Source organism: Uloborus diversus, chromosome 1 (assembly GCF_026930045.1).
Source record: "Uloborus diversus isolate 005 chromosome 1, Udiv.v.3.1, whole genome shotgun sequence".
Taxonomy (NCBI): domain Eukaryota; kingdom Metazoa; phylum Arthropoda; class Arachnida; order Araneae; family Uloboridae; genus Uloborus; species Uloborus diversus.
Window position 1 is genome coordinate 64,998,605 of NC_072731.1, and position 144,179 is coordinate 65,142,783.

General features: G+C 33.9%; 3 protein-coding genes across 4 annotated transcripts in view; 1 reads left to right on the top strand and 2 right to left on the bottom strand.

Annotated features, from left to right (window-relative positions):
- Window positions 1-19,338: 19,338 nt before the first annotated feature.
- On the bottom strand, window positions 19,339-61,548 carry LOC129230123 (THO complex subunit 4-like). The gene is made up of 6 exons (XM_054864531.1): window positions 61,272-61,548; window positions 59,232-59,366; window positions 38,503-38,650; window positions 31,930-32,044; window positions 29,960-30,068; window positions 19,339-19,627 (listed from the first exon to the last, which is right to left on the bottom strand). Exons 1-6 carry the CDS (start codon window positions 61,458-61,460, stop codon window positions 19,619-19,621), a joined length of 705 nt encoding a protein of 234 aa, XP_054720506.1. The 5' UTR covers window positions 61,461-61,548; the 3' UTR covers window positions 19,339-19,618.
- A 292-nt stretch (window positions 61,549-61,840) lies between these two features.
- Window positions 61,841-108,998, top strand: LOC129230097 (uncharacterized). 2 transcript variants are annotated; one of them, XM_054864497.1, is made up of 5 exons: window positions 61,841-61,978; window positions 80,735-81,251; window positions 94,322-95,417; window positions 97,228-97,290; window positions 108,787-108,998. In XM_054864497.1, the coding sequence occupies exons 2-5, from the start codon at window positions 80,735-80,737 to the stop codon at window positions 108,845-108,847; spliced, it is 1,737 nt and encodes a 578-aa protein (XP_054720472.1). In that variant the 5' UTR covers window positions 61,841-61,978; the 3' UTR covers window positions 108,848-108,998. The 2 variants fall into 2 exon arrangements, with proteins under 2 accessions (XP_054720472.1, XP_054720480.1); XM_054864505.1 differs by lacking the exon at window positions 97,228-97,290.
- Window positions 108,999-139,535: 30,537 nt separating this feature from the next.
- Window positions 139,536-144,179, bottom strand: part of LOC129230110 (meteorin-like protein) — a 246,092-nt gene continuing 241,448 nt past the window's right edge. The window contains exon 3 of the mRNA XM_054864517.1: window positions 139,536-140,416. Within this exon, the coding sequence (XP_054720492.1) occupies window positions 139,779-140,416 (638 nt within the window). The 3' untranslated portion in view covers window positions 139,536-139,778. The remainder of the gene's footprint in view (window positions 140,417-144,179) is intronic.

Genomic DNA, 144,179 nt, shown 5'->3' on the forward strand with positions numbered 1-144,179 from the left:
GCACACATCGAAAATAAGAACTCGAGAATTTTAACGAATCAAATATCCTTCTATGCATATCAGATATAGAAGAAAATAAAAATGATTTACCAAAAATAATCAAAACACCTTAAGTTGTTTCTTCCACTTCCATCAGCAAAAACCAACATTACTGAAAGTTTTAATAAAAATCATCTAATGATAAATTGAAACAATCAGTTTAAAAATGGTAGAGAAAATGATAGTAAAGTGATATGAAAAATTCTACATAAACTAAAGCTAGTTTATGAAGAAAATATAGTAATTGTTCATTGGAAGGATTGAAAATATGTTATTCACAAACTTTAAAACTAGTTCTTAATGACTGTCAAGGTGCAAATGAGTCAATGAAAGACTAGAGCATAGTGGTCAGAATTATTTTAAACAATAAATAAAGAGGGGAAAAACATTTTATTTTAGTCATTTTTTATCTCTCTCCCTTTTATCACTGTTACATGTATTCATCATACAGAATTGTGATACTTCAAGAAAATTTATAATAAATCAAAAAGAAAGTAAATCGCCTGATCCAGTTTTGAAACGAACACAGACTTCATCTCGCCTCTGATGTTCCCTTTATTGAAATAGAGACTTGATCATTAAGTTGTGGAAAGAGTACGTGAAAAAAGTATTTATGCATCTATTTCTTGTTGAATAAATTTAAATATTTTTTCCTTCTTAAAATCAAAAACTTTATGTTGTAAAGAAAAAAAAACCTCTGGAAAAAAGTCCCCCCCCCCCCAAAAAAAAAAATTTTGATGGCGCAACTTGCGCCATAATCCCACCCCCCCCTGTAGGCACCCCTGAAAAGTGGAGTCATAAGGAAAACTGAAATTTCTATTGGACGTTCTTTGCAATGGTTTGTTTATGAATTTCATATAAATGAATTACAATTACGCTATTTACTCCAACATTTAAATAGAAATAACCGCTGGGCCAAAAGAATATGGTTTAGAAATTGGGGAAAAAATTTCTTGAGTCCTTTGAAGATATGGCTCTATAAACTTTTAAAAAGTACCTAGATGTATCTTTGGCAGAGGTTGCCCTTGATAAACTTAGTACACATCAATGGTGTATCTACAAAATATGGAATGGAATTTCAAACGAAAATATTTCATTTTGCTTGTTTAGAAAGAATACAACGATTGTAGAAGGTTAAAGACAAAAAATAGAACTTTTTGGTTTCGAAAAAATGCCCAACAGAGAACGTTAAAGTTTCAACAGAATATGTTGTTAGAGTATATTTTATAACATTAAATCTAAATTATCACGTCGGATTGGAAGTGAATACTTTTACAATTTACAGTATAATAAAATAACGTAGTCATGCAAAGAAAACATTCTACAGTGAAACCTGTGTATAACAATACTGTCTATAACAATAAACCTGCCTATAACGATAACCTGTCTATAATTATTTTTTTAGGTCCCAACAGTATTATTGTAGACAGGTTTCACTGTGTTGTCAATGCTGACCACCAATATAAAACATGCGAGAGAGATGGGCCTTCAACAGCTTTAAAAGGGAAAAAAATGGCTAAACTCGATAACTATGTTTGAGAGTTCAAGATTCCTAAAATAAATTTCAATGCAGATAACTATTTGATTTTAAATGACTGGAATTCAGTAGCACTTAATAAAAATTGAGGCTGATCTCATTTACGATGCTAAAGAAAAACTTTGACTTATAATTGCGTTCTTTATTTTTTCCTTTTAAGTTGTTCATATGCAAAAACAGCATTTTCATTTATATTTAAAGTAATAATTTTAATATTTTGCAATAACTAACTAAATGAACTACTTTAAAAGAGAGAGACAACCAACTAGAACAAAGAACACAGTTGATACCAGTGAACGCAATAAGAAAGAGCGCTGGTAGAGCATGTGCGATTAGCGTGCTTAATACACATTTGAATGCAATTTCTCAATCCCCAAGGTAATTCAACTAACTATATATTAAGTATTTATCTATCCAGAGCTCCATTTCAAACACTCAAAGTTTCAAATGAGAGATAATTTTAATTTATCATTCTATTTTCGCCAGTTTGGTGAAAAATCAGACTAATTACTTAAAATTCAAAGTCAAATGGGCAGCTAAAGTTTGATATAGCTGAAATTTTGTATGATAAATAGGTTTGGTAAGAGGCAACTTTTCCGCACATAGGCTTTACATATTTCTCAATTTCGTTATTTTCACTCCACCCTACTGTATAAGGTTACTTACTAGAAAATGATTCATTTGTTTTTGAAGCATTAAAAAACCAAAAGTAGGGCACATACAACAATAGGGAATGTGAAAATAACCAAATTCATCAAAATTTGGAATTGTATTTGCCTGGTGGTGATACTTAGTGCAGTATATTTTATATGGCGATAAGACAAAAAACCCTTTTTTTGCGTGTTATTTGTTATATCTTGGATGCATTCAGCATCATCCAGGTAAATTCATCACTACCGCACAAATGCTATCCTTGAGTTTTTTCTATGCTTTTCATAGTGGGGGGACATATCTAGAATTTCATTAATGTGGTCCCAAAGCAATGCAAGAACAGATGGCCATCATGAAATTTGTAACATACAAAAACCTTTGTTTTTTCACCATATTAAATATTAGCTCCTAGTCAACTGAATTCCAAATCTTAATGAGTTCGTGGTTATTTTTATGTTTTCCTCATTGGAATACTTTTTGATATACAGTGAAACTTCGGCAAGTCAAACTTCAAATTAGCCTAAAACTTCGATAAACCAAAGTGAATATTATTCTGGTCTAACTGAATGTAGAATTAATGTTATTTATTTTGGATAAGCCAAATTTCTTCGAGTCGTATCATGCCTTCAAATGAATACCATGCTTCTTAAGTAAATGAAACTTTCTAAAACTGAATATTTCCCCATAGATGCATGTTAAATATCCCCTGTATCGAAGTCATATGGTCAGCTTCCGCAAATATTTCGACTAAGAAAAATGTTGCATAAATTAAAATTTTAATTAAGTAAGAAGTTATTTATGAAAAAATAAAAAAAATTTCCCCCAACAATGTATGAGAAAAACAACATTCACATTCCTTCAAAACATTTCCACTATTCTATCTAATTTCTTTTGCTGTTGCCCGTACAAAAAAAAAAAAAAAAACTACAAATAGCACACTTTTCTAAAGTTAAAAACTCACTGATTGTGCTTTATACAGAAATTTGTCCGAGTACTCATTTCTCATGGAAACCACTGCCTACGGACTTTCAACACTGAAGTGATATTGCGTAGAAACGTACTGCACTATATAGACCAGTGTTTCTCAACCTTTTTTACTTTGCGGCACACTTAATCAATTTCTAGAACAACGGGGCACACTGAACTTAATTTCGCAATGGTAATATAGAAATGTTTTTATCATTCCCTGGTAAAAAGACGGGGGAGGGGGGGGGGCGGGGGACTTTTTTCATATGAGTAAAACAATTATAACAAACGTAGTGTATTCAAATTTATTTAGAAAGCAGAAATATTTCGAATGTATTGCGGTTGATAATGAACAACAAAACTATAACTATTTACAGAAAATTATGCTTCATGTTCCAAAGCATTTGTGTCAAACATGTCATTAAAGTGCACACTGCAATTAAACAATTTATCAAATAATGTTTCAAGAAGGAAGCAAGCAAGAAATTAAAACCAAGCACCTAACTTCCATTTGACACTAATTTTTGCAAAGACGTTCAGGGGCCGATTTTGACCTTCTGCCCCACACTATGATGGAAAGAGCTACACGAAGTTTTTGATCCATTCTCTTTAGAGATGATCTCTTACTGTTTTTAATAAGTGCGAGGGCTGAGAGGCTGAGTTCGAAAGATATGTAGTTGAAAATGTTAGCAGCACATCAATAGCGAGACGAGATATAGTGGGATACTCATTTTTAACCAGCAACCAAAATTCGTCCAGAGGCACTTCGCTCAACTTAAGTTTAAGAGTACGATCGCTTTTAAGGTACATAAATTATTCACGCGCCTTCAAAGAAAGGTCTCCGCATTGAAGAGAATGGATCGCGAATCCAGTCATACTGTTCCATGTTACTATTCTTGAAATAGTGCCTGTTACCTGTCCTTAAGTATGATTAAATGTTCTGCCACCACATTCAGCAGCTTTTCTTCCATGCCATTTTCTTCACATACGAGTATCATGTTGACGGTCCGTTTGAACACGTCGAATGAGCCACGAACTACTCCTCTCCACAGCTGAATTTTTGATTTGAACCCGTTTGGCTTGTCCATACATGTAAACCAAACTATCTCCTTGTCCTTGCATTTTCCGATTCAATTCGTTAAGGTTTTCAAAAATGTCAGCCATGTACGCTAGTTTTGTCAGCCAATATTTGTCTTGCAACAAACTGGCGTACTGCATTTCATTTTTTAAAATCAAAAACTGTCGTACCTCATCCCTCATTTCAAAAATTCTTGATAGTACCTCACCACATGAAAGCCAGCGAATCTTTGTATGAAGAAGTAGGGAGTGGTAATCTGCCCTCATTTCTCCACAAAGTACAGAGAAAAGGCGAGAATTACGCGGCGTCGATTTTATGAAATTCATGATTTTCACGACTTCAGCCAAAGCTGACTTCAACTCATCTGGTAAGTTCTTTGCCATGAGAGCTTCACGATGGAGGAAACAATGTATGGTTTTAATTTCTAGTTTACTAAGTCTCAGAACCGAGCTTTGAGAAACTACGATTGAAGGAAATTTGTATCGGAACTGGAAAAGTGGAAAACAAAAGCTAAAGCTGGGTCTAAAATTCCTGGGGGAGGGGACGGTACTCCCGTTTGCGAAAGATTTAAAAAAAAAAAAATGTGTATAATTAGTTGATTTCGTGAAATTAAAATCCGTTTTCAAAAAATGAAAGCAATAGGATCACAAGAAGTTTAAAAGAGAGGTGGGGCAGCAAATCCTGCCTCTCCCCTTTTGTCGGGGCATGTCTTATTACACATGATCGACAGGGTGAATTGAGAAGTTACAGAACGATACAAACACTATTCGGTCGTAACTTTAAAATAAAATACGTCAAGTCTCTTTCTTTTTATACAACTACGAAAATACCGCGGCACACCGGGTTCCTTGTCGCGGCGCACCAGTGTGCCGCGGCACACCGGTTGCGAAGCCCTGATATAGACTACTGTTGTTATCAATCACTTCTCATATATTTCATAAGCCGCTTTTACTTTCTTCTATGTCTGATATATAGAAGGAAGTTACTTTAGTTTTACCTTTTTCTATGTCTTTCCCATATTCTATCCCAGAAAAATCTGGAATTTAGAAGTTAGCTTGCCAAATAGACGAATCATTTTGACCATTTCCGGAAAATATCATTCTTTGTGTACCTGTGAGTGACATATTTTTTGTGGTTATGCATATTAAGGACTCCAATTTCAAAAAAAAAGTTTCAGAAGAACGCACCCTCATCTTACACTACACTGCCATGTTAAGCGCAAAAGTCGGATCTGCACTTTTTATTAAAATTGAGTTATGGTCACCAGATGATTCCTTGACACATATTTTGCCTAAACACAATGTTTCATGATCATTTGTGAATGAGATATATTTTTGAAAAAGTTCTTAAAAAGTTGCATATGAATCAAATACATTGAGGTGCAAAACTTTAAACCGCAATTTCTCATTTTGAACTCAGATGCAGATAAGACTTTTGCGCTGAGCACAGCAGTATACCTCATCTACACAATCAAAAATGTACTAATCTTTTGCACTTAGGAAGAGCTTGAAAGAGGTATTTTCGTCAGGGTTGAAAACTATAGCAAAGTTGATCTGCCGTGGTCGGAATTGAAGGAAAAACTAGCAAAAACGGGGGTGGGAATTGTTTTACAGGTGTGCCCACCTAGAAGGGGTCATAGCACAGACTGCGCCATTGAAATTTTTAAAGTGGGTTTTAAGGGGTATTTTTCACTTTTTTGGGGGGGGGGCATTGCTCTTAGAGGTGTGTGCACCCCTAAGAGAGTGTTCCATTTAGAAGAAAAGGTGTTCATATTAAAATGTGGCCCATGTGGTTCTCCAAGGAGATTAAAGAAGCTCTAAATTATAAGCAAGCCACTTTTTGTCAGTTTAAGGAAACTGGTCAGAGTGCAGATAGGCTAAAGTATTGTAAGGCAAGATGTAATTTTAAGTATTTGGTACGAATTCAGAAAACAGAATTGAAACAAAGGGTAGCAGATAACATTGACAGCAATCATAAAAAGTTTTTTGTTTACACCAATTCTGGGAAAGCTCAAAATAGTCAAATTGGGCCACTGGTTGATGAGCATAGAAATTTAATTCAAAACAGTAGAATATTGCAAATGTTTTTAATAACTTTTTTTCCAGGGTGTTTAACAACAGTTGACACTAGCAAGACATAGGTTATTATACAGATTAAGGATTTTGTGTTTTCCAGGGAGGAGGTTCTTTTCATTTGAAAAAAATTAAAGCAACTAAAGCTCTAGAGCAGGCACGTAGCTAGAACTCTTCGATGTGAAACTGCAAAAGGAATTTAATTTTGTCAAGAGTATTCACAGTCAAACGACCTAAGGGATCTTTTACATGCCGATTAATGGAATGTATACCTAATGAATTAAATTAAGCATCTGTGAAATTTTATTTTAACAACATGTTAATTTTAACAACAATACATATCATATTTTACGACGCAGGTAATGATTTTTTTCTTCAATACGATGTTAGCAAAACACTCTATTGCAAGAAATAGTAAATATCTTTAGCTTGAAGAAAATAAGTGTTTAAAAAAAGGCAATATATAAAAGAAAAGCTCAAAAAAAATTTACCTCGTATTCACCTTTTTTGTTTCTTTGCTTGTAATGCAGTAAATAGCGGTAATTTTCACCTAGTAATTTATAGTTAAATGCACATGCCTTTTTTTTGTTACGTTTAATGCTACCTCCACAATTTACTAAAGATGGATGCATAGATGCTAATTAAATGACTCCTTAGTACAAAGCCAGTGAATAACAATCAGAAAATGTATTCCAATGATGCAAATACAAATATGTTTTATGGAACAACATCGAATAAGATTATTTTTCGTCAATTAAAAACTAACTGTTTTTCTTTTGGGATCATAGAATCACAATTCAGTAAGATTTAAAAGTAATAATTTCTAAAAAATTACTTATTACATGCGTTAATATGGATGAACTTGTAATTTCATAAACTGATCACAGTAAAATATTCAAGTAATTTTCAATTTAATTATTCTATAAAATTTTTATACCGTAAAAAGTTTGTTACATCAACTTCAAGTTTTATTTATTCATTTATTTTACCTTCAAACACGATTTTTTTTTTTTTTTTTTTGGGCTGGGGGGGGGGCATTTAATATGTTCCATGATCATGCTTAAATATTGGGGGGAAAACATCAGTAAAAAATCTACGTAATTTGTTACTCAGAAAGGAGGGAGATGTTAAAAGTAATCTAAAAGTTCAAATAAAATTTTTATCAAAATATAAAATGAATCTGAAATGAACCATGCCAAAAATATAGAGTTAAAATGAAAAAAAAAAAATTATTATTTTTCTCATCCTCAAACACACGAAATGTGTAGAATTTCTTTTTTCGCTGCTGGCTTAGAATCTAAAATTAGTTTCTAAATGGAAAAACACATTAACACGTAAAATTGTTCGTATTATCAAGAAAACTTTAAAAGGGAGCACTGCGACTTACCTAGTATGGATAAACTTAATTTTCTTTTGCATACAAATTTTGTTCAAGATATGTTTCCTATAAGTATGACGTTGATAAAAACTGCGTGTTAAAACAGAAAAGAATCGGAATTTAATTACCGATTCACCAGGAACGCACCTCACTCTGGCTGTCTTTCGTACAACATGCGTCTACGAAATCCACGAAAATCCAAAAAGAACAGAGAAAGAAATAAAGAAAACCATGCCAATGAGACAGGGATACGGCGGAAGTGGCAAAACTGCTTGTTTTTATCAATTGCCAATGGCAATTTGATGGACCAAGGAGAGGGACTGAATTTCAAGGTCACGGGACCCAGCTGGTTTGAAAGTCGAAAGGGACATTTCTCCGTTTTGGAGGGAGTAGGTGACACAGCAAAAAGCAAACGAAAATTGGGAACCAGCAGTTGTTGCAAGAGGTTTTCGAGTTCTGAATTGACTCAAGCTCTGAGAAAATTGCCGATTACTGGGAATATTTAAAGGGAGAGAATGCTGCGTTTTATAAAATCATTATCTTTCAGAAAAATTTTGTTGATGCGAGATGCAACAACTCAGAAAAAAGGAGAGGGGTCTTTCGGGAAGGGGGGGGGGAGGTCCGGATCCCATGGACCCACCCCTTAGCTACGTCCTTGTCTAGAGCCAGATAATATGTATCCAAAAATTTTAGTTGAATGTGCAGAGGAATTAGTAGATGTTGTTTAAAATATTTTCAATGCTTCTTATTACTCGGGGCATTGCCAGAGGACTGGGAGCTGGCTAACATAACGCCCGTCTTCAAGACGTAATGCAGGGAATTATAGACCTGTAAGTTTGATTTTAGTGGTTTGTAAGATTTTTGGAACTTTGATTAAAATGAAGATTATGATTTTCTTAGAGACTAATAGTCTATTGACTAGTTTGCAGTATGGTTTCAGGAAAGGTAAATCGGCAGGCCCAGACTGGCTCTTTCTGGAGTATCGGCTAGGTACTTCTCCCCGAAAGGGGCTTTCTCCACGAAAATATTTGCTCAAAAACAACTTTTTTCTTCTTTTCTTTTTTCGACTAGGAAGTAGCATAATTACATTTTTATGTAAAAAGTAATGTGTCTTGAGTTTTTGCTTGACTTTACATCTTGTCAAAACAAAATTTAGTTTTTTTCCACAACATCTATTAAAGGCGTGTGTTTGTTAATATACATGTTTTCTGAACTGAACTTTTTAAATTGACCTTTTGTCGGGGGGGGGGGGGGGTGAGGGGGCTTCTCCCCCCAGTGAAAATTTTGAAAAATAGATAAAAAATTCTGCATTTTTAGGCCTTACAAGAAAGAGAGGACTAAGTTCCAAAATTCGAAGTTTAGATGATCTTCGATTACAAGGACGGGGGTTCGAAGACTCTCCAGAGGAATTTTCCAAAAATGAAGTTGTAAATACGCAATTGCATGTCACGTTTGTTTATGTTAGTGGATGTGGTTCCTTAATCCTTACTCTCCCTAGAAATATTTTTGACATTCAAGTCCTAAATACACAATTAGGTCATCTTTGACGAATTTAAGAAAAGGAATGGAGTTCAAGGCTTTCCTAGGAAATTTTTACAAATTAGAAGTAAAAAAAGCCTCCACTTTAGACGATCTATGATGATGTTTAGGAAGAGTGAAGCCACAGGCTTTCACGGAACTTTATTTAAAACCGGAAAAAAAAGAGGGAGCTTAAGAAAAATTGTTCCAAAACTGGGCATTTATCGTTCAAAAAGCCATGGTATGGCCTCAAATGATGCGGAGCTCCCGCCCTATATGGATACCCCCACCACGCAATGACAAAAAATTAAAAACAAAAATTTTCAAATTGCTTAAAAACTTCAGTGGCGCAGTCTGCGCTATGAAACGTTTAATTTCAGAACTATAAAAATAAAAAAAACTGAGGAGTTCCTAAAACTTTAAGTACTAGTCTCAATTCTAATGGCATTATTGTAAGAATCAAAAGCGGTAAATAAACGCAGTATGCCTTTCTTTATTTCTGTGGAAAGCAAGAAAACCGTAGTGAATCTCTTACTTGTTGGAGAGAAAAAAAATAATGTCTGAATATTCTACGCTGTAATATGATCAGGCCCGGATATCTACATATCCGCAGTGTGGGGAGGGTACATCCTTAATGGGCCCAACGGCCCTAGAAATTAAAAAACAACTAACACTAAGGCTTATTAACATTGCAAATATACACCGTTGGCCTCTGTGGAGAGCCCTACATATTTTGTTGTAGTGGGGCTCAAAATTTATAGATCCGGGCTGGAAAGTATAATACAGTAGACCTTCGTTTTACGCTGTTTAAGATTTGACACCTTTATTTTATTTTACATGGATGAGTTTCGGTTTCACGCGAATGCAGCAATACAAACAGATAAAAACTTCCCCTCTTTCAAAATCCAAACTCTTAAAGATTGCAGATTACGCGTAATGAACTGCATTTTGGCGTGCTAATAATCAAACTTGGGCCACTGGAGACATTTTATGCGATCGGTTCCAGAGCTCCTGCCAGAAGTCAAGTTATTAAACTCACACAGTTCAGAACTCACTGGAAGAAGAGCTTTTAGGAGTGAAAGGAGGCCAAAACCAACAAGGATACCGACGTCAGTGACGCACAACCAAGAACGTTCACATTGAAAATTTTGAGCCATTCCTAGACAATAGAAATGATCTTTCTGATTTGTTAGTGAAGAAAGATTCTATCATGGAAATGACACAAGTGATCATGGATGCGTTAATGCTCTGCAACGAATTAGAGAAACTAAAGACTATCATAGCCACAGTGGCGCCGACTCCATGGGGCCTGAGGGGGCCCGAAAAATATTTTTGAAAATTTTTCGGGCTATGAGGAGGCTCAAAAATATTTTTGAGGGGGCAGAGCCCCCCCAATAAATCAAGAAAATTATTAGTTATATTATGCTTTCTAAACTCATACATTTATCTTTTATTTTCCTTGTTTGAAGATAGTTTACCTTGTAAAATACATTCAGTAATGAGTTAAAACAAATAATTATTATGGTCAGGGGTGCCCACAGGGGGGGATTATGGCGCAAGTTGCGCCATCAAAATTTGGGGGGGGGGGGGATTTTTTTTTCTTGGGGGAATATGAAATTTTTTAATTGCGGAAAGAAAAAATATTTAAACTCATTCAACAAGATATATATGCATTAATAATACTTTTTCCACGTACTCTTCAGAGACATCGCGAAGGGGGGGGGGATGTTCACCCCCCTCCCACAGTTTTTCAGAAGTGGGGTCACCAATATCATTTTAGAGATGCAAGTAACAAAGAAAAATTGAAACTCTTCGTTGTTTTAAAAGAAATAAAATAGTAATTATAAATGAACAATTGAAATAATAGTGACAAAAAGTTTTCTTTTTCTGTAAAATTTGAATAGAAAACGTAGTCTTAAAATACAATTTAGTAGCATCCATGATATCCTTTTACTAAGAGTATCTAAGTAAGGCCCGCGGAAATGTACACTTCAAACATTCAAAAAAAAAAAAAAAAAAAAGGATTCAGTACAGTACACTAGGCCGCAGAGTGAGTATGTCTGCCTAGTTGGAAACTGTGGGCTCGGCTTAAATTATTGTGCATAGAGTAAAATTAGCATAATGGGAGGGAGGACCGTCTACAAAACTAACATGGTGCACGCCTTGTCTCTCGGCGGCCTTGGTCATAAAAAACTATGCTTCATGGTTCTTCAGTTAAAAAAAAAATACAAAAATAAATAGGACAGCTTCATTAGGACAGCCCTTAGGGTAGTGGTCGCGAAACATTCCCGTATGTTTTTATTATATACATATATTTTTTAATGACAAATATTTTCCTGAAAATCATTGCTAAGTGGAGAAAAATGTATGGGTCGTCGAAATAAATTTGATATAGACACAGAGAGAGAGAGAGAGGGAGAGAGAGAGAGAGAAACACTTAAATACAAAGAGATTCAAAGTATAAGTATTGTAATGAATACTCACACCAAAAGTTCTAAATGTTTGAATGGAAAAATCGTAAGTAAATCAAAACTTGATCAAGAGATGCAGGTGGCATATTTACAATAACATGAAGTGGAATAGAGACCTAAGGTATCACAGAAAATTACTACATCCGTTCAAAATGTTAAAAGTCTTTTCTCTAAGGCCGTAAACACTTGTATTGCAAGAAAACAAAAATATTAGGCCGGGAAATTGAAAATTTTACTAAAAAAAATCCAAGTAAACAATCGTGTTTGGCAAATGAAAATTGGAAGAAAATATTGCCACAATATTTTTATCAATAATTAAAATTTACAATGAAGCTAGGAGGAACGTAGCCAAACTGAAAGGAAGAGTGGAGAACTCCAAACCCTTCCTTTTACGTCCCCAAAGCTGGCCTGGAAGTGAGTTTTTAGAATTTAGGTTTTGAAAAAATCCCCGGAAAACGTTCTCAAACACCACCCTTTTCCCCGTACCCTTAAGTCATTAAAGATGGCCTACACCTGAGTATTTAGGACAGTAATTTCGAAAAACCATGAGAGTGCTCCCAACGTAACCTCCGAGAAACGCCCTCTCAATTAATCATTCATCATCATTCAAGGTCGAATAAATTTCGTCGTTTGGATTTTAATTTAAAAAAACTCCCTGAGGTATCCCGAAACTGTGTGTGTTGTCCTCCAAATATTACCGTAGATCCTCAAAAATTTCATTTTTAAGGTTTCAATTCAGAAAAATTTTCGGAGGAGACCAAACCTTCTATTCCTCTTACAATATTGAAAATCGTCTACGACTGCGTTAATTAAATTTTAATTTTGAAAATTTGCCACGGGAGGACTCCGAATCTCTCCACCCGTTAACATTACCAAAAATCTTCTGAAACTGCGGTTTCTATAGATCGTATTTTTTCCGATAGAATGCCCCCTCCCCCTCTCTCGCCAACATCATCGAAAAATGTCTTAAACCTCGGTTTTAGTGCTTCAATTACGGAACATTTCTGGTCGCGAGCCCCTTCAAAACTCCCCCCCCCCCCACCACTTTTCATCGAAAGTTGGCTTAAATTTCGTTTTTGAAGCTGTAATTTCAAGTAACTGGTAGTGCACAAAATTAAAAAAAAAAAAAAACTCTACATTCATGTTTTTGAGTTTTCAAAATTTCAAAAAATTTCGAGGGAGGGTCGCCCTTACCTTTAATATTACCATACATCGTCTAAAACTGCATTTTCCGAACTACAATTTTCAAATTTTTCCCGAGGGAGAGCCTACGAACCCTCCTTTACATGTGTGTCACAATCAGAAATAATTCACAATTAGGAATGCGTGCTTGAAGTTTGCATTGGGAAAAATTATAGAACGATGCCCCAGATTCTCTTTCTCCCTTAACATCACCATAGATTCCTATCTCGGAAATTCCGGGAGAGAGCTCCCGAACCCAATCTTCTGAACATAATTAAATATAACGTATGATTGCGTTGGGAACTTAAATTTGGGAAAATTATCTGAAGATGCTATCCTGGACATCCACTCTCCTTCTTCCCAAACTTAAAATGTAGTCTAAGCCTGCGTTTTTATATCTTCAATTTCGAAATAATGCAAGAAGGTAGCCCTCCGACACCCCCTAAATCTGATTGAATGTTATCCTAGCGATTAAATTTATATTACTAGTACTAAGGTCTAGTAATATCCCTGCTAAACCAGAAGCCATATTTTATCTCTCTCTGCATATTGGAACATGCGTTTGAAACAATTAAGGGGCCACCAAAAGCTTACAAACCCCCTCCCCTAGTTTTGGGACCAGACGACGGCCCTGGTACTCTTTCCAAAATTTAATGACCGTGTCTCTTTTTTAATGAAGGGAACGTCCCAGACGGCAGGGAGTTAGTGTCCGTTTTAAAGCTGGATCAGACGATTTGATTTCTTTTAAATTTTTTATAAATTTTCTAGAAGTAGCACAATTCTGCATGATGAATACGTGTGACAGCGATGAGAAGGAGAGAGGTCAAAAATGTTTTATTCTTTGTAATAATTCTGACCAGTGTGCTCTAGTGGTCTTTCTTTGAAGTTTACGAATAACATTTTTTTTTATCCCTCCAATCGACAATTAATGTATTTTCTTCATTAACTAGCTTAAGCTTATGAATAATTTTTCATTTCACTTCACTCCCATTTTCTCTACCATTTTTAAACTGATTGTTTTAATTTATCATTAGATGATTTTTATTAAAACTTTCAGTGATGTTGGTTTTCGCTGATGGAAGTGGAACAGTCTGTTCTTAAGGTGTTTATATTATTTTTCATAAATTTCATTTACTTTCTTCCATCTCTGATATGTATAGAAGGATATTTGATTCGTTAAAATTCTCGAGTTCTGATTTTTGATGTGCGCTGAATAGCTGAATCCATTTTGAGAATTTCCGAAAAATATCTGTCACGGTGTGTGCGATTCATCTTTTTTGGCTATGCGACTTCAATTTTGGAAAATTTCCAGGAGAGTGATCCCACTGTAAGGCCAGAATAACACCCTCATTATCATCAAGAGTCATCTAAAACTGCGTTTCTAGTACTGCAATTTTGAAAAATTTATAAGAGAAAGCCTTCCTCATTGCCCCCCTTTTCTTAACACGATCAAAGACAAGCCTGGAATTGCGTTTTTGGAGTATCAATTTCAAAAAATTGCCGGAGGAATGGCATCGAAATTCACTTTCCACTAACATTATCAAGATCGATCAAAACTGCATTTTTAAAGCTACAAGTTCGAAAATTTAAGTAGAGCGCCCCTCTTCCTCCCTTTCCCCCACTCTCGTCAACATTATTAAAAAATCGTCTTAAATTTGGTTTTCAGGGCTTCAATGTCGAGAAAAATTCCGGATGAGCTTCCGAAAACTCTTTTTCTTCACGTCACAAGGGTCGGCTACAATTGCGATTTTAGAACTTCAATTTCAGAAAATTGCTTGGCCCCCAACCATAGATAAGCGTTTTTAAAACTTTAATTTTAAATATTTTACTGGGACGAGCCCTACGATCTCTTCTTTCTCTAACATTACCACAGATAGTCTAAAACTGCATTGAAAATAAAGGAGAGCCCCCCTTAACACAACGGTAGACTAACCACAATTAAAGTTTCAATATTGAAAAATTACCGGGAAGGGGCCACCAAACCTTTTATACCCCCAAAATCACCAGAGATTATCTAAAACTGTGGTTTTAAAACTACAGTTTAAAAAAATTTCCGGGGGAAAAACCCCCGGACCCCCTATTTAAGTGACAATAAATTTCTGTTTCAAGTTTCATATTGTATACATCTCGTGATGCTTCCATCCCAAGCCAGAAAGTTGAATTCAATCTATCCGTAAGTATCCATACACTTCAAAAAAAAAAAAAAAAAAAAAAAAATGCAAATAAGGTGTAGCAAAAAACAGGGGTACCCAAAACTAGTTTACTCAAGATCCATATTGTAAAATTCGGGAAAGCAAGGTGGGTCAACAATACAACAATACTTCAGTTCAAATGGTATTTGTTAGCGCTACCCCCCCCCCCCCCCCCGAGTAAATTTGACTGGAAATTAGACACTAAAAACTGTTATGTTTAACACGATTCGAAAACAAGAAAATTTTTTGGGGGGGGGAATTTGCGCCATTGAGCTTGGGGAGGATGGGCACCCCTGATTATGGTAGTAAGCAGGTTAACTGAAAACGACTGGTGGGAATAATGATGGTGTTACAATGCGCGAACTTACGGGTCAAGTCTGTTGCCGGTGGGCAGCGCTGCGGCGCGCTCTTCTAAGTGTTGCTGATCTGGAAAAAATATATGAGGGTTTGATTTGTATACTAAAAGGGAGCGTGATAGTTTTGAATACTTTTGGGAATTGTGTTTAAAAGAAAAACCTTCACAAAATGATGATCGTTTCGCTTCCTCGGAATCGACGTATACCAAAGAAGTATGAAAAGAACAAAGCCAGCTCACCGCACACTTTCAAAATCCCAAAGTACTACAAGACAATACATTGAGGTGTGTGTACAATCTTGCATCATTAGGTGGTTTACATCAACTGGACTCACATAGGTCATTGCAGTTGAACAAGAGTGCTTGCTTTTATTAAACAAAAGTGAAACAAATTTTGAAAAATCAACTGAGTTTTTCAAAACTGACCAAGACATTGAGATATTGCTTGAAAAAGTCAGCTGATATCACTAATGAAAAAACAACTGGTCTTAAAAAACAGGCGTAAATTAAATTATCTTTTTACAAAAATACTGTGCGTGTTTGTATTTATTTTTTCCTTTTTTCAAAGCCAAAAAATATGTGCCAGGCTTGTCGAGTTTTCGAGGTTCTAATGTTGATTACATGATGTTAAAATGCTTATAAAAAAAACTTTGAAGCTCACTATTTTTGATCTCAAATTTAGAAAATTTCCCGCAGCAAGCCCCCTTTCCCCCCACACACACAGAAATTTTTTTTTTAAGTCGGCATCTCTAGGAGTGCCCTTCCATGCAAGTCAAGTGCTCACCTTTTTCAATGCCTCGCTACAGCACTGCACGGCTCCCCATAGAAAAAAAAAAAAAAAAGTCTCTTTTTAAGACAAGTGACATGATCTAGTTGAACCAGAAAATTTGTATACCAATTTTTAGATTGTTTTACGTTGAAAACGTCATGTCACATTTGTTTGTTTAAATTAAACACACCAGATAATAAGTAAATTGGTATTTTCAAGGTACAAAAATCTGACCTTTATTTGGGGGGGGGGGGGGAATCCGTCTCCGTGGGATTACATAATCCCCTAAACCCTTAGGTGATGTCTAGCCCCTCCAATAATTTTTGCAAGTCGGCGCCCCTGCATAGCCAGGACCTCTTTATAAACAGAACACGAAATTAATTTATGTTTTCTTTATACATGTTGTGCATAAAAGTCGATATAAGTACACATTAAACTTATAATACAATTAGTCATAACTAGAATGAAGTATTTTGTTTTCTACAGAACCAAACCCCTATTTAACACTAGTATTAAGTCTCAATTTACGCGGCACTCCCGTGGAACGTAACCCCTGTGTAAAACGAGGGACTACAGGAAAACCCCAGGCACGAGGCGTATGGAGGCCAGAAATATCAAACTATCATTTTAACAAAGACACATAAAAATTATCATACCTTTTCTGTTTCAGTTTTTTATGTATTCTGCTCCAAATGTATCTTTCTTTTACTCGCCATAATAAAAATTGTAGTTTACTTGCATGCAAGTCAAGTACAAAGTTATCGAGAATTCGGAACTCCAGCGCTCGAATATGCTACCTTGCGGTGATTTATAAAACTGCGAATGCAACTAAAACTTTGCCACGTTGCGTTCCATGTGTGTCTGTTGACGTAAACACAGGCAGTTTGTTCTGAGTATTTATTAACGCAATCGATGTGTCTTAGTTTGCTTTCAGCTACAGAAATTAATTCGTCCCTTAGTAGTATTCTCGAGCTCCTCAAAATAATGTTAGTTTTCATTATTTCCTTAATAATAGGTGAAAGCGAAAATTCTGGATTAACAAACTTGGATAACGTTCTACAAGGTAAAAAATTTTATTGTTTTGTATGAATTTGTAAGAATATGGGAGTTTTTTTAATCTTAAATTAATTAAACTTACCATATTTTACAGCAGCATTTAGTTGGAATGGACAGTATGCAAAATATTTTCTTGAATATATTATCGTAGAACAAAATGAATAACCGAGAAAGAATTTACTTTATTCCTTTTATTCTCAGCTGAAAGGTATCGCCAAATTTGTTTAGGGTTATAATTTTGGCATTGTGCGAGCAAAGTAGCCTTGGCGAGATTTCGCGTTTTTAGTTAAACCATTTTCAATTTTTATCATGAGTGGAATAAAATGGTAGTAAGATTACAGAATTCGATAAGTAAAAAGAAATAATTGTCAATCAACTGAAAAGAAAACTACCACCATATATCCGTGAGAATTTTGTTGATGATTTGCATAACATGAAACAATTAAATCGTAACTCAGAAATTAGAAAAATCGAAACAGAAAATTTTTAAATTAACCGATTCGGGAATTCAAGAGAAATAACTCAGCTACAAATGGAAAACAAGCGCTAGCCAAAGCAAAGCAAAGAAGTATCATCTTCTTTTGGTAATAATTTGTAATGTCATATTAAATTTTCTAGCATTTATTGTTATTCTTGTCAGGCCACAATTATTATTTAGTTTTATCAAGAATTGATAAATATCGAATTCAACATCGTGAAAATGGCTGCTTAGAACTACGAACTACGTACTTTGCATTAATGTTTGACGTTTAGTAATGCTTCTTGAATTCTCATTTCTTTCTACGTGGGTCAGAATATCAACAAGACTTTGAAAATTAATTTAAAAAGAATAAAGCGAAACAATCATACGTACGAACAAAAATCACAACACTTTTAGCATTTTCTTCGTTACCATGTGCGTTTGTTTTAGTTTTCAATTCCGCCATTAGACAGTGACTTCAGTGCCCCCTATAGTTCGTTGGAGTTGCGAATAGACTGTATATGACTGCGGCAGCTCAGGGGTTAAGCCAACTATTTTTTAAACATAATAAATTATTTTCTCCCCCTCCCGTCTTCAGTTGGAAAGACATGAATAAATTCATTTTTCTCTTCCTAAACAGTAGTAATTTATGACCTTAAAAAGCAAATCTAAGATGGGGTGCCCACATGGGAGAAAGGGGGGGGGGGGGTCCATGGCGCAGACTGACTCATTGATTTTTTTTTGAGGGGGTCTTCACGACATTGAGGCGGGTGCACCTTAGCCATGGGGGATTTTAAATTATTAGTATTTTACATATTCTTGCGGAATTATAGATTCTATTATAGATTATGCCAATCTTCATAACTCTTTGATGCTAAAATACATTTATGTACAAAAAAATATACAGTATAACTTTAATTTAACAATTTCCCCAGTTTAATGATGTATTTCACTGGTCCGGTCTTAACTGCATTAAATGTATATAGTGCTCAATTTACAGATTTCCTTGACTTAATAACTTTCCCCAGTAACTTGACAATCGTTAAATCGACATTATACTGTAGGTATTAATATATTTTTCCCTTTCTTTCATTGAAAAAAATATTCAAAAATAAAATTAACAATTGGATAAATGTCTGTACTTGGTATTTTTTATTACATTGCATTTTCCCCAAGTGCAAATTAATGCAATATTCCTACATATGCAAGTATCGCTGTTGTAGTTCAAGACATCTGAAAGTTTAATTTTGATATTTCTATATAGCTTAATGCTTTTTCTTGTTTCATACAGATGTATGATGAACTCCAGTTTTTTCACTCCCTAATTTCATTTTCCCTCTTAAATTTCTCATTTTACAAAGCAGAATTTTTTATTGCATTTTCCTCAAGACAGCAATTTAATCTTGCCAAGGTATTGAACTAGGGAAGTGACATACAGTTTCTATTTTTTGATATATTATATATATTTAAGTATGTAAGAATGCATGCCGGTGGCGATATTTTTGGGGAATTAAAGCAAGTAGCACTGCGAGTGACATTAATTTATGTTTCACAACATTAACTTTTTAAATATATTTTCAATCAGTGTAAAATAATTTTCAAATAACAAAGCAATAACACAAAATGAATGATTTTAATCTTGTAACACGCTCATAAAAATGCAAGTACATGATAAAATGATGGTGATGAAAACAAAGTCATTAGGCATGGTTGTTTCAGTTCATCTGGTGACACTGAAAACGAGTATTTCTTAATGTACAATAGTTAAAACTGGGAACATTCAACATAAAATTGAAATTTTCAGCTTCACTTTACATGTCTGTCTACACATGTCTGTAGATGTGTACTTAGGTTATGAAAAAATGACCACTTGAAAACAGGATATATTTCTGCTTTACTCCATCTAGAATATAAAAGTATTTATTCAGTAAAAACAAATTTTTTGATTCATGTCTGTAAACATTTTAAATGAGAGAAAATAAAGGCAATATTTCAACAGAATTTACATGAAAAATACTCATAATAGCAAATACACCTCAAGCAAATTATTTCAACTTATTCTAGAAACAGCAGGATAACATATTGAAAGAGATGGAAATTTGAGTTAACTCGCATGAATCAAAAGGTAAAAACGGCAAAGGTGACATGATTGGTAAGGCGTTGGACTCTTAACTGGGAGGTTCCAGGTTTGATTTTAGCCAGTCGAAGATCCTTCATATTCACGACTAATGGTGACAGGGACACATACACATTAAATATGTCATGATTACCAAGTCCTCCCAAGTTCCCACTCCAAATGAATACCTCTGGAGGCACTGGATCGAGGATTGCTTGGCTCCTGCTCCGTAATTAAAAAAAAATAATAATAGTTTAAAAAACTAAAAAAATACATTTTCGTAGCAAAATGAACTAAAAAGTGAAAAATAATTTTTGGATGATAATAGTTGACCAATCACTTAATTTTAATGTAATACAAAAAACCGTGGGGTGCTGTCTATTTACATTTTTGCATGGACAACAAATGGAAGAAATTCAAGACAACTGATAAGAAGCCCCCCACGCTTTTTTGTATTACATTAAAATTAAGTGATTGGTCAACTATTATCATCCAAAAATTATTTTTCACTTTTTAGTTCATTTTGCTACGAAAGTGTTTTTTTAGTTTTTTAAACTATTATTTTATTTTTCTGATTTTTAGTCTTATGTTGGAGAATTATCAGGCGACAAAATTTTTTAAAAACGAGTGCGATGTAATATTTTAAAGTTAAGACAAGGGCACCCCGATGGGAAGCTACTGTAAGTCATCGATGTATGTTTACGGAAATCATATTTATATTACTTTGAAAATTTGAGATGCATTTGAATAAAAGTTTTGTTCAACAATGGTCTGATCAGCAATGAATTTCCAATTGAAGGCTCACCTAAATTTTGGCATGAAATTAGTTAAAAACAATTATATTTCATGTTCTAATTACCTTGGAACAAATTTTGTCTGATGCAGAAAAACTAAAGGTTTTTGTAGATATTTTTAAATAATTTTTGCGAGCATTTTTTAATGTATTTTTTTAAATTTCTTTTTTTCACATTGTTGGATTTATGCCAAAATATTGATTAAAATTGGAAGAAACTAACAATTAAAAGGGTTAATTAATTAATTTGATTAGAGAATATTACATTGTCATCGGGTCTGAGGTCGCGTGCCAAATTTCAAAAGAATCCTCTTGCAGGAAGTGGGCGAAATTTGAGTTGCAAGATTCCGTTACAAGATACATACATACATACAGGTGAAGCTAATAAAAGCGTGTTAAAAAACTGTCTTCCCATTCAATAGGTTAAACAACGTGTGGTGAGAGTTATTTCACTTCTGGATAAGATCAAAATTATCGAAATGTTAAAAGATTATGCTTCCATCCATCGGAGCTGTTTGGGCTAAATTGGACTTCCAATTGTGCTCTGTAAACGGAAGCCATGCCTTTTCACCTCAAGCCAGGTAGCATTGTCTACTTGGGCGTGGGTACCCGAGTAGGTTAAGAAACAACAAGAAAAGTAAGTTTACTGTTTCACGTAACAATTGATTTTTTGTTTTAGTACATTCAGTTTTTGCATTTGTTTAGGTTCAAAGTATTTACTGTATGCTGACTTCCATGTTACCTTATGTCTAAACATTGTAAAAAACTATTTTCTCATAAATCTGAAATTGACTTCAGTTTTAAAAAAGATTGAGAGTGAACCTCTCCCCTTTCCTCTAAACTTCCTATACTTAAGCCTAAAGTCTCATCTTTAGGATATTAGTCCCAAAAAACTTCTGGAATAAAGCTCTCTCACTACTTTCGTGACATTAGTACATCCCCCTAATGTTGGCAAAGACAGCCTTTAGTTGAGTTTCTCAATCTTTAATACCAAAAACTTTCAAAAGAAAAGAGCTAACTCTTACAATTTCCCAAATGCCACCAAAGCATGGGTGCAAGTTTGGTGATGTGTTCAACACGGAAAATATTTTCAGTCCGCCATCCCCCTCCCTCTCAAACATGTGTGTTTAAGGAAAAAATTATGTGTACAAATGTTGTAGATTTTAACTATGCCAGTTTTGGAATCTGTGTTTGATTTGAATTTTAAGCTTTTAACTTTTCTAACAACATGAACTTAATTTAAATTGTAATATTTAAGCATTTTGGTATCAAAATCGAAAAACCTAAAAACCACCAACAACAGAGGAGGGGGGGTCTCCTTAAGATTTTTTTTTTTTTTAAATTGAAGTCCAAAAAATGCAATTGTAGGCCATTTTGGTAAAGTTCAGGGACTCTCTTACATCAATTTTTTCAAACTGATAGTCCCAAAATCTCAATATTGGACGACCTTCAAAAATATTAGAGAAAGGGAGGGGGGGGGGGATGCTCTGGACTCTCCCCGAAATCGAAGTTTTAAAAACGAAATTGTGCTCCATCTTTCATAACGTTTATACGCTTTTTAGCCTACTTTCCTAGTAAAAAGTCAGAAAAAGAAAAAAGCATGAAAGATTTAATGCATCTTAAAAATATTGTGAAAAACAAAAAAAAAAGTAAAAAATAAATGAAATAAATATCGAAAAATTGAATTGGAAAGTAGGGTATCGAGATGGGAAAAAATGTCCGTCGGTCTGTCCCCCCTCCCCCTCCAATAACTTCTGAATGAGTAGTCCAATTCGAACAAACTTTTTTTTGTTCGAAAGATCTCGGCGAGAACACCTCATTCTCATATTTCACTTTTTGATTTGAACTATTTTTTGTCCAATTTTGAACAGTTCAAATCCCTTAACATTAGCTCCTACTGGGAAACTGAAAGTCAATGTAGTTTCCGTACTCGAAGGCAGATTGTTTTCAAACAAATTTTGTTGGAACTAGCTCTTGACGCCAAACTCCAGACTCTGACAATTTAGGGGCACCTGACTCCCCGACTACGACTTCGTAGCTTTGGGAAAAATGCATACACGGAGGACAAATGACCGACTCCAATTCTTGGATATTCGTCTCCGACTCCGCAGCTATGGATTGAACTGTGAAATAATTATTGTTGATATGACGCTAAAGTTTTAATTTAGGTATTAAGTTTTCGGCGAATAAACTCGAAGTCATTTATGTTTCTACATAAAGATATGCTCAGATGATTTTTTTTTTTTTTGACAATGAAAAATATTTCTTTAAGTTGACATTTTACTGTTTTTATTTATTTTGATAAGGGCATTAATTCATTTAAAAAATTATTTTTGGCAACAGGGAAAAAGAAACAGTTTTTTTTTTTTGATATGATGTATTCATTTTAATGAGCTTATTAATTTTAATTATTATTTTTTTGTTTTGAAAACTGTTAAAGAATTTTTTTTAATGGAAAAATATGTATTAGCTGCTTTGTTTAAAGGGTGCTGTTATTTTATTGTTTTTTTTTAACGCATCTAATTTTTTTAGATGAATGAGGAATATTTCATTCTTAGAAATTAGCTTACTATATTTTTAAAAAAATATGTTTGAAACAATTTGCGATTTTAGTCATTTTTGAGAATGTTGATCAGGTACTAGAAAGTAGTATGGGTATACGGGAAAGTAGGCTCTTATAGTTCTAGACGGAACTTCTTGTTGAATGCATTATCTAAGGGATGGTGTTCAGGAACTCTCCTTCGCCAATATTTCGAAATTGAAGTTACAAAAAACGCAATTTTAGACAATGTTGGATAATGTTAGGGGTTTCCCGCCATTAGATTTTGCCGATTGTAAACATTTTCATTGCAGCAGTAAAATCGCTTGGGACACAAGATTTTCACTTTTGCAACATAAATCAGTTCTGATCGGAAAGTCTACGCAAAGTAGCTCCAACAAACCAGAAAAGAAGGAATAGTGAGGGAAAGGTATGGGCGAATAATGATAATTAACCGGCATCATTCCCCCACAGTCTTCATTTGAAAAAGAATTCTTTTATTAGATAGCAGCCCCCAAATAATTCCTCTAAGTTCACTAAATTTGGCTTAAATTTGCGGTTCTCCCTTTTCATTACCGAAGTTTTAAGAATTCAAGTTCTAAAATTTATTGAGAGAAAGCCTTCGAATTCTTTCTTCTTAAGTCCCTCAAAGATTACCTAAAGCTGAGTTCTGAATCCTTCAGTTTTGAATATTTTTTGAGGAAGGGGGACCCCTGAACCCCAAGACGGTCTAAAGTTGCACTTTTAAGACTCCAGTTTCGGAACATTGCCTAAAGAGAGTCCCCTCGCCCCTCGACATCGCCAAAGACAGCCTAAAAGACTTCAATTACAAACATTTTTTAGGAGTGGGTCCCAAATTCCCTTTCTCTTAAGAAATTTAAGTATATCCTCAAACAGTTTTTAATACATCAGCTACAAAACATTTTCATGTTAGAATACCAAAACCATCTCACATCAATTCACCAAAGATTGCCTAAATAAATGCTTTTAAGACTCCAGTTTCCAATTATTTTTAAACCTCCCCTTCCCCACTTTTACATCATTAATGACAGCCGAAGCATTTTTGACTTTTGAATTTTTAAGAGTTGGCAGAAGAAAAATCCCGAACCACTTCTAGCTTCAAAAAAGACTTTCAACTCAGTTTTTTATGATATTCTGGGGTCCTTGAGTAGCCCCCCCCCCCCCCCCCTGATTTCTCAAGTCTTAGAATATTTTTCCAGAAAAATGTCAAAAATGCAGAACAGTTGCCAATCGGTGTTTCAAACCAGCTTGAAATTTGCCTCTGATTCTTTTCAAAATTCATATTTTCATTAAAATCTTTAAAATCTGTGATAGTTCCTGTTTTGCATGGAGTCCAGGATGCCTTTTGCTGTGGTATAAACATTTCATCCCATCAGAAATTGCTCTCAATCGGTGATTACGATACAACTGTAAGACATTTTAAGAGCGCACATAATTTTCATTTATGTGCGCAAAGTTTGCAAAAAAAAAAAAAAACCGAAAGGATGATAGAAAATGGAAAGAGAAGAGGTTAAATTTTCAAATAGAGAAGATTAATTTGATAAATCAAGGAGAATCGTGAGCAACTCTGGGGTCAGTGAGTTGGGAATAACAGAGCAACCTAAAAAAAAGTCAAACAGAGCGAGTGCAAACGCCACTCCTCCAAAAGCACGTTGCAAACAAAACAAGCCCATGGTGAAAAATCGAGAGAGTGTCGATGTAAGTTCACAGGTTATGGAACAGTCCAGTAATATTAAAGCATATTTTTCAAACATTTAATTTTTCTTTAAGTAAAAAGTGAAGGAAAGTGATCGACTTTCTTTCCGTCCCGACCTCCGTTTCGGAAATTTCCTGTGATGGAAGGTCTTGCACCCATGCACCAAAGGTAGACTAAATTGAGTTTTTCATGCTTCAACGTTTAAATATTTTCTAGAGAACTTCCAAACCTTCCCATTTCCTAAACAACATCAAATATAGTTCAAAGTTGTGTTTTCAGATCTCAATGACCTATACCTCAATGCTCAAATTTTGAATTGGTAGCCAATGGCTACCAGATATTCACAAAATGGTAGCCAAATCTCAAAAAATGATAGCCAAACTTTATTTTAGTTTAAATTATTTAATTTATTTTATTACGTTTATTTATTTAGTATGTGTGTATATGTCATTGGCGTAGCTAAGAACGTTTCTTATAAAATAATAATTAAAAATAAATAAGTAAATTAAAAATAATAAAAGAATAAATAAAATAAAAAGCGAGCTAAAAATAAAAAAGGAAAAGAGGGTTGAGGAAAAATTTTGGAGGGGGGGATCGAACTTGGGGGGAACAGGCACCCCTGCCCAGATATTATTTAACACATCTTTTGCTAACTATAATCTGCATTAATTCATCTTTAAGCAAAACACATCACGATAAAACAATAAATAAATAAAAAATATTATTATTATTATTAATAATTTTTTTCAGCTTTCAAAACTTCTAGAAACATTACAGCTTTCAACCAAAACACGAGTTAGTCCCTTGATAAAAAAAACAACAAAATACCAAAAACTTGAACAGAATGTAAAACCTAAACCATTTGCGATTCTACAAAATATTTTTTTGTTTTTAAAATGCATGCAGAATTTTATAAAAATCGAAGCAAGAGTGTCAAAAAATGAATAAATAAAAGAAAGGTAAACAATATAAAACAAAACGAAAAAAAAAACAAAAAATGAAATAAAAGATCCAGCAGAAGAAAAAAAGGGTTTCAGCCGTATTCTTTCCACCTTCTCTAGACGCAAGGGTGCCATTTTTGTTAATATTATTTATGTGTTTTATAAATACGATTGTACTTCTCTTTATTTATTTTGGAGCACACATTTTCCTCTTCTAACTGGTGAAAATGGACAATCTACAGGGTTCATACACTTTTGGTTAAAAAAAGTTCCCTGACTTTTCCAGGTTTTCCAGGTTGTTTTTTAGAAAATTCCAGGTTACTCGCTTCATTCAAAATTTAAGTTTAAATAGTAATATTTTCAAAATAATTAAAATTGTTTAAAGTAGCGATGCAGAACTGAAACTTCTCCCCTTAGATTAAAAAAAAAAAAAAAACTTGTTTTTTTTCGTTTGTTTTCTCTGTCAAAATTTTAAGTTTTTTTTAAACATTTTGTTCAAAATTGTTTTCATTTGTTTACTATTTGTTGAAAACAGAGTACTTTCAACTTATTTTAGCGTTTCTTTGATGTCACGCGTAATATTATAGCGTTTTGCTGTAGTCCTGCAGCAACCTTTTAGCATCCGCTTTTGGTTTACAATACTTTTTATTTTCTTATAAGTAGGTTACATGAAACATATTGAGCAAAATGCAATGCTAAATTTCAGTATAAATATGATTAACTTGTTGCATCAATCGGCATACCATGTAATGCATAGTAACAAAAATCAACATCCGCCAATCATAGGCTAATGCCAATAATCTTTTTTTTTTTTTCACATATTAAAGGACGCTTACATTAAAATTTCAAACTTTCTTTTCCAGAAAGTAATAGTCAATTTTCAAAAATTCATAACTTTTTGCACATTTAATGTTATTTTCAATATTACACATTGATATAAACGTCCAATTCTGTTTCTGGAAGTTTAAGTCTACTTCCATTGTGCAAACGATCAAATATGGCGACAAAGTTAAAATTTTAAAATAATAAGTAGATTTTTGGATTTGTAGTATAAAAGTAGTAATAAATAATTAATAAGCCTTAAAAAACTACAATAAAAGCAAAATAGTCAGTATTTAGCATATAAGAGTCTAAATCAATTAAAACAAAAAAAAATGTTATGAAGATTAAATTTTGCATTTTTCCAGAAAATAATTACAAATTATCCGGAAAAAAAGGGCACAATTTGTGTTGTTTTCAATAGTTTGCATTGCAATTAACATCCAATGCCGTTTTCGGGAACTTAGGCACTTGAAAAAGTCTTGTGTACTTCCATCTTGGGAATGACCAAATATGGCGGCTACTCCCAGAAATAAGAAATAACTTTTTTTTAATTTGTTGCATGAAGACAATTAAAAAATAATATATCTTCATGATAATACAATTCATTGAAAAGTTTTTATCACATTTGCGTCCGAGGCAGTGAGGATAAGATTAAGTTTTAAGAACAAAATTTTTCATTTCTCAAGAAAATTATTTCAAATAATAATAGAAAAACAATTTGCAGGCCATTTTTTGTTGTTTTCATCAGTTTTCAATTAAAGAAAACATCCAATTCTGCTTTGTTTTTAGAAACTTAGGCATTTTTGGATCGTATCTACTTCCATCTTGTGAATGACCAAAGATGGCGACTACGTTTCACATGTAGCTGAAATGATTTTCCGATCAAAAAAAAAAAACGATTTTCCCCGATTGACCCTCCCATCTACAGGTTGTGCTTCCGAAGCAGTAAATTGTCTTCTCTCCTGTTGAGTTTGTGCATAATTGCTGTTCACCTGATTTTTTTCCCCTTGGGAACTACTGAGAGCCAAAAATGACGGCTGCTGAAGATTTTTTGGGTCGCTACTTTTTTCATTGCTTTAAAATTGTTACAATTTTTTTTAAATACATCGATAAAAATGAAGATTAGGTCTTATAAAACGAAATTCCCTGGGAAAAAAATTGGGAAAAGAAAAATTTTGGTGACACATTTGGAAAATTGCTTGACATTTTTGACGCGAAAAAAAAAAAAACGTTCATTTTTCGATTGCAGTTTTTAAGTGCCAGCGTCGGTTTAGATAAAAATTTACAATTTTTTTCGTGAAATCACAATAAAAACGAAGACTAGATCTCATAGTACTTAATTCCTTGGGAAAAAAATGGAAAAAAAAAAATTTTTGGAGGACAAAATTTGAAAACTCCCTGACTTTTCCCTGACATTTTTGACAGTGTCATTTTCCCTGACAATTCCCGGTTTTCCCGGAATTCCCGGAGCGTACGAACCCTGATCTACAACGCGGCGCCATTTTGAAAATACAGGACCCCATTTTGAAAATTTACCGCGAAACTTAAAAATAACTTTTTTAAGGAGAAATAAAGTAAATAAACGGATATGTCCTCTCCTCCAGTAGGTTTTATATTTTAAAAAGAAAAAAAAAAAGAAAAAACAAACAATAAGATTGAAACAAAAAATCAAAAATCTTGCAAAAAAAAATTTTTTTTAGCGATATCGTTTTTACCTTGTCTCGGTACATTTTGACTCAAAGGCGCCATTTTTGTTTATTCATATGTAAATCAAATGTACAAGATTAAAATTCTTTTTCTTTTGGAAAGGACATTTTCGTCTTAACTGGTAAAAATGAATAGCAACGCCATTTTGAAAACGCGTAGTTAAAAAAACCGCAAAACGAAGAAATAGCCATTTGTTAAGGAGAAATAAAGTTGAAAAATGAATTTAAGATCAAAAAATCATAATTTACTAAATTGGTGTACGAAATTTGTGTATATTTACGATCGCGTGTAAAGAAAGCCGAGTTTTCAAAATAGCATGTTCAATAGCAATCAAAATTTGCCGTCGTGATTGCGATTTTTGTTTTCTATTCAGAATATGAACACATAGCACAATTAGCCACAATTGGACAATACTCCCCCCCCCCCTTCCCTCCCTCATCCCCGGCGATCCGATAGCCGAACTTTTAGCGAACAAAAGAATTTGGGGAAAGGTCATATGTCAAGACTATAGGTCAGGGAAGGTTGCATTGGCGAATGGTAGCCACATTGGCGACTGAAGTGAAAATAATGGTCGCCAAAATTTGAAAATTGGTCGCGTTTGGTGACTGGCGACCGCGAATTTTGAGCCTTACAATGACCAAAAACTTCCATTGAGCTCTCATCAACCTTCACATTCCCTAAACCTCACCTAAAAATCACCTTAGAGTATAAAATTGCATCTTAAAGCCTCCAATTTACACTCCTACACTAATTAGTACTATTTACTTTAATTAAGTTCAACTAACAAAAATCTAAAAGTATTTATGCACTCTAGTGACAGGGATCCATACTGAATATTGGTTGATGAAAGAAGTTTACTGGCTATTTAGGAAAATGTCCGACAGGGTCGACTGTGCAATCAGTGGATAATGTTTGATAGTCGATAACAGTACAATTACAATTTTATTAACGGAAACAAACATATCATTCGAGTGTAGAGATGCACAAAATCTTATTTCCAACTTCCTCGTTCGAGGCCAACTGTTTGAATGACAATAAAAACTTACTACAGCGCCCTCTTCAGGCAAACTTAGAGATTTTTGACAGCTATAAAGTTTGGGAAGCCCTGTTTTAAAGTAAGCCATCATACATTGCATATGCATGATACCCTAGGAACATCCCCTTATAGCTTTTGAGAACTTTCTCCTCTCACCAAAATTTATAATTTTCCCCCTAACAAAATTCCATTTTTCCTATTAAATTAAAAATCTTACCCTGGCAATGGTATAATTGACTCCCCCCCCCCCCCTGTTCTTTGTTTTTAGTTATGTTAGTCCTTTATCAACGTCCATTTGAAATAAACCACCGGCAATTTAAACTTTCAAACTAGAACCCAATATAGCAATTTTTCTTATCACTTTAGCCATCGGGACTGGTAAACTCAAGACAAAATCAACGCATTGGCTATGTTTAATACTTAAACGTAGCCTACAGAGCTATAGTCTATGCATCTGCATTCAAACTTGCGAACAATAGTTAAATTTCTTACCATTCATAGTGGAGCTCAATATTAATTACAGATTAACTAAACTAACAGACAAAACTAAAACTTAAGACTCACTTTATTTACATATGCATCTAATTCAGCATCTAATTCTTCAGCTGTGGGTACTTTTCGCTGGGCGCCTCCTCTGCCTCCTCGTCCGCGCCCACTGCCACCTTGTCGTCCCCTGAATAATTTTGTTTTGTTTAGCAAATGAATCATAACTAAAATTACAGCTATTTTTAAGACTATTAAAATAAAAACTAGAACCAGGGTCTGGCCAGAGGAAATTTGAGTCCGTTAACGGACCCTTCACAAAAATCCGATCATCCAAAACAGACTTATTACAAAATCCCGATCAACCAAAACGGACCCTTCACAAAATTCTGATAAACAAAAATGAATTTTTCAAATTGTTTAATGAAAGAGCAATTCTCAAATCAAAATACATATTTCCATGCATAAAAACGATAATTTTTGGAACCTTTTTAAAACTTAAATGAGAGAGATCAACTTATACAAAATCGGCTAATTTTGCAAAAAAAAAAAAAAAAAAAAAAAAAAAAGGCACTCTTGTGATGTTTCTGCAAGCGATAAATTACTACAATTACTACAGTCAAATAAATATAATGCTTGTTGTTTGTTTCTTTGAAAGAAAGAAAGCTGAAAGTCTGTTTGGTTTATAGTTTTGCTTGTTTGTTTTATGCAGCAGTGTTGTTGTAAACTTCTGAGAAAGTGTCAAACTTCTCTGAAAAGGGGATCCTAAGCATTCTCCCCCTTTTCTCTCTCCCCCCCCCCCCCCCCGCTGATTTAATAAACATAATAAATAATAATATACAATGAAATGAACTTAGACCTACAAAGGATAGTAGGGGTGGCGGAAAAATGAGGGGGGAAAAATGTGATAGCTTCAGATAGGGTTACCAACTTCAAACTTATCACCACTTAGCATCTGGCGGTGCGATGTTAAACTGTTATTTTGGGAGAAAGTTATATGGGTTTGATTTTTCAATGCTAAAGAGGATAATTAACTAAAAATAAACTCTTTTATTTACCTTTTTTTCTTTAGATGCCAGAATTTTGAAAATTACAATCCTTTTACAGTCGATATGAGAATTATATTTTATTTTTTCCAGCTAACTTTGTTTTATTAGGATGCAAATAAATGAAAAGTCTCTATTTTTGTAACAAAGCTTATTTCAAGTTTTAAAGCAAAATTCCATTTTCTTTTATGAGCCAAAAATTAAAATGCTGAATCAATGGTTTGTTTATTTTTGCTTCAACTGTCTCTAGATATTATTGATATACTTAGCATAGGACTGTAAAATGCAATTCTAAAATAATTTTATCAAAATTATTTCTTTTACAGGCCGTTTTTTACTTTTGATTTTTGAGAATTGCAATCTTTTTGCATCTGCTGTGGGAATCGGATTTTTCAAATTTTCGATGTTTAGTATGCTTTGTTAAGAGGTAAACAATTTATTTTTTATTTTTATTTTTGTAAAAATCACCGAGTTCATAAGTTTTAAACGAAATTCTGTGCTCCTTAAGTGTCTTGGGTCAGAAAGTTGAATGCTGAACCCTTGCCTGATTTTTTCTTACAATTATTTTAAATACTTCTAATATGTAAAAGTTATCTTAAATACATATATCATTTCTAGTATTAATTTAACATTATGTAGAATGGTAGATAAATATTAATACTTGATGGGTGCCTATCTTCCAGAGAGCAATGACCCCCCCCCCCTGAATACTAGAAAAACACTCAAGAATGATATTCTCAACAGAAAAGAAGGAAAACACTCAACATTAAATGCCAATGATGCAGTTTGCGCCATCTCAAGATTCTGAAATTTTGTTTGTGCAAAAAAAAATTTTTTTTTTTTTTTTGCAAAATTATTTGATTCTCCACAAAATTATTTGATTTTTCACAAAACTAATTGATTTTTCACAAAAAACGGACCCTGTGAAAAATCCTGGACAGACACCTGAGAATATTTCTAAGTTAATATTCACATTTCTGAGAAACAATTTTTCTTCCAGCTTACCTACTAATGAAATTTCTTTGTCCTCCTCCTCCACCACCACCACCTGTGCCTCCACTTCTGCCTCGATTTGAACTAGGTACTGTCGAACTTCCAATCTGAATATTCATAGGCCTACCTAAATAATCAGAACACACAATTTAAAAACATAAGTTATTTTATGAAGATCTTTCTATAGCTAAATTTCTTTCTGCTTATACAAGTTGAATGCGAAACACTTCATCGTCTCATCAATGGACCTTGTTTTCTTTGGTACTAATCTTTAAAAAAATATTCATTTCACTTGGAACATATAACAAGAACAAACTGGAGGTATTTTAAGGTTACCATTCTTAGCAAATATATTGGGTATTTCACCAAGGGCAAAGAGTGGCAACACAAGAAAAAGTTACTTTTGCTTTGAAAATACAAAAACATTTGCTAGGCTTAAGGTTCATGTTCAGTAAATTACTGCCCATTAGACTGAATATACCTTGCCTCGTCTTCAATCTTCGAGTTGAACCGAACCATTGCTTCGGTCACTAGTCTGGTCTGCTAATTCCATATTAGCTACCAGTTTGTTTCGCACTCTTGGCTTCCTTAAGAGGTTTTCCATCTCCAGCTCAGTCACTTTCCTATGCCGGGCTAATGAGTGCTAATAAGCACGAAACTGCAGTCCTCGGCTTGAAATGACTGAGCTGGCGGTGTATTTCACGTATTAAGGTTCATGGTTCGTAAAATCGAGTTTCACATGTACTAAACCCATACATACATATATATATGAATCATTCTCTAGAAATTTGGAATTTTCCGTCTCATGTTCGCTGCAACCTCATAAATCTTATACCATGGATTTAACAGTGATAGACAATACCTATTTTTGCTGAGACTAAAAAGATACTAAAAAGTCATTACCATCCACTGTCAATCGATTCAATGTTTAGTCTTTTGTGATCTAACTATACTGCAAATAAAACTAAAAAATGCCTTGAAAAAATTTCTTCATAATTGCCTCACATAATCAAATTCAAAAAAAAGTTTTGTTTTCTTGCAATTTTGAAATTTTAGTGAAACAGTTTTAATTTCTCCCTGACATTTTGCATCATTACCATCCAACAGTTTTTACACTCTTTCATAACCACTTGGTGGTACTATTAAACCAAACAGTATTCAGTTTTAGTAGCAGCCACCTTAAGTTTGTTTGAAAAGCAAAAATTTACTGTGTGGAAATCTTCATGCATCTTGCTTAGATGTGTAGCTATCAAATTAAGTAGAAAAATTTTTATTGCTGTCATTACCATCCATACCTATTAATAGTTATTTTAAACATTATGCATTTTTGTTTTTTATTTGCTTACATTAAATGAACCTTTGATCAAAATGTGCAAAATTTTTAGAATGGTAGCTAGTTTAGTTCATGCCAGATAAAATATGAAATATCATTACGATCCATGTCATTAGCATCCAACACAAAGCATAAAGATTTGGATGGTAATGACAGACTGAAGATAGAATAAAATCATTTGCTTTGTTTTTTTTTAATTATTATCTACATTTTTACCTTCATCTTCAGTACATTGAATTGTTTTTAATATTTTAGATGCATAATTTTCTTAAACTTATTTTTTAAAATTATCTTATATAATAAGTACCTGTTTGGCAGTGGGTTGCTGTTATTTTTAATGGTCAATGGTTAACAGTTAACTATCATTTTGTAAATGGTTAACAGTTAACTATCATTTTGTAAAGTACGTTATATTTTAAGTTGATTGGTTTTAAATTTAATTTGTCAAAGGATAACTAATTCAGACCTTAATGTGCAGGTGTTGTTGATTCAAACCAAAGTAATAAGTCTGAAAATCCATTTTATGTCCAGATCAAAAACAAAAAGTAATTTTGTTGACCCACAGAAGAGGACAAGCACCAGGTAGCCACAGAACACATTTTTTGCGTTAAAGATCCTCCTATACTCATTTTTTGTAGATATTCTTGTGTAGCAAAAGAGGAACATAATTTGGTAGAGAAACTTGCAGCGTCTCTATTTAATGCAAAATAAATAACATAAATAATGACGTCATATTATTCTATTTTGAAAAAAACATAGCATTTAGACTTTACTGTAATTTTACTGTATGTTTGCTTAAAGTTAAACATGTATATGTCATTTCCAACCTGCCATGATCATTACTATCCTTCCTTCCACTGTCTTTGCTACAGAATTGCTTGTCCTCAAACTATTAATGTTCAATTTTCTTAATCAATGTATTTTAAATAGTTAGTTTGGAATTTCTACATGATTTTTTAACATGGGATGGTAATGACACCTTTTGTCTTTTTTACAAACTAAAGCATCATTATCTGCATAATAAATGTACAATGTGTGTTTGATGAACTATTGTAGTTTAACCAAAACAAATTTTTGTGTTTCAAAAAAATGCCAAACTGCATCCTCCCTGAAAAGTTCAAAAATTAAAAATTCAGGATTTCGTTTTAACCTGCAAGCCCTTTAATTTCGCAACTGTTAATCCTAGATGCGTACTTCCAATTGCAAAAATGTTCAAAATCAGATGCAGGGTTAAGATATTGAAAATTTGAAGCAAAAATGAAGATATTGAAAATACAAAATTTAACTATTTATACGGGTCCCTGGTCCAGTAAGTTATATTTAGGGAAATAATCTCCATTGAAAAATAATTCCAACACAAAAAGTTTGATATTAGTTCGACCAATATTCACCGAGATATGAAACGCAGCCTTTTGCACTTACACCACTTTTCACTCGCTGTCAATAACACCTTTTGGGGGAAAATATAATGGTTACCAAGTGTTAAAAATTACATGTGTGCATAGAGTGATTTTTCAAATTATTCGAGGTTTTTAACCGTCTTCAAAAAAAGGAGGTTATGATTTCAGCTTGCGGCTTTTTATGTACGTTTTCGTATTTCTCCAAGAATTCTGGCCCGATATGAAAAATTCTTTTTTTGTTTAAAAGGGTCTACTTTCCAGTTGGTCCCATGTCAATTTTGTCTGGATTTGATGAGTGGTCCCGGAGAAATCTAAGAAATTTTATATTTCACACGTTGCGGCTACGTAGACTAGATTTCGTTAGCTGAACGATACGTCACAGAAGGTCACGTGGTTTTGGCGTGAACGGCGAATTTTTGACGGAGGAATCTTGTCTTGAACAATATATAATTCTCTAGCATCGGAGTTAGGTATATGTAGGAAAATAATCTCTATTGAAAAATATTACTTTCACAAAAAACTTGACACTTGGGCGGCCAAAACTCAAGGAGATGTTCAAGTTTAAAGTTTTAAGGGACCATACAAAAGATGAGATTGGAACTTATCGCCCTTCCAGAGGAATGTCAGGTCATCGAAGTAAGAAAAACAAAGTATTTATATTTTTCATTCTTATTAAAAAATAAATGCAAATGTTATACTGCAGTACGCAAAAACAGACGACAAAACCTCGAACAATTTGAAAAACTACTCTATGCACACATATAATTTGAAACTCTTGTTAACCGCTATATTCCCCCCCCCCCCCCAAAAAAAAAGGTGTTATTGACGGCGAGTAAAAAGTTTATATTTTTCATTGCTATTCCAAAAAAATGCAAATGTTATGCCATGATTCGCAAAAACACACTACAAAACCGAACAGTTTGAAAAATCACATTCTATGCACACTTATATATTTTAAACCATTGTTTGCTATATTTCTCCCCCAAAATGTGTTATTGATGGCGAGTGTAAAGTGGTATAAGTCACAAAATGCTGCGTTTCATAACTCGCTGAATATTAGTCGTACTAATGCAAAACTTTTTCTGTTGGAATGATTTTTTAAAGGAGAAAGTTTCCCTAAATATAAGTAAGGGGACCTAGGGCCCGTATAAAAAGTTATATTTTGTGTTTTTTGACTTATTTTTAATTTTGCTTCAAACTTTCAACATCTTAACTCTGCATCTGATTTTGAACATTTTTGCAGTTGGAAGAATGCATCTAGGACTAATGGTTGCGAAAATAGGGGTCTTGCAGGTTAAAACGGAACACTCTGTATACACACGCACACATCATGACCCCACTGAATGGCGCTGGCACTTACCAGGCCTTGACAATTTGACTTTTCTGTGTTAAACCGGTGCAACTAGGGAACCGGTGCATTTGAACTTGCCACCACACTAGATGCAAAAACTTCAAAACTTCATATTTGCCCATTCTGACCGCAAGGAGGTGCCACAAGGTACGATTGCATCCACCAACCAACTAATTAATAAATGGAACATAGAACAAACATCAATATTTCGCAAGATGCTCAGAAATATACCGAAACAACCAATTCAAATCGAATCAGTAATGTTATTTAGCTGATTATTTAATGCGTAAATGGAGCATCTAAAGTTGTTTCCAGCTCATCTGATTCCTATTTCGGGCTGATGAGTGCTAAAAAGCACGAAACTACAGTCCTTGGATGGAATAACTGAGCTGGTGGTGTATTTTGAGCATTTAAAGTTGGTTTGGCAATTTCTTTTAATTTAATTTTACATGCTCATTTATAGCTTGTGTTTCATTTGTTAGATTATTTTTCATTTTAATAGACTTCTTTGATCTTGTTTCTAGGCTTGCTTCACTTACAAGTCTGTAAAAAGACAAAATACTTTATGGTATCGCCAAATAAGTACTTTATATGTACCTTGAAGTTTTCCCTGACAATAAATAAAATTGAAATTAATCGCCAGATTAAAAAATGCACCACTACATAACATCACTTTGGTGTTCCATTTCAGAACAGGTATTTTATTTTTAACAGCAGGGTACGTGCAGATAAAAGGCTACTTTAATTCAATTAAAAAAACATTTTTGAATAGAAATTTTGTTGCAGTATGTGTTGTTTTCTCTTTTCTTGTTAAACTATACAAACAAAATTAAAGAATTTTTAACAGTAATTATTTTTTGCTAAACTGATTTTACTGTTTAACTTAAAAGATAATGCTAAAAACTTGAAAAATTCAGATTTGCACTCAAATTAAATTTTATGAGAAACTAAGCAATTAAGTTTCAAGGCCAGGCTAAGCAGCAACTCAAGTTGAACATTAATAAGATTTAAGAAAAATTGCAAAATTTATTATTATTAGCAGTTATCACATAATAAGTTTTTAAATGAAACAATATCAAACGCAATGAAATTTTTAAATTCCCTCAAAATTTAAAAAAACTATTATTTTATTGAACTTTCCTTTGAACACGGTTGGTAAAAAAACCGTTTTTTTTCTCTCAAAAAAACCAGTTTTTTGGTTTAAACCGGGAGTTTTTTGGTTTAAATACTATTTGCGAGAAAAACAATTTTCGGAAGGTAATTAAGGTTCCATGTAATTAACAGTTATTCAATAGTCGCATTATACCTAATTTCTTGGTTAATTAAAGAGATAAGAACAAAATCTTGTAACTAAATTAAATAATTAAAATAGCTTTCTGCTTCCAATGAACAAAAGGGGGAGGGGAAACTAAGAATTATCTGCACCAAATAGTCATAAAGCAGCATAGGTGTATAGCCAATCAAAGTCTTTTGAGCACACAGAATCAAAAAAAAAAAAAACACCAATGGAGAGTGTAGTTTATGTGTGAAGATTTATATATTTCTCAATCAGTTTTTACACATACATTTGCATTTTGTTCTGAGAATTTAAAAATTTGTCTTTTAATCTTCCTACATTATAATATAAGGAACTATTATGTATCATAATATGAAGTATAAACTTTTTTTTTTTAAATTTGATTCAAAAAATATTATTTGTGGTCTCCTGCAGAACAAATCTTAATTTTTAGGTGCAAACAATTAAGTTAGACTGTTGATTACCTTACAAGTCAAAGTTAAAATTCCAGGAAAGTGCAAATAAATGGGCAAAAATGTCACACCCCTGCAACAGGAGTGAGCAATATAATGGATTGCATCTACAATAAAAGATTCAATCCTTAATAAATCTTAACTAATCATGCAAATTAAGCATAATGATGGAAGTTGACTGAAATCTGCTTTATGGCACATATATGAAATAAAAAATATATTAATATTTTTTTTCAATTAAAGCTTGTAATACATTTTGAAGAAGCAACTTTGCAATTTTAGTATTTATCTCTGCAACTTAGCATAAATGGAATTTTACATTTTTCCAATATGTGTGAGGAAATCAATGTAAACCTGTAAAATGGATTTTTTTTTTTTTTTTTGCTTTTTTTTTTTTCAAAAAAAAAAAAAAACATTTTTAACCATTGGTTTAAACCAACGTGGTTTAAACCAAACAGCCCTGCCTTTGAATAGCAATATCTTTCAACCATAATATAGTCTAATTGGATTTTCTTTTTGTTTTCTTGTTCCATAAAAGGACAATTTCTTAATGAATGTTTGCTTTTGGTATGGTCACAACTAAAATTTTAGGTTCAGCATTCTTTTAATCTTTGCCTTATACTCTATTATCAATCTTTATGAAGTTTATATATATTTTTCATAAAACACTTTAATTTCAATTCAGTCTTTATAATTTTAACTATTTTGAATATTAAAAAAAAAAAAAAAAAAACTGTAAAAGAAATTAATACCATCAAGAGGGACACCATTATATTGCTTCATAGCTTTCACTGCATCTAGACGCCTCTCAAAAATCACATCAGCAGTACCCAAAGAACGACCTGATCTGTCGTAGTGAACAGCAGCTTTTCTCAAAGGACCAAACTCAGCAAATAGTTCCTAGAATTATAAAGAGGAGGCGAGGAGTTATATAAAATATATTTCAACTCCATGGAGTCACACACAGAAAGGATCACCATGGACATATCATTTTGTTCACTTTTTTTCAGTATATTCAAATTTCCAAATCGAAAATGCTGAACTTAAAAATAATAAATTAACATGTAGTCTTTTCATTTAAGGAATATTTTTAATTTCTAAATAGCACACACACTAGTGTATTACACACAACTGTATATGAAAAATGAAAAAAAGATTAGACTTTTTTATGGCTAAAAAAGAAAAAGGAATTACTGCTATTTAAAAAATATGCAATAAATAATTTTTTTAAAAATGGGGAATTGGTGAAAAAATTATCAATTTCTTCTGTAACATAGCAGTTATTGAATTAGTTAAATATTTTACAGTTAGCAAGTTGGTGCATTCACAAAATTAAATCAAGAGATAAAAAGTCTGAAGTTTTTGAGCCTAGAATCAAAAGCTATAAAATGAATTAATAAGTTGGTGTTCAGAACGAAAATATTAAGTGTGGCTCTGAAAGGTTCAAGCTTGACCTTTTGGGAAGTTCAGTGAAAAAAGGAAAAGTTATTGCTACACAGATTTAAGTTGGAATATGATCCCAAAAGTTCTACAAAAGTAACGCAAAAGTTAAAAGTTCTACAAAAGCAATGCAACTCAGTGCAAATAACCCTTCCTTATTACCCTGACAGGAAATAATCATTAGCAAGGTCAAGCTTTAACTTATCGGAGTCACATTATACATTGCAATGTACCTATACTCACTGCAAGCTTACTTGACGATGGAGAAATGAGCTGGAGCCAAGTGAAGGAAATAGTTCCAAGAGCCTTGTCCAATATTCGGGTGAAATTAGGCTTATTAGTTAGTTAAACCCATGCATAAGTAACCTTTTTTGTCATAATTTCTGTCAATCACTAAATATTTCCAATTTTACCAGCGAAGCAGCGCGGAGCATTTTATTCATTTCAATCGATGAGCCAGTCAATAGCAGTTCACAGACAGGTGATTTTCTCTTATTCACTAGTAAGTGTGACGTTTTGTCTGTTAACTCGTTCCTTCTTCCGCGTGCTGTGATATCATAGTCAACTTAAATTGCAAGTATAGTATGATATTAGTGTGCTGAGCTCTTGTTTTGCATGCAATTTAATTTATTGTATATTTTCAGAGGTCTGGCCAGAGGAAATTTGGGACCGTTAACTGACCCTTCACAAAATCTGATCAACCAAAAATTAAAAAAACCCATGAATAAAACCAATAATTTTTGGAATATTTCTTTAAAATTAAATTAGAGGGATAAGCTTATACAAAATCAGTCAACTTTGCAAAAGAAAAAAAAAAAAATCAGCACTCTTGTGATGCTCCCACAAGCTATAAATAACGAAGATAAATAACTACCACCAAATAAATAAATATAATGCTTGTTTGTTTCTTTGAAACTAACTAGCTGAAATTCAATTTGGTTTTAAATAATTTTGCTTGTTTGTTTTATCATAGCTATTTTGCAGCAGTGTTGCAATAAACTTCTCTGAAAAAGCATGTTAAGCACTTTGCCTCATAAGCATTTCCTCCCCACTAATGATTTAATAAACAATATATATCAACATCAGCAAAAGGAACTTAGAACTGCGAAAGGATAGTAGGGGTGGATATAAAATGTGATCACTTCAAATAGGGTTACCAATTTCAAAATTATTACCACAGCCTCTGGCCTATGGTGTTAAACCTTTATAGTGACTTGATTAGAAAATATTCTTATATAATTTTACCAGCTTGGCAATGTTTGCTTTTCTAAGTTGCAATGTGTAACTGTTATTTTGGGAGAAAATTATATGGGTTTGATTTTTTGATGCTAACAAGGATGATTAACTTTAAATTAACTCTTATTTCCTGTTTTTTTCTTTAGATGCCTACATTTTGAAAAGTGCAATCTTTTTACATCCGCTATGAGAATCATATTTTGTTCTTTTTTTGAAGCTAATTTCGCTTTATTAGCATACAAATAAATTAAAAGTATCTTTATTTTTGTTAAAATGCTTATTTCAAGTTTTTATAGCAAAATTCCATTTTCTAGTACGAGTCAAAAATTAAAATGCAGAATTGATGGTTTAACTTTATTTTTACTTTAACTGTGTCGATAGATATTAATGATATGCTTATCATAGGCTTCTAAAATGCAATTCTAAAATAATTTTATCAAGAATATTTCTTTTACAAGCTGTTTTTATCCATCTGATGTGATACGTTAACTTTGCATCCGCTATGGGAATCTTCGAATTTTGATGTTTAGTACCCTTTGTTAAAAAGTAAACAAATAAAATCCCTTTTTATATTTATTACAATTATTTTAAATACTACACTAAAACATTTCTAGAAAAATTTTTACACAATGTCTAATGGTAAATAGATATTGATACTTAAGGAGTGCCTATCTCCATGAGAGTGATACCCCTCCCCCCCCCCCAAGCACTAGAAAAACCCTCAACTTTAAGTTTCAATGATGCAGTATTTGTGCAATCAAAATTCTGAAACTTTGTTTTTATGACGAAAAAAAAAGGAAAATTACATTAGAACCTCGGTATAACAACCCCACGATACAATGACCCCTTCGTTAGAGCGACCATCTTAAAAAGAGCCCAATTATTTTACCATGGGAATAATGTTAATTTTGAATCATTACAACGACCCCAAGCGTATCATTTTTCGTTAGAGCGACCGCCAATTTTAATCCGCAGAACTCATGAGCAAACGGGCTATTGCTATTGTAAATTGTACTGTGGTGCAAATTCAAGAAACCTGTACTTCTCCCTTTGTGTTTGCTTAAAGGAGAGGAGGGGCATGGAAAAGGGGAGAACTAAAGACCAGAGGGAAGGGAGGAGGAGCAGTCGCAAGCATTTCCGAGAAATGAGTTGTAAGAACGGACATTCTTCTCATTACCAATTGGCCGGAGACTGCTTCCAAGGGAACATGACGTGTGGCGGAGTTTCAGAGGGGACGTACGTACTTCTTCTCTCTTTTCCAAGTTTGAGAAATTCCTATTGCACTGTTTACTTGTTAAAATGGCTAAGCGAAATCAAATTTCTATAGATGTTAAGTGCAAGAGTTTGGCCGCGGTCGATGACAATAATGCCTAAAAGCTGAAATTGCGAGACAGTTTGGTATTCAAAAAAGCACGTTATTCACAATCCTCAAAAACAGAGATAAAATTTTAGCTGCGAATGATGCAGGTGTCTCAAAATTCAGAATGCGTGCACGAGAGGGAAAATTCCCACTTTTAGAGAAAGCCTTAGTGGAATGGCTCAAAATGATGCGGTCATGCAATACTCCAATAGATGGAAATGTCTTAAAATAAAAAGCTAGGTTTTTTTCTGAAAAAAATGGATGTTGAAATAGATTTCAAAGCTTCAAATAGATGGTTTGAAAAGTTCAAGGAAAGGCACGGACTCTCTTTTAAAAAGCTATGCAGTGAGAGTGCGGAAGTCGATACCGCAACAGTCAATGGATGAAGGAAAGAAGAATTGAAAACTTTACTAGAAAAACATGAGCCAGACGACATAATTAATGCAGATGAAACAGCTCTCTACTACAAGCTGTTGCCTGATAAAAGTCTGGTACTAAAATGTAAAGAAAATGCACACGGAGGAAAACATTCAAAGCAGCGGTTGACAATTCTTCTTGTGGAAAACATGACAGGAACCGAGAAGTTGCCTCTTTTATTAATCGGAAAGTCCGCAAACCCAAGGTGCTGGGCGTGAAAACTTTACCGATTGAGTACAAAAACAACAAAGCGTGGATGACTAGTGCTTTATTCGAAGAATAGATTTGAAATCTTGACCGGAAGATGGCTGCAAGTAAAAGATTTTGCTAATTGTCGACAACTGCACTGCTCATCCTGCAATCGGCAATTTAAAAGCCATAAAATTGGAATTTCTCCCTTCTAATGTCACCACAATACTTTAACCCTTAGATCAGGGAGTTATACATTGCTTCAAATCCAACTATCGAAAAATGTTAGAAGAATGATTGCTGCTATGGAAAACAAGAAGACCTAAGACATTGATATCCTAGGTGCTATGCATCGAGCCAAATCAGCATGGAATGATGTTCCACAAATTACAATAGCACATTGTTTTCGTAATGCCGGCTTTAAAACGAAAGAAGAATTTCAGAAAGAGCTGGGAAATCAGTCAGCTGAATTCCAAACGTTGCCGGAACCCTTATCGCCCGGTGCTCCTGTAGATGACCCAGATCCTTAGTGTCAAATTTCCAGATCATCAATTATGTTTTGATGAGTGTTGTGGTAGACGAAAATTTACAGTGCTGAGAGGAAAATTTGAATGAGGACGATTTTATAGCCCGTATTACCGGAAACGAAGAAATCTGCGATTCCGACGACGGAGAAGAAATCGTCCAAGTTTTTGAAGAAGTGAATGAAAAAGAAGCCTTCAATGCAATCAATGCCTTGTATCAATATTTTGAAGGACAATTTAATTCTGAAGATTTCCTTCAAAATCTAACGGATATGGAATCAGTCATAATGAAAAATTCCCAAATGAGCTTGAAACAGGCGTCAATCAAAGACTTTTTTTTCAAAAATACAGTAATGGAACAAATAAATACTAGAAGTGTTCTCTAGGTATGTACTGTCGGATCATTTCTTTGTTCATTTTTAAAATTACTTTTTCAATTCGTTACAACGATCTTATGATGCTGGTCCCATAAGGGGTTGTTATATCGAGGTTCTACTGTATTTGATTTTTCACAAAATTAATCGACTTTTCACAAAAAACGGACCCTGTGAAAATCCTCTACAGACCCCTGTTTTTCACTTTTGGGTTAGTATCTAAAAGTAAATCTAATCATAACTTCTTGTAGTAGTCTAGAGAAAAAATAAATCTTTAGACAATATAAAACACAAGATTTCCCTTTTTTTTGCTTCAGATTTTTTATCAAATTACAGTAGTACCTCCTTTAAGGGACACCTCTGAATAAGGGACACCTCTATTTAAGGGACACTTTTTCTGGTCCCAGTCCCTTTGAATAGCGACTTCCATGTATTTACCTCTGATTAAGAAACACTCTATCTAAGGGACAGCCATAGAGAAAATTTGCAGTAATTTATGTAAATATGTATAAGAAATAAATGCATATGAATTGAACTTATTGGAATAAAGGTTTTTTTTTGTCTAAAAATTGATTGGTAAAAGTTTGCCTTGACATTAACATGCTAAGTAGCAAATATGTGTTTTAAAATTATTGACGAGATTTACATGCATGGTTTTCTTTCTGAGTAATTTATTCATTTGGGTTCAACTCCGATGGATAGTGCACGGCCCATGACAAACTTTTGATAGAAAATTGAAATGTATTCACACTGTTATTTACATTACATTGAATTGTAAGTTATGTGACATGAAGCAAGTCCATGAAACAAATTATACTTCGAAATTACTTCTATAAATTACCAACTAAACTTTGTGGATTAATACTTATTTTATAATTCTAATTACATTTTTTTAATAATTTCAATTTTTTAAATATTTATTTCACTTTGAATAACTCTGAATTTTACTTAGCATACATAAAATATTTTCAGTGTTTAATCTTAAATGTTAACAGTTTTTGGTTATGTTATGGTATTATACTGAGTACACAGAGTGCATCAATACATATACCTCCGAACAAGGGACACCTCTACTTAAGGGACAGAAAGTCCAGTCCCCTTAGTGTCCCTTACTGAGAGGTTCTACTGTAAATTTAGTACTACACTAGAAATCATTTTTTAGGAAGGCCTCATTCGAAAGTGTTTGCGCCGTATACCTGAAATATACCAAAAAATTAAATTTCTACGTAATATTTTCCCAAATTATTAATTTATCAAAGCCAAGCGACAGAAATTAGAGCAAATTTGAATGTCTTCTGAAGAAGATACAAGCAAAAATATGTAGGAACATTTCAAAACATTTCATAAGAAAAATCTCTCTAAATTAAGATTTTTCCTACTTGAGTAGTTGCGCATTCAATATGTTCCAGGGTTTAGCTGAGTTTTAAAACTATTTAGCAAAAAAGCTAAAATTGGGGAAAAGTCTTTAGCAAAATGCCTTTGCCAATTGGCCCTTGACATCTTTGAATAAATGTAGGGTAATATGCGGCAAAGTAAAATGGATAAGTTGACCCAAGTTTTTTCAAAATTAAAAAAATTGAAAATAACCTTATATAAAGAAAGAACACTGTACTTTATAATAAAACTTGCGTTAAAACATTATTTTTATTTTTGGCAGTTAATTTGAGTCTTCAAAAAAAAAAAGGAAATTTTTCACTTTTTTTCATAAGGCAAAGTGAATAATAAAATATTTTTCTAATGAAATATTTTCTCCTTCACTACAAAACACATTTTTGATCAAAAAATCAGTATATAAAAGAATGAAGAATGAAAAAGGTAATGAAACAATAAACGAAAAATTAAAAGAATAACTCAATTACTACATGAAGAAAAATAAATGAGCAAGTAAAATGAATGAATGAAAAGGAAAATAAGTGAATAAATGGATAAACAAATGAAGGAGTGTTAACAAATTAATCAATAAATGACAACTTAAGTGATTTATATTAAATGATTGAATGAGTAAATGATGCAAGGCTATTTCACTTTGCCCTGTATATACTTTAATAATTGTTCAATTTATTTAAAATACAAATAAGCTTAATATTAATTAAATAATTACTGCATTGAATGTTAGGAGGTCTCAATATTTGAAATGTTAATAAAAAGAACTTAATCATTTTATCATAAAAATAATTTTTGACTTACTGCAAAATGTTACAATATGAGTATCAATTTTTTTAAATTGCCTGTATTACCAAATGCTTTAATCTTCGGCGGTATTTTTTTTCTTGGCTGGAATCGACTACATATGGTTCTACATAGTCAAAATAATTACCAGATGGGTGGAGCTAAAAGCAGAGTAAATATTTCACCATTTCACTTTGCCCTACGTTCCCCTACAATAAATAGTATTTTTTAAATATTTGAAATGAAAAATTCAGAATTGTTCTTTGCATTGAAGAATTTTTTTTTTTCTTCAGCCCTCAATAATGCATTTAAAAGTAACATAATACCTATTAAGACGAAATTATTGTTGAATTTAACAGTTCCGACAAGAGGCCATGTCAGCCTAGCCGGAAACTAGGGCCCCAGATTTGTTAAATTATGAATTTCAAATAGTTATAGACTTCAGGGACATGCTTACACTATTGGGAGCAAGTCTCAAATGTCAGGGCCGATCCCAGGGTGTCGGCCGCCCGTGTGCAAAGACCTAATGTGCCGCCCCTCAAGAGTAATTTGCATATTTTGACTAATCTTTAACGTCTATATAAATCTTTCTTTAAATTTCTATGCCAAGTTCGAATTTAAAAAAAAAGGGGGGGGGGACAGAAGAATGATCTTATAAAAAGGAAGAAATTTTTTATAGTAAGAAACTCCTTAGGTACAATCTATATCTTTGAAGAAAATAATAGATACAAAAATTTACTAGTAAAAATGCCTTTTATAATAAGATAAATACCTTTGTGCTGTTGTAAAGAAACAAAAAGTAACAACGTATAAAAAAGCACAAAATCGCAGATTACCATCTGCGAATTTGTGCTTTTTATACGTTGTTTCTTTTTGCATTTTATAGTCTTTCTTCGGTGACATTCGTGAAGGGATGGAGGAAGGGGAAGCGTAGGGAGAGGTGTCAGGGGAGGAGGATTCCTCCAAGAAAATTATCGAAATTGGCGTATGAAAAATATTTTTAGTTAATCTTTAATTGTGTTTGGTTGCAAGGACAAATAATCAAGTATATTCAAGGTGCAAGGAGAAATTTTCGAAATTGACGTCAAATATCGTAATTTTAGGAACTTTTTCAAGACTTTAGGTGAAAGTAATGTTGCAGTTCTTTCCTAAAATTCTTTCAAAATTGAAATCCATTTGAAGCTATTTTTTAAGACCGTAGCTTAGGAAGGATCAGTGTTCTTCCCGAAAAATCTCCGAAACTGAAAACCCGCAATTTTGAGTTACCTTTGTTGACGTTGCAAAAGGGAGGGAGATTCAATTGTCTCCCACCGAAAGATTTCAAAACATAAGTTTAAAACGCAAATTAAGGCCGTCTTTGGTGACGGTAGGGGATCTGGCGGCTATCCTCCGGTAATTTCTCGGCACTATTTTTCAAAAACCCGTTTTTGGCTAGATTTGAAAACAATAGGGGAAACGTGAAAATATTACGAACCAACATATTTTTCGGAACTGAAATCCATTATAGACTATTTTTGAGAAGAAAGGATTTTGGGGCTCTTAAGCGGATATTTCTAAAATCGCAATTTTATATTATCTTTGGCGACGTTAACAAACTGGAAAGCTTCTACAGATCTTTCGGATATATTTCAACATTAATATCTGAAAAATATAACTATAGACTTGTTTTGATGTTAAAATTCCTATGTCTATTTTTTTTTTTTTTTTTTGAAATAATTAGCAAGCAGTATTTCCGAATTAATTATGATTGTTTGTAAAATTTAATATTTTGTTATTTAGTGTCATGGCACTTGAAATAGAGTCAAATGTTTTCTAGAAAGCAGTTTTGATTTGTTTTTCTTTCCTTTTGGACGGGAGGGGTGGGGGGGGGGGGGGGGGTTCGCAGCGATGAAACTGATTAGGGGCCCGCTTTGCCTCTCTGTGGCCCTAGAACTTAATAGTTTATACATCTTAGCTACGATTTATAAATAAGAATTAAGTTCAATATTGCCATGCTTGCATCCTCTCTTGAATTGCTCATCTTTTTTCCCCCTCCCTTTAATTACATTGGAGCAAAAAGCGAAACTGCATGGTTGCATTTTCGCAATTTGGATAGTATTTTCTCATTTTGCGAAAAATGCAACCGTAGCGGAAACCCTGATATGTTCAGCCTTGGTATTTGATGTTTCAGCAAAAGCTTCTTACCATTAGAAGTGGTCATTATTTCAAGTAGAGTTTAAAAGATGGAATCCCCCCCCCCCCCCCTAGCATGTAATGTAAAAAGTAGCTGTCAAAAAGCCAACTTTCAGGACGATCAGAAGAGAAATTCTGCAATTACTGGACAAGACAATATATCAAATGGGAGGAAAACAAAAACGCAACCTTTGAAATTGGAATACAGGGAAGCACCATTTATAACTTTTGAAGGGACTGTATGAAAAGAGCATACAAATGAAAGTATAATAGTTATAAGTTAATGTGTATTTGACTCTGCAGGGACCAATTTAAAAAACATATTTAAGGGCAATTCCATGATAAGGTCATCCAGATGATCAAATTTTCAAAATTAAAATTTTTAAACAAATAAGGTATTATTTTAAAGGTAAAGAACTTTTGAAATGCCTGTTTAAAATTTGAAGACTTCAGTTACAAATAAGTTACAGGAGGTTAAACTAAGGTCATCATCTTGAGTATTTTCAAACCATATCAAGCTTTCAAAGAAATTCTGTTTTTTCCAAAAAATACATACTAATATTATGAATTGAGATGAATAACCGGTACAGATGTGATATACCCCCCCCCCCCCATTTGGCGACATCCGATTTTTTGCACAAAATTGAAATATTTTTCTCGCCAATGAGGCGAAACTAACCAGTGTTAGGCAACCCGAAGGCAATCTTAGATCTGTTCAAACTTGTTTACTTGGGTTGTTTACTAGGTTTCACGCAGGAGAGATATGTGTTGTTTCGTGCAATATACCTTACAGGAAAGCTTATTTTGTGTTAGTTTAAATTCAGTAGTTGTGTTTTGAAGTTAAAAACATTAGAAAATGCCAGTTTCTTCAAACTTGAACGTTAATTAAAAGTTAACTCCAACGTGGTGTGTATCTGTAACGTGCCATTGTCATATGATGTATTGTTTTAGACTGAGTGTGAAGATTTATACCATAAAAAGGTAAGTTCTTTATTTTAGAATTAAAAAAAAACCTCTTACTTACGTAATTCTTTGTTTTTACAAATCCTTGAGGGGTTCTTGTAGTTTTTAACTTTATTTTTACTGTATGTAAATTAATTTTACAAAAATAGTACGGTTATTTTGCGCTAAAAGTTAATTCTTATCGATGCCATGAATTATTTAGACATTCTATCAATGTGCCTCCTTTAGGTACTGAATTTCTGAAAATAAGTCGACTGCAGAATTTTATAAAAATATAAAGGTGTTAGTTTATGTAAAGTATAATACGTATTTTGAAAGCATGTCTGGATACCAAATAAATGTATGTATGGTATTCTACTTTTCATACATCAAAATTTGATTAACTAAGTGCTTTTTTGGCTGAAATAGTTATTGGTTTTGGGGATGTTTTCCGTTTTAAACATCGCAATTTGAATGGCTTTGCTCTTTTTAGCAGAGTATGAGAAAAGTTTTTGTTCGATGAAATGCATGTTGGAAAATAGCGTTTATTTCTATTGGTACATATTTCATTGGTGAGCTGTTATAGTAATTTGTCAATTTAAGCATTTTAAACACTTTCTAGTACTTGTTCTTTGTGTACAAAAACTTTCTAGTTTCTGGTATTTTTGAAGCGTATATTCGTGATGTTGTTTGTTGTGGTTTTACATTGTTTTATATATACAGGGTGAGTTCGATCGAATCTGCCATACGAAAGGGGGTGATAGAAGAGCCCAAGCGGAGCATAGAACCACCCATTATCGTGTCCAATCCTTAACCGTAACCGAGTTTTGGTAAATTTAAGGAAAATGAGTAAAAAAACAAAATTCTGAGAAAACGACTGATTTCTGAAATTCCTGCAGGACCTACAAGAAAAATAAGTACATATCTGGAAAGAGCAGACTAAATCCTACAAAATGATACCTTTCGCATTAAGATAGTCGCATTTTACCGAGAGCTACAAGCTTTGAAACATTGGACACACTCAGAATTAAAATGGTGCCAACGTTTTTAATCGACATTTTCAAAAACAACCGTAAGAGCTACAATCGAGCAAATCTGCCTAAAACTGGCCCATTTTATTGGCTTTCAGATGATACAACAACAAATCATATTGGGCTTCAAGTTCAGCTGAAAGTCAGGCTTTTTTTTTGAAACAGTGTAAAAATCTGCATTCGTTAAAAAAGGAAAACCAGCAAAGAGTCGCACCTTTCCGTTTTGAATTTTCTGTTTCATGATAGCATGTTTGTTTCTTTCTTTGTTTAAGAAAATGATATTTTTATATAAAAATAATAGTTTTAACATTTAATTTAGAGAAAAAACACATGTGATAACTATTAGTAGAAATAAAAGAAGCATTATTTTCCCGTGCTTTTCACAAAGGGAAAATCAATAACAAAAAAATGTTACACCAACATCGATTAGTACATTTAATAAACCTGCAAAATTTACAACAGCTGCTGAAATTGGTCGCTGCCACATCTGATACACGCTCTTGCCCTTTTGCGAACGGAAACAACCGTTGCTCTTAGAGAAATTTCATTCCTTAGTTTCCCTACTGCTTCAACAAGCCGGTCGCTCAATTCTTTCAAACTAGCTACTTCTGTTTTGTAAACTTCTTGTTTTAAGAATCCCTAAACAAAGAAGTCCACTGGCGTCAGGTCTGGGGATCTAGGGGGCCAAGGGATGGGGCCCATACGACCAATCCATTGGGGATACTGTTCAGTTAGAAATTCCCGAACGGCATTTGAAGAATGTGCAGGGGCTCCATCGTGTTGGAAAATGATTTCTGCCCTCTCCTGAACAAGAATAGCATCAAGAAGGTCAGGCAAATGTTGTTCAATGAACTCTAAATATGTGTTTCCTTTTAGGTTACCTCGAAACACATACGGACCAATTAAATGATCTATTACGCCAATCCAAACATTTATGCTGAATCGAGTTTGGAATGATGAGTTTTGGGTTAAGAAAGGATTATGTTCAGTATAATAATGCCAGTTATGCAAATATATGATGCCCCCTCTAGTGAACAACGACCATAGCTGCCAACCCCAAGATACAAAAAATAGGAGCACTTAAGGGAAAAAATAGGAGCACTGAGGGTTAAAATAGGAGCATGAAATCGTGGCCTGCGCTAAACCTTCCTTCTGTACCATAAGTTTCCATAAATTCTAAGCACTTATAAAATGCTTTTCTGAATTTTCATGTTAGATTTTCAACAAAACTACAACCAAGTTTAAAACAACTTATTTTACATTAAAAAAGCAACATTACATAGATACATATTGAAAAGTTTTAAAAAAACATGATTACTGTTTGATTTAATAAAACTGCAATCTTTTTTTTTAAATATGCTTTTATACATATCCCCACATGCATAAGAACATATTGAAGATTAAAAAACACAATTATTTCTTATACAGTCGACGCTCGATATAACGACCATCTCTGTCCCAGAGAAAAAGGTCTTTATAACGAGTGGTCGTTATAAGAGGTATAAATTTAAAAAATGTACACCGTCATCATGCATGCCCAAGTAAATGCCCAAATTTTTTTTATCATAGGAATTTTTAGAAAAGTCGTGTGCAAAATATTATGATAGAATATTAAACAAGTTTTAAAGTAGAAAATATAGGGAGGAAAATGTTACACACTTTCAAATCTGCTACTACTACTACAACAATTTCTGAAGATAAAACCAGAAACAGAGGTCTGCCTTTTTAGCAGACGTGATGTTTGCAAAACATTATTTTCTGTTTCAGATATAGGTGATAAATTGTGTTTCTCTTGCTTTCCAAAGAAACATTTAAAAGTCCCTCGAGAACCCCAAATCTTTAAAACCACTAAATTCAAACACCAAACTACCAATATATCTGTCAACTCCCTTTTCTTAGGAATCTGGAAATTTCTCGATTTTTCCTCCCATTATTTTTTCTGTGCTAGCTGTGGTGAATGGTAAACTCCCCCCCCCCCCCACCCCTCTTAAAGTTCGATTTGACATTGAAAACTTCAGGCAGATGTCCGTAAACAATAATGTCATTCCAAGCTGCAAATTTGTTTTATTGGAAGGAACACAAGAAATAGCGTCCGCTGATTCGGTCACTGTATTGGATTAGACGATACAGAACGGTCGTTATAACGAAAGCAAATTAACATAGAGTTTATAGGAACAAAGTTGGGACTTTAACCACTGGTCGTTATAATGGGACGGTCTTTATAATGTGTGGTCGTTATAATGAGCGTCGACTGTATTTGGAAGTACAGCAACTTCATAGTAAAGGTCAAGACTCTGAAATTTTGAAAGTGGCCAGTGGCCACTAGACTCCAAAAACTTAGTGCCCACCAATGTCATTAAGTTTTGAAATACAAACTGGAGTGGGAGAGGCAGTGTTTACAATTTCCCTAAAAAAATAATAGATGAATAGGATTTAAAGAGATATTTAATACTTTTTTTGAACATGGAAAATTTAAGTTAAAATAGGTTTCTGATTTATTTAAAAAAATAATAATAAAAATAAATTAAAAAAATAAATGATTGAGAAGTCAACAGGAACCTTCAATTTAGATGAAATAGTTTCAGTTTATAGCAAAGCCTACAAGGCAATAAGGATCAAATAGATAAAATTTCCCCTTCAAGAAAATTATTTTTAAAAAAACATGACTTTTTGCCTTCTGTTATTTTTAATAGTTTGCATTGAGATAAACAACTAATTCTGTTTTCGGGAACTTAGGCTATTAATAGTCTTGTCTACTTCATGTTGCAAATGACAAAACATGGCAACAACGCGAAAAAGTCAAGACAATAGATTTTTAAGTTTGTTGCATTAAAAGTAATTATAAATAATTAATGAGCCTTAAAAAAAACTAAATTTAGACGAAATAGCGAGTTTTTAGCACATTAGAGTCTAAACCAATGAGGATAAAATAATATTCTGAAGAAAAATTTTTGCATTTTTCAAGAAAAAAATTTAGAATTTTCAGAAAAAAAAAACCTATTTTGCATTATTTTCAATAGTTTGCATTGCAATAAGCAACTAATTCCAATTTTGAAAACTTGGCCACTTAAGAGTCTTGTGTACTAAAATCTCGCAAATGACCAAATATGGCGACTAAGTTCAGATATAAAATTTTGAATTTATAGCATGAAAATAATTTAAAAATAAAAAATCCCCATGAAACTACAATTTAATTGCGAATTTTTAGCAGATTCGTGTCCAAAGCAATAGGGATAAAATGAAATTTTAAATGGTATAACAGTTTTCATATTTCTGAATAAAATTATTTAAAATAACCAAAAAAAAAAAAACATTTTGCAGCACATTTTGCTTATTTTCATTAGTTTGCAGTTAAAAGAAACACCCAATTCTGCTTTGTCTTTGAAAACGAAGGCGCTTAAGCATCGTCTGCTAACTTCCATCTTGTGAATGACCAAACATGGCGGCTACGTTTTATACGTAGCTGAAATGCTCAATGAAAAAACGACGATCTCCAATTGTCGCTCCCCTCAGTGTTTATCCTGACACTAAGCTTCCAAAGCATCAAATTATCTTCTCTTTTGTTGAGTTTGCGCACAATTCCTGCCTTCGAGGATAGGGAAATTTCTTTTTTCTCAAAAATCGAAAAGTGTACAAGCAAAGTCAAAAAAACGGAGTTTTTTGGAAAAAAATCGGATTTTCGGAGTACGCAACAAAAATCGGAGAAACTCCGGGAAAAACAGAGCACTTGGCAGCTATGAACGACTCATCTGTCCACAATATCTTTCTTAGAAAATGGTGATCTTCAGTGTCTCGAGCTAGTAGCCATCTGCAAAATGTTACCCCGCTTTTCTAAATCTGAATTGCGCAGTTCTTGTACTAGAGTAAAATGATACGGGTGATATTTGTTTTGGTGCAATGTTTTCATCACTTTACGTTGTGATTGTCCACCTTCTATAGCAATCGAGCGTGAACTCACACTTTGGTTTTCCACTACTCGGTCCAGCACATACTCCTCAACATTGGCAGAACGGTGATCCTGGCCCCTCTCGAACAACGTACCAAATGAACCTGTCTCCCTGAGCTTTCGATGTATAGAGGCAAACACATCTATTAGATGCAGAACGATTTGGGTAACGGAGCCGGTATTCTTTCTCGGCTCTGCGAGCATTACCATCACAAAATCAGTACACAAAATGCATATCAGCATACTCTTCGTTAAAAAATCGAGACATACCCAAAAATCGAGAAAAGAATATAGCAACTTATCTTTAGAAACTTTAACGAAAACTTTCAAAAACTAAAAACACTCTCTACTGACTTACTGTAAAAAGAATCATAATTCTAGCAATTTTCAAAACACATTTACAAAATATCAGAAAGAAGCAAACGATACATAAAATATTATGACAAATGAATAATTCTGTTTAGTTTTTATCATTAATTGTTTTGTTAAACAAATGCTTTTTATTTTCAGACGATATTTTTCACAATCATAAATCGTAATCGGAAGTCTTTTGATGGGTCTGTATACGTTTTAAGGTGTTATAATGCAGGAAGCTCATATTTAGAGTTCATTGAACAACATTTGCCTGACCTTCTTGATACTATTCCTGTTTAGGAGAGAGTGGAAATCATTTTCCAATACGATGGAGCCCTTGCACATTCTTCAAATGCCGTTCGGGAATTTCTAACTGAACAGTGTCCCCAATGGATTGGTTGTATGGGCCCCATCCCTTGCCCCCCTAGATCCCCAGACATGACGCCAGTGGACTTCTTTGTTTGGGGATTCTTAAAACAAGAAGTTTACAAAACAGAAGTAGCAAGTTTGCAAGGATTGAGCGACCGGCTTGCTGAAGCAGTAGGGAAACTAAGGAATGAAATTTCTTTAAGAGCAACGGTTGTTTCCGTTCGCAAAAGGGCAAGAGCGTGTATCAGGTGTGGCGGTGACCAATTTCAGCAGCTATTGCAAATTTTGAAGGTTTATTAAATGCACTAATTGAAGTTGGTGTAACATTTTTTGTTCTTGATTTTCCCTTTGTGAAAAGCACGGGAAAGTAATGCTTCTTTTATTTCTACGAATCGTTATCTCGTGTGTTTTTTTCTTTTTATTAAACTGTTAAAACTATTATTTTTTTTATATAAAAATATCATTTTCTTAAACAAAGAAAGCAACATGCTATCGTGAAACAGAAAATTCAAAACAGAAAAGTGCAACTTTTCGCTGGTTTTCCCTTTTTTCACGAATGCAGATTTTTACACTGTTTCAAACAAAAGCCTGAATTTCAGCTGAATATGAAGCCCAATATGATTTGTTGCTGTATCATCTGAAAGCTAATGGAATGGGCCAGTTTCTGGTAGATTTGCCCGATTGTAGCTCTTGCGGTTGTTTTTGAAAATGTCGAATTAAAAATGTTGGCACCATTTTAATTCTGAGTATGTCCAATATTTCAAAGCTTGTAGCTCTCGGTAAAATGCGACTATCTTAATGCGAAAGGTATCATTTTGTAGGATTTAGTCTGCTCTTTCCAGATATGTACTTATTTTTCTTGTATGTCCTACAAGAATTTCAGAAATCGGCCGTTTTCTCAGAATCTTGTTTTTTTTACTAATTTTTCTTAAATTTACCAAAACTCGGTTACAGTTAAGGATTGGACATGATAATGGGTGGTTCTATGCTCCACTTGGGCTCATCTATCACCCCCTTTCGTATGGCAGATTCGATCGAACTCACCCTGTATTATGTTCTGAAGTGCTTTGATCATGTTTTTTTAATCTGATTTTTTCCTGTTGGCGCTAAAAAACATCGCTAAGAACGATGTATGACATATATCGGCATACATCGTTTTCTTGGCGACGCTTTCTTGGTTCCAACAGAAAAAAGTCGCCAATGGTGGGGTATATCACATCAGTTCCGAATAACCATTTAAAGATACATTGTGTTGCCGGTGATGTGTCAAAAATGTGTCAAAAAAATTCATTTTGAATTGTAAAAGAATTCCTCCGGGATACATTAAGTGTTTTACACCCAACACCAAAACGCACAATTAATTATGCTGAGCCAAGAATTTTAAAGCTACATACATGTATTTTTGTGTAAAAAGTAAGATTTTCAATCTCATTGATTTAACCTACAATGAAGCACCGTTTAAACGTTTCTGAAGGGACTGTATGAAAAAAGTGTACAAATGAAAAAAATATAGTAGGACACATTAAAATGTATTAAACTCTGCTGGGACCAAATTAAAAAACGTATATTTGATAAAAATGTATAAACCGTGCTTCACTGTATTTTTAATTTGTAACAAGTGAATATTTTTTGTTAAAATCTAGGTGTCATGTAAAAAAAATTTTACATCCGACACCGTTACATTCCTTTAAACAGCATATGTTTTTAACTGTATTTCTTCTTTTTTTTGCCTTTAATTTCAGAGTTAAAGTGAAACATGCATAAAAAACAACTTAGTGAATTTACTGTATATAATGCTTGATTAGAGTAAGTATGACCCCTTTTGAGAACAGTTCATTTTTGAAAACATATAAGCAAAACAGGGTTGGCAAGTTTTTGCCGGGGGTGGAAAAAACCATGGAAAAAACCACGGTTTTTACCGCCTGGCAAAAATAGGTTTTTGTCATTTTTTGCCAAAGTGGCAAAAATAGATTTTGTGTTAACAACTTACGGACAGTTTTTTTTCCTTTTATATAAAAGTAACTGCATGAAAAGATTGATAAAATTTTAATTTAATTATTTCTATAGTTTAAAAAAAATTAAGGTTTAACTTACTTTTAAAGTTATGGAGCATTTTTACTTCTAAATTTTTTAACATTAACATAAAACTTCAGTTTGTAACATCTAAGACAAATAATTAACTTACAATGAAAATATAATTAGCTTGTTTATTATAGCATTTTTTACAGAATACTAAATATCTATATAAAGTATACTTAATCAAGATACAACTGTAAAATAAAAGAAATAAAAGTAATTAAAAAGCAAAATACACATTTCTTTACATTGAAATATCACTTAAATCATCATAATCTATACCATCTTCATCTAAACCTATTTGTTGTTTAAGCATTGCATAGCAATAAAGTAGTTTCGTGAGAGAAGCAACTGACAAACGGTTTCGTATTTTTGATTGTACAAAAGGAAAATTTGAGAAACATCTCTCGATTGCGGCAGAACTTGCAGGACACATTTGAAGAGTTGCGACTAGTGTGCAGAAATCTTTAGGTTTTGTACTGCATGTAAATGCATTATTTCCTTAGTGAGGAAAAGTTAATATTTTTCTATATTCAAGTAAATATTCTGTTATTAATTAAATAGGTTAAAAATCTTAGTGGGATGAAAAAAAAGTGATTAATTAAATATATGTATATATAATTAGAATTCAATCTTTTAATTAATTTACTAAGCTTAAGTAAATTTTTTGTTTTAGCATTGAAGGAATTGGCTCATTCTGAAAAAAATTGTTTCAGCAAACATTTAAAATCTTAAGTTTTGCAATGCCAACATTTCTTTTTCACCTTATAAATTAGAAGTAACATGGTGAGACATAATTAAAATATTAAAGTGCATTATTTATATTATATTGTCACTATTTCTTTATTAACAATATAATGCTACTTTATTTGCAATTAGGTTTTTGCCGTTTTTTCCATTTTTGCTGGTTTTTTCCATTTTTGCCACGGTTTTTTCCACGGTCCCGGCAAAAATACCTTTTTGCCGGCAAAAACCCAACCCTGAAGCAAAAGTTTCGAAACAAAAAAAAAGTTATTATTTTATTTTATCTTGAACATTATTAACTAACAAAAATCCATCATTTTCTTAATTAATTCTTTAATTGTTCTTAAGAATTACATTTTGTAAAATATTGAATGGGTGTCCGACTTACCCCATAGTAATGGGCAAGTGTTTCACCCCCCCCCCCTTTCAATTAAATTTAAATGAAGCATATCTAAAAAAGGGATAAGGGAGTCGAACATGACAATGTATGCAAATTTTTAGTCTGAATTATTTCTTTACAAATGCATCTATTTAAGAAATATTTACTATCTTTTAAATCTGTATCACAGAAAATTTTAAAACAAAGACAAAACAATTTCATTTGTGAAATTTATTGAAAGCCTTTAGGAATATATTTTACTTATACATATTAAAGGTGTGTTGAATGAACGTTATACAGGTGATTAAGATCAATTTTGGCAAATTAGCCAAAACTATAAAATGAAAAAGAAATCGGAAACACTAAATGACTGCATCCATGTAAAGTTGGCTAAGGAAGAACCATTATCAACATTAGGCCCTCACATAACAAATACCAGCTTTAGCGTTTTTATAGCTGAACTATCAATTCCTACTACGTCATCATAGTTGTCTTGTATTTCACTAATTAAAAAATATTTCATCAGAGTTGCTTTTGATTGTCAAATTCTCACTGTTCTGGGGAGAACCACTTACTCTTATAGTGAAATTGTATGGGTAAGTAAGACCCCTCCTCTAAAACGGATATTAATAATATTTTGTTCAAAAATTCTGGTTACACAGTATGCACTTTAAGTTAAACTGTACAGGAAAATTTAATGATCTTAAAAAAATAATAAAAACAGGAACACTTTTTTGAAAAATGTTGCTTGAACTCGGCAAAAAATATTTTTCAGATTTTTTTTTTTTTTTTTTTGACTAAGTTCTCTGACCTAGAAAAAAATTCCACGAAACCCAAATATATGCAAAACCAATCACTGATGAACCATGACATGATCAATGTAAAAAAAATATAAAAACCATGTCCATATTTCAGTTTTAGGAGAGTGACCCACTTCCCCAAATCAACCCTACTTCTGAATTTACTTAATAAATTTTGTTTCAGAATATGTAACCTGTAATTTAAATATTTATAACTGTAATCATTGCTATGTATTTACACTTAAGAGCAATAGTTTATGTCCAATCTAAACAATTTACATCCAAAACCAAAGATTTACGTTCAACATCAAGGTAAAAATATTTTTTAAATAATTTTATTCGTTATAATATCATTTGAAAAATGTGAAATATGCTCCAATCATAGATATACATAAGAATTAAGCTGTTTTTAAAATTAAAATATAAGCGAATTCATAGACTTAATAATTTTTAAGTGAACCATGAATTTTACTATTTGTGTTTACGTCCGACACCAACCCTTTAAAAAATTTTAATTTATATTTCAGGGATCTATTTTGAAAAAATACCATGATTTTTTATTCAGTGGGATGTGGTATCTTGTAAATAAATTTAATAATTTTGGATCAGTTTATACTTGGAAAATAGAATTAAAACTGATAAATTTTTCTTCATTTTTTATGTCCGACACAATGGAATTGCCCATAATTAATAAAAACGTATAAAAGAGAAACTTATAAACGGTGCTTCACTGTATTAAACAAAATATCAAAATAGAATGTACATTGACTGTCTATTGCTGAGTGAAAACTACTCACATATAATCCTCTTACTTTTTGAAATCATTTTACATTCTTGATACATTAATCTGAGAGATTCTATAGTTTTCCCTTAACATAGGAAGATTTCTGAAATTAAAACGAGACAGCAGGCAACATAATCATGATAAACATATGCACATAAACAAAAGTAGCACACACCTTGATATCACTGTCCGAAACTCCATAGTCTAAGTTCGATACTAGAAGTTTTGTAACACCCGTAGTTAAGCCTGTTCGTTGAGATGCACCACCATCAAATAAATCATGCTGCCACCTATCTGGTATTTCTTTAGGCTGTAAGAAATTTTAGCAGTCAATATTATTACACAAATTACTGCAATACAATATTATTGAGTTTATTAGTCAGGACGGGTAAAATAAGTCATGGGATAAAACAGGCCAGTTTTTTAAAAAACTCTTCAGGACCTGGAAGCTTCCACTTCCTCAATTTTACAAAAGTAGTTTTAAAGAGATATTAAAAGTCCGAATGATGAAAAGTCTTTCTCCTGGCTACAAGTCGCAGAGCTGGATAACGTAAATGACGTCACGTAATGAAACAGATGAGGTCTCGTTTGCGTCGTTTGGTGTCTAGCATGAAGGGCAAAAAATTGTCCGATAATAACTTGCTGTCTCACTAGCGAATCAACTCGAAAGGCTGATATTAAACCCAATAATTGCTCTGAACAGCATCTGTAGCTTGGTACTGGGCTGCTGCCATGGGAGTGGTAAAATCTAAGAAGCTAGCTAAAAGGAGGGGTGTAAAGAAAGTACCAGAGTGCCCGAGGCCCACAGCTTATTGAATAAGAACCGCTGCTGCAGTGGGAAGGACTAGCTCAATTTACTAGGTTTATGGCACTACAGTGAAATTCTATTACAAAATATCAGTTTCAGCTAGATAAATTCCAAATCTGTATTTAATTGCCATTACAGTGCTTGAATTCCATAACAAATACAATTTGCAGGCCCTTGAAGTTTGTTGTAACTGGATTTCACTCTTATCTTATTTGCAATCCCTTTTTCTTAATAGGAATGCCACACTGAGCATCTTGAAACACTGCTGTAGGTTCACCCGAGATAAAATGGGTATAAAAATCACCTTCTTTAATTTTGATGATCCACAGTAGAAACATTATGAAATGTAACTATGTTTTTACTCAATATTCTATACATTGTGTATCTTAGCTCTAAATTGCAGTTTTTTACATTTACTTTAAATTTTGCCTCAGGCTATATCTATTTTGCCCTGGAATAGAATATACCTATAAGGTTGTTGGGTAAGTTGAACTACATTGTAATTAAGAGGTAAAGTATTTGAAAAAAGTTCAATTCCATTAAAGAATCAAAATTTTAATCCAAAATAACTATAATATAATATTTACTAAATCATATTTATGAACAAAAGCTGTTGGAGCGTGCTGGAGGTAGCATTTTTACAATTTGTGATGCCTGCACATCAGCAATGTCATTTCTCAGGAAACACATATAATAATTCTGCAGATAATTTTGCAGCAAACATCATAGTATATATTCACCTTTATTCCATAATGAAACTATGACTTTGTGAATCGACTTCTTTCTACAAATTTAACAACAACCCAGTCGCAAAAGATTGAGTTTAACTACTACAGAACTACTGGTTTCACTTCTACTTTACTGGTTGTTTTATCAATTACTTTTATTGTTTGTCCTTTTTTGTATTTCTTGGCTGTTCTTCTGTAGATACAATTCTGCAGCCACCTGCAAACTGTAGTTACAATTTCTCCCACCTTTGCTTAGTACTCTTATCAAATCATAATTAAATACCCAAATTGTCAAGAACCACATAATCTTGCAAGTAGACTTGACGTAAAGAACTCCCATAAGATAATTATCAGTATTTCGGTAATCAAATATTTAGCTTACATTTTTTAGCTGAACATGGATAATTTCATGGCAACTGAGAAAAACTTCGTGCTCAATTCATCATCTCAATTCATTTCTGTGGTACAAAATAATATTTTTAGCATTGTAAAGATTCTGCTTTTTATATGATTCAATGTGCATGTTTGTATAGATAACAAGAATAAAAATCGTCATTTAAAATTTTCTTAATTAGATACATTTCTTACAAAATACAAAGTAAGACTTTTGAGCAAAATTCTGAGGCATACATAATGATAAACAACAGATATATGAGAATTTCAAAAATATTTTACTCACTCTTGAATAAGGCAACGGCCTTGAGCGGCCTCGATTCATATTCATTCTAGGCCGCATAGGACCGGCTAAATTACCACGCATCCTTCCTCTAGGTCCTCTTCCTCTAATGCCTCCTCTTCCTCTAAATCTGAACTGACCTTTGTTTTGTTTTATTATGTCATCTAAGGACATATCTAATTTATCAGCCATAATTTAAGTAAATTTTTTATGAAAATGGCTAAGTTTAAAACATTTGTAATTGGCTTGATAGCCAACAGTCAACAATGAAATGAATGAATTTTGCTAAGAATCAATTGTTGCCATTTCATTTTCAAAATATCAAACTGCATACATAATGATCGAATCGAGTTGCCGTTTTGCTCGGGTGCTTGATTGCATCACATGTGATGAAGCAAAACTTTTAACAAAACTAGATTTTCAAATAAAACTTTTTTACTTGAGTTTAGAAAAAAAAATTCAATTTTTTTCCCCCATATTTATAGTTATAAAACTGCTTTAGTCAAAAAGTCAACAAGAAGAAGAGAAAATTAACCAATCCATTTCCTTGAATCCAAAATACATTTTTTTGTTTTTAATATCAGTGTGGAGTTGTGGCCGTTATCGTCGATTATAGTATAATTGAAAATTATTTTTCTATTTTAGTAGCTTTTATATACGTTAATGTTAAATTTCTTACCTTAAGCGTAAATTTTTGTTTTCAGTTTACGGTATGTGTCAATGTTAATTTCGTAAATAATTCCTTAGTAAACCTTATAAGTGTAAACCTTTTACATGTTCTTACTTTTAAAGTTTAAAAAAAAATGGTTGTTGAATCAAGTTTTATTTTCTTGAAATTTTGCAAAATTATTAATTGTTAACAATTTAAATTAAAACTTTGACTGTTAATATTTTACTTGAGAAATACTATCTGCATTCCCATTTTTGTGTGAAAGTAATATTTGATGTTGTAGTTTTTGGACTTAAACTTTACCCTCCTTACAAATGGGGAATGTTTCGACAATTGCAAAATTGGTGCAATTATTTAATTTTTGGCGTGTAAAATTTTATTTTGGTGAGCCTATGCTAATAGATATTTCGGGGATATTTCCCTTCTCTTTGTTTAGGTATGCAAAGGAAAAACATTCCTCTCATTTGACGCCAATGCCAATGGATCATGATCGCAAATTCCCCAATTATTGAAATCCTCCCTTGAGGTGTCACTTGGCATATAAAATGTTCAAAAAATTCCTTAAATAAATCTAAATTTAAATCTCTTCTAAATTTAGAGAGACAAAAATCATTTCTTAGCTACCTCCAAGTATTCAATATACAGCTTATGTGCTTACTCTTTTTTTTTCCTACATTGCAAAATGTTTTCCCCAAATTTGCGACTGTTATGAGGAGGATGGATGCAGGCAAAGGCAGCCCAAACTAACATTTTCAGGAGGTGAATTACACAAATTTATCAAATGTACCTCTGAAATTGGCAAATGATAAACTATGCAAACATCTACACATCTGAAAAAAGATACATTGAGCATTTTGGGGAGTATTCAATAAAGATGCTTTTTCAAATGTCGCCAAATTTTGGTTGTCAAAAAAGGTACTTTTAAGAGGTCACTAACCTCTCATAAAGGCAGGTGTGGGTACTGAAGGGGGGGGGGGGCATCATTAGGACCCTTTTAAATGGTCAAAAATAGCCTGAAGACTGATATTCGGGAAAATTTACCCAAACTTCCAACTGGCACTCAAACACCAACCAAATATTATTTCGTGCATTGCTAATTTAAACCAGTTGGTGTTTGTTTTTTTTTTTTTTTAAATCAAGTATAGGATCCTTCCTTGAATTTGCGATTTTCTGCTTTTGGGGCATGTCACAGTATTTGGCTTTTACGGACTCTACACTTCATAAGGATGTTTTAGCCTCCTACTCATGATTATTGCAAATAGTAAAGTTAAACTTTTTGTAAATCATTAGTCCTATGTGTACTTATGTCACAGCATTGGAAAAGTTTAGATTTGTGTTGAATTTCTAAACGTATAGGAAGATATATTGCATGTTATGGACTCTACACTCAAAAGACATGGAAATATTTGTTTAAACTATCTTCAAATTTTCTGTGAAAGTAATAACTCTTCTTACCTAATTCTACTATGTCTCAGTTCCTCTTTTATACATTTAAGCACCAAAATCATTTTTAAAAAGGTAACATGTATATTTTTTACGGAATTATTTACTAAAGAACTACACGTTTATGAACATGTTATGGACTCTACATATTTGTCACGTTTGAGTATTGTTTGAATCATTGTTTACAGTCTAAAATAACAACAATACTACCTCATTGTTCAATAATTTCAGTAATAGAATCAACTATTATGATTATTCCTTATCATATATGTGAGGGGAGCCCACCTGGGGTAGGGGGGTCATGCCACAGACTGCCGTTGAAGTTTTTTAAGGGGGTGTTTTGAGGGGTAATTTTCTCATTTTTGAGGGGAAGTTCATGGTATTGCAGGAAGGAGGGGTCTGTGGGATATTTAGGGAAGGTGTACCCAAGCTCTTGGGGGGGGGGGGGGGGTACCAGATTGAAGGTGGCCTTCTGTTGGAACAGACCAAGTGATATGTTGATTTCTTCAGTCTTGAATTCGTTATTAGAAATGATGGGATTTAATTCAAATTTTACTAGCAATTTAATTTAGTAGAACCTTGGTTACCTGAAGTGATTAGTACCGGACCATCTTCGGCCATCCTTCGGGCTGTCCCCGTTAAAATTTCTGGACAAATTTTAACGGGAGTGGGAAAAAGGGAAAAGATGTTTTTAAGCCAAAACTTTTTAAATTGCAATTTTAAAGGTTAGTTAAATTTTCTGTTAATTCAATTTAAAAAGGCAAATTTTTTGCTTCAGGAATCACATATTTTTAAGCAACAAAATTTTGTTCATTTCCGGTTTAAATAATTTCCTTTAATTAAATGTATGATCGATCATGTATGCACAAAAGATCTGTTTTATTTGTTTAATGACCCTAATATTAAAGTACTAAATGACATTTGACATGCCTTACTTTGTTCCTTTATTAAATCGTGAAAGTGATTTTTTTTTTTGTACGATATAACCAGGGGTCTGTCCAGGATTTTTCACAGGGTTCGTTTTTTGTGAAAAATCAAATAATTTTGTGAAAAATGAATTATTTTGTGAAAAATCAAAAAATTTCGCAAGAAAAAAAAAGTTTTTTTGTTGAAACGAAATTTTAGAATTTAGAGATGGCACAAACTGCATCAATTAAACTTAAAGTTGAGTGTTTTCCTCTTCTATGTCGAGAAAATCATTCTGGATTTTTTTTCTGATATTTGGCGGGGGGGGGGGGGCATCGCTGTTTCAAAATCAACATTTATCTACCATTCTGCATTATGTTAAATTATACTAGATATATTTCTGTACAGTACTTAAAATAATTGTATAACAAAAATATAAATAAATAAAATAAAATTCAGAATAGGGTGCAGCATTCAACTTTTTGACCCAAGACACTCTTAAAAAGCACAGAATTTCGTTTAAAACTTATAAATTCCGTGATTTTAACAAAAATAAAAAGATATTTCAATTGTTTACCTCTTAACAAAGCGTAATAATCATTAAAAATTCGAAAAATCGGATTCCCATAGCGGATGCAAAGAGATCGCAAATCTCAAAGTGAAGGCATCAAAAGTATAAAAATGGCTTGTAAAAGAAATATTTTTGATAAAATTATTTTAAAATTGCCTTTTAGAGTCCTATGATAAACATATCATTAATATCTGTGGACACAGCTGACCCAAAAAATAAAATAAAATCAACCATCTATTTAGCATTTTAATTTTCGACTCATAACAGAAAATGGAATTTTGCTTTAAAAACCTGAAATGAGAGTTCTAACAGAAATAAAGAGACTTTTCATTTATTTGAATCCTAATAAAGCGAAGTTAGCTTGAAAAAAGAACAAAATATGATTCTCATATCGGATGTTAAAAGATTGCATTTTTCAAAATGTAGACATCTAAAGAAAAAAAAAACTAATTAAAAGAGTTTATTTAAAGTTAATCATCCTTTTCAGCATCGAAAAATCAAAACTCATATAATTTTCTCGCAAAATAACAATTAAACATTGCACCGCACCGTAAAAACGCAAATATTGACAAGCTGGCAAAATGATGAGAATATTTTCTAATCAAGTCATTATAAAGGTTCAACGCCAGACGCTAAGTGGTGATAATTTTGAAGTTGGTAACACTATCTGAAGCGATCATATTTTTTTCCTCACCCTTACTATCCCTTTGCAGTTCTAAGTTCATTTCGCAGATATATATTATTACTAGCCGCCTTCGGCGACCAGCTGGTCCACATTTTTCCACCATTCGCCTTTTTGTGCCAAGGTTGCCGCCTTCGGCGACCAGCTGGTCCACCTTTTTGCACCATTCGCCTTTTTGTGCCAAGGTTGCCGCCTTCGGCGGTTGCTTAGACAATTTAGCGACGGTATTAATCAATGTTTTTCTTTATATATGAATATTATCATTCGCCTTTTTACGTAAATGTTGCCGCCTTAGGCGGCTGCTTAAATAAATTCCGTGGAGCTATCAATTAATCTATATCTATCTATATCATTAGTAGTTTGAATAAAATATTTTCTAGACCTATCTCCAGTTCCGTCGTTTGGAATACTTTTAAAGGAGGGGAGGGGAGACACAAACGGCGTACTCTTCATGCACATTTTGTCGAAAAATAACAAAAAGCACACTCACTTTTATGTGAAAGCATTGTTTTTTCAAAGTCATGGTGTGTGTGGGGGGGGGGGGGGGGCTTTGACATCCCGTCGAAGTTTTTTAAATGACGGGCATGTCTCTTTCTTACTGTCGATCTACTATATCAACCTCTATATTTGTCCATCTATCTATCTGTCTATTTATACGATCTATGCATATCTATCTCTGACAGTAACAATCTTTTTTTATTTATATAAGTATTAATTCGAAAAAAAAACATTCTTTGTCCACTCAATCTCAATCTCTATCTCTGTATCTACCTAACCTAACCGCCAATCCGTAACAAAAACACAGATCATGCAAAAAATCGCGGGCTTTATTTATTTAATCAAAATAGCCTGCAAAAAAAAAGGCTCTATGTTCCCCGTAGTGCTGCAAAAAGTAACGCTTGCAAAATAATTTTTAAAAAAAAGGTGAAGAGAACGCAAACGATTTCAGTTGGATCACGTGATGAGGTAAGTTTGGAACTCAGCCGGCAAGCGAACAGCTCGCGTTGCGTTCTGCATTAAAAAAATTGTAAAAAAAAAAAAACTATTGCGTATTTTTAAAAACTTTTTTCTTCTGAAGGGGGCAGAATGTTTTTATTATTACCAACTAAGATTTTAGAATTGAGGGTTCAATACTTTTCGCAGGATGGGTTTCAAAAAAAACTAATCCGAAAAAAAATGCAAATTAAAGGTTTTTTCAAAAATCTATAAAAAATACAAAAATTGCTCTATCTTCAAAATTTTATTTATCATATTTAAAATTAAATTTCCTACGCTATAGTACAAAAACTATTCGTATGGCGTGGTTGGTTCGGGGTCTGTGAGGTTAAAAGTGCTAAAACTCACATAAAACATCAAATAACTTTTTTTCTAATTAAAATATCAAAAATCGAAGCCCGAGGTGCACATCTTCAGCAAAAACTGCACCTGTATACCAAATTTCATCTTTCTAGGCCTTACCGTTTTCCCGGGATGCGAGCCACACACACACACACACAAACATCTTATTTTATTATATGTATAGATTGTTTATTAAATCATGAGCTGAGAAAAGTGCTTACCGATGCCCTTTCAGAAAAGTTTACAAAGATACCGCTGCTAATTAGCTGTGATAAAACAAACAACCATTATTTTTATTTGGCAGTAGCAATTATTTATCGCTTGCAGGAGCATCCCAAGAGTGCCGATTTTTTTTTTCTTCCAAATTAGCCGATTTTGTATAAGCTGATCCCTCTAATTTGACTTAAAAAAAGTTCCAAAAATTATCGGTTCACAGAAATATGCGTTATTTTGCTTTCAGATTTGCTCTTTCAATAAACAATTCGACAGATCCGATCCTTTGCATTCCTATTGGTTCCTGATCGGTTTATAACTTTGTCATTGGTGTTTGGCTAATCCGCTGTTTTTATCTTTTAAGCTGCATGCTTATCTGCTCTTGGCTTTTGTCGGATGTCTTTTCATCCATAAGCTCATTATTTTTTGCATTGAAAAAGGCGTTCCCTGTAACGCCGAAACACGTGTCTGCTGTTATTTACAAATTTGTGCTTCTTCTAACGTTGTTTTGTCTTCTTTACTGTTCAGCACAAAGGTATTTATTTATCTTATTTATCAGATCCGATCTTGTTTATCAGAATTTTGTGAAGGGTCCGTTTTGTTTGATCGGGATTTTGTGAAAGGTCCGTTTTGGTTGATCGGATTTTTGTGAAGGGTCCGTTATCGGACCCAAATATCCTCTGGCCAGACCCCTGATAACACTGGAAATTTTTCAAATGTTAGACCTGAAATATACTGAAATTCGAGACCACCGGATCAGTCAACATCTCACAAGATAATTGGAGAAATTGGGGCTCATAAGACCAGCCTTGATTATTTTAATACCCTTTTTTTTTTCTAAATTTACGACCAACAAAAAGTAGTACCTATTGTCGTGAACAGCTGCTCCCACGCTCGTCAAGGTCGCCTCTCACACCCCTCTTGACCCCTGACCCCTGACCGGATGTGGGGGCTCTTTTCGAATGGGGTTGGTGGGAACCGGGTGACTGGACGAAAGAGAGAGATGCGGAGAACAGGACGAGAGAAGGAAGGTTGCGATGAGAGCTCCGGGTCTTGCCTCTCGTTGACTTTCTTGGACAATTCTTTTTCGAACAATCATACTATACTAGATGTATATAATTTATGTGAATTGTGATGTGTCCCTTTTTCTATGTCAATAAAAAAAACTTGGGACTAAAGTGCCGATTCTCACTTACATATCGGAGCGGCAAACCATCCCAAAAATATGGAAACTTACCCAACGCGGTACTCCGAATAAAACGACTATACGAAAGAGCAAATTCGCGACATTTTGGTGGCAGCGGTGAGGGATTGGTTTGGCTGCGACGATGATCTGATGATGAGAAATAGCTCCATCGGAGTGCAGTTTACAGATCTGGTTGCTGGCAAGGATTATAAGACGTGGCTCCGAATAATGACCGTTATTCAAGCCGTCTTCTGATGATGACGCCAAGATGTGGATCCAGTGGACCGTTATTCAAGCCGTCTTCTAATGATGATGCCGATAAGGGTATCCGATTGACTGTCGATTTAGCCATCTTCTGTTGATGACGTCGAAAAGTTGCGCCAGTGGACGACTGATGAGCCTCCATTCCGTTCGTAACGATGAGGACAGAAGAGCCCTTCGACTAGCCGCAAAGTGTTCTTTTTCGTGTTTTGTGGAAGAATTGGTTTCCAGCAGAAATTGTGTGCTGCTAGTGATTCGTGTGTGACCGTCTTCGTGGTATTAAGTTGAAACTCTCATCTGCGCACGAGTGGTAGTGATGATCCCGAAGTCTTCAATCGAGTGTGGTGAGTGGCATTTGCTTCTTTTCATTTTATTTGCTTTTTGCAGGGATTCTATTCTACCTTTAACTGTGTGTGTGTCAGTAATGTTTAACAATGTATATTTAATAGAATTAGAATGCTCTAAGAGGTGGCAAATTTAAAAAAGAAATTTTAATGTCATTCTTAAAGTAAAATATATTTTTATCTGTAATTCTGAATGCATTGGTGGTTAATGAAATAGCTTTAACGTAAATGTATTTTGGAACATATTTAAATATTGTCACTCGGGAAAGGTTTTAGTTGAAGTATATTTCTTTTTGCTATTGTTAAAATAAGTAAATAAAATGGCTTTCCTAAAGAAAGGGAGAAAGGTAGATCTAATGGTGTTAGCAGAAGAAATGGGCTTGCAGGTTACACCTAACAGTAAAATTTGTGAGTTGATAAAACTAATTACAGAAAGTGATGATTTTAAAAAAGATGAGGAGGGGATAAAGGATATATATGGGAGTGTGGTGGAGGAAAGATTACGAAGGGAGGAACAGGAAAAAGAGGAGCGGGAGCGCGAACGTGAAAAACGAGAAAGTGAAGAGCGCATTGAATTGGCGAGAATCAATCAGCAGGGGATATTGAGGGAACGTAGGAATTCTGCTAGTGGAGAAAACTACCAGAGAGAGAGGACTTTGGAAGAGATAGTTAGAGCAGTTCGAGTCCTAACTCTTAGAGTTCCGAACAAAGCGGACGGGTGGAACCATTTTTTTCATAGTCTGGAAAGGGCATTCGTAAGCGAAAAGGTAGGGTCAGAACACAAAGCTAAAGTACTTATAAACCTTCTGGGAGAAAAGGCAGCCAATCTCTTAACCTATTTAGTTGACGACAAATATGATGATTATGCCGAATTGAAAAAAATAGTGCTTAAAGAGTATGAACCGTCTCCGCAAGTATGCTTAGAGAATTTCAGAAAGGCCAAACGGAGTGATGGGGAGACTTTTGGTCAATTTTCAACCCGACTGACCGCGTTATGGCAGTATTACTTGCAGTTAAGGGAAGTTAAAGATTTTGATACACTGAATCAGTTGATAATTGCCGACAAAATATACCAAGGGCTGGACGAAGAAACAGCGGTGCACATAGGTGTACGACAAGAAAGCGGGTGGTTTAAGCCGGAAAAACTAGGTCGTGAATGCGATGTGTTTTTTTCTGCTAAGGGAAAATCATATGGAATTCAAAAAGGACGGGGGGCCGAATTTTCAAACGGAAAGCCTCGGGACGAAAAGGGCATGGAAAAGAGAAACTTTGCTTCAGTTAAAACCGCGGCGCCTCAGTTTGATCGCAGTAGGAGCAAACCAAATAATTTGGAATGCTATACTTGTGGTTCAAAATTTCACCTGAAGAGAAATTGTCCTAAGGAAAATTCACAGAGGAAAACTGTAACCTCGGAATTTAAACCAAGGGCCAATGTTAATCAGGTTAACGCAGCAGAAGGGTCTGTGGATAAGGAAGTGGTAGTCGCAAAGGTGGTTTCATTGGGTATGCCTATTCGTAACCGAGAAAATCGGTTTTGCAAATTAAAAAGGGTGCCCGTTAGTGTGAATGGGAAGCATGCAAAGGCCTTATTGGATTCCGGGACGGAAATTACCGTCATTAGACGACAACTAGTAGAAAATATCCAAACTAAGGGAAAACCCGCAATATTTTTAAAGGGTATTTTTGGTCCAGCAGTAAAATGTCCGTTGGTGAATATACCGTTAGGAATAGTAACGGGAGAAGGCATCAGCGCTCATCGAGAAGTGCTCTGCGCGATCGCGGATGAGTTAGCGGAGGAAATTTTGCTACCCCCGCAGATTTTTGAAATGCTAGGCGAGGGAGGGGGGATTTGCTCACCCACCCCAGTGGAGGAGTCGTTAGGAGAAAAAACGAACCCTAGTTGGGCAAGGAGAGAAGAACGGGAGGAAACTCAGCAGAGTTTGCCACGAAAGGGGCTTTCTGGTCAAGCGGTGGAAGAAGTAGTGGGGGAGGAAGATTTAGAGGTCACCTCGGGGAGAGATAAGCGATCTGCGGATGAAGGGAGCACCGGAAGAGAGCAGAATTCGGGGGAAAATGGGATGGAAGAATTCGGTGGTCGAACAGCTGACCATTTTCGCCGGAAGCAGGAGCTGTGCGAAGGACTCGCTGAGGGATGGAAAAAAGCCCAAGAAGGAAAGGGAAATTATTACGTTGTAGATAACGTTTTATTTCATAGGGATACTGTTTTGGGGGAAAAGGTGGGACAATTGGTGGTCCCAAAGGATTCCAGAGAAGAAGTTATGAGTTTGGCCCATAATTCCGTTTTCGGTGGTCATATGGGGGTGAGGAAAACTCTAGAGAGAATTAAATATTCATTCTTCTGGGAAGGTCTACGCTCCGATGTTCAAAGGTTCATCGCAGCCTGCAAAGAATGCCAATTGAGGAAACCTATTAAAGTGTCAGATAGGGCCCCAATAACTCCTGTTTCGCGTCCAGATTTACCGTTTCAGGTGGTCAATGTTGATTTAATTGGACCAATTGAGCCAGCCAGCTCACGGGGTCATAAGTATATTTTGTGTTTGGTTGACCAACATACGAGATGGGCAGAAGCCGTACCGCTTACTAGTATTACCGCTAAAGCTACTTGTGAAGCGTTACTAGCAATTTTTTCCCGAACAGGAATTCCAAATGTTATAGCTTCGGATAATGGCCCGAACTTTAATGCAGAGTTAACGAAGGAATTTGAAAAAAGGATCGGGTCGAGCCCTAGATTTTCCACGCCTGCATATCCTTTGAGTAATGGATTAGTGGAGAGATTTAATCAAACTTTAAAAAGGATGTTACACCATGTGATCAGAGAGGAGGGGAGGCGGTGGCACCTGCAAATTCCTTATGTTCTTTGGGCATATAGGGAAGTACCCAATATTACGACGGGAGTTGCGCCTTTTCAACTCATGTATGGCAGGCCACCTCAGGGTCCCTTAGCAATCCTAAAAAATACTTGGACGGGAAAGTTTGATAATTTGCAATTAAACACGACTCCGGTTTCAAGTTATTTGCAACAGTTAAAGACTAGGTTAGAAAATGCGGCAAGAGAAGCGGAAATTACCGCGGAAATCGCTCAAGAAAGAGCTGCGCATTATTACAATTTACGATCATCGGATAGAAAATTTGAGGTAGGAGAAAGTGTCGTAGTTTTAATTCCCGATTCAACAAATAAAATTTACGCGCGTTGGCAGGGGCCGGCGACGATAGTGGAAAAGAGAAACAAGCACTCTTTTATTATCCAAATGCCCGATGGTGCCAAAAGACATGTGCATCAAAATAAAATACGACATTATATATCAAGAGCTAATGCTGTAAACGTGATTTTTGAGGGTGAAGAAGAATTTGGGAAAGTAGAATTAATGCCAACTACAGAGAAAGGCAGTAATTTTCTGAAAGCGGTTAGTGATTTGAAAATGTCTCATTTAACTCCCTCACAGACAAACGAGGTAAGGAACTTGCTTACCCAATATGAATATGTTTTTACGAAAACAGTTCAGCCAGCTGGGGTTGGATGTCATAAAATTGAGCTAAAACCCAATTTGGAGTATAAGAAACCGCACTGCTACAGCATCCCTGTTGCTTATAGAAGGGAGGTGGACAGGCAAATCCGGGAATTACTAGAGTTAGATCTAATTGAGCCATCAAAATCAGAAATTGCTCATCCCATTGTTTGTGTGGCTAAAAAGGATGCATCTATTAGAATGTGCGTAGATTTTAGGGCATTGAATGCGGTAACGAAAATTCCGGTATTTCCAATGAAAGACATGCAGGAATTAATTTTTGAAGCTGGATCTGCACAATATCTTACAAGCTTAGATTTATTGAGGGGTTATTGGCAGATAAAAATGGATGAACGGAGCAAACATCTAACGGCGTTTGCAACTCATTATGGGGTTTATCAATGGAAAACCATGCCCTTCGGGCTTGCCGGGGCCTCTGGTACATTCCAGAGAGAGATTAACCGGGCGCTAGCTAAGCATAAAGATTACGCGCAAGCATACATCGACGACGTAATAATTTTCTCAAAAACATTCGAAGAACATTTGATACACGTAAAGGCGGTATTAACGCACCTGCAAGATTTAGGGTTTGCTGTGCGCTTTGATAAATGTATTTTTTCGGCTAGAAAAATCAAGTATTTGGGTCATACAATAGGGAGTGGAGAGCATGCGCCGGACGAAGAAAAAATAGGGGCGATAAAAAGATTAACCAGGCCCACTACTAAAAAGGGGGTAAGATCGGTGTTAGGACTGATGGGGTTTTATCGAGAATACATACCTCATTACGCTGAGATAGCAGCCCCGCTTACGGAACTAACAAAGAAAAAGGGTCCGAATTTAGTCAGATGGGGAGAGGTGGAAGAGAGAGCCTTCGAAAGTTTAAAAACTGCTTTATGTCGGGTCACGGCGCTATCCACCCCGAATTTTGAGGAACCATTTCAGGTGCACTGTGATGCGTCAGACTATGCCGTCGGTAGTTGTCTAACACAACTAGATACGGAAGGAAATTTCCGACCTATCGCTTTCGCTAGCCAAAAATTTTCAGGTAGTCAGAGAAATTGGGCTAGCATTGAAAAGGAAGCTTGGGCGATACTCTTTGGGCTAAATAAATTTGACAAATGGATTTTCGGGTCGCAGGTGGAAATTATCACTGACCATAACCCACTGAAGTATCTTAATGAGACGACTCCTAAGAGTCCTAAATTAACACGCTGGGCATTAGCTTTGCAGCGGTGGAGCCATTTTATTACCCACCGTCCTGGGAAACAGCATTTAAGCGCAGATGCACTCTCCAGGCTGGAGTAGAATATAATTTTAAATGCTTGTAAATATGTTTTCCATAGTAATGTGTATCCCTGCAGATTGCAATTAAAATATTGTAAATTGAAGCATTTGTCATTTTGCCTGATGTGTTTTGTTCCAGTGTTAGACATTTGTGCTACTATGTGCAGTTAGTGAAATTAAGCCCCTATAAAAAGGAGCTAATTTTCCCTCTTGGTGGGGGCGTGTCGTGAACAGCTGCTCCCACGCTCGTCAAGGTCGCCTCTCACACCCCTCTTGACCCCTGACCCCTGACCGGATGTGGGGGCTCTTTTCGAATGGGGTTGGTGGGAACCGGGTGACTGGACGAAAGAGAGAGATGCGGAGAACAGGACGAGAGAAGGAAGGATGCGATGAGAGCTCCGGGTCTTGCCTCTCGTTGACTTTCTTGGACAATTCTTTTTCGAACAATCATACTATACTAGATGTATATAATTTATGTGAATTGTGATGTGTCCCTTTTTCTATGTCAATAAAAAAAACTTGGGACTAAAGTGCTGATTCTCACATATCGGAGCGGCAAACCATCCCAAAAATATGGAAACTAACCCAACGCGGTACTCCGAATAAAACGACTATACGAAAGAGCAAATTCGCGACACCTATGTTTCTACAATTCCTATAGTGAAATCATATAATATACAGTTATTTTGAACAAATTTCAGAAAATTATTTTGGCAGTGCTATTTTCGATTAACTTTCATAACTGTACAACTTAATTTTTTTTAAATGGTTTTTATGAAGAATGAAGCAATAAATTGAATTCTTCTCCTCAAGTAAGTTTTTTTAGTTCTTAAGTATTAGCAGTTTATTTTTTGTTGTAGAGAAAAAATCAGGACAACTTTTTTTAGACAAAGAACCTGGGCTATGCTTGTTCACTTTTAGAAAACCTACAAAAACTTTTAGGAAAATTTAAAAAGCAATACTCTAGTATTAGCAATAGTGAAGTTGTTAAGAACACAAATTGTGCTGATTCTTGAAAAAACGTAACAGTAGATTTTGATCAATTTTAATCAGTTTGATCTTTAAACTTTGGTTTTTGATTCTAATCACAAAACAACATTTGTTTGGTACAAATGGTTGGGCAATATTTATCATTAAAATCGTAACAGAAGTTATTTTTGTAATTTAGGGACCCCAGGACTGTGGCAGGTTGGTTCACTTCACAAAGTTCTGTTAAAATGTTTATGTGAAAAAAAGTTAGTGAATCGCAAATTTTCCGGGATGATGAGAAATATTTAGCTACTTATTCAATTTCATGATGAGATCAAAAAAAAGTATACAGCCAGACCAATGTGCCCGGACTCCCCCTATACACTTGTGCAGTCAAAATTCTTCTGAAAGCAGGGTGGCGACAGATCAGGGAAAAGTCGGGGAACTTTATTAATCAGGGAAATATCAGGGAATTTTGAAAAAATAACAAAAAATCTGGGAAAATTAATTTTATGAAGAATTTTTTTTTGCTTAACAAAATTAAGTGCTCTTCCCTACGCATTTCCCACCAATTATCTATTCAAAAAAATAAATAAATAAATAAAATTAATGAGGTGCAATTATACACTGCTGCATATTTGTGCATCTTTTTTCCACAACGTCAAAGTATTGAATCTTACTTATTAACCACAGGATGAACTTCCTAAGATTGCTTCTGTGTCTGTTAGGTTGTTTATTTTACCTAGCTTGAAATTTCCTTTTACGCTTTGAAAGTTGCGTAAAATATACAACCCTACAAGCAGAGAGGAAGCCTTCGTTAATGCCTTAGCACCTTTGCATTTATTTCATTGTCTCGAAGTAATTAGCGTACTGTAATCACGATTTCAAGAAGAAGTCTTAGCGTTTTTGAATTAATACTATAAAAGCTTAAAAGTTACTACTTCGAGTTTCTAATTTAATTGCTAAAATTGAACTTTCAATTAAAAAAAAATTTGTTTTTTGCCGTTATACTATTTGTTGTTTCCGCAGAATATAAAGGTTTTCTTTTCTTCAGACTTAAGTGATTCTTTAATTTTATTACCAAGTTGTATTCTTCTTTTATATATTTTGAAATTAACTAATTGCTTTTTTTCCTTTTTTTTTTCTTGCATTTCAAAGTTGTTTGTTACAAAAGCATTCTAAGATTTTTTTTCATTACATACTGAAATAACTTGAAATAGAGTTAACTTGTGTACTTAAGTAAATATCTTTATTTTTTTATTGTTGAAATGCTGTATTCATTCATTAAAACCTATGTTCTTGATTAGAGAAAAGATCCCTATGAATGGATGTCAACTGGTTTCATCTGTTTTGCATAAATATATCAATTAGTTATGTAAGAATAACTACATTACTTCTATTAAGAGTAATTTTAATAGTTTCTTAAAATTCTTATGCTAAGTGGTTTCTGGAAGTAAAGTTTTTTTTTTTAATTTTCTATAATCTTTCCATGTAGGAAAATTTAATATGCTGTTTTGTAGGGGGGTTTTTGCCCTCAAAAAATTGACATGATATGTTTTTTTACCATTTTATTAAAAAAGTAGCAATTTTTTTAAATATATCTTTAATTCAGTAACTTAAAACGTTTGAAATACTGCATTTTATACAAACATACAATGGATTTCAAATAAGACCAAAGAAAGAAAACCATTATCATTGGTTCAACTTTTTTCACAGTTCCTGTCGCCACCCTGGAAAGTCAAAGTTTTTTTTAAATATAAGTTGCAATTCCTTTTGAAGGGCTTACTTTTAGTTCTTTTTTTTCTGTGCATACTGTTCAAGCATTTTGGTGAAGAAAGAGCTGTGTTGAAAAAGTTGCCAAATGTAGAGTCTGTAACCAAATTTAGAAAATTAGTAAAAAATACCGAATTTAGATAATCATGAAACTTATTTTAGAATATTGTAATGCCATAGGTGAAATTAGAAAATATTCAATTTAGTGATACAAAGTGCATGAATAAAAATTTTAACAAAACTTTTTTTCTAATTATTGTTACGGACTCGACAATCATCATTTTCACAACACGTATTTTTTTTTTTAACAAATGCAGTTTTTGATTAAAATTATTAGATGTATTGGAGATAATCTTTTACTTTATTTGTCCTTAGCACCAGTTTTGGCTTGAAATTCAGTTCAAGTCACTACTGAAGAAAAGTTCAATGTAGTCCGTAATGACAAAAGTTGTATTTTTGATTTTGATTACATGGATAATATGAAGTAAATAATATTTAAAAAATGACATTCATGTGCTTTGGAATGTGATTTTTCAATATACAGTGAAACCTCCGAATAACGGACAGTCAAGGGACTAGAAGTTTTGTCCGTTATTGGGAGGTGTCCGCTATTAGGAGGAACTACTTAATTTACCATTTTCAAAATGGGCTGTTGTTTCCTTTGTAGAACACAATCGAAACAATTGCGAAAGGTTTACTACATTTTACGTCAAGTGTAATTAATCTGTTTTTTCTTAATAAAAGTATACTGACAGCACACACTTGTCTTAAAAAGCATTTAATCAATTAAAGTAATCAGTTAAAACAGTTTGACATCTCTTTTTCGCATTACAAGCCTGTTTCTCAATATAAATATTTAAATCATTTACCTTAGCAAGTCTTTCAGTGTCCCCTTTGCTCAGGAAAAAGTTTTTCAATTCTTTACTGTATTTCAGTGCTTCCAAAAATTCTCTACCTTTTATGGTTAATTTATTTATTTTATCTGGACCTGGAGTATCACTATTGCATTATTGACAGTTGGCAATATGACCTTGAATATGGGCAAATCTTTTTCATATCTAAAAATTAAACAACCCAACGAAACCACGGCGCCATAAAGCCGACTACTACCGGCGCCGGTCTGCTCAATTGCATCTCCCGAGAGCCCCTGTTAGAAAAAGCATCCAGTTTCCCCTTTTTTATCTTAACTTTTGAATAGTTATTGTGTACAAAATTCATTAAAATCTTAAGAAAAACGTACGTTAATTGTTATATTGACATCAGTTTTCACTTAGCTGCTTCAATACTCTCAAAACTAGCCGTAACAAAATTATGACTTTTTTTTCTTTTTCATTTTTAGCTGCTTGCAAAAACAGGGTTCGTACGCTCCGGGAATTCCGGGAAAACCGGGAATTGTCAGGGAAAATGACACTGTCAAAAATGTCAGGGAAAAGTCAGGGAGTTTTCAAATTTTGTCCTCCAAAAATTTTTTTCCCAAGGAATTAAGTACTATGAGATCTAGTCTTCGTTTTTATTGTGATTTCACGAAAAAATTGTAAATTTTTATCTAAACCGACGCTGGCACTTAAAAACTGCAATCGAAAAATGAACGTTTTTTTTTTCACAACGAAAAATGCGCCAAAAGAGCGCAGATTTTCTTGCATGGAGTCAGTGAGGGGAACGCATTTCTTTCTACTGCCTAAAGTTTTAGATGGGTTGCCACAACATTCTGTTCGGTTCAGGGTTCGTACGCTCCGGGAAAACTTGGAATTATCAGGGAAAATGACTTAGTCAAAAATGTCAAGGAATTTTCCAAATGTGTCCCCAAAATTTTTCTTTTCCCAGGGAATTTCGTTTTATAAGATCTAATCTTCGTTTTTATCGATGTATTTTTAAAAAATTATAACAATTTTAAAGCAATGAAAAAAGTGGCGACCCAAAAAATCTTCAGCAGCCGCCATTTTTGGCTCGCAGTAGTTCCCAAGGGAAAAAAAATCAGGTGAACAGCAATTATGCACAAACTCAACAGGAGAGAAGACAATTTACTGTTTCGGAAGCACAACCTGTAGATGGGAGGGTCGATCGGGGAAAATCGTTTTTTTTTTTTGATCGGAAAATCATTTCAGCTACGTGTGAAACATAGTCGCCATCTTTGGTCATTCACAAGATGGAAGTAGATACGATCCAAAAATGCCTAAGTTTCTAAAAACAAAGCAGAATTGGATGTTTTCTTTAATTGAAAACTGATGAAAATAACAAAAAATGGTCTGCAAATTGTTTTTCTATTATTATTTGAAATAATTTTCTCGAGAAATGAAAAATTTTGTTCTTAAAACGTAATCTTATCCTCACTGCCTCGTACGCAAATGTGATAAAAACTTTTCAAAGAATTGTAGTATCATGAAGATTTATTATTTTTTAATTGTCTTCATGCAACAAATTTAAAAAAAAAGTTATTTCTTATTTTTGGGCATAGCCGCCATATTTGGTCATTCCCAAGATGGAAGTACACAACACTTTTTCAAGTGCCTAAGTTCCCGAAAACGGCATTGGATGTTAATTGCAATGCAAACTATTGAAAACAACACAAATTGTGCCCTTTTTTTCCGGAAAATTTGTAATTATTTTCTCGAAAAATGCAAAATTTAATCTTCATAACATTTTTTTTGTTTTAATTGATTTAGACTCTTATACATGTGCTAAATACTGACTATTTTACTTTTATTGTAGTTTTTTAAGGATTATTAATTATTTATTACTACTTTTATACTACAAATCCAAAAATCTACTTATTATTTTAAATTTTTCACTATCGTTTGCACAATGGAAGTCGACTTAAACTTCCAGAAACAGAATTGGACGTTTATATCAATGTGTAATATTGAAAATAACATTAAATGTGCAAAAAGTTATGAATTTTTGAAAATTAACTATTACTTTCTGGAAAAGAAAGTTTGAAATTTTAATGTAAGCGTCCTTTAATATGTGAAAAAAAAAAAAAAAAAAAGATTATTGGCATTGGCCTATGATTAGCGGATGTTGATTTTTGTTACTATGCATTACATGGTATGCCGATTAATGCAACAAGTTAATCATTTTTATACTGAAATTTAGCATTGCATTTTGATCAATATGTTTCGTGTAACCTACTTATAAGAAAATAAAAAGTATTGTAAACCAAAAGCGGATGCTAAAAGGTTGCTGCAGGACTACAGCAAAACGCTATAATATTATGCGTAACATCAAAGAAACGCTAAAATAAGTTGAAAGTACTCTGTTTTCAACAAATAGTAAACAAATTAAAACAATTTTGAACAAAATGTTTAAAACAAACTTAAAATTTTGACAGAGAAAACAAACGAAAAAAAAAAATTTTTTTTTTTTTTTTTTTTTTTAAATCTAAGGGGGAGAAATTTCAGTTCTTCTGCATCGCTACTTTAAACAATTTTAATTATTTTGAAAATATTAATATTTAAACTTAAATTTTGAATGAAGCGAGTAACCTGGAATTTTCTAAAAAACAACCTGGAAAACCTGGAAAAGTCAGGGAACTTTTTTTAACCAAAAGTGTATGAACCCTGAAAAAGTACCATGTCTTTTAGTTTTTTTTTTCTGCCCCAAACTTTTAAGCCCCAATCGCTGCTTCTGCTCATTACCAGCCTTTTAATTCCAAGAAACGGTGATAAGGAAATGACGGGGGGGGGGGGATATCAGTTGTGGAGGATGAAAAGCTTTGTAAGGCAAGCAGTTACTAAGATATTCTGTGAAAAGAAAAAAAAATGGAAGTGCTACAATCGCAAGGGAAATTTTTTGTGAAATAACTGTTCGTTATTCGGAGTGTCCGTTATTCAGAGTGAATTACATGGAATGGCCTATATTGAGGGACTGGGATTTGCAAAAATGTCCGTTAATTAGAGGTGTCCGTTATTCGGGAGTGTCCGTTAAGGGAGGTTTCACTGTATATGAAAATTTTACCCTTTTATCAAGCTTTGTTACGGACACCCCTATGTCACAAATACTGTGAAATGCCCCTTTTTTTAATTTTCTTTTTTTTCGTAAATTTTCATGTTTGTTTTGTTCTCTCCTTTTTTTTTTTTTTTTTTTTTGCTGTGTGTATGTGTAAAATTGCTAATCCTCTGTTCTATAGCAGACGTTAAAAGATATTTTTTAATAATTAAATTTATTGTGTCAAAAATCAAGATTAAAAGAAAAAAAATGTAGTGCAAAGATGATTTCAGAGTTGATTTTTTTTGTTCTGTTAAAGTTTAATCTAACCACAAAAATTACTTATATATTGAATATTTATCAATTTCATTACAGATGGCACCTCCAAGTTGGGCGTATCAAGTGGAAAATTTTGATCCTCCTGCTGATGAAGAACTTATATGCAGCATATGTCGTGCTATTTTTTGTGATCCTGTGCAATGTCCTTGCAATCATGTCTTCTGTAGAGCTTGCATTACTAAATGGCTTCAAACCAATAAGAATTGTCCTGTGTGTCGTAAGAGAGCTACGAGATCATCTATTCAAGATGTTGTTCCTCTGATAAAAAATATGATATTGAAGTTAATTTTAAGATGCAAAAATTCCGAAAATGGCTGTGATGAAAAATTTAGCCTTGAAGCATGTGAAACTCATATGAGAGCATGTTTGTATCAAATGGTTAAATGTAAGAATCCATCGTGTCCAGAACATCTTTTAAGGAAAGAAATTGAGGATCATGAACGTGACAAATGTTTATTTCGTTGTTTTAAATGCTCAACCTGCAGTTTGAATATTTCTAAATTAACACCTAGAAAACATAGTTGTGTCAAAGATTTACAGAAAGTTATTAAAGGTTTGTACTATGTATATATAATTATCATTGATGTTTAAGCTTTGTGTTATATTTAAGTATGTTTTGAGCCTTGAATTGTCCTGATTTTTTTGCATACCTGTAATCTGGTAGAAGTGATTACATTCAAGTTATACAGTGAGACATCAAGACCAGGACTACTAAGCTTTTAAAGTTTACGTCTGTTGTGTATGTTAGTTGGATATTCAGATTTAATGTCTCTTATGATTTAAAATAATTAGGGTAGCCAGTGTTGTCATTTTGAATTTTTATGGGAGGGGGGCAAAAGGTATATATTCAATTTGAATTATATCTTAAACGAACAAAAGCCACGTCCACTTACATGTAAATACATTAATTTCCAAAAGCCAATGGGAGGAGCTATAAATTACAAATGCAAAAATTAGCCTCAAACAGTGGGCCCAGCTAATTTGATACTTATCATTTTGCCAGTCCCCGATGCAGTTCAAAAGATCCTCTTTAATCTAAGCACAGGGCCGATCCTAGCAGGTGTGCAGAGTGTGCATTGCACAAGGGCGGCCGAAGCAAGGGGCGGCCGCAGGCCGCATCATGTAGTTCTTATAATCAAGAAAAAGTCCTCAAGAATTTCTCACAAGATAACTTATAATGTGTCGAATAAATATGCTGAATTTTAAATGTTCAATTATCAAAGTAAATGTCGATTTCCCAACAGCATATAGCGTAGTAGAGACGTACCGAGTACTCGGTAACTACTCGGTACTCGGCCTACTCGGCCAATATGCCGAGTACTCGGTACTCGGCCAAATTTTGATCAGATACTCGGCCAATACCGAGTAGTTGCAAAAAATTGAATGTATTAAAATTTACAAAAAAGCTCAAGCATATATAATTTTCTTCAACCATTTACAATTCAAATTTAAATTTTGAGAATAATGAAGTTTGAAATACTTCAATGGTGTAAATCTTGGCTCGAATGTCTCGAAAGTTAATAAAACTTTTTTGTTAAAAATTGTGCAAATATGGAATTTTCGCTACAAACTAAAATTAGTTATAAGATATATAAAAATATCTTAGCTTTAAAAATAAAAGGAAATAAAACAAAGTTAGAAGCACAATGCAGGATCACTGCAGACACGTGTTTTGGCGTTACGAGGAATTTCTTTTTCAATGCACAAAATGTGAGCTCGTTGATTTAAAGGCAACCAGCAAAAGTCGAATTTTTTGTCGTATGCCTTTACATTCTTTAGTTCACATGTTATGCACTGAAAAGACGATCCCTGTAACACAGAAAAACGTGTCTGCAGTGTTCCTGCACATTTGTTTTTTTGCTTTTAAAAATTATTTATGTTTAGCGAACTAGACCTATAATGAATAAATTTGTATAATTTGTTTTAATTCCAACTGGATAAGTCATACTTTTTATTTATTCATTTTTGGTTTAAAAAATATTATTTTTGCAAAATTTTGTAGTTAAATTTCAGCAGGAATTTAGTTTAAATACTATTATATGGACAAGGAGGTCTATACTACTATTTCAATAAGTTCAAAATTCATCGGTGTGTGTCGGTGGTCCTTCTTTCAACATAATTAGTACTGGGAAACTCGGCCGAGTAGTGAAAGGCCGAGTTACTCAGTAACTCGGTACTCGGCCGAGTAGTAAAAGGCCGAGTACTCGGTACTCGGCTACTCGGCCAAAGTGCTACTCGGTACGTCTCTATAGCGTAGTTTAAGAAAAATAGAACGTTTGGAAACATTGTGTTGGTTTATTGTCCATTAATATTTACTCTTTACACAAATGCTTCATTTAGTTGCAAAATTTGTGACAGAACCGGTAATCAGGCATGGATACAGGGGAGGGGAAATGAGGAAAATGGCCACCTCCTGAAGCATAAAAGGGTGTCTTCTAAAAGGAGCACCGAGGGCAACCACTGTTTACCCTCCAAGCTTTTATAAACCTAAACAATGAAGACATTTTTTACTTATATAAAAAAAAGCTATACTGATTAGATACTCTCATCATAAGCATTTCAAACAACAAAATCTGTGTTCAATAATCGTGGATGCATGGGAAGAAAGTGGAAAATTGCGACTATACATATATGAATGATGAACTAAAATTTTGTAATTTTCCCACTTTTTCATCAAAAATTGCTTAATAACATTTTTCGGATTTCTTTTTCGAAATTTTTGCGATAGACATATTGCAATTACTACCACTACCAAAGACATTCTCAGCTAGCGTCTATAGAGAAACCTCTAATCCTACCCCCTCTCACTTAATTTATTGAAAAACAAACTAAAATTGCTTTTTTCAGACATTAGTTTTAAGAACTTTCGGGGAAGGACCTCCGATCCCCTTTTTCTCTAATGTAATCACTATACCTCAAAATTTCGTTTTTAGACGGTTCCGTGGAGCCACAGAAGCCTTCCTGCCTAAACTAGCTTGAGATTGACTTCAGTTTCTAAAAACAGTTCGTTAGAGCACACTGAACCCCCGCCCGCTCTTAGTCCCATCATTATCAAACAATGCCTAAAATACGTTTTTGGGACTTCAATTTCTAAAAAATTCCGGAGGAGAACTGCTTGGCTTATGTAACTTTTCACCGCGCTAGTGCATACCCATCAATCGTCGAGGTGAGGTGGACAAAAGTCTATAGTTGCATTTTTCAGATATTAATATTGAAAAGTATCCTTAAGATCCACCGAAGCTTCCCAGTATCGTTAACGTCACCAAAGATGGTATAAAATTGCGCTTTTAGAAACATCCCCTTGGAGCCTCAAAACCCTTCCTTCTAAAAAATAGCCTATAATGGATTTTACTTCTGAAAAATATTTCGGCTCAGAATATTTTCACGTTTCCCCTATCGTTTTCAAATATAGCCCAAAATGGGGTTTTCAAACAATAATGCCGAGAAATTACCGGAGGAAAGTCAATAGATCCCCTATCCACCAAAGACAGCCTAAATTTGCGTTTTAAACTTTAATTTCGAAAACCTTCGATGGGAGGCGATTGAATCTCCCTCCCTCTAGTAACGTCAGCAAAGGTAACCCAAAATTGCGTGTTTAAAACTTCTGTTTCGGAAAATTTTCCGAAAGAGCGCTGATCCTTCCTACGTTACGGTCACAAAAATAGCTTCAAACTGATTTTAATTTGAAAAGAATTTTAGGAAAGAACATCATTACTATCTCCTGAAGTCTCGAAAAAGTTCCTAAAATTGCAATACTTGACATCAATTTCGAAAATTTCTCCACGCACCTTGAGTATGCCCGACTCTTTTGTCCTTGCAACTGAACACAACCAAAGATAACCTAAAACTATTTTTCATACGCCAATTTCGATAATTTTCTCGGAGTAATCCCCCCTCCCCTGGTTCCCCCACCCCCGCTTCCCCCTCCTCCGTCCTTCCTCTGATGTCACCGAAGACAGACTATAAAATGCGTTTTTAAGACTAGTAAATTTTGGTATCTATTACTTTCTTCAAAGATATAAATTGTACCTAAGGAGTTTCTTACTACAGTGAAACCTGTGTAAGTTGACCACTTGCGGTGCAGTACTTTGGTGGTCAACTTAGAGGGTGGTCAACTTATAAAGGGGGCACATTTTTTGGCATTTCTTGCACCATGTATTCATTTTTAGACGAATAGACATTTACTCTTTCTGTTCAACTCACTTTCATTGTTTAACATTACTTTAAAACAAAATTTAAAATGTTATTCAAATATTTTTAGAGATTATTTTCCCAAAATGACGTATAATGTGTCATGCAAATTTAAAATTTCAGTAAATTGACCAAAAAAAATATATATTGTTTATGAAAAGTTACTTATTTGATACAGGGTGGCGACAGATCAGGGAAATCAGGGAAAAGTCAGGGAACTTTATTAATCAGGGAAATATCAGGGAATTTTGAAAAAATAACAAAAAATCAGGGAAAATTGATTTTATGAAGAAATTTTTTTTTTTCTTTTTTTGATTTAAAAAATTAAGTACTCTAATTCCCTACTCATTTATCTGTTTAAAAAAAAGTAAAATTATTGAGGTGCAATTATGCACTGCCGCATATTTGTGCATCTTTTTTCCTCAACGTCAAAGTATCAAATCTTGCTTATTAACTACAGGATGAACTTCCTAAGATTGCTTCTGTGTCTGTTAGGTTGTTTATTTTACCTAGCTTCAAATTTCCTTTTACACTTTCAATGCTACATAAAATAAACAACCATACAGGCGAAGAGGAAGTCTTCATTAATGTTTTAGCTCCTTTGCTTTTATTCCATTCAGGGGCGGCAAATAGGGGGGTCAAGAGGGGGCGGTCGCACCCCCAAATTTTTTAAGCAGAATGATAGAAAATGGGTGAATTCAATTTGTGTAAGTCGGAAATCAATGTTCATTAAAAAAATCTCGATGGTTCTCAGTAACTATTTGATGAAGCTCGACACATTCCCAGACTAGAAAAAGTGTTTTTTGTTATTTGGATGATAACTTAAAAATTCACAAAGTATTTTTCGGCCTTTTCTCGGCTAAATATTTCATACTTTTGTGCCCAGTGTAACGTTGCTATGTCCAATATGAGAGGCTCGTGCACAGTGGTGTGGCTGCATGGTTTTCTCAAGAAAATTCCTTGATATTTTACATTCACTTTTACGCTCATTTTTTAAGTGTATATTTATTTAATGAGTGTTCATCGCTTTCTTTTGCTAGAAACACGTTTCAGCTGCTCAATGCATTATCTGCTTTCATAGAAACTTCTTAAAAATGCATGTGCTTATTGAATTTAAAATAAAAAACATATCAACAAATACCTTTTATGGGACTCTATAGTTATGCAATCTCGAAGACAAGATGGTCTTCAAGAGTTAAAATCATAAAAACCTTTCTCTATAACTTCAAAGCAGTGATTTGACGACTGTGAGAATTATTGCAAAACGATTCTTTCAAAAGCTCATGCCCTTCAGCATGTATGACTTCGTTTGAATTTTTATTCAATTTGTTTCTATTGCGGAAAGTGTTTTGAAAATGCTTTACTCTATCAAAACATCTTCAATCCGCCACACTTAATTTTCGGACTATTCAAGCCACAGTTCAATCTACAATTGATCTGTGCGTTCATACTACCATAGCTCAATCTGCAATTGAAATTGAAAATAGATTTTACATAGATGCATATTTCAATCAATGGTGTTGAAACGTTTTCAAAAAAATTCTTCCTCCGAGCCAATTTGAAAAAGGCGCTAAAAAAAGAAAAATCCACATGATGATGTGAAGTCAAACATGATTTTTTAATATTTTGTATGAAGTAATAGATTGTTTTTCGAATAAAATTAACACAAGATTTGATGATAATTATTTTTCTGCATGGTTGACTCTATATTATCTGGATTGGATTTTTTGAAAACGAAAAATAAAATGTTTCAATTAAGAGTAAAATTTTTAGCACTAGGCGAGAAAAATTACAATCGATATACCGACAGACCAGTTATCACATCCAGAGACTGCAGTTCCGTCCTTGTTGTGGACTCTTCAGCCTGGAATAGTGAATAACAGAGCCGGTGGTAGATGACATCTCATTGAAGCTGAGAGCACTCACGAGACTAGATTATTCAATGATAAAAAATTAAGCTCCTTGCAATTTTTTAAGTTGCCTGTGTGATTTTGAAGAGCAAGACATAAAAAGTGTTTTCATACATAACTTTGTTACTTCAATTATTTTTTAACTATTCCAGTCAGCTCAGCTGGTAGAGAAAATTTTTTGTTAGGTTAGAGAAATATTTTCGAAGCACAATGAGCAAAAGAGAAAAAAAAAGAAAGAAAAAACCTTTTCTATTTAGCTGTACTAGCAAAACAGCACGACACTGGGTACTGATAGTAAGACGATTCCCTGCTCTTCTGAATTCCAAAAAACATGCATTAAAACTTTTCCAAAACGTATAAAAACTTCAGTATCGAGATGTTTTGTATGATAACTTATTAGAAAATGAATCAGAATTTTAATTGCGTATAAACACTAATTTTTATTCATATTAAACCGATTTTATGACCACTTCTTGTTAGCTAATGTGTGTTTGTTACCGCACTGTGGTAATACATATTTAAGAAACTCGACCCCCCAAATGAAATGCTGAAATGCCACCCCTGATTCCATTGTCTCAAAGTAATTAAGTACTGTAATCACGATTTCAAGAAGAAATCTTTGGTTTTTGAATTACTACTATAAAAGCTTAAAAGTTATTACTTCTTCGGGTTTTTAATTTAATTGCTAAAATTGAACTTTCAATAAAAAAAACTTTGTTTTTTGCCGTTAGACTATTTGTTGTCACCGCAGGTTATAAAGGTTTTCTTTTCTTCTGACTTAAATAATTCTTTAAATTTATAACCAAGTTGTATTCTTCTTTTATATATTTTAAAATTAACTAATTGATTTTTTTCTTTTTTTTCCCTTGCATTTCAAAGTTGTTTGTTACAAAAGCAATCTAAGATTTTTTTTGTTAAAATACTGAAATCATTTGAAATAGAGTTAAACTTGTGTACTTAAGTAAACATCTTAATTTTTTATTGTTAAAATGCCGTATTCGTTCATTAAAACCTATGTTCTTGATTAGAGAAAAGCTCCCTATGAATGGATGTCAAATGGTTTCATCTGTTTTGCATAAATATGTCAGTTATATAAGAATAAGTACATTACTTCTATTCTTTCACTATTACTTGTTATTCTTGCAACAATTATTATTCTGTTTGAAAACTTAGTTCAAAATAATTTCAATTACTTTTTAGTTCTATCATAAATACACATGTTTTTGAGAGTAGTTTTAATAGTTTCTTAAAATTCTTATGCTAAGTGTGTTCGTAAAGTAATTTTTTTTAATTTTAATTTTCTATTATATTTCCATGTATAAAAAATTAATATACTGTTTTGTAAAGTCCCCTCCCTCAATTTTTTTTTAAACCATCTTATTAAAAAAGTAGCATCTTTTTAAAATATATCTTTAGTTCAACAACTTTACACAACTTAAAACGTTTAAAATACTGCATTTTATACAAACATACAATGGATTTCAAGTAGAGCAAAGAAAGAAAACCATTATCATTGGTAACGTAAATCAGGGAAATTTGGTGAACTTAATCAGGGAAAAGTCAGGGAACTTTTTTTCACAGTTCCTGTCGCCACCCTGTGATATTAATAGTTCCTAAAAATTCAAAGCTAATCAGGGGTCGATCCAGGTTTTATTTTTTGGGTCCCCATTTTGTGAAAAGGCAAAATATTTTTGTGAAAAAGCAAAATATATTTGTGAATTTTCTTTATTTTTGTAAAAACGGCCTTCTCGTGATTTGTTTTCTTGGAAAAGATTATATTAAAGCATTTTTAGCTGTCGTATCGTTATAGAAAAGCCCTAGACAGGTTTCAGGGGTGATTGCAAGTTCTTGAAGAATACCTGAAAGCTGTCAAGAGAAAGTGCGCTGGGGGGAGGGGGAAAGTAAGACCCTTAACATTGTATTCGTAATTTGACACATACATTACATTTATTGTTTTTTACAAATATACATATGCAAGGCACACTTTCTTAAGGTGAAAGTCTCACAACAGATTTCCTGTTTGCCCCTCTCAAATACTTTAAGAGCAATGAAAATTGCACATGCTGCTGAACGTAATGATAACTCCTAATAAATACAATATGAACAGACTCAAAGATATCATATATTTCTTAACACAGAAGTGAAATACTCATTAACAATTCCATGTATGTGTTTGAAAAACTTAAAAGTAATTAAAACCCAAAATAATACTGCACCAGCATTCAGCGTTTAATTTTTTGACTTTTGACGTTCTTACAGAGTAGGTATTTCGTTTAAAACTTTGCAATTTAATGATGTTAATAAATTTTATTTGTTTGCCTCTTAACAAGGTATAGTAAACATCAAAAATGCGAAAAATTCGTTTACCATGGCGGATGTAAGGAAATGTAAAAGGACAGCATGTAAAATAATTTTATTTTAAGTAAAGTTATTTTAGAATTGGATTTTGAAACTTAACACAAATTAATACTAAATATATATTGCGTAATCAAAGTAAAATTTAGGATTTTCCTGAAAACAAGCTACCAATCACAAACGTCCCTCTCCCGTCCCCCCTCTGACGCTCTCAAGCAAAAACACCTCACGCAGCAAGCAAAAAGATAAGATGGGGGAGGCTCCCGCGTAAATGCGTACACATTTGCGGTTAAAAAATATTGTGAAAAGGCTGCCTTTTCATAAATTTTTGTGAAGGGGCTGCTTTTACGACGCGGAATTTTGTGAATGGGGCCGCTTTTGCGATGGGGAATTTTGTGAATGGGGCCGCTTTTGCGACGCGGAATTTTGTGAATGGGGCCGCTTTCGCCATGCGGAATTTTGTGAAGGGGCCGCAAAGCGGCCCCAATTTGGCGCTGGATCGCCCCCTGCTAATAATAATAAAAAAACAAATTTTTTGCTTTATTTTTTTCTCATATACATTTATAACCATGATGATCTATTGTTCAACAAAATAACTCCTTATTGAAGTTTGGCGCACTTATTAGACACTAGTTTTAGAATTTCTATATGTGTCAGCTAATTTTCTCTGGATTTTTCCCATTTCAATTAATTTTAATATTTCATACTTTTTATCATTTTCAAGTTCAACTAACTTTCTTTTTGAAGCCAAAACTATAATACAAAGAAAAACATGATGAAGTATCATAGTTCAAAAAGGCAGTTGAAAATGTCCTATCTCTTAATCCCTTGCACCAGAACTACTGCAATGCAAGAATGAAAGTAACTTTACTCTTTAGCACAATTCCAGTGTTGCCACAAAATATTGCAACTGGAAAAAAAATACTTTGTACTTTTCTACTGACACATGTTTTCATTGAACAGAGAGTACAATCTCAAATTGGCACACAAAAGGCAATCTCAAATAGAAGAAAAGAAAAACAAGTTCGGAGAATAAAAGGGTTTTTTTAGTAGTTTTCCCATGTGGTTAAGCTCATAAGGAGGTTTAGTCATGCTGCTGTTTTATTAAGTTGGTAAAATACTGGTCTGGCATCAAAAATATTCTTGGAAAGCTAGTTATAAAAGAAATAACATAAAATAAAATAATTTGCTACATTAAGTTTTAAAAAATAAACCAAGTGGTCAACTTACAAAGGGTTTTTTACACTACTCCAAACCAAATTTGGTGTACATTAGTGGTCAAGATAGACAGGTGGTCAAGATAGAGAGGTGGTCAAGTTACAGAGGTTTTCCTTCATTATATAAGATAGGATAAATTCCGTTCCTGACAAAAGCGGTCAACATAGACAGGTGGTCAACTTACAAAGGTGGTCAACTTTACAGGTTTTACTGTATAAAATTTCATTCTTTTTATAGCCCTTTTAACCTTTGTAACATATCCTTTTTTATTTGCTTGGATGTTCTTTGTTCCTTTGAAGCTGATCAATACTTTTATCGTAAAGAGAAATCTGAGGCTGCCATTGGCATCTAAAAAAGTGACTAAAGCTACTATTTTGAAGCAGTGGCAACTATTTTAGCCAAAATGTGTCCAAAACCTATTTTGCTATCAGTTGTAGAAAACTGCTACAATTTAAGGGGGTATTCTAGTCTAAAGACTTGATTTTAAGGTGATTTTACGGAGCGTAATAGGGAAAAAAAATCTATTTTTACTGTCCACCTATGTTTTTTATTGATACTTTAAAAGTATAAAAATGCATAACAGTTTAAAAAAAATCAAGGTTGAAGTTAGTGAAGGCAAGATTTCACTCGATACATGTCTTATCAGGCTCAGTCATTTCACAAAAGATTAAAGGCGCGGACTTGGAGAGCGTAAGAGAGCGCTGTAGTATAACCAGAAAATCCTTTGTTTATGTTAGTTAACGTATTGTTTCTACTGAAACAAATGATGTTTCAATCTTTAAAGTAAAATTTCATTGATATGGTTAACTGATGTATAGTACAGGATGAATCGATGCAGTAACGCCGTATCAGTTCTGCTTTTTACTGAAAAAAAATTCTCTTTTCGGGAAAAACTGATTTGAACTCAGGATTCAATTATTTCTCATTGGTGTTCGCTACTGGCAAAATGTATGAATTCATCCCTGAAACACATTATATTTTTCGGGATTACGACTAATTTTGTGAAGGGTTTAAATATTAAATAATATATATTTAATTATATTGTATACATAGTAATATAATTATATATATTATTTTATTGCATATTTAAAGGAGGTATTTAATGGTGCAATCGTTAAGCTTTGGACAATAATAGTTTTATGCAGACAATGTCGGTAAGAATGTAATATATTTTCTCTCACAAAATTCTTTTACGTCATTTCGTTGATGAGTTGTTTTCTCTCTACCTTGGTGAAAATTGAAAAATTATTCTTATATCATCACTGGCGAAATTTGAGCAACTAGGCTTACATCACTGTTATGTTTGCTTCCCTTTTCTAATGTTAAATTTAAAGAGACTTACAATTTTTATTTTTGAATCTGTTTATTTATTCAGCTGATTATGTTACATGATAATGGAGAATTTAAAATTGATTTGACGAAATATTTTAACGAGATTTTTCACATTATTTAAACGCTCGTGTTTTACGTGGTGAATAATTTTGCTTTATTTAAAAATCCACAAAAAAGACAAAATAATGTATGATTTCATCAAATAAATAAATTAGGTCATAAAAAAGCATCCAAAGTTTTATTACATACCTATTTATTGAAAGTTTAAAAAATCTTCCCAATGAATGAAACAACATTAAAAATTGCAGTAGAGGGTAAAATAATCCGCTAAAAAACTATGTTAGACACAATAAAAGCTTCATTTTATTGAAACCAAAAAACCTAACATGGTGACAACAAATAAAATGGAAAAATAATTGCCAAGATAAAAAAAATATAATCTTTTGGCGTCACAAAATTTATCAACATTACATTTCTTGCCTTTTAATATTTACATTAAAAAAGTTTAAGGGAATTATCATGATGTGGAACATGCTAAATCGGCAGCATTCTTTTTATTGCAAAAATTGGTACCGCGATTGTTATTGTTTGCTCTTCTAACATTATGATGGAACTTTTATTGTTTTTTAATTAATACATTTAGTTGGTGGATTATTTTTCAATTTAACCTAGTTTTGTCGAATAACTTGTTTTGCTCAAAATGTAAACACTAAATTTTAAGCTTCTGCAGCATTGTTTTGAGCAACGTTTAGCAAAAATGTTCAAAACGCACCAAAGGTTTTCACTATGTTAATTCTTCCGCTAATTTTTACAACAATGATTTTTTTTAATTAAATTTCTTCATAATGCTTAAGCATTTAAATACCATTTACATTTTTAACAGGTATTTGTGTATTTTTTGTTATTACTGTTATATTTTATGTCATTAATTTTTTAAACAAGCAAAGGTTTAATTGCAACAAAACTAGGACGAAATTTTTTAAATTGTTTTTCTAAATCTGAAAAGTAGGTTCATAAAAATCTTTTACAAAAAATTGCTATCTTTTGATTTTTTTAAATTTTTATTGACATGTTTTCCTTGGTGAATTCAATATTTTTTCCAATGTAAAATGTTTTTTTTTTTTTCAACTTTTAAATGATATGAATTGTAATGAGTTCTGATCATAACGACATTCTAATTATCAGTTTTATGCCTAAAATTTTATTTGATAAGTTTTCCACATTTTTTTTCTTTTAAAATCATTACATCTCTACTATGCATTTTTTTGTGCATTTTATTATTTCTTGTTGTATAAAAAATGAAGACATAGGATTGAGTAATTGCGTTTTATTCATCATTATTGGAATGTTTCTTGAAAGAATAACTAATTTTGAGTTCAACTTTAAAGTTAGAAAAAAAATACAAGGTTTTTGAATGTTTCAATAAATATGTGCATTCATTGTACTTGAAGAAGCATTAACTATTTCTTGCATAATAAAACTAAAAAAATACTTCTCTTTGATACAATTTATTGAGCATAGTTCATATTTTTAAAAAACCTTATGGTTTCGTTTATAAGATGTGATGTTTGATTTTATAATTACGCATAGTTTCATAAGGAACAAAATTTTGCAATGACTTTTTTCATCAATTAAAATCAGAAATTAAACCAAATTCGGAAGAAAAAAAGAAAAACAGCATGACCAAAGCATTTTAACACAAGTTTCCAAACAGCCAACTTCTTTTTGAGCTCTTTTGAAATAGTGATTTAATGCATAAATTGTAATGAATAAGAAAAAGTCAATATTCAGTACTACTAACTCCTGATATTTATTGAAGCTTTAAAGTTGCAAAAAATAAAAATCCTCATAAGACTACACTTTAATCGAAAAGTTTTCAGCACTTTTGCGTCCAAAGCAATGAGGGTAAATGTAAAATTTTAAATATAAGATTTTTCATTTCTCCAGAAATTTTTTCAAAAAATCCAAAACGAAAAAGACAAGATGATTTGCAGCACATTTTTTGTTATTTTCATTAGTGTCCAGTTAAAACATCCAATTCTGCTATGTTTTTGAAAACTTAGGCATTTAAGCATCAAGTCTATTTCGATCTTGTGAATGACCAAATATGGCGACTTATGTTTCTAGTTGAAATGCTGAAAGCATCGCTTTTCCGGTCAAAAAACGATCTTTGCCAAGTTTTATTCCATTTTTTTTTCCTTTATTTATTTATTTTTTCTTTTTGTTCTTTTGTAAAATTATCTGCAGGCCGCTGAAAAATCGATTCATATTTCACAGTTTCTGCTACCGGGGATACATATTATGTATTGATATTGTGAACTGCAGCACCCCTCACCTCTTTCTACAGGGCTGCAACACCCACATTGGAAACTCCCGAGTTAGACAGTAAGAAAGTGTAGATACTTGTTTCCAGGGTTCGTTGATTTAAATCAGCCTAACCGTTTTAAATTGATCCTTGCTCAAATTTGATAACTGCCAGCATCCACTTTGATAACCTTTCGAACTTTGGAGATTTCACTGATATGCAGTACTTGAAAAATATTGTATTTAATTAATAAATGAACTTTTTTTATTTTTCACACCACTTTATGTTATTTTATATTTTATTTCATTTCAGAAAAGAACCAAGTCATCAAGCTGCAAGAGGAACGAATTCAGCAACTGATGGCTGAAAATAAATCTCTCAAAGACGCTGAAAGAGATTCAGACACTTCTTCTGGAAGTATTTCAACCACTGATATCATGATTAGTGTTGCAGATATGCCGACATTTACGAGTGATTCTAGTTTAACTGTTAGTGAATCTGAAGATAACAACGATGATAACTTTCGCGAATGGTTTAGTTTTAATACGTTTGATGATTCTAGCTCAGCAACTCGCAATACAGAACAATTAGAAGAGGAATCTCGTGGAGACGGAAATGATTCTCCAGCGTTAAACGTATCAGTAAATGTCGACACATCTGAGCAGTCTACCAACCTGGAACAAGATTTGTGGGGCAGCATAGAGAATCCTAGATGTGCCAGCACATTATTTGATAGTAGTGAACCATTTTTTAATGTTGTTGAGTCTGCTTTGCCAGAAGATGATGATTCTCCTACGATAAGAAGACCTAATAAGCGTCGTTATACATCACAACTCTTGAGTAGCTCTGATGTTGATGTAAGTGATGACGATTTGCCAGCCTTAATATCTTCTAAAAAATGCTGGAGATTGAGTCCCCTTATAACGCAATCTCCCCCTAATAATACAACCGCTGAACCCAATTTATTGACTAATAATCAAACATCTAATTCTTTTATGGAGGCTGGCCCAAGTTTTCGAAGTAATCCTCTTGTAGGTGCTAGTGAAAGCTCTACTTCAGCTTCAAGAACTAGGTTAACTAGATCTAAACTAAGAGCAAAATTTAGCAAAAAGAATGCAAATGATGTTTCAACTGCGCCAGCAACAGATAATCTGAACTCCACAAACAGAAGACCTATCTTTAGACGAACTATGAAATTGTTAGAACGGTACAATCTTGACTCAGATCCTGAATGGACTCCCAAATTTTCTAGCCACGGAGGAAATGACACGACTTCGGATTCTGATGAGAGTGTTGCTATGCCTCCATTCTTGGAAAGTTCAGATGATTCTTCCTGGAGCAATGATTATCTGGAGGAATCGGGTGAAACGTCTGAAGAAAGTGCACATACAGATGATTATACATCACGGTAAGCTTGCAATCTTTTTTTACAGAAAAAATACGATGTTGATTCCTCAAATCTGAGTTGGGGTTGATTTTTTTATGTCCAAAAGTGGTTTTAAATGTGACAAGGGTATAAAGCTGATTAAAACTGTTAAGAATCTTATGCACAAATCAAATTGTGAGAAAGGGCATGTGCTAAAGAAGTCCTTAAAATTGTAATTAGCAATAATTGTCATACTTGGTTAACATTTTAACCCCTTCAGGACCAGCGCACAGAAAACGAAACGAAGCCACCGAACGTTCTGAAATGGAACGCTGCCATCGGCCCAAGCATTTACAGCAGTTATGCCTAATTTTACAAAAAATATTCATATAAAATCAGCTTCTCAAAATAATGACTTCAAATTTTTAAGTTGCGTAAACAATGTACTACTGATTACTAGCTATTAATATAAAGAAAATGACATTATTAGAAGGGAGTGAAATGAGTAGAAAACTAAAATTTTAACTATGCACACAAAATTAAATGGTATGTGCACAAAAACTAAGTTAGACATTGAGTTTTGAATCAAAGAAATGTAGCAACGAATTTAAACTAGTTAAATTCCCATGCAACAAGTCTCAAAACTGCTTCATAATGCACTCGAAGACATTCCCCTTCACTCACTTTGCTAACTATTTTTATTGCAGTTTTACAGTCTCCAAATGAAAAAGAATAAATAAAGAAGAACATAATCAGAAAGGATTCAAAAATAATGAACTTTAGTGCCCCTTTAAATCATTCGTATACTTTCATTGAGGGGAGGAGTCCTAATAGTCTGGAACTCATACACAAAAATATTTTAACCTTCCTCCCCTTATTCAGCTAGATGTATATCTCTTTCAATTACTTGTAACAAAAAAGAAGCAACAAAGATGTAAACAAGAGCGATTGGGACCTTATACATCATATGCTCAGAGCACTGATTCACTGTCTGTTTGCATTAATAAATCTATCCTATTGAGAGGCCCAAACAAGGAACTGATGCCTGTACATGAAGGTCAAATACCATGTGACTCAAAAATGATGAAAGCTATAGCCATTTAGTGCCATCTATTATTGTTTAAATATTCAAGTCAATTTTTCTGTTTCGAGAAAGAATATATGTGAGGTTGGGGCGTTAGTGTCCATCAGAGCTTGTAATGTAGCAGGGAAGTTCTGCTGGGCTGGTAAGAGAGGAATTGTTGCGGCTCACCTGCTGGTTGCGAACAGTTTAATTATAATATAAATAATTGGCAAGCATTAAATTAATTTTAATTAATAAAGTTTAAGATAAAATTTCAATTAAAATATTTATGTTTGGATCTCTCAGATATATTTTTAAAATGGTATATAGCAGGAAGTTAAGCACTGTATTGCGTGGGGGGGGGAGGGGGCTCAATTACTCTACGAGCTGTAGAGCTTTTTCATCATAAGGTCTAGTTCATTGAAGGCTTAATACCCTTATCGATCAGGACTCGAAATTAACAGTGGTCCACTGGTCTGAGTTCACAAAACAATCCATCGTACCAGAGAAATATAATTTTTAGTGGTCTATGGGACCAGTCGAGTTAATTTTTATCACTGCACTTTTCTTCCTTAATTTTTCATTATTTAAAACAAGGATGCAAGAATTGACAACTAAAGGTATCTACGGACCTTGGACCAGTGGCTCATTTTTTTAAAATTTCTATGTTCTATACCTGTAGATTAAAAAAGCTCAATGATTTTCATTAAAGTATTCATTTCTTGTGTGTAATTCTTTATTTTAATTTAGATGCATTTCTTTGACCATTCTTATCTTTAATTAATTTAGTTTAAGGCCTGTTCTAAACCCATGCCCTACCACAAGTCCCCTCAGTCAACGATGCGCTTTTATGTAAGTGAAAAAGCTTCCTTTAATATTTTCTTGATTGCATCCTCTCGTTTCTTTTTTTGTCCGTTGTGGCAATTCTATTTTGTATTTTTCTTCTTTAGCAGATCTGTGTTAGTGGATCAGATCAGTCAAAAACCTCGAATTTATTTTTGCAATTAAAGTATCACACCAGCACATCTTTTTTGTTGAGGCTTATCCTCAGATAGTCTGACGGAGTCAGACAACAGGGTGGCGACAGATCAGGGAGATCAGGGAAAAGTCAGGGAATTTTGGAAAAATTACAAAAAATCAGGGAAAATTGATTTTATGAAGAAAAAAAATTTTTTTTTTGCTTTACAAAATTAAGTACTTTAATTCCCTACGCATTTTCCGCCAATTATCTGTTCAAAAAAAAAGTTAAATTAATGAGGTGCGATTATACACTGCCTGTCGGATATTTGTGCATCGTTTTTCCTCAACGTCAAAGTATTGAATCTTACTTATTAACCACAGGATGAACTTCCTAAGATTGCGTTTGTGTCTGTTAGGTTCTTTATTTACATAGCTTGAAATTTCCTTTTACGCTTTCAATGCTACGTAAAATAAACAACCATACAGGCGAAGAGGAAGCCTTCATTAAAGCCTTTAGCTCCTTTGCCTTTATTCCATTGCCTCGAAGTAATTAGCGTCTGTAATCACGATTTCAAGAAGAAATCTTTGGTTTTTGAATTAATACTATAAAAGCTTAAAAGTTATTACTTCTTCGCATTTTTAATTTAATTGCTAAAATTGAACTAAACTTTGTTTTTTGCCGTTATACTATTTGTTGTCACCGCAGATTATAAAGGTTTTCTTTTCTTCAGACTTAAGTGATTCATTAATTTTATAACCAAGTTATATTCTTCTTTTATATATTTTGAAATTAACTAATTGCTTTCTTTTTTTTTTTTCTTGCATTTCAAAGTTGTTTATTACAAAAGCAATCTAAGATTTTTTTCATTACATACTGTTAAAATCATTTGAAATAGAGTTAACTTGTGTGCTTAAGTAAATATCTTTTATCTGATGTCTTTTTGTCCATAAGCTCATTACTTTTTGCATTGAGAAAGGCGTTCCCTGAAACGCCGAAACACGTGTCTGCTGTAATCGGCAATTCGTGCTTTTTTGACGTTTTTTCTTACTTTAAATATCTTTATTTTTTATTGTTAAAAAGCTGTATTCATTCATTAAAATCTATGTTCTTGATTAGAGAAAAGCTCCCTATGAATGGATGTCAACTGGTTTCATCTGTTTTGCATAAATATGTCAATTAGTTATATAAGAATAACTACATTACTTCTATTCTTTCACTATTACTTGTTATTATTGCAACAATTATTATACTGTTTGAAAACTTAGTTCAAAATAATTTCAATTACTTTTTAGTTCTATCATAAATACACATGTTTTTAAGAGTAATTTGAATAGTTTCTTAAAATTCTTATGCAAAGTGGTTTCTGGAAGTAAAGTATTTTTTTTTTTAATTTTCTCTAATCTTTCTATGTAGAAAAATTTAATATACTGTTTCGTAGGGTTTTTTTTCCAAAAAAATTGACTAGATATGTTTTTTTTTAATCATTTTATGAAAAAAGTAGCATTTTTTAAAAATATATCTTTAGTTCAACAACTTTACACAACTTAAAACGTTTAAAATAGTGCATTTTATACAAACATACAATGGATTTCAAGTAGAGCAAAGAAAGAAAAACATTATTATTGGTAACGTAAATCAGGGAAATTTGGTGAACTTAATCAGGGAAAAGTCAGGGAACTTTCTTTTACAGTTCCTGTCGCCACCCTGGACAAGGTCCATAAGACCATTGAGCCTTAAGAAATCCAATATCAGGAGAGGAGAGGAGTAAAGGTCTTTCCCTACAAGTCCCAAGCAGCTCATGATATGTTTAGGAGATGCCTGCTGAGTTTGACATTTTGAGTTTGACACGTTTTTCAAAAAGTTAAAATTCCAAAGAGACTCCGTCTCTCAAAGGTGACTCACAATCACGTTTGTAAAATCTTTTGAAAAATTTACGGGTAAAGGCCCCAAGCCTTCCATCCTCCTAACATCACTGACAAATGTTTACAGGGCTGCCACTGCCAACTAAAAAAAAAGACTATTGCGACTGTTTTGAAGAGTTGGCGACTATGCAAACTATTATAGCCTAAATTAAGACAAAAACGACTATTTTGTAAAAATAACTGCTACTATTTCAGTCAAAAAACGACTAAAATATAAAAAAATGTGAAGAATGCAAAAAAAATATTTGACTTCGAGTATCATCAGCCAAACTAGTCGACCCGTGCGGAACTCCGCACTGTGCTTCGAATCATTTTATAAGGTATTTCGCTCTTTAAGAATTTGAAAGGAAGAACATTATGAAGAAGAACCGAAAAAAAAAGTAAGCACAGAATAGAAGGCATGTAATTTAAAGACATCAGTAACAAAACCTCGTTAAATACAACATTGTGATAATTTGATCATCGCTCACCTTTTGGTCGTACATATTTTCAATTCAAACATAAATATCATTAAAAGTGTGACTGAGTAATGACTCGTGAAAAAGCAATAATTGTGCATGTAAAAAAACAGGTTGTGGCAAATACAGTCCTGCCCATATGAGCATCTGACGGGGAAAAATACATTTAAGAGATATTTATTGGCACGGATTCGAATTGGTGACATTCTGATTAACAACCCGACACCCCAACAAACCTAGCAATTGCGCCTTCCTTTTCGAAAGCTATTCATTGAAGGAATGTGTAGCAAAAAACAGCAAAAAAGCTTTTTGCCAAAATAATAATAAGAAGAAGAAGATCATGCTTCTATGTTTTTTCATTAACCAGCATGATACGATTTAAAATTATTCGAAAAGCATGGAATTTGATTAAAGAATGACGAAGATCTCACGTAGCGATTGAAACGAACATTCTAGAGAAGTAATAAATTAGATTGAAAATAGGTGTTTTTATCTTTGAATATTGAACTATTTCACATAGAAGGTTGCTTTAACCGTTACGGCTTAAATGCCCGCACATGTTTCTCTTTTAATCGAACACTTAAAATTCAAAACCGAAACCAGTTGAACTGAGTCCGTTTTTTAAGTGTAATTTTTTGAACGTAGACAAAATGTTTTTTTTTTTCAGCAGAAAGCAGAGGAGTAGAAAATGATTCCTTGCTAATGAAGTTGATAATAATTTTAATGCTTTATATCGTATTCGCGCGAATAAAAAATTAAAGGTTTACTGGGTGGAACTCGTAGTTTTAATTTGGCGTAGTATTTTTTCATTTGTACAAAAGGTCGAACACTGCTATTAGAAACATCTACATTTCAGCATACAATAAAAATGTTTTTCTGCACAAAAATGATTTCCTTTAGGTAAATCTAATACTTTTTTATGCTTACATTATGCTGAGTGATCTGGATGTAGTCAAAGCTTAAAAAATGGAAGAACACCCTTCGATTAACAGTCAACTTATCCGAATGATAACTGTAGCCTGCATAAAGGAGTCGAAACACCAAGTAGCATTCCCACTGCATTTATTTTATTACGTTTGTATGTTATGAGTACATGTAATGCGTAATACTAATATAAATTTGATATTATATCGGACAGCCCAAACTTGCCCGAAGTTCAGAGAGTTTATAGCCGAACGCTCTACCGAAAAAAACTTATCAATTTAACCGAACAACTAAGTCCAGTGCTTTTAAGCTTTATTAAAATATGAACACACACACAGGCTATTCTTTTTTTTTTTTTTTTTTTTTGCCGAAAGCGACGTAAAAAATGGAAAACTGCATTAAAACTTTGCTTTTAAAAAATGCATAAGAACTACAGGCAGCATCAAGGTTTTGAAACAGCAAGGGGCGTTTTCGAAAACTTGATTTTTCGACCGTAAGTCTATTTTTCTTCATTAGCCAGCCCGATATGTTTTAAAATGAAAAGGGAATAATATATAAAACAAGATATTGAAGAAACATTTTTTTATTCTTGAAAATTTTTACAATTTGTTACCGCAGGCTGCTTGAACAGTTATGACTTAGATGGCAGCACGTGTTCATCATTTAACAGCACGGTTAAAATACAAAATAAATTGAACTATGCTCTTTTTTAAACGTAGCTTTTTGAATGTAGTAAAAATGTGATAAGCTATTTGTTTTTTTGCAAAAAGAAGAAAAAATATATATTTTACCCTTCAAATTGAGGTAGTAATTTTTTTATTTGTACAAAGAGTCAAAAACTCATTAGAAGAATATATATCTCAATATACGATTTATTATTTTTTTCTAAACAAAAAACAATTCCATTGTAGTCTGAAATCTTAAATCTGTTACTTATATTTTCGCTTACATTATGCTTTAATTTTTCTTACCAGAGCCAAAGCTTAAAAAGAAAAAAAAACCTACACTTCAGAAGTAATTTAGCACAAAGTCACTTCAAGTTTTCATATCAGCAAGGAGTGTTTCCTTCTCATTTATTCATAGTTGTTATACACGTAATTAAGTGTTCATGTAATGCGCGATATTTCTCTAATCTTTTGTTGCAGATTGTCCGGACGTGGGCCCGAACACGCATTCTCCTGGTTTCGAAGAGAACGCTCTGCCGATCAAGCTATTCAGCTCTGTCGGTCATAGCGCAAATTAAAGTTATAAGTTTAACCGAAAACCTCATTCTGGTTCTTTAAAACAGGTTTTTTCGGCTGAAAAAAAACAATTTTTAGACCGTGGGTCTATTTTTCGTCAGTAGCCAGCACCATAAGCTTTAAAATAAGGTGTAAATCAAAGAAATCGATCAAGAATTGAGGAAAATCTGGCGTAGAAACCAAAAACAGGCTACAGAAATAATATATAAGGATTATGTGAAAAGGCGCCAAATGAACTAGCGCAGCCTCATTTCTTGCCAAGAATAATTAAAACCTTTTTTTTTCCTGGCACCATCAAACACCCGATTTCTTGCCAACAAGAATAACAATAATTGATTTCAGAGGTGTGCAACTACAACTTTGTACCTTGTACTTCCTAGTAGGGAAGGAAATATGTAGTGTAGTTTTAACTGATTCAATGCTGATTTAAAGTTTACAGGGGGCAAAGAAGACTTTTTTCGTTATTTTAGGTTACTATGAATCATTATTATCTGTCAACCTTGCCATTTTCCTCTGTTTCTCCTGCAGCTACAATATTTGGATGATGTTATTTAATAAACATACAACATTCAACCTTATTTATCATTATTACTTTCATTTGCCAGTAAATGTAAATAAAAGCTAACGATTGTTTTATCTGCAAAACTGATAGTGATTTTAATAGTGCTAAGTTTTTTTTTGTGTATGTGATTTAAAAACCTTATATACCATATGGGGAAATACTGCAGTGTATTATTAATATTATTCTTACTTCTTCAATATTTTACTTGCTTCGTATTTGTAAATACATTTTAATTCTATTAATTATGAAAAGTTTTAGGGATGACTTGTAAAAAAATTTCTGACACAAGCCTACAAATAGCCATTGCAGTTATATAGGTGCTAAGCTTAGCCTTGTATTATTTAATAAACATGCACTATTCAATCTTTTTTTTTTTTCATTATTTTCCTTTAACTGTAAATGTAAACAAACCATAAAGTGTAAATGAAAATAAGGGCTTTTGATTGCTAAAGCAATCAAAAATTATGCATTAGTTATTGTGAATTTAATGACAGTGTTTAGAGTTTTTTTTTTTTTTTTTTCATTTAAAAGTCTGCTGCACCTTATAAAAAAAAAAACCAGTGTGTGTTAGCAATGCTATGAAACAGAAAAGTGTTTAACTCCAGTTGATATATGGTTGACAGCAGATGGTTTCTTTACAGAGTATTGGGTTACTCGTCATATCATATAGAAAAATTTGGCAAAATTTTTGCTTTGTTTCATAGGTATACAGAGTAGTAGGGATGAGAAGTTACTTAATTTAAGACAGAAAAGTGGCTAATGAGCACTTGAAAGAGTGAGAGGGAAAAAAATTGAGACATTTCAAAACAGTAATTACCGACTGTTATGTTTTCATTGTTTTATAAATCTCTACATAGTATAAAATGAAGTCTCCAAAAAACATCTGTGTGTTTGAATGCGCAGAACTTGAGAACTACCCGATCGATTTTGCTGAAATTTTTTCAGTATCTTTCTCTTAGCACCGGATAATGTTTGCAGACCAGTTCGAAATAATTTCGAATTTCAGTTCTTTTTAAATTACAATTTACGCCCAATTTTCATATAAATTCCAGAACCTGGGGGGTGAAAAATTACCCGCACATATCAATATTATATGTGGTTGAAAAGGGCAGCTTTTTCTTCGTTCTATGCAATTTGTTCCAATTCTCTAACTTAATTATGGCAAGAGTTTTTCGCTTTAGAAACTCGAATTTTTTAAAAGACTTCGCCGCACTTCAGGCACAACTTTCTTCTTTAATACTATCAATTAAAAGTAAACGAATTATCACAAAATTTTCTTTCTGACACGACTGGATGAGTAGGATGATCAAGAATCTGATTGAAAAGTAATTTTTTCCCTTTTCAATAAAATAAATACTAGCTAAAAAGTGTCAATTCTTTCACTGCATATATGTTTGTTTGCAAGTCTTTCCACATCTGTAAACTAATTTTAAGATGTACTTGAATGTTGTTTGAATTTCATGTATTAAAAAAACCTGAAATATTCTAGAAGTATAGGTGGGGCTGAATGGGCCTCTATATCATGGTTATGGATGGGCCACCAAAATATGTGTTTTTCTTCCTTTTTTTTCTGATTTTTTCTTTAATATTAAACATAACTCGCTGTCTGAGATTTAGATTACTGTCTTGTTAGAAAATGTTTATTGTAATTTCTAAAATTTGCACATTTTAACCCTAAGAAACATTAGCTGTGCATAGTGATGTGGATCGGGTAAATACCCAGCGGGTAGGTAAATATTTTTTGGGTATTTACCCAGGTATTTACCCAAGGCCTGGGTAAATACCCAAAAACTGGGTATTTTACAAAAAAAATGCAAAAAGTGAATGAGAATTTTTTTTTTTAAATCTAAATATGAAATGATTGGTAAAACTGATACATACATATGTGTTACACAGTTTATAATACTTTTTACTGAAAGACTTAATGAAATTATGAAAGAAACATATCTTGAACCAAAGAATCTTTCTTTTCAATGCCATAATTGAAGAAGATGTTTGCTTTTTTTTTTTTTGTAACTAGTTAAGCTTTTTACTTTTTGTAGAATGGTTTTTTATATGTCAAATTTGGCTATCAACATTGATTAGGCATACCCAACACATTTAATGTGAATATCATATTAGCTTGCTGAGTTGTTTCACACAAATATTCCTTAAATATGCGATCAAAATACAAATTTTAGGGAAAAATTTATTGTTTTGTATATGGTTGATTATATAGGGTGTTTCGTTTTAACCTGCAAGACCTTTATTTTTGCAACCGTTAGTCCTAGATGCATACTTCCAATTGCAAAAATATTCAAAATCAGATGCAGTGTAAAGATATTGAAAGTTTGAAGCAAAAATAAAAATGAGTCAAAAACTACAAAATTTAACTTTTTATACAGCCCTAGGTCCCGTAACTTATATTTAGAGAAATAATCTGCATTTAAAACTTACTGACACAAAAAAACTTGACATTTGTGCAATCAAAACTCAAGAAGATATTCCATTTGAAAGTTTCCAAATGTCAAGTTTTAAGGGACCATGCAGAAGATGAGATTAGAATTTATTACCCTTTCAGAAGAATGATAGGTTGGCAAAGTAAAAAACACTAGGTATTTACATTTTTCATTTCTATTAAAAAATTCATGCAAATATTATGCTGTGATACGCAAAACATGCTGCAAACCTTGAACAATTCGAAAAACCACACTCTGCACACATATAATTTTATATAAACACTCATTAACTGCTATATTTCCCCCCAAAAGATGTTACTGAGGGCGAGTGTAAAGTGGTGTAAGTCACAAAACACTGCGTTTCATATCTCAGTGAAGATTGGTCGTATTTAGTGATGTCAAATACCCGGGTATTTATTTTTAGGGGTAAATACCCAGGGTAAATACCCAAAATGGGTAAATACCCGGGTATTTATTTCAAAAATTTATATTCAACTAAAATACTTTTCTGTACGTATTCCATTATGTATATATACAACCAATCATATACAAAACAATAAATTTTTGCCCAAAAATTGTATTTTGATCACATATTTAAAGAATTATTGTGTGAAACAGCTTAGCAATCTAATATGATATTCACATTAAATGTGTTGGATATGCCTAATCAACGTTGATAGCCAAATTTCAGATATAAAAAGCCATTCTACAAAAAAGAAAAAAAGCTTAATTGGTTACAAAAAAAAAGCAAACATCAATTTTTTAAGGTCCTAGTCTTTTATAACCCAGTAATATATCCCTGCGTGACATCAAAATGTAACGAAATGTCGCTCAATTTATTATTACTATTTATTTACCTATATCTTATGCAGAAATTTCCTCCAAACTTAGTTCAATTGTTCAGGTGTAGAATGTATCACACACACACACATATATATATATATACACACACACATAATATACATAAACATTTAAAATTCATTTAAAATTTTTAATCTTTTATTTTGGGGTTTATGTTTAAAAAAGAAAATAGTCACCTTTTAATACTACCTAAAACATTTTTGCAAAATGCGCAATTACTAGGGGATTTACCCTGCCTTCGGATAAATACCCAAAAAAATATTTACCTTCCCACCCTACAGGGGAACAAATGCAAATGAGCAAAGCAACAGAAAAGAAAATTTTGCTTTTTTTTTTTGCTTATTAATGTGAAAACTGTTTCTATATTTTCCATGTTATCACTTAAATATCAATAAAAAAAATAACACCATAGTGTCTTAATAACTTCTCAGTTTATTCTTCCAAACATCCCTCATGCTTCCTTTTTTTTTTCATTTTGGATATGACTAACCTAGATTGCAATTTTGAAATCCTGAAGTTCATAATGAATTGCTTATACTTCTCCAATTATGGCATTGAAAAGAAACATTCTTTGGTTCACGATATGTTTCTTTCATGATTTCATCAAGTCTTTCAATAAAAAATATTATAAACTGTGTAATACATATGTATATATCAGTTTTACCAATTATTTCATAGTTAGATTTAAAAAAAAAAAATTCTCATTCACTTTTTTGCATTTTTTATAAAATACCCAGTTTTTGGGTATTTACCCAGGCCTTGGGTAAATACCCGGGTAAATACCCAAAAAATATTTACCTACCCACTGGGTATTTACCCGATCCACATCACTAGTCGTATTAATGTCAAATTTTTTTTGTAATTGTTTTTCATTGGAGATTATTTCCCTAAATATAAGTCAGAGTTCCTGGGGCATGTGTAAAAAGTTAAAACTTGTATTTTTTTACTCATTTTTATTTTTATTTCAAATTTTCAATATCTCAAGTCTGCATCTGATTTTGAACATTTTTGCAATTGGAAGTATTTGGACTAACGGTTGCAAAAATAGAGGTCTTGAAGGTTAAAACAAAACACCCTGTATATATACATAGTGGAATACATACAGAAAAGTATTTTAGTTGAATATAAATTTTTGAAATAAATACCTGGGTAAATACCCATTTTGGGTATTTACCCGGGTATATACCCTGGGTATTTACCCCTAAAAATAAATACCCAGGTATTTTACATCACTAGCTGTGCATTAGGAACACACGTGAAATTCTATAAACGATTAAGATGAATTTTCCAGTTATTGACCAGTATCTGTTGTTCACCATTTGGACTTGATATAAAAAAGATTCCAACCAGTATTTAATAAATAGGTTTTATTAGAATTGTGTGCTTTTTCTTTGTTGATTTTGTATGATTTTTTGAGAATGTCTTATTGTTTGTTTTTGTAGGCTGGTGCATATGTTTAAGTATATTTTTTTAATTACTTAACTGTTTGAAAATCTAAATAATAATTCCTATTTATTATTAACACTTTGTAAGTGATAATATTGAATTTTACCGAAAACAATTAGTTTTAATTATTCAAAAATGTATAAAATTTAAAAGTACGATTGTCATGAAACTGTTAAACATTTTTGCTTGTATTTTTATTTGTTTTCGAGACTTTTTTAAAAGATAATTCCACATGTTTTCATTGAATTCATTCAGTGGCCCATTCATTGCCTTCTATGGCCCATTCAGCCCCATGGGTGGGGATGAATGGGCCAAACATCTATGTTTTTTTTATTTTCATTCATAATAGACAGTTCCTAATCCAACTTATATGACTTTTTTATGTAACTACATAAGTAAAGTAACTAAATAGTGAATTCTGAGCTAAAAAACGTATTAGAAAAAATTACAAAAAATAAAAACCAAAAATTTGCCCTCATTACCACTCTCCCCTAGATTTTTTACAGTTAAACCTCGTTATCGCGACACTCCGAATGTCACAAGATTGGATTAAATATGTTTTTGCAATTGAAAAATTTTCTGTAAAATAATAAAAACATCTGGAAATGTTTGTTGTAGGAACTTCGGACTCAGACAAGAGATTTGACCAGGCATGGGACCTCAAAAATGGTGGGGGACGAGTAGATAAGTTCTGAAAGGTACAGGTTTCATCAGACTTTGACAAGGGGGACAATAGAAAGGAATTCAAAGCGGGTGGATTGTAATATTGGACGAGGGAAATAGCAGGAAAAGAGAAAGGCTATAGCTACCTTAAACTGGAGGTGATCACGACAAGCTTCTCCCATGAGAGAAAAAGAGATAAGAGCGCCTCATTATATTGAAAAGGGACACAACTCGAAAGTGGATAAAAGAATTAGAAAGGGTTTTTTTCACTTTCAAAAAGTGGGGCTAGGCCGCCAAAATCTAATCAAATCGCAGACAAAAGTGAAGAGTCTTGAATTGGTTTCTTTCTTGCTGATAATTTCGTGGAAAGGAGGAGTGTTAAAAATGTTATTTGAAAAATTAGCAAACACGTATTGGAAAGTATTGTAGAATTCAAAAAAATAATAAGTAAAGTTTTTTACAGAAAATTTTTATTAAATTCACCAATAACTCAAATTAACATTATTTGAATCTATTTAAAAGCATAAACACTTAATTTCTTCATTAAATCTAATTTTAATGTTTAATTATGAATTTTTAAACTATTCTGTTTATGACGTCCCTCCGGCTATGACGACACTTTAACAGTCCCAGAGGTGTTGTGGTAATGAGGTTCGACTGTATTTAAAAACGTCTGTTCTTTAATAGGTGCACAAAGAAATGGTGTGGAGTCTGTATCACATTTTTTAAAAATTACGGTTATGTAGCTTGTTTTAAAAATTTAATGTGAAAAGATTTTTTGTACCTAACTCTGCTAGCTAGACAATGAAACAGCACTCAGTATAGCAGTTTCTATAGATACCTCTATTGTTTTATTTATTTTTTTTTTTCAGGCTTTTTAGCCAGAACATGGAAAGTAGTGACGATGATGATGAAGAATGGCGTCCAAGCTGAAAAAGTCTACTGAAGAAGATAAAAAGGAATTCATTTGATTTTGGAAAAATTCAAATTTATTTTATGATAAAAGTGTTTTAGCACAATCTTTCTGTTTAATTTATCCAACAATTTCATTTGGTTTTATTTGCTGTTTAAAATTTTGCTTTAAATAAATTTATTTTTTTAAATAAATATTTTATGTATGCATTGAAGTGTCTTACTTATTAAGCCATATCTCAGTTTCAGCCATGCTTGTAAGAGCTAATCTAAAGGGGTTTTTGCTGCAGGTTTTAAGTTCTGCTCCTCTCAAAGTACAAATCATGCATGCATGATCTGGGGGGGGGGGGCCAACTTCCCCTCACTTTGGAAAGTAAAGGGCCCCCTCACTTTTCAAAGTTAAAAATTAATAATTGATGGAAACGTGATTTTTTATACGGTGGATTGATCTATTTTACAAAAGTCAACTAAAAATTCCAAATAAATATAGACTTTTCTCTTGTTTCATAAGAACGAAACTTTGAAATTGAAGGGAAAGTCTACGCTGCCCATCCGTCTCGATTTTTGATGTAATTCCCTTTTTTTTTAAAGTTATTTAATCAGTAATATTAAAAGCCTGTAATATAGCCCAGTTTTGCATGAACGAAAAATTAGCTTCTGGGTCCTCGCCTCCTAACCCCCTACCTACACTAGGGTGTCCCAAAAAGAATGAAAATCATTTTTTTTAACGCATACCTTATATTTTTCCTTTTGTATCAAAACTGTTGCAAAAAAAGTTTCATGCAATTTGTAGCATGTGTATTCCTAAGCAAGCAAACGCTGGCAACACGATACTTTGCACAAAACTCAAAACCAAGGCTGGCAAGTTTTTGACAGTTGGAGGTTTTATCCGCATTTAACTGCGGTTTTTACAGTCATGTCAAAAACTCTTTTTTGACATGGTTTTTGACAAAATTGTCAAAAACCAAAATTTCTGTCCAAAACCTGCATAAGTTTGGTATTGATTCCAAAAATGCATTAGTTCATCATAGTTTTCTATTTTTGGAGTTTCAGAATGAGGAACGTTGATTGATTTGAATAGTCTTCTGCGTAAAACTCCCGAAAATCAACTCGGTTTTCAAAAAACTGGCCTGAATTCTTCAAAATTACAACTTAAAATTAGCTTAAAACGGAACTAAGCTCACGTGACACAAAAAGAGGAGGAACATGCCACACGTCAAGATTCAGTCCCTGGGTTACAACAGAACCGGTTCCGAAGCAGTCGAAACGAAGGGGAGCGTGGTTTGCCGTTGTTTATTGAAAACAGAAGTGCTTTTATTTTAATCTTCAGAAGAGGAAGAGGTGTATATCCTCGTTGAATCACCCACCCTCAACCCCCGAAATTCCGACAACAAGAAAATTGACTTTGAATAGGACGTCAATATTTTATTCACAAGTAAATTACTTCAAAGTACAATTGCTTACACAATAAAATAAATACAGAGCATTTATTGACACTTCTATGTGTCATGGGTGCGAAAGGTTTATTGAGACACCCCCCCCCCCTTGAGAAATCCGGCACAAGAAAAATTCATTTTGAGCTGTACATCACTAATTCTAAATAAAACCACTTTAAAGTAAAATTTTAAAATTAATACAGAAAACAAAAATGAAAGATTTATGTCTATATTTATAGATACCACTCAGAATTTTACAAACTAGACCAGTGCCAGTGACTGCAAAACCCGACTAACTAAAAGTGAAGCCCAAGGCCTGCAATGCTTTGGAAGCTCCTCTCCCTCCCCCCTCCATTCTATCACTTTAAGTCAACGCAAAGTAATGTTTAACATTTACTCTTTAAAGATGATTTTTTTTTTTTTCATTTTCACAAGAATACATGATTTTTAAATGCTGCGCATATGTTTTTTAAATTCGGGGCCTCTTAGGAAGATCTTTCCCCTGGGGTTCATCTTTAAAGCCCAGGCCTAATAGGCCTGGGCCTTAATCAAACCCTGAGTGATTGACACAGCTTGCAAAAGATGCTGACACTTATCAAACAGCATTTGTGTTCATCAATGAGGCAGAGCAAATGAACAATACTTGCCATTTTAGCAATGAAAAATAATGACTCTCAAAAGATAAATTAAGAAGCTATCAAAGAAATTGCTAGTGCCAAAGCTAGGAACATACCTCTCCCCGCATGGAATATAGGGAATAAACCTTCTTAATTTCATACTTTATGACATTAAGCAGATATCAAAATCACCGTTTGCTATCTTTGTTCATCAAATTAACGCGCTTTTGTTTTCCTATTGGGGTTGTTTCCATCAGTCAAAAGTACTACTTTTTGTCACTGAAGTTTATAGAATGATAAAGAAATAACACAGAGCCAGGAAAATCTTTTATTTTCAAAACGTTTAATTTTCAATTAATATTTCAAACGTCAGATTTTTCAAACAAGGCGTAGTCCTTATGGCGTCACAAGAGACGAACTTTGGCGCGAACTCCACTGACGCGCTTAATGTTTACGCTTGCTGTCTAACGCGTTTCTAGGTTTATGAGAATTCAAAAGGGAATTAAATATTACGCTCTGCGCTAATGTGAATGGCATTTCATCACTTCTAATGTCATGTGCAGAAGCGTAAAAAAGGAAATTGAATCTGCACACCGTTTAAAATAATTTTAAGAATATAAAACTCTGTCAAACTATTTAAAAAATGGTCAAATCATGCTCTTTCAGGAAAAAATATTTCTAAATTTTGGAAACACACAACCCCATTCTCTTTATCTTTTTGTTTTCTTTTGGCCATTTCGAATTGATATTATTGATCTAAAAAACAACACGTAATGTGTTAGGTTAATCAATATTCATAATTTTTGTGCTTTTAAATGCTTATACATGTTTTCAGATTGATTTCAATGCGTACTGAATTAATTTTTGATTGCTTGTTTTTTATCTTGTACATTGACATTTTACAGATAAATATAATTTAGTTTTTTAACAGTATTCCTTTTTTCGAAAATTGTTTTTGAAAAGCTAACACTTAAAAAATATAAATAAAAGTTTCATTTGCTAATTTTTTAATATTTACAACCAATATAATTCAGATTGTTTTATTCATTATTAATTAAATTACAAAGACGTTCATCTGTTGTGCATTGAAGTTGCAACGAACCAGCTTGATTTCTCTGTTCGTGTGTGTGGGGGGGGGGGGGGTTACCGCCGCTTCTTCGTACAGCCCGAGTTTTGAACGCAGAAGTTAGAGCAGAGCAAAGTAATACAAATTAATAAATAAAAACCATATTAAACTTTATTGTAACTACTTTAGAATTTTGTACTTTTTTCAATTATTACAAGTAAAAAGGAAATGTGATTTTAAATTTAAAAAATGTTGAGAAATTATTAACTATTCAATACGTTTCTTCCTCACTTTTATTGTTCGCTCCTAAAGTATTTTATCCATTTATTATTATATTATATTTATTCATGAATTTTGCAGACTAGGGATGCAAATCATTCAAAAACCCCTTCATTTTTTTAATCTTAAAGATGACTCAAAATTCAAATCGAGACTTGATTTCAATAACTATTTTGAATGCAATAATTGAAGCAGAGCAAAATGAAATAAATCTCGAAATACATGAAAAATAACGTTCTATAATCAAAGAAAATAAACTCGTTTCAATTCAAAGATATTTTTTTTAAAAAAGAAGAGTAGTGAGATCAGGAATAGCTTTTATAAAAAGCAAAACAATTTTATATAATTAATATGCTATTATGTTAGTTTCTGTAAAATAATTTTGGAACAGAAGAGTGAAGGATACAGTTTAGTTTTCTCTCTCTCCCTCTCTCTCTTAAATAGTGCTAATGGCATTGCACTATTTTTTTATCTTCTCCTCTTGGTACACTAAAAATATTCAACTTGTTGTGTACGATGCTGAATATTTTAATGAGGTACAATATAGTACTTGCAGTTCGGCAGTTTGTGCGTGTAGCCATCTTGGGAATGATAGCGATGTTCTATACCGAGACCTCTATACACGCACGTGCGTCCAGTGCCAGAAGAAGCGGGAGCGAGAATGAATCTTGACGTCATCAGCGGAAATGGGGAAACTAAGGGGGCGGGGCTAATCAGGAGACTTTAAGAATTAATTAAAAAATAACTAGCAGCCCGAATAAACTGAAATTGGTGTCTATCGTTATAAAATAGCCTAAATTTTCATTAAAAAAATGCATGCAGGTTCCTCATTCTAATATGATGTTCAGTAAACAAGACCAAGCTTATGATATTGTTACAAATTCTGTAAATAGTAATTATTGTAGTAACGTAACCTGTAAATAGTTTCCCGTAATGAATATACAGCCCCTATACATTCGGCTCAAGTATACGATCCCCCTATTTCTTTTTTGTTCATTGATAAAATTTGATAACGGTCTACGCATTTCGAGAAGCAGTAAGAATGTTGTGGAAACTTTTCGATGTTTATAAAAGCGCAGGGGTGATTGTGTTCCGGTATTTTACCGGATTTCTGGTATTTACATCTTGATTTCCGGTATCTTCATCTTCGAAAATACCGGAACCATCCTATATTTTCAGAAAAACCCACTTTTGTAAAATTTAGGTCGATGTTTAATGAAACGCCGAAAGTCCAAATTGAAGACGTTTCGTTTGGTATAAAGCGTAAGCTACGTCGTGTTTTGCAATCTCTATGGTAATTATTGAAGAACAGCTGGGGTGAGAGATGGAATAAAGGCTAGATAAGAAGAGAAAGGAGCGTTACTTGATATTTTCCCCCTTAATATTTTATTTTCAAGATGTCTAATATCGTTTCTCTGTTGTATATCTTAATATGCAGATGATGTAACTAGGGTTGCCCATTCCCCCCGACTGCGATGGCACCCCTCAATTTTACCAAGCCCCCTTTTCCCTCAAGAATTGCCACCAACTAATAAAAAGACTTAAATTCTTCTAAATTAATTTCTCCAAAAGTTTCTGTGGTATAATCTGCTTCATGACCCTCCCCTCCCGACACAAACACATGAAAATCCTTGCTATAACTATATTATTAGATTAAATTGCTAAAATATTTATTCACCAAGATGACCTATGGCTTTTCTCTGTTTTAGATGCTTATGTAATAGGTTTTACAGTCCCCCCTCCCCATTAAATGTTGAATTTAACGACTTATATATATCGAAAATATCGATATTTGGAGAGCGATATATCGTGGCATTAAAATTCGGATATCGCCTAGCCCTATTGCGCAGTGATCATAATACATTCTGCCCCTTTTGCCCCAAACTTATTTAGTTCTGAAATATTTGTGCACTTTTAGAAAATGAATGTAATAACTGGTTAAGGATTCAGATACAATGGAGGAAAATAAAACATTCTTTGAAAAATTTTTAGAAATGAGAAAAATTAAAAGAATTTAATTCTCTTCATACACATGGACATATTAAGTCCAATTAAAACTTCGAGTTTTAGCCCCAACAAATAATTATGTATATAAATAATGTGTGCATACACGTAATGTGTATATGTATGCCTATCAAAACTTTTTCTTCTTGGAAAAAAGTTCAGGTATTTTTTCATGGAGTCACAATCACCCCTGTAAAAGCGTCCCGCGTGATAAAAAGTTCAGTTTCGATTGAGAATTCGAACTGAGTGTATTAGCTCTGTTTATAGCGAGGCATTTCGCTGTGTCAGGCTGGCGACAGATCAGGGAGATCAGGGAAAAGTCAGGGAACTTTATTAATCAGGGAAATATCAGGGAATTTTGAAAAAATAACAAAAAATCAGGGAAAATTGATTTTATGAAGAAAAAAAAAATTTTTTTTTTTTTTTTGCTTTACAAAATTAAATACTCTAATTCCCTACGCATTTTCCGCCAATTATCTGTTCAAAAAAGTAAAATTAATGAGGTGCGATTATACACTGCCGCATATTTGTGCATCTTTTTTCCTCAACGTCAAAGTATTGAATGTTACTTATAACCACAGGATAAACTTATTAAGATTGCTTCTGTGTCTGTTAGGTTGTTTATTTTACCTAGCTTGAAATTTCCTTTTACACTTTCAATGCTACGTAAAATAAACAACCATACAGGCAAAGAGGAAGCCTTCATTAATGCTTTAGCTTGTTGCCTTTATTCCATTGTCTCGAAGTAATTACGTACTGTAATCACGATTTCAAGAAGAAATCTTTGGTGGTTTTTGAATTAATACTATAAAAGCTTAAAAGTTATTACTTCTTTGGGTTTTTAATTTAATTGCTAAAATAGAACTTTCAATTAAAAAAACTTTGTTTTTTGCCGTTATACTATTTGTTGTCGCCGCAGATTATAAAGGTTTTCTTTTCTTCAGACTTAAGTAATTTTTTAATTTTATAACCAAGTTGCATTCTTTTATATATTTTGATATTAACTAATTGCTTTTTTTTTTCTTGCATTCAAAGTTGTTTGTTACAAAAGCAATCTAAGATTTTTTTTTTTTTTTTGGTTACATACTGAAATCATTTGAAATAGAGTTAACTTGTGAACTTAAGTAAATATTTTTATTTTTTATTGTTAAAATGCTGTATTCATTCATTGAAACCTATATTCTTGATTAGAGAAAAGCTCCCTATGAATGGATGTCAAATGGTTTCATCTATTTTGCATAAATGTGTCAATTAGTTACATAAGAATAACTACATTACTTCTATTCTTTCACTATTACTTGTTATTCTTGCAACAATTATTATACTGTTTGAAAACTTAGTTCAAAATAATTTCAATTACTTTTAGTTCTATCATAAATACACATATGTTTTTAAGAGTAATATTAATAGTTTCTTAAATTTCTTATGCTAAATGGTTTCTGAAAGTAAAGTTTTTTTTTTTTTTTTTTTTTTTTTTTTTTTTTTTTTGAATTTTCTATAATCTTTCCATGTATAAAAATTTAATATACTGTTTCGTTGGTTTTTCTTTCCTTCCAAAAACATTGTCTTTTTTTTTATAACCATTTTATTAAAAAAGTAGCATCTTTTTAAAATATATCTTTAGTTCAACAACTTTACACAACTTAAAACGTTTAAAATACTGCATTTAATACAAACATACAATGGATTTCAAGTAGAGCAAAGAAAGAAAACCATTATCATTGGTAACGTAAATCAGGGAAATTTGGTGAACGAAATCAGGGAAAAGTCAGGGAACTTTTTTTCACAGTTCCTGTCGCCACCCTGTGTGTTGTTTTCGTATTTGGAAGTAAATACGTGTGTAACCGTTGAGTTTACGGTGTTGAGTGACACTTGTTTAATTGCTGATGATTAATTTAGCAGTCGTTGACGATCTTCCCTGTACATAGTGTAAATAAATTTCCTGTATTCTTAATCAAGAACTGTGTAGTCCTTTCAAGAAAGTTGGAAGTCTCACTGAATCCGTTACAATTTGGCGCCCAACGTGGGGCTACTTTAGGACTTTCTTGGAGTAAGTGTGACTTTGGACATTTTTTTCATAAAGACTTTTTAAATTTGGACTTTATTTTTATGGTGATTACTCGCGCAATGGATGAACAATTAAAACAACTTCTTGACGCAATCACCTCTGTGAAGAGTGATATGGCGGCTAATCAAGAACAATTGAAAAATGATATGGCGGCTAATCAAGACCAATTAAAAAGTGATTTGACAGCAAGTTTTACTGCAAATCAAGAACAATTAAAAAATGACATTGCAGCTAATCAAGAACAATTGAAAAATGAATTGGCGACTAACCAAGAACTGTTAAATAGTGATTTAACTGCTAAAATTACTACAAGTCAAGATGAAATGAAAAGTGACCTAACGTCGATGAAAACCATGATGGAGAATCAACTAACCGCCATGGGAGGTAAAGTCGATGCTCTGGAAGAAAAATTTGATACTGTGGAAGAGCGCATCGCCAATGTGGAAAATAAGTTGGAAGAAGAAGACAAGAAATTGACTTCATTTAAAGAAGAAATAATTAAGGACGTGGAAAGGAGATTGGCGATCGCGGAAAGCAGCTCTGTACAGTTTGGCGCTCCCACATCGGTTGCTCGACCGTCCATTAAACTTGCCACATTTGATCGGAAAACTTCGTGGCAGGTTTACAAAACTCAATTCAAGATATTGGCAGAAGCGAACGCATGGGACTCTGCTACCAAGGCCTGCCACCTTGCAGCATCCCTGAGAGGTGACGCAGCGGACATTCTTCAGACCCTTCCGGACGGCCAGCGCCTGGATTTCGCCGCCCTCACATCTGCGTTGGAGCTTCGCTTCGGTGAGAAGTGCCAGAAAGATTTCATCCGACTTCAGTTGAAGTCCCGTTTCCAGAAAACCGGGGAAACCCTGCAAGAGCTAGCGGCGGACGTCGAGAGACTGTCTCATCTTGCTTTTTGCGACTGTCCTGCGGATGTTCGAGACAACCTGGCACTCAACTACTACATCGACGGGGTTCGAGATCCGGAAATCCAGAAAGCTCTACGGATGGCGGATGTCAAAGAACTGAATTCTGCTGTTGTGTATGCGATGAAGTTGGAGGCCGCCCAGCAAGCAAACCGTGTGGATCGCCATCCCATCCGAACTCTGGAAATTGATGAGTCTGATTCCAGGTCGTCCCACCTCGCTGAACTTGAGAGACAACTCGGTGACTTGGCAAGACATCTGAACAGCATAACAGCCCAAAAGAAACAAGAGCAGAAGTGCTGGAAATGCGGTAGTGAAGGGCACCTGCGAAGGAGTTGTCCGGCTCGCCAAGCCACGCGAGGGAAGGAAATCACCACCACCAGAGCTCTGCAGATATCCTCTTCTAGTAGCGGCAGTGATGGACTTTTCATTTATGCACATGTAAATGGGAATCCTTGCAAACTGATTGTCGACACTGGAGCCAATGTGACAATCGTTAGGACAGATGCGGCTCGTGAATTTGGATTTGTTGTGGACATCGCCACGCGTAAGTCTCCAGACTGTGACAGGTGACAAAATTGAGATTGAGGGTAAAGTGGACTTGGAAATAGTGTTTGGGAATGCCACCTACCATCATACGGCATTCGTTGCTGATATCACGGACCCCTTCATTCTCGGATTGGACGTTTTAAAGAAATACGACTTCACCCTTGACTTCAAGACTAATGAACTGCACTCGATGAGAGAAGACATAGCCATCTTCAACGTTGAAAATGATGTAAAATCCGCTCATCAAATAATAGCCCAAACAGATTTATCAATTCCCTCAAGGTCAGAATCATTAATACCTGGCTCCATTGTAGAAAGCAATAGTTTTCGATTTTGACTCATTGAATACCCTAACCTAAGCAATAGCCTAAAAGGAGTGCTGGTAGCATCTACGCTTGTGGACCTTTCTAAGAATGTAATTCCTGTGAGAGTCGCCAACGTGACTGAAAGGCCAAGGAATATCCGGAAAGGCGAAGTGTTAGCAACTTGTACTCCCGTAAACTGCATCATAAGAAGAATCAATTCCCCCGAGACTGTGTCTTCTGAGTCCTTGACATCGAAGTTAATTGGGAGTGCTCCATTATCGAAAGATCAAAGAACTGCTGCGGAACAATTGGGGGACGACTTCAAGCATCTGTTTTTATCTACATCGGAGGATGTTGGCCGTACGAATTTAACGCACCATAGGACTTACACTGGAGAACGCCCCCCCCCCCTATTAAACAGCATCCAAGACGACTACCGTTCGCCAAGAAGGAAGAGGTTGAGACCCTCCTGAAAGAGATGAAGGAGAATGATGTCATCGAACCGTCGTCCAGTCCTTGGGCCTCTCCCATCGTCTTGGTCCGAAAGAAAGATGGCTCCACTAGATTTTGTGTCGATTACCGACGGCTGAATGAAATCACCAAGAAAGACAGTTACCCTCTTCCACGGATAGACGGCACCTTGGACACTATTTCCGGACACAAGTGGTTTTCGACCCTGGACTTGAAGAGCGGCTACTGGCAGGTTGAGATACACCCTGATGACCGACAGAAGACAGCGTTTACAACTGGACAAGGCTTATGGCAGTTTAAAGTGATGCCCTTCGGCCTCTGCAATGCACCAGCTACGTTCGAGCGTCTTATGGAGACAGTGTTAAGAGGACTTTCCTACGAATCCTGTCTGGTCTACTTAGACGATATCATCATCGTGGGACGCAGTTTCGAAGAACATCTGGCAAATCTTAGGAAGGTGCTGCAAAAAAGCAGGAAGCCAATCTGAAGTTAAGCCCGTCCAAATGTAATTTGTTCCGCCGGGAAGAGAACTACCTTGGTCACATCATCTCTTCTGAAGGTGTACAAACCGATCCAGAAAAGGTATCTGCGGTCAAGAGTTGGAGTCGTCCCAAAAACAACCATCAGCTGCGAAGTTTCCTGGGGCTCTGCAGGTACTACAGGAAGTTTGTAAAGGGTTTTTCCAACATTGCACGACCTTTGCATAAGCTGACGGAGAGCAAGCAAAAGTTTGAATGGTCCAAAGAATGCGAAGATGCATTTCTACGACTGAAGGAGGATTTAACATCAACGCCTATCCTCGCCTATCCTCAGCCTGAAAAATTCTTCATCCTGGACACTGATGCGAGCAACGAGGGCATCGGAGCTCTTTTATCCCAAGAAATTGACGGCAATGAACATGTCATCGCTTACTGGAGCAAATGCTTATCAAAGTCGGAGCGAAATTACTGCGTCACCAGAAAGGAGTTACTGGCCATAGTGAAAGCTGTAGAACACTTCCATCGTTACCTCTACGGCCGAAAATTTCTGCTTCGGACAGATTAACTCGTTAACTTGGCTTTTGAACTTCAAGAATCCAGAAGGCCAGATAGCCAGGTGGATACAGCGGCTCCAGGAATATGACATGGAGATCAAGCACCGAAAAGGGTTGTCTCACGGTAATGCAGACGCTTTATCAAGGAGACCCTGTCCTGAGACCTGCAATTATTGTTCCCGAATCGAGAAACAGTATGGAACGACTAGCCCTACTGCCTATCAGGTGACAGTGACTTCAACATCATCAGAACCTGATCCATGGAGTGACGACCAAGTTCGAAAAGATCAACTTGAAGATCCCGACATAAAACCAATTTTAGAGTTCATGGAAAGTGACAGTCGGCGACCTAGCTGGCAAGACGTTTCCATCTTCAGTCCTGCAACAAAAAGATACTGGGCTTTATGGAACTCGCTCCATTTACGGAACGGCGTGCTACACCGAAAATGGGAATCTGACGACGGCAAAACATCTAGGTGGCAGTTACTACTTCCCCGATCAAGAATTTCAGATGTTCTGAAAGAAATACATAGTAGTGCGACTGGCGGACATTTTGGTGTCTTGAAAACACTCAATAAAGTTCGGGAGCGCTTCTTCTGGAGCAAGGCGAAGGATGACGTGGAGAAGTGGTGCCATTCTTGTGACGCCTGTGCTGCTCGTAAAGGACCGAAGAAAAGAAGCAGAGGGAAGCTACATCTGTACAACATTGGAGCTCCCTTCGAACAAATTGGGATCGACATCTTGGGTCCTCTACCAAGAACTGCTGATGGGAACAAATACATTCTTGTTTCCATCGACTATTTCACCAAATGGCCCGAAGCGTATCCCATTCCAGATCAAGAAGCTACCACCGTAGCAGAGACTCTAGTCCAACATTGGATCTCGAGATATGGAACACCTTTGCAGATTCATTCCGATCAAGGGAGGAATTTCATCTCTGCTGTGTTTAAGGGCCTATGTCAAATTTTCGGAACTGAGAAAACTAGGACAACACCACTACACTCACAATCGGACGGCATGGTGGAGAGATTTAACCGCACAATCCTGAATAATCTCTCGCTTATGGTATCCAGAAATCAACAGGATTGGGACAAGAAGCTACCTTTGTTCCTGCTGACCTACCGCAGTGCTGTCCACGAGACTACCGGATTTGCCCCATCTCAGATGCTCTTCGGACGAGAGCTTCGGCTACCTTGTGATTTCGTCTTCGGTCGTCCTCCGGATGCGCCTTCATCGCCTGAGGAGTACATCCAGGATCTCCAGGCCCGGTTGGAAAACGTTCATAACTTCGCACGAGAGCGAATCAACATCGCGGCGAAGGAGATGAAGACCCGATACGACACAAGGTCTACTAGACATGAATTCAACTAAGGTGACAAGGCACCCAAATTGCAGTCGCATTGGGATGGACCCTACAAAGTCCTTAACCGACTGAATGACGTCGTAGTGAGGATCCAAAAATCACCTAATGCAAAACCTAGGGTTGTACATTATGATCGGTTATCCCCATACTATGGCCATAGTTCATGAGTATTACGTAAATAACCATGGTTGATAACATAAAAGTTGTAGATAATTTTTTGCTTTTAATGTTTAGTAATATTTCTTGGTATTATTGTGTTTTCTGTATCTGTTAGTTATTAATTAATGTGTATATTTGTAAACTTGTGATAGAAGTTTGGCACCCTTTCTGGGGATTGTACTGCCCGGGACGTGCAGTCCTTAGGAAGGGGGCAATGTTACAAATTCTGTAAATAGTAATTATTCTAGTAACGTAACCTGTAAATAGTTTTCCGTAATGAATATACAGCCCCTATACATTCGGCTCAAGTATACGACCCCCTATTTCTTTTTTGTTCATTGATAAAATTTGATAACGGTCTACGCATTTCGAGAAGCAGTAAGAATGTTGTGGAACCTTTTCGATGTTTGTAAAAGCGTCCCGCGTGATAAAAAGTTTAGTTTCGAATGAGAATTCGAACTGACAGTGTATTAGCTCTGTTTATAGCAAGGCATTTTGCTGTGTTGTTTTCGTATTTGGAAGTAAATACGTGTGTAACCGTTGAGTTTACGGTGTTGAGTGATACTTGTTTAATTGCTGATGATTAATTTAGCAGTTGTTGACGATCTTCCCTGTACATAGTGTAAATAAATTTCCTGTATTCTTAATCAAGAACTGTGTCGTCCTTTCAAGAAAGTTGGAAGTCTCACCGAATCCGTTATAATATGATTCAACTGGCTTCTTGTCTGTAGAAAAAGAAAGAAATGAAAGAGCTATTATGATTATAGAATAGAAGGTAATTATAAATAGCTAAAATTAAACTTAATGGGTATTAACACATTGCGTCGTCGACAATCTATATATGGACTCCCTGCGCTAAGCTAATTATTTGAAATAATTTGAAGGAAAACAGTTTTATTGGACTTTTTCATTAATAATACAGCATATAATGAAGGTCTACAAGAGCAGACTCAGGGTTGGTGAAATTAGTCTCTTCGTTGTCGATCTCCCTGTCGCTCAAGTTGCAACTGTCCCTGTCACTGACATCAGCGTTAACTAGTTCATCATCCAATAAAGCAACATATTTCACTGCATCTTCGAGAGACATATTCTTACGTTTGCTCATTTTACGTTTTTATTTACTCACAAACTTGTTTTATTTAGTCTCATTCTAAATTCTTTTTCCCTTGGAGCATGCGGTAGAAAAATACCAGTTTTGTAGCCTTTTGTATACCAAGTTTATTTCTAAGTTTAGAATGGATCAATCCAAAAGTAGAGAAGATCCTCTCAATAAATGCTGAACAACATGGCTTGAATGTAAACTCACTAGAAGTTGTACAAATTTGACAGAAATATTGGGTTTTCTTGTACATTAAATAACAGTAATTACATAGAAAAATTTTTGGATAGATAAAATTACTTGTAACTTAATTTTAAGGAATAAATTTTATTTAATGAAATTTTTTTATTTAATTTTTATTTTACTTAAATGATAAGAAAAATAAATTATGAAATCATGTTTCAGGATGCGGAATTTCATATGTTTATTTTTAAAAAATGTCAATAAGGGCTGTAATTGAGTTTTTGCCAGGTTTTTGACGTTATTAACTGTTTTTATCTGGTTTTTGACGTCAAAAATCCAACCCTGCTCGAAACGGCTGTAAATGGTGCACAGAAAACAAAACAAAACAGATGTCGGGGTTGGGGGCTTATCCAATATCCATGGCAATCCGTAAATGGCAAACGTGTCAATGCGAATCCACTCCGGTCAGCGAGCGCAGTATAGTTTTTCCATAATGAACGAAACATAGAAGTGGAATTAACGTACAGTGGCTCCCACAAAAGTGTTCGTACACCTACGACTTTCGATGAAATAAGACCCTATCCATTGGTTAGAACTAATATTTTGGAATAGGTATTTAATTATAAGATCTGTGATCAATTTTCAACAAAACTACATGACAATTTTTCAAAAATATTAAAACTTAATTTTTTTTAAATCAAAAACCAAAAAAGTACCGGAAATTTTATTTCAGAAAAGTCTTCGTAGTTCTAAAAAAAGTCTATACAGTCGTCTCCCGCTACAACGCGATTCGACTTACGCGAAATGGTTATAACGCGAATTTTTCAGGAGTGACCAATTTTAGAACTAACGCGAGTTTTTCGTCCACAACACGAATTCTTTTGGAAGGAAGTATCGGCTTCGTTATTGGCTACTAAATATTGATTTCGTGAATGTTATTACATCCCTTTAAGCAACACTGACAGCGAAAGTTCTCACACGAAAATAGTCTACGCATCACGCTGTTAGTGCTTAAAATACCACTCGGCGACTTTCATTTATTCGTTTTTTTTTAACCGACTTCAAAAAGGAGGCGGTTATCAGTTCATACCGTATGTATGTTTTTTTTTTTTTGTTTGTCCACTCATAGCGTCTCACCTAGTGAACCGATTTTGATGATTCTTTTTTTAATGGATAGGGGATGGCTCAACTTAGGTCCCATTACTTTGTTTGACCATATTTGTTCTTTGGAAAAAAAGTTATGGGCAAAAAACAGTAAATTTTATGCAATTTCCCTATTAAATGATATTGTAGCGAAGTTCGCACTTTTCATCCGTGGATAACGGTGGCTCAGTGGTAGAATTCTCGCCTCCCACACGAGCGGCCCGGGTTCAAATCCCGACTAGGACAAAGTGAATTTTACTAAAATTTCGTTTCTACTGTTTCCCGTTTTTTCTCGAATGTTCTGTTAATTTCTGTTTCTTTCCAAGTCTGAAAAATTCCAGCACTTTCTCAAGTTGTGTATAAGGAGATATAACGTTCATTCGTGGTTCTGAATAAAGATCTCGAGTTGAGACTAACGAGTATTCGCTTCATTTGGCTTTCACATTGTCTTCGCTATCTTCATCTATGCGACAATATGAAACTCATTGTTATAAAAGTTTGGTGCCATATAACAGTAACATTAATAGTAATTGTAATGATAATTTTGAATAAAGGCTTTTCTAAAGCAATACAGTGATATAGAGCCGAACTTCTTACTAGGTAACTTCTTACTTTTACTGAAATATCTACATTTACACTAAAAAGAATTAAATAAAAAATTTTTGGAAAAAAAAAAATAGAACCGACTTCAAAATTGCTCTAAAAAGTGAAAAATAATTTTATTCTTTAAACACCATCGATAATACTTTTAAACATAATTTTTGAAGTTGGCTCAAAAACAAAAAGTAAAATCCATTGTAACCATGCTTCGTTCATATTTTTATCAAAAAATCATCCAAAGTTAGGAACGAAACATTTATATCGTTACTCAAATATGCTGTCATCAATGCGTAATGCATGTGGCAGTGAAGAAACTGGGCCTGGTTAAATTTATACTTGTAGTTGAGTTATGGCTGTGGATGATTTTATCGATCGTTTTTGCGCCAACTTCAAAAATTATGTTTAAAAGTATTATCGATGGTGTTTAAAGAATAAAATTATTTTTCACTTTTTAGAGCAATTTTGAAGTCGGTTCTATTTTTTTTTTTTCCAAAAATTTTTTTTTTTCATTCTAAATATTGAAGTTGATGAAATCAAAACAAAGATATCTGTAAAAGTTCAGAACTTAGTTTCAACATTGAAGCTTGCCGAGCAAAGTAAATATTATGCAAATAAATGGAAGCTGCTCTTGTACTGTGGAAAAAAGAGATGAGGAAGAGGGGCTGTGTTGCCACTAATTGAAACGTTATTAAAGAAACGGCGAAGCAACCGTATTTAAAACTGTATTAGGTAATCTTTATTATTTAACTCATAAATATTGTTACTGTATTTACTGTACAGTACTATTATAGTGCAGCATTTTATTATTACTAAATACTGTGCACACACCGTGTTGTTTTATTTTACGTCTTTCCCTCTCATTGATCCTTCATTTTGTGCATCTATAGTATTTAATGTTGAATAAAACAGTTTTTTTTAAATTACAGTAAAAGTTCAGTTCTTTATGTAAGAAACTGTGGTATGTAGTTGAGAAATGCTTTAAAGCAATTTGAAGGGTGTTTATAAGTGTCTAAAAGATTTGGTTTGCTTCTAAAAAAATGTATACATATATTTTTGCACAACGCGAAATTTCGACTTACGCGAGGAGTTTTGGAACGTATCCCTCGCGTAAGTCGGGACTCGACTGTATATATATATATATTGAATAATCTAACTTTTTATTAAGTTATTATTTAGTAGAATATCATTCAACATCCACAACACGTTTTAAACGTTGTGGGAATAGATTTCATTCTTCTTTCTCTTTCTCTCTCTCTCTTTTTTTTTTTTTTTTTTGCGTAATTTCTGAATTTGTGTTCAACCACACTTCGAGTCCTACTGTTTCTGGCTCTATTTTCGTTTCAAAGCCGTACTTTCCTAATCTAGTCTCCAGATATCTTAAAATGATACATTAAGTTTAAATCTAGAGATTAAAGGAGTATTTTCTAAACTTTTAAGGACAATTTTTAAGGCAGACGCGACTGTTGAAAACCGTGTGCTTCTTATCGTTACCTTGATAAAAACAAAGTTGTTTCCAATAACCAAATTTTTGGCTCCGAGTTTAAAATTGGCTTTTAAAATATTTAAATGAAAAGCATGATTCATTACTTACTTCATCAAAAAATTCTTAACTACCAAGTCCTAATGCTGATATGCACCCTCACACAAAAACACCTTCACCGTCCTGATTAACTGGTCCAACTAAGTTCTTAAGATTAAATTTCTCTTTTTTTTTCTATTTAAAATTATACAACAATTTAATCAAAAATGTTGAACTCATTTTTATCTATGAGTAAGGCGAAATTCCAAAACGTTTTGAGCTTATTTATCATTGATTTTGTGACGAAAAGCGTAAGCTTTCTGTTTTTCGCGCGGTCAAGACAATTTCTGCGGGAAGAGGTCCCATTTAATCCAGCTAATCAGAAAACTTGGCGAACAATTTAAGGTGAAAATTAGATGTAAAAATTTTTCATTTAACTCTGCACAAACTTTTACAGCACTCAAATGTGTATTTTTCATCAATTTTTTTAACTGTAAATCTCCGATCACGCTTTTTCAACTTTGCCGGTTGACCTTTTGTTTTTCTTACCTTGTTTTCGGTCCGATTCTTTTCTTTAAAGCATTTTATCAAGCACTTAACTATGAAATGGAATAAATTAACTAATTTAGAGACATTTCAAACTGATTTACCGCTATTGTGAGGAAAAAATTCAAATTTCGAATGGTGTTTTTGGTTTTTTACGAATACCAGCCATTTTAAAGTAATAAGCACAATATTTAAGAAAAAATAAACAAAAAATAAAGCCAAATGACTTTTAAGTAATGTGATCAGACGTCCCGCTTTTTGTCTTACTGTCCCGCTGCGGGAATGTCCCGCCAAAGTGTCCTTTGTCGAAAAAGTCCCGCTTTTTTTGTTTAAATTCCGTCACACAAGAAATATAACATACAATCTAGATTTTTTAAACGCTTTTTCGATTTTTTGCTGGATTTTTTGCTTTATTTTGCTTCTTAAAATTGCTTCTAACAGCAAGTATAACTGAAAATAATAATTTTGATTAATAAATTTGTTGTGTGATGCAATATTCTTTACATCAATACTATTAAATTATTTTCAAATTGAGTTCTTTATTGGTACATTTGAGTTATTTCTTCGCATTTTTCTGTTACGTAAAATATTAAGCCTGCGGAAAAAAGAATTTACTCTACCCCCCCCCCCTCGTCAAGTGTCCTGATTTTTAGCTTGAAAAATCTGGTCACATTAGTTTTAAGGGTCAACACAATGCAAAAGTAATAAAAAAGCGACATATGATAATTTTAATCATGAATTTATTACAAAATCTTTTGAGTGTACAATGAGTTTTGTGGCGTATTATTTCTCTGTCTCTTCGTTTTTTGACCCATTTCAAAAAGAAGATCCGTCAATATTCTGAAAAAACTAGTGTATTATTTAGAATGACACAGGAATGATGTGAAAAAATATTACACTTCATATTTGGATTCAGTTTCGCGTTTGATTTTACTAAAAAAGTTCTAAGTGTACGGGGGGGGGGGGACATTTTTGAACACGTGAGCTCCGTATTTTTCTCCCTAAAACCATTTTTCATTCTGCGTTGCCATGACAGCAAGCCGTATTGTACGGGACCCGTCGACGGGACGAGAAGCCAGATATCTGACGTCCGTAGAGTTGGAAGTCGCATTTCATTGGTCTCCACGAGATGAGAGCGCTTTCTTTATTGGGTGAGAGTACTGACGCGTGCTTTGCTGGCGTTCGCAAAGTATAAATGCTTCTCCCTTACCTCCACGAGAAAAGTCTCCAGTTCCACTGCCGAGTCCTGCCCAGCAAACGTCCGCTTAAAGTAGTTATCCGTGGCCTGCTCATCAACTTCTCTACTGATGACATTCTCCAGGACCTGAAAGGTTACGGTTTTGACGTTGTCAAGGTACTCCAAATGAAGACAGGAACTGAGAAAATACCCCTGCCACTATTCCTGGCTGTACTTAACAAAGATGACAAGGCTGACGACGTCTTTGGTGTTGGAAACATTGGCTACCTCCGGATCAAGGTGGAGCGACTACGTCCCAAGGCTTCTATCATCCAATGCTACAAATGCCAGAGATTTGGCCTTACGGCGGTCAAGTGTCATCGTACCCCCCGATGCCTGAAGTGTGCCCAGGAACACAGGACTTTTGACTGCACGAAGAACAAGTCTACCCCAGCCTGCTGTGCCCTTTGTGGCGGCCCTCACCCAGCTAATGCTCCTGTTTGCCCGGAAAGACCGAAGCCCCGTCAGCCCACGCCCCCCCCCCCCCCCGGACCTTCCCAGCACAAGATAGAAATGGCTGGACAAGAAAGACTCCACGAACTGCCCCCACGACCGCAACGGACTTTATTCCGAGACCGGTTGCAATCCCGCAGCTCTCCACTCCTGAATCAAGCCAGGTGTTGGCCCTACTCACCCAGGTCCTCTCCCAGCTCCAGGCCCAACAGAAACTGATTGAAAGCCCTCACAAGCGGCCTCGCAGCCCTAGCGAGGCCATAAGCTTGCTCCTCCCCCCCCCCTTCTTTTTATGAATGCACTACACATTATATTCTACTCCACTGGCCCTACTCAATGTCAGGTAAATGGGTTTCACCCAGGCCTGTTGAAAATTCAATGTCTTGTCTTGTCTTGACTAAAATGTTGCTCTGTCCGCTTTACGTGGTGAACGTGATGTGCGGACGCTGTTTGAATTACGCTTTACAGACAAGTTCTGTCTGTTTTTTTTTATAACATTTGAGAAGTAAATTTCACCGTCAGTGAAAGTGCAAATCTCGCTATTCGGGAATGTATCAACTGTTGGGAAAAAACATGCATTCCCACCAAATCGTTCCCAAATTGTGTAAATGAACTTAAAAACCTTTATCGAATTTGGAGAGATTTACAAAAAAATGCAAAGGAACTGCAAGAAGTATTCAAACATCGCCAACATGAAATTGTAAGTAATTCAAACAATTTATATTTGATATTTCACTTGCCGATGATGCATGCAGTGTCTGAGTTATAAAAATTGGTGGAAATACTTATTGAACACGAAGGGAGGAGTTAGGAGGAGGGTTATATTTCAAAATGTTTACTGTGGGTAAACTTTCAAACTATCATGAAAACGTGCTTCAGATATTTTCCCATGAGAAATACTTAATAGAAACTATAAAATATTGTTGTATTAGAAAGTCAATGTTTTCCACAATTTATTATTATAGTCATTCTCCAGAAAATGTAACTTTTGAACGCAAATATTTTTCCATTTTGAAACTTGTTTTTGAACAATCACATTGCTTATTGTTCTCACTTGGCTGTTTTGAATTTCTATGACTTTATTTTCCCCCGCCTCCTTCTGCAGCACCACCGTCGACCGGCCTCACGATGCTGCTCCTCTTGCGAAAACCCGTCTCCAGGTTGCGTCCATATCCTACACACACACACACACACGCATACATATACACACCTACAAACTCACACACATACACACACTCTTTCCTGCACACAGACACAAACACACGCCTACATACCAGAGTTGGCAAAAAAAACCGGGTTTTTTAAAAAAAGCTCATGGACCCAAGGTTTTTTTAATCCCCCCCCCCCCTCCAAAAAATGCAACTAAAGCTGGGTTATGGGGAGATAAGATTTCCGGGCTTAATGGCCGTGGTCTAATTAGAGTAGAAATTCCAGACGTTTCGGCTTGCTTTGCTGTAGCCATCATCAGTGGTTTGAGTTTTGTGAAACTGATTCTTGGCTTCGGTGGCTCCGGTATTTAAGCAAACTGCTGCTGGGCTGCTGGTCCTGATTGGGAGGCGTTCCCAAGCCGCTGGTGGAATAAGGTTCCTGATTGGATGAGATTCAAGCCGCTGGGTGATCCTGGTACCTGATTGGATGGGATTCACAAGCCGTGGTGGCCACCGGTTTCTGATTGCATGGGACCAGTATGTTTTAGACTGTTGTGGCGAGCGGATCTAAGGGTAGGGTGCCGTGTTTTTGGTAAATTGAAATTCTCCTCTTTTCTGTTGAAATCAAAGGGGTGTTTAAAAATTTCTATAGCTTCGCGATGAAGACGGGCGAAGTAATGAGATGTTGTAGCCAAGATTTCTGTGTCTTTAAATTTGATGTTGTGGACTCCTTCTTGTTGGCTGTGTTCGGCTACGGCTGACTTATCTGGAGAAAAGGTCACTGGGGCCTTCACCGGGCGATAACAATTCCTAAGTTGAGTGGTGGGCTTGAAAATGGTCTTGATGTTGTGTTTTTAAGGAGTTTTCCAATTCGGTCAGTAACTCTGTATAGGTAGGGTAAGAATACTTTCCTTAATGGTTCAGATGGGGCAGACTTCTGTTCGTTATTTTGGGACCTCCTGGGATGAAGGGCTCTTCTAATTTCTCCTCTAGTGAATGCTAGCTCAAGGTGTTTCAGTTCCTCCTTCAAATGTGTGTTTTCACAGATTCTTTCTGCTCGGTGCATCAGGGTATTGATGACAGCCATTTTTTGTCTCGGGTGGTGGTTTGAGTTCTTATGAAGGTAACGGTCTGTGTGTGTGCGCTTGCGGTACACTTGGTGGCCGAGCGTCCCGTCTTCCTTTTTCGTCACAAGAACGTCGAGGAAAGGCAGCTGATTATTGCTCTCCTTCTCCATGATGAACTGAATGCTGGGATGCTATTCAGATGTTGAAGAAACAACTGCAGATCTTCCTTCTCCATGGCTCCACACCGCAAAAGTGTCATCAACGTATCGGAACCAAACCTCGGGCTTCTTTGTGGCGGAGGCAAGGGCTTTTTGTTCGAAGAACTCCATGTAGAAATTAGCGATGACAGGGCTTAAGGGGTTGCCCATAGCAACTCCATCCCGTTGTTCGTAGAATTTTGTGTTCCACTGGAAATAAGTGGTCGTCAGGACGTGCTTGAAAAGGGCTGCGATGTCGGGAGGGAAAAGTGGAGTAATCAGCTGTAGTGCATCTTCAACTGGGACTTTTGTGAAGAGTGAGACAACGTCGAAGCTTATGAGCAAATCAGATGGCTGGAGAGAAATAAAGCTGGGTTTTTTAAAAAGAAATGTGGCTTTTTTTTATTTTTTTAGGGAAAATGTGGGGTACTTGTAACATATTGTAGCGTAAGTATATGTACAAAGAACAGAAATTGTCTTGGGGTAAAAAAAAAAGCTGGAAAATTCAGCGTTTCAGAAGAAAAGTTTAAAAGACGATGAAACCCAAGAATGGTGATGGGTTTTTTTTTTTCTCATGATTACCAACAGTTAAGGCAAAGTTACTTCTCAAGTGATAAAATCTTTTGTTCGTTTTTAATTACTACATTTTTCTTTTTTTTTGCATTTTACTTTATTGTATTTCATTTTGTTATGCAAAACTACTGTAGAACCTCAAGTAGTTTAAATCCCTTTTTACTGAATTCCAGCTTAATCAAAACAATTCTTTGAATTTTATGTTGTCTGTTTTTTCATTTCTGTGTACAGAGAAGAAATATTAAACTTTGTCGTAAGATAATGAAAATACTGTACATCCTATTCTGTTTTCTGTCCGACCGTTTGTAAAACCTGTTAATTTCTAAAAAATATATCTTGTTGATTCGAGATTTGTGACGTGTTGGTTTGCAGAAAATAATTCACATGAAAGCCTTTTAGCTAGAGTAGTTTTCTCTGTACAATCTACAAATATTGAGAAAATCAACGTGACAGGACTTAGTCAAGATAATTTGAGTTATTTATTGAGCAATTAAAGAAAAAAGTTAAATATATTTATTTAAAATCTTAGAAGTATTTTTTAATGCCGTTAAGAGTTAAGAAATACTATCAAAGTTCAAAATTCATCTTTTATGTCTATTGTCTGTGGTGAAGAACAGATGAAAAAGAAGTTTAAATTGTGAAAGTATTTAAATTAATTAATTTTTTTAAAAACTTCTCAGAAAACTTTTAAAAAAACAAAAGTGGGCTAAGTAATAGGAGTTTTTAAAATAGGTTTTTCAAAAAAAAAAAAACCATTGGGTCCAAGTCGGCCAACCCTGCTACACATACACACACACACACACACTCGTGATTGCAAAAAACATAATTTGAATTCCAGATGTCAAAATTCCAATTAATTTTTATTTGTACATTTATTTATTTATTTATTTATTTCATTCTTACATAAAAGTGTTACCTACTAGAAGTAACCATAAACAATGGCCCAGCTAAGTTTTAATTATTTTACTCATAAATAAAAAAATAATGTCTTGTTTACGGAAATAAAAAAAGAAAAACTTTTAATGTGTTTAAAAATCGAGGCCAATTTAATATCAAAGTAGTAATTTTGTTAATTGCGCAAACAATCAGCTATTTTAATGACTAATGGGAATCTAATAATAAACTCTCCTAATTGAAGTACGGCTTAATTAGTAGTTATTCTTTAGTTCAAATGTGTGTTAAAAATAGTATTTGGTAAATTTGAGAAAATATACTGGCAATTTATAATTTTGGTAGAATTCCTTATTCTACTAACACTAAAGTAAGAGAACATAAGGCAAAGTGAAATGGTGAAATATTTACTCTGCTTTTAGCTCCACATATCTGGTATCATTTTAACTATGTAGCACCATATGTAGTCTATTCTATTCAGGAAAAAAATACTTCCAAAGGTTAAAGCATTTGGTAATACAGGCAATTTTTAAAAAATGACACTCATATTGTAATATTTTGTTGTAAGTCAAAAATTATTTTTGTTGCTATAAAATGATAAATTTCTCGTTGTTAACATTTTAAATATTAATTGAGATCTCCTAATATTCAGTGCAGTATTAATTTAATATTAAGCTTATTGTATTTTAAATAAATTGTACAATTAGTCAAATACATACGGGGCAAAGTGAAATAGTTCGTTTCATTTACTCACTCGATCATTTAATGTAAATCACTTACGTTTTCATTTATTAATTCTTTCATTTACATTCCTTCATTTAGTAATTCACATATTTATTCGTTCATTCACTTATTTTCTTATTCATTCACTCTTTTACTCGCTGTTTTTTTTTTCTTTGTTTATTAATTGATTTATTCATTTAATTACGTGTTTATTGTTTAATTATCTTTTGATTTATTCATTTCACTTTTTATTTACTTAGGGGAAACCCGGCTAAAGTGGATACCCCGGGCAAAGCGAATTTTGCCTAAGCGAGGCACATCCCACGTCACTTCTCGGAAAGTCACGTGAATCCCCGTTTTCAGCGGAAAACGAATCTATAATAAGATTTTAGTTGTAAATAATTTTTAAAATATCGCCTTGAAATGGGACAAAAAGTGTTGTCTGACGTTTTTAGGTCATTCTGAGTATATTAAAATTAAAAACAAAAAATGCTGTTGTTTCAGATTTCAATCTCTTTGCATCCTGAAAATATTTCAATTATTTAGTAATTTACTGATTTATTAACATTATTTTAATTGCTCCTTCATGAAAAATGAACCAAAAAAAAGTGTTTTGACATCTAAATTCGGATTTTTATCAAAATTTTGTATCTTTGCTCTTTCTATGCATTTGAGAGAGCGTATAAAATAATTTTGGAGAATCTCAATCGGTTTAGGTTCTACAGAAATTCATAGCAACAGTAAAGTTTTAAAAACTGAAAGAAAAAAAAAACCTGTATGAAACGTTTTTATTTTAGGGATCGAGATTTGTGGAAAAGGTCACGTTGGTTGCTTGTGTATGGAATGCTTGAAGTACTTGCAGAACGTAGTCAAGTATTCTGCTTTGGGGACGATGGGGATTAAGGTTACAGTTAATATGACAACAAAGTAAAAACAGCTTATCCTAATATGTACGTTTCTACCTTTCAGACGCAAACGAAATATGTTCCCTGCCAAACCACTTGAACTGGCAATTTCTATATAAAATATCGACTTGGAACATATTACGTAAGTATGGGTTTAAACCCAACCCCCTATTGTAAGGGTATGTAGAGATTTTTCTAACCCCCCTCCCCTTCGGGACCCTAATGTAATTAATTAATGGCTCCTTACCTGATTCTAGTATTTTGTGGAGGCTACAGGTAAAAATAATTAGGGTCTGGTGGGGTAAAGTGGTCATAAAATCGTAGGTTTTCAACTTAAGTGGATATTAAATAAAATAAATTCTTTAAACACTTAAACTTTTTTTTGTTGTTATTTTACACAAGTTTTTTTTTTTTTTTTTTCAGAAATTTAAAAACATGCATCTACATTAGATGTAATTTTGCTTTTCCATACAACTTGCTGTTAGAAATTATTGGAATTACTGGAAGAAACATAAAAACCAAAATAACCAGAAAAAAAAGACTTCACTTTGAACATTTTTATAAATTAGAAAGCTTTTAAAATGAAGTGAAGGATGTGCTCGGGCAGAAACTTTCAAACTCAGTTTTTTTTGTGGTTGACAACAACAGCATTGACAAAAATGCAAAAAAAAAAAAAAAAAAAAAATGCGGACTACGCCTTCTCTTGCGAAAGTATAATGTATGTATTTTCTTGGCACAAGACTGAACGAGATCTAGTAGCTTAAGTTACCAAAACTGTTTGGATAAATTTAAGTTTTTACTTGTCTTTGCTTTGTAGGGTGTATGTCTCTCAACACCGTGTTTTGAAACCCAATGATAATCTTGTTCGTCCATGGCCACATTCGGACCACTAAAATATGTGCCTAAAAGTCCTACTGTCGGTCACAAGCAGCTACCTCGGACTTCTCCACCACACCCCTTCCTTCAGTACCATGACAAAATTATGGAGATCTCTGAGACCCATGTGCCACCGCTTGATGTGGCATTTAATCCCGATAAACCAATTAAATGGATTTGTGTGTGGGGGGGGGGGGGGGTACTCGGATGCCATGCGAATATTAATTGCAGAATGATTATACAACATGGAGATTTTGGGTCCTTTTTTTTTTTGGAAATATACCACACTAGCAAAAATACCCCGGCGTTGCCTGGGTCAGTAATAATTATTAGAAAAAATCGTTACTTGCTTTTGTTTTTTGTTTTAAGTAAAAAAATTTAAAACACATCTTTTTGACGTGATTAAAAATCGAGTTTCTTCCTTACCCATAAAACTAAAATAGCAATAAGTATAAAGAACAAAGTAGTATTGATTTAGAAACGAAAGCACTATATTTAAGCATATACAAATTTAAAAAACATGAAATTATTCTTCTCATGTTCAAAAAGATTAATCTGTTGATACTTTTTTTTAACATGGAGTCTAAAACCTTCTCTGTATGGCTAATTAAGTACGAAGTGATTAAAAAAAAGTAGCTGCGCTCGTAATCCCCTTATACTTGCTTTAGTTATTTCGGGAAATTTTAATCATTGTGGCTCTTGGTGCGATTTTACCGAATTTGCGAAAGTCGTTTCGAGGTACCCTTCGATGATGCTCCCCCATTCTTTCCTTACTTTTTAAAACGATATGATATTAATTTTCGTTACAGAGATATCGTCGCCAGATGCTGAGATATTTTTGGTCACCATAAAATGGCGCTAAACAGTTTCATCCGAAATGTTACCAAAATAAGTAATAAAATTTGGTGATTGTTTGAAATTGTGCAAAAAGGAAAATTAATGGAAGTTTTTGTGCTGTTTATGGATTTGCCTAATTTAGTTGCTGGATTATTTAACACAGTAAAAAAAGTCTTTTGAAAATTCTTTGATTGGCGATATTTTGTTTACATGGTGAAAGCTGAGAAACATTATGACGTAGTCTTCGGCTTCAAAAACAGCAACGTTGAAAAAACTGCCAAATGCATCAGCTACGGAAATCTTTCTGCAAAAATTTTGGCAATTTGCTGGTTGTTTGGATAATGAGTAAGTGTTCAATTAGCATAAATAATAATAAAAACCATTAATTACATTAAAGTTCCGTTTAAATGGAAAATCATCAGCCAAATCATGTATTATTTGCCAATCTTGTGCAAAAATCTTACTTCAAGATTTGACTTGAGAAAAGCCTTGAACAATCACGAAAAGCAAAGAAAGTCAACAATACAACAATTGTCGCTATCGACAGGGAGTTGAGATGATACACTAAATACTGTATTGAGTTGAGGAAAGCCTTCGAACATGGATCTAAAAAGCTCATAACTCGTTTTTTATTCTACTTAGAAATTTCGAACAGGTGCCATCTTCAGCAGAAAAATCAGAGCTTTCGATGGACATATAATGTAAATATATGCAAGTATTTTTTCATCCCAATATTAGAGAATTTATACAAAAATTGTGTTTTATTGCCCCCCTAAGGGGGTTTTGCCCCCCATAACGGGACGAAAACTACCCTATGTGTTATTCTGATGCATAAGCTATATTATTGTAAAGTTTCATCAAAATCCGTTCAGTAGTTTTTGCGTGAAAGAGTAACAAACATCCATACATCCATCCATACATCCATACAGACAAACTTTCGCATATATAATATTAGTAAGATTGCATTATTGAAGAACACAATACATAGAATTTCAGGGGGGAAAATACTGATTTAAGTAGTTTTATAACAGTTTCATTTCAATATGTATTTATGACCACTTTACCCCATGGGGTGGGGGAAAGTGGTCATAGCATGGGGGTAAAGTATGGTCATAGTTAAAAATAGATGCAAAACCGTTACAAATAACCGTAATATTTGAATATTTCGGTTGTTTTTATAGTTACAAGTATATGCACGAGTATATGTGGGTATACATAAGAATGTATACGTGATTATACCTACAGTATACGTGTCTACAAGAGTATATACGCGTATAAACGAACATCATATGCGTGTATGCACTTGTATCTCGAGTATATACATGCATATCTGAGTATATGCGTGTACAGTAGACATATATACGCATATATAGGTATACATACATACATATACGGGTATACACGAGTTATTTCGAGGATACATCCAGTGCGTGTTTGTACATGCCTACTCACGTACATACATATGGAAGCAACGAGCATACACGTATGTTTACGTGTTAATACGATTATGTACCAGTATAGACGTATATACGTACATTTACGTGTATATCAGTATATGTAAGTATACACGAGTATATCCCCTAATACACATGTATGCTTACAGAGTGAATCCAAGCTCTGGGGCAAAGATCAAAGGGGTGTGAGAAGGGAGGATACGAAGCAAAGAATCATAATGAACTTATGGTCGCTGACGCGCTACATGCACACTAAGCCAGAAACTGATGGATGCAAAACAGGTCACAAATTTGTTACACAAAGATGATTTTACCTGACCAACTGGTGGCGTGATGGTTAGGCGCTGGCCTTGTACGTCTGTGGAATCGGGTTCTGACCTGGGGATGCGAGTAGGATTTTCGAGATGCAGAAACTCATCAGCGCTCATGTCGTATGATTATGCGGCATGTAAAAGATCTGTATGGTATTTGTTTTGATTAGAATTTCTTTGGCAAAATCAAATTTCTACTGCAATTTCGCATCAAAGAGAGCCCAGGTGGCTCCCCCTGGTGGAAACTGGGCTTCAAAAAAACTGTGTCATACATCAGCGTCTTAATGGTGACACATGAAAGACTGATGCATTGTAGGGCAGCGCACTAGGTCTGGTTATGGCCCAGACGCCTCTTCAGGTAGGACTTATACAGCCCCACTGGGGAAAAAAAGATGATTTTAACCAACATTTTAGTTTTTAAGAATTATTTAGAGCAGATGTTAAAGTTACGGCCCGTAGTAGCTCTAATACACGCATCGCAACAAAGGCACAACGACTGTTGAAACAATTTTCAAAAGTCTCATTATGCAGCAGAGAATGCTTTGTTATTGCGACGCATGTACTCGTATTACAGCAGCCGGCCACAAATTTCATCAATCACTTTAACACTTTCTTAAGACCTAAAATTTTGTGTAAAATTGTCTTTGTGTAATAAATTTGTGACCTGTTTTTCTTCCTTTAGGTTCTGATTTTGTGTGCATGTAGCGCGTCAGCGTTGTGTTTGTGGAATATATGTTTCTTATGATTCTTGCTTCTTCTACTCCCCTCTTGCATCTTTTAAGAGTTTGCCCAAGAGTTTAAACTCACCCTATATACATGTATATCATGTGCTTGTGTGTAAATGTCTGCTCGAGTTTCGAGTACGTACGCGTACATACGTACGTCTACCTGAGTATATAAGTGTTCGTATATGTACGAGTATAAGCGGGTATATACGTGTATCGATAGTCGAATGTATATCTTTATAGACAAAAAATACTTGCAGTTATCCATATACTACGCGTTTATTCGTGCATTTATGTTAATACGTATATATACGTGCCTACACGAGTATATGAGTATGCATACGCATATACTCGTATATTTAACCCTGTTTACTGTAAAAACAATCCATATTGAGTCAAATATTTCATTTATGTCTGCCTCATACTTAAAGTTTAAGTGACGTTAAAAGGACAATATTCGTTAAGCCTAATATTATGACCACTTTACCCCATCTTACTTAAATTGTTCTAAAAAATTAACCAAAATAGATTCAGCTAACTGCTAATGAGTAAAAGTTCTTGAGACATGTAGAAAGCTTCCTGTGCAGTCAATCTGTTCATAATTCTAACAAACAAAATTTTCCAAGAAAGTTAAAAGAGGTGTTTAGATTTTGAAATTTTTCATATTCACACAAAATATTTTATTTTACCAAATAAAATTTTGCTAGTTGTGAAATTTTGTATTCAAAATGTAGTTTTTAACTGCCCTATCGTAAAATAAAATTTTCACATTCATTCGAACATTTATTTCCAAGTTATAGCCATTTATTTGAAGTATGACCACTTTACCCCCATTGACCACTTTCCCCCACCAGACCCTACTATTTATAAAATTCGTAACTATAAGTTTTATCCAAGAATTGATAATAATTGAACAACGTCAACCTTATGACTGCGGGCAGCACAGTGTCTTTCAAGTGTTTTACGTGTGTTCGCCGCTTGCGATCCAAGAGGGGGAAAAAAATTCATTTTTAAAAAAATATCAGAATAGTTTTTTTCATTTTAATAACTAACCATCCAAAGTTAGAAATTTCGTGCAACGCGAATAAAAGCACATTTCAGAGATTGTTTCTCAATGACAGAAAAACTGGAGGTATAGAAAGTTTGAATATCTTTGTTCTAAATTGCATGATAATAAATCGAAATGAGAATTTCTGAAAAATAATTAAGAGCTACATATTAGAAAATAAAGTTTTCTGATTTCATCTGCCTGTGAAAATCACAATTTTCGACAGTAAGTGTCACATAAAATCAAAGTACATATCATGACGTGCACTACCATGGGAAGGTATAGCGGAGTATCTGCGTTTTCTTTTCATTTTGTTATCTATTTATACTTGAAATTTACTGTGCAAGCTTGGTTATTTGGTTTCAGCTGGAAATTGAGCAAGAAAAGCGTCAAGTCTCAACATTCCTTATTGTTAGTATGGAATCCAAAACGTGTTTTTTCAAATATCTCAAAACCTTTACATTCCCACGGAAGTACATCTGAGCACCTTGACGATTGATCACTACCTGTAAAATGATCCTACTCTACTAATTACGAAATAATGACTAATAAATAGTTCCGAAAATCATATTGACTTTGAACTGAATGCATGTCATATATTTCGGACTTTGTACAGTTTGCTTTCATTATTTTAGTACTTATTTTATGTATTACGATTTCTTCTAATTATTTTTTAAAGATTAACTTTTTTCATGCATTGTATGTATGCATTCTTAGCTATGTCCACTTCTTTAACAAAATCTTGAAAGAATTAATGGTGCCCGCCTTGCGACCAGTGTTCTATTATGTGCTCTTGGGTACAAAAAGGTTAGGGACCGCTGATGTTGAACAATGTTTTGTAACTGCCACAACATACTAGTTCACTTACTATATAGTTAATTTCTTTTTCGATGACTCTTATGCAACAATTTTATTCAATATATGTCAGAAAATTAAACATGAATACAAATTTGTACATGTTAAAATATTATTTTTAAAGACAATATCATACAGTTGAATACCCATAGTTCAGCAGACATATCATAGGTTGGCAGGACTATAAAGAAGGAAATAAGATTTTAAGACTGCATTTACAGATGCAGGTTTAAAATTTTTTGTTCAGTTTTTGCCTCTCGATACCAAAATAAAATGTTCGTACTATGAGATTCTACCTTTTCGAATCTTGACTCATTCCGATGGTTAAATCGACAGTTCGATCACTGCCTTCCATTATTTGATGATAATTTACGGTTTCATTGAATAAGAGTTCCTGAATCTTCCATCGAACAAACATTTGTCTGTCAAAGGGCAAGCTTTTGATGGGACTCATGAGGCTCATTAAGAAGTGGTAGGTGTCATCATATCGATCCGCACCTGGGGTCAACGTTTTACGCTTTCGACTTTTGAAGTCAAAATCACTGTCCAATGAATCGCTAAGTTTCTTGGAATCATCATCATCGTCGTACGTCAACTGTACCTCGGGTATCTGTATGTTTTGCAACGTGTCAACGGAAGAGGACTGTGAGTTTTCTTCAATGTGCATTTCTTCCTTCACTGATGTGAGATCTATCCCTTGATTCTCGCCACCACTATCTTCAGTTGGCCATTTTCTCATTTTGCCATACTTGCATGGGTTTGTTTTTCTTGTTATCAGCTGGTCACCGAGAAAGAACAACTTACTGTACCATATCCAGCCAGATTGAAATTTTTCCGGATCTGTACCTTTATCAGCTTCTTTGGCGCATTTTTTGAATTCTTTGCGGAAATTATCTCTAAGGTGCTTCCACTTGCATCGAACTGCTTCACCTAGATTAAAAGAGCAAGCATACGTTAATGCTTAAATAACATTGTCTTCACATAAGCATTTTTTCCCCCGCCCAGAGTCCGCCACTAGTAGTTCTGCCTTAAAGCAGTGAAATGACTCACCAGAAGACGCAATTTGCTACGAACTTTTCCGCATGTGGAGTAGAGGAAGTACACTATAGAGGACTAGAGTTTCTGATCATGGCTACCTGTGATCTTTATCGCAGATAGCCATGCTGTGGTTCTGACGCACCAACCTGCGAGCAGGGTGCGCTCAAAAAATGGACACGCGGTTTCTGCTCGATGCAGGTCCGTGAAAGTCCGCAATGCGAAGAAGCGGAGAATGACCGTAACGCGAGATGGTTGCATGCTCTCTACAGCTTAGTGCCAGATAAGGTAATAAAAGATGTAAATTTTTAGAATAAAACTGGGTTTTAGCTAGGTTCTTAGTTAATTTTAAAATCTTTATTCACAAATCGATCATTTTGATTTCTAAATTATTTCTTATTTATTTTGATTGTTTGTCAGTGATAATCACATCAAATCTTTATACATAAAGGGCTAATCTCTGTCCCGATGTCCGGGGTAAACTTCAAAACTATTGGAGGGATTTTAACCATTTTTTCACCATAGATAGCTACATAATCGGGGAACAACTTAGGCTATAATTTATTGCTAAAAAACTTAGTTTAAGAACGTCGCGATCGAAAACAGTAAATGTCATGTAATTTCCACATCAAATAATTAAAGATTAAACACATTGTTTCGTAAATTCGTTTCCCAACAACAGCAATATTAAAAGTAATCATAATGTAAATTTTGAAACAAGGCCTCTCTGGAGCAAGCATGACATTGCTTTCATTAGGAATTGCATCCTCATCTTTATACATAAAGGGCTAATCTCCCTCCGGATGTAAGGAGTAAACTACAAAACTTTTGGAGGGATTTTAACCATTTTTTCACCATAGATAGCTACATAATCGGGGAACAACTTAGGCTATAATTTATCACTAAAAAACTTAGTTTAAGAAGGTCGTGATCAGGGGCGGCAAATAGGGGGGTCAAGAGGGGGGCGGTCGCACCCCCAAAATTTTCACTAAGAATAATAAAAAAAATAGTAAATTCAATTTAGATAACTTAGAAAATCATTTGCCTGCATTTTCAGAACAGAAAAAAACTGATGGAGAATAATGGTTTGCCTTAACTAAAGAAGTAATCTCTTCATATGGATTAAAAATTTAAAAATTGTGTAATCTATGCTATCATGATGCATTTTTGTATGAGATGCCCGTACAGTGTCGAGACTGCACAATTTTTACACGTAAACTCCATGTCAATTTGCATAAATTTAATGCTCATATTATAATTTAATGTTTAGTAAGTAAGTGTTCATTGTTTCCCTGTACTTGAAACATATTTTAGCAACTTGATATATTATATGCTTTCATAGAAACTTTTTTGTAAAAATATGCTCTTTTTGAAAAACTTCCCACATCAAAAGATACTTTCACATCAACAAATGTATCTTCAGGCTCTTGACTTGACAATCTCTCAGTGACACAAATGGTATTCAAGAGTTAAACCTATAAAATCTCCCTGGAAGAATAACTGGAAAGTGACCATCTCGATAATAGAAAATCTAATGTTATTTTGATTATGTATGACTTTGTTTGAATTTTTGTTTACTTCATTTCCTGCGGAGCGTTTTTTGAACAATGCTCTATCATAAAATTTTCAATCTTAATTATTGAATTGACAATTAAATTCTTTGTAATTTTCGCACTAATGCTTCAACTAAGTGTGGAACTTTGTGACAGAACTTTTTATAACAGTTTTTACTGTATGCCGATGTAGAAGAGGTGACAAAACTTACATGAAGTTTAGTGAAAATATTTAATATTTTGAACAAAATAATCAATTCAGTTTCTCGAGAAATGGAGGCAGTATTTGATGAGATACATTTCTCTTTGGTCTTAAGTTCAATATTATGTAAGTTGGTTATAAGAAACGAAAAAGAAAATATTACACTTATACACTACCGCAGCCAGAAATTCCTTTTGGAGGGGGATTTTTGATCAAAAATACCTTCTAAAGGGAGTTTTTTTTGATGAAAAATACGTTTGGAAGGGGATTTTTTGATCAAAATAGCCCTTTCATATGCATAAACTACTGCATTGTGCATTAGAATTTGCGTTTATGTTAAAAACCAATGGCTGTGTGTGTGGGGGTCCCCCCCCCCCCTCGCTGCGCCACTGCACTTACAAGAAAAATTTACAGCATGAAGGAAAAGTAATTCTTTTGTGAATTACGACTTTACCTTTTAATGACTCAAAATAAATACTAGCCCAATTTAAGAAGCTTTCTTGGTTATTTTAAAGAGAAATCTGAAGGAAGTGTGTTTTTTAACGTAACTTTCTTGCTTCCATTGTTTTTAGTCTATTTCAATCTGATCAGTCATATTAAAGATGACTTTTGTGTCTCAGGAGGTTAGAGAATTAATTCGAAGCGAAATGTGGCAAGCAAGGCCTTCATCTTTAGCTGTACTGGAAAAAAAGCAAAACACTGGATTTTGAGTAAATATAGTTACAAGATTTTCTGTTAATCCTGACCCAAAGAATAGCAGACTAAAACTTTACTAAAAAATAAAAACTGGTACCGAGATATTTTGTGAGATAACTTGTTACAAAATAAATTTGAAGCTTTGGTCGCGAAAACTTTAATTGTTCTTAACAAGCCCGATTATTCTTAACATTAAAAACCGTTTTATTATTCCTTCCTGTTAACCAATATTTATTTTATACCGTACTGAGGAAATTCATGTTCAAGAAACTCCACCCCCCCCCCCAAACGAAATGCTGAAATGCCGCCCCTGGTCGTGATCGAAAACAGTAAATTTCATGTAATTTCCGCAATAAATGATTAAAGATTAAACCCATTGTTTCGAAAATTCGTTGTTTAACAACAGCAATATTAAAAGTAATCGTTATGTAATCATTATATATATAGGGCTAATCTTTGTCCGGATGTCCGGGGTAAACTTCAAAACTACTGGAGGGATTTTAACCATTTTTTCACCATAGATAGCTACATAATCGGGGAACAACTTAGGCTACCCAGACAGCACAGATCTTCCAATATTCGTTGTTATATCGTTGAACTGGTGCAAAACTCATGACATATCACAAACGGATATCGACGCGATGTAGATTTCCTCACGTAGTTGGGCTTTTCCAAATATAGTTGACAAAAGTACGAAATTGGCACAGGTTTCAAAATAAATCCAAAATATGTTTGAAAGTTTACATTTATAGTATATAGCGTATCTCTAATTTTTGTAATCATTTTGACGCGTTTTTACATGTCTGAAAACTGTTTAATCTGCTCATGCGCAACAATTTCAGTTTAGAAAAATGGCGTTTTACTGACTGTAGTATATTTCCACGTTGTCAATTGTCGGCTTGTGCATTGTTGCGAGCTTGAGTGTGTAAATGAATTAACGATTTCTTGTATTAACGTGAAGTAAGTAATTGCCTGCTTTTTAAGTCTTTTTAAATTATGTTTTCTGAATTCAAGAAACAATGTTCTGATCGTCAAGAACGACGTAGAGATAGCTTTGAATTAAAAATTCTCATATTATTATAATTATAATAATTATTATTATTGTTATTATTTTGTTTGTTTGTTCAGATTATTGCTGGAATAAAATTTGTGAATTGTGCATACAAAAGAAATAGTTTATTGTTTACTTAAATATGAACACAAAATA

Excerpts from the sequence above, each read along its gene's own strand:
- LOC129230097 (XM_054864497.1), top strand. The coding sequence starts at position 80,735 with ATGGCACCTCCAAGTTGGGCGTATCAAGTGGAAAATTTTGATCCTCCT. Across the intron at positions 81,252-94,321 it reads TTTACAGAAAGTTATTAAAG|AAAAGAACCAAGTCATCAAG; the intron begins GTTTGTACTATG and ends ATTTCATTTCAG. Across the intron at positions 97,291-108,786 it reads AGTCAACGATGCGCTTTTAT|GCTTTTTAGCCAGAACATGG; the intron begins GTAAGTGAAAAA and ends TTTTTTTTTCAG.
- LOC129230123 (XM_054864531.1), bottom strand. The coding sequence starts at position 61,460 with ATGGCTGATAAATTAGATATGTCCTTAGATGACATAATAAAACAAAAC. Across the intron at positions 38,651-59,231 it reads TTTCGGACAGTGATATCAAG|GAACTATTTGCTGAGTTTGG; the intron begins GTGTGTGCTACT and ends TTATAATTCTAG. Across the intron at positions 30,069-31,929 it reads CAAAGAAATTTCATTAGTAG|GGGACGACAAGGTGGCAGTG; the intron begins GTAAGCTGGAAG and ends AAAATTATTCAG.